General features: G+C 40.8%; 5 protein-coding genes across 5 annotated transcripts in view; all 5 read left to right on the forward strand.

The window, feature by feature from the left end:
- LOC142656696 (transmembrane protease serine 9-like) overlaps nucleotides 1-23,185 on the forward strand; it is a 55,274-nt gene extending 32,089 nt beyond the window's left edge. Inside the window, exon 13 of the mRNA XM_075831621.1 lies at nucleotides 22,582-23,185. Coding sequence (XP_075687736.1) covers nucleotides 22,582-22,941 — 360 coding nt within the window. The 3' untranslated portion in view covers nucleotides 22,942-23,185. The remainder of the gene's footprint in view (nucleotides 1-22,581) is intronic.
- Nucleotides 23,186-31,276: 8,091 nt separating this feature from the next.
- Nucleotides 31,277-38,585, forward strand: LOC142656697 (serine protease 33-like). Its single transcript, XM_075831623.1, has 6 exons — nucleotides 31,277-31,376; nucleotides 33,964-33,987; nucleotides 34,638-34,794; nucleotides 35,510-35,781; nucleotides 37,958-38,127; nucleotides 38,226-38,585. The coding sequence occupies exons 1-6, from the start codon at nucleotides 31,277-31,279 to the stop codon at nucleotides 38,583-38,585; spliced, it is 1,083 nt and encodes a 360-aa protein (XP_075687738.1).
- A 3,569-nt stretch (nucleotides 38,586-42,154) lies between these two features.
- LOC142656698 (transmembrane protease serine 9-like) lies at nucleotides 42,155-54,160 on the forward strand. Its single transcript, XM_075831624.1, has 9 exons — nucleotides 42,155-42,293; nucleotides 48,333-48,552; nucleotides 49,061-49,332; nucleotides 49,700-49,869; nucleotides 50,675-50,909; nucleotides 51,710-51,941; nucleotides 52,037-52,308; nucleotides 53,341-53,510; nucleotides 53,867-54,160. Exons 1-9 carry the CDS (start codon nucleotides 42,155-42,157, stop codon nucleotides 54,158-54,160), a joined length of 2,004 nt encoding a protein of 667 aa, XP_075687739.1.
- Nucleotides 54,161-76,628: 22,468 nt separating this feature from the next.
- LOC142656086 (serine protease 27-like) lies at nucleotides 76,629-114,277 on the forward strand. The gene is made up of 6 exons (XM_075830956.1): nucleotides 76,629-76,738; nucleotides 97,766-97,924; nucleotides 101,328-101,514; nucleotides 102,059-102,330; nucleotides 103,328-103,497; nucleotides 113,607-114,277. The coding sequence occupies exons 2-6, from the start codon at nucleotides 97,882-97,884 to the stop codon at nucleotides 113,883-113,885; spliced, it is 951 nt and encodes a 316-aa protein (XP_075687071.1). The 5' UTR covers nucleotides 76,629-76,738; nucleotides 97,766-97,881; the 3' UTR covers nucleotides 113,886-114,277.
- An 8,152-nt stretch (nucleotides 114,278-122,429) lies between these two features.
- Nucleotides 122,430-129,348, forward strand: LOC142656699 (serine protease 33-like). Its single transcript, XM_075831625.1, has 5 exons — nucleotides 122,430-122,472; nucleotides 124,647-124,851; nucleotides 125,256-125,530; nucleotides 127,527-127,696; nucleotides 129,064-129,348. The coding sequence occupies exons 1-5, from the start codon at nucleotides 122,430-122,432 to the stop codon at nucleotides 129,346-129,348; spliced, it is 978 nt and encodes a 325-aa protein (XP_075687740.1).
- Nucleotides 129,349-144,179: the final 14,831 nt, after the last annotated feature.

Here is a 144,179-nt window from a genome sequence, read left to right on the forward strand (position 1 = left end):
ATAATTATATACAGAGCATACGCAGGTTATACCAGCATGCTCCATATCACTATATACAGGAAGATGTATAACTTATACCAGCTGTACATATATAATTATATACAGAAGATACCCAGGTTATATCAGCATGCTCCATATCACTATAGACAAGAAGATGTATAACTTATACCAGCTGTACATATATAATAATATACAGAATATACCCAGGTTATACAAGCATTCTCCATATCACTATATACAAGAAGATGTATAACTTATACCAGCTGTACATATATAATTATATACAGAAGATACCCAGGTTATACCAGCATGCTCCATATCACTATATACAAGAAGATGTATAATATACCAGCTGTACATATATAATTATATACAGAAGATACCCAGGATATACCAGCATGCTCCATATCACTATATACAAGAAGATGTATAACTTATACCAGCTGTACATATATAATTATATACAGAAGATACCCAGGTTATACCAGCATGCTCCATATCACTATATACAAGAAGATGTATAACTTATACCAGCTGTACATATATAATTATATACAGAAGAAACCCAGGTTATACCAGCATGCTCCATATCACTATATACAAGAAGATGTATAACTTATACCAGCTGTACATATATAATTATATACAGAAGATACCCAGGTTATACCAGCATGCTCCATATCACTATATACAAGAAGATGTATAACTTATACCAGCTGTACATATATAATTATATACAGAAGATACCCAGGTTATACCAGCATGCTCCATATCACTATATACAAGAAGATGTATAACTTATACCAGCTGTACATATATAATTATATACAGAAGATACCCAGGTTATACCAGCATGCTCCATATCACTATATACAAGAAGATGTATAACTTATACCAGCTGTACATATATAATTATATACAGAAGATACCCAGGTTATACCAGCATGCTCCATATCACTATATATAAGAAGATATATAACTTATACCAGCTGTACATATATAATTATATACAGAAGATACCCAGGTTATACCAGCATGCTTCATATCACTATATAGAAGAAGATGTATACCTTATACCAGCTGTACATATATAATTATATACAGAAGATACCCAGGTTATACCAGCATGCTCCATATCACTATATACAAGAAGATGTATAACTTATACCAGCTGTACATATATATTATATACAGAAGATACCCAGGTTATACCAGCATGCTCCATATCACTATATACAAGAAGATGTATAACTTATACCAGCTGTACATATATAATTATATACAGGAGATACCCAGGTTATACCAGCATGCTCCATATCACTATATACAGGAAGATGTATAACTTATACCAGCTGTACATATATAATTATATACAGAAGATGCCCGGGTTATACCAGCATGCTCCATATCACTATATACAGGAAGATGTATAACTTATACCAGCTGTACATATATAATTATATACAGGAGATACCCAGGTTATACCAGCATGCTCCATATCACTATATACAAGAAGATGTATAACTTATACCAGCTGTACATATATAATTATATACAGAAGATACCCAGGTTAAATCAGCATGCTCCATATCACTATATACAAGAAGATGTATAACTTATACCAGCTGTACATATATAATTATATACAGAAGATACCCAGGTTATACCAGCATGCTCCATATCACTATATACAAGAAGATGTATAACTTATACCAGCTGTACATATATAATTATATACAGAAGATACCCAGGTTATACCAGCATGCTCCATATCACTATATACAAGAAGATGTATAACTTATACCAGCTGTACATATATAATTATATACAGAAGATACCCAGGTTATATCAGCATGCTCCATATCACTATATACAAGAAGATGTATAACTTATACCAGCTGTACATATATAATTATATACAGAGCATACGCAGGTTATACCAGCATGCTCCATATCACTATATACAGGAAGATGTATAACTTATACCAGCTGTACATATATAATTATATACAGAAGATACCCAGGTTATATCAGCATGCTCCATATCACTATAGACAAGAAGATGTATAACTTATACCAGCTGTACATATATAATAATATACAGAATATACCCAGGTTATACAAGCATTCTCCATATCACTATATACAAGAAGATGTATAACTTATACCAGCTGTACATATATAATTATATACAGAAGATACCCAGGTTATACCAGCATGCTCCATATCACTATATACAAGAAGATGTATAATATACCAGCTGTACATATATAATTATATACAGAAGATACCCAGGATATACCAGCATGCTCCATATCACTATATACAAGAAGATGTATAACTTATACCAGCTGTACATATATAATTATATACAGAAGATACCCAGGTTATACCAGCATGCTCCATATCACTATATACAAGAAGATGTATAACTTATACCAGCTGTACATATATAATTATATACAGAAGAAACCCAGGTTATACCAGCATGCTCCATATCACTATATACAAGAAGATGTATAACTTATACCAGCTGTACATATATAATTATATACAGAAGATACCCAGGTTATACCAGCATGCTCCATATCACTATATACAAGAAGATGTATAACTTATACCAGCTGTACATATATAATTATATACAGAAGATACCCAGGTTATACCAGCATGCTCCATATCACTATATACAAGAAGATGTATAACTTATACCAGCTGTACATATATAATTATATACAGAAGATACCCAGGTTATACCAGCATGCTCCATATCACTATATACAAGAAGATGTATAACTTATACCAGCTGTACATATATAATTATATACAGAAGATACCCAGGTTATACCAGCATGCTCCATATCACTATATATAAGAAGATATATAACTTATACCAGCTGTACATATATAATTATATACAGAAGATACCCAGGTTATACCAGCATGCTTCATATCACTATATAGAAGAAGATGTATACCTTATACCAGCTGTACATATATAATTATATACAGAAGATACCCAGGTTATACCAGCATGCTCCATATCACTATATACAAGAAGATGTATAACTTATACCAGCTGTACATATATATTATATACAGAAGATACCCAGGTTATACCAGCATGCTCCATATCACTATATACAAGAAGATGTATAACTTATACCAGCTGTACATATATAATTATATACAGGAGATACCCAGGTTATACCAGCATGCTCCATATCACTATATACAGGAAGATGTATAACTTATACCAGCTGTACATATATAATTATATACAGAAGATGCCCGGGTTATACCAGCATGCTCCATATCACTATATACAGGAAGATGTATAACTTATACCAGCTGTACATATATAATTATATACAGGAGATACCCAGGTTATACCAGCATGCTCCATATCACTATATACAAGAAGATGTATAACTTATACCAGCTGTACATATATAATTATATACAGAAGATACCCAGGTTAAATCAGCATGCTCCATATCACTATATACAAGAAGATGTATAACTTATACCAGCTGTACATATATAATTATATACAGAAGATACCCAGGTTATATCAGCATGCTCCATATCACTATATACAAGAAGATGTATAACTTATACCAGCTGTACATATATAATTATATACAGAAGATACCCAGGTTATACCAGCATGCTCCATATCACTATATACAGGAAGATGTATAACTTATACCAGCTGTACATATGTAATTATATACAGAAGATACCCAGGTTAAACCAGCATGCTCCATATCACTATATACAGGAAGATATATAACTTATACCAGCTGTACATATATAATTATATACAGAAGATACCCAGGTTATACCAGCATGCTCCATATCACTATATAGATGAAGACGTATAACTTATACCAGCTGTACATATATAATTATATACAGAAGATACCCAGGTTATACCAGCATGCTCCATATCACTATATACAAGAAGATGTGTAACTTATACCAGCTGTACATATATAATTATATACAGAAGATACCCAGGTTATACCAGCATGCTCCATATCACTATATACAAGAAGATGTATAACTTATACCAGCTGTACATATATAATTATATACAGAAGATACCCAGGTTATACCAGCATACTCCATATCACTATATACAAGAAGATGTATAACTTATACCAGCTGTACATATATAATTATATACAGAAGATACCCAGGTTATACCAGCATACTCCATATCACTATATACAAGAAGATGTATAACCTATACCAGCTCTACATATATAATTATATACAGAAGATACCCAGGTTATACCAGCATGCTCCATATCACTATATACAAGCAGATGTATAACTTATACCAGCTGTACATATATAATTATATACAGATTATACCCAGGTTATACCAGCATGCTCCATATCACTATATACAAGAAGATGTATAACTTATACCAGCTGTACATATATAATTATATACAGAAGATACCCAGGTTATACCAGCATGCTCCATATCACTATATACAAGAAGATGTATAACTTATACCAGCTGTACATATATAATTATATACAGAAGATACCCAGGTTATACCAGCATGCTCCATATCACTATATACAAGAAGATGTATAACTTATACCAGCTGTACATGTATAATTATATACAGAAGATACCCAGGTTATACCAGCATGCTCCATATCACTATATACAAGAAGATGTATAACTTATACCAGCTATACATATATAATTATATACAGACAATACCCAGGTTATACCAGCATGCTCCATATCACTATATACAAGAAGATGTATAACTTATACCAGCTGTACATATATAATTATATACAGAAGAAACCCAGGTTATACCAGCATGCTCCATATCACTATATACAGGAAGATGTATAACTTATACCAGCTGTACATATATAATTATATACAGATTATACCCAGGTTATACCAGCATGCTCCATATCACTATATACAGGAAGATGTATAACTTATACCAGCTGTACATATATAATTATATACAGATTATACCCAGGTTATACCAGCATGCTCCATATCACTATATACAGGAAGATGTATAACTTATACCAGCTGTACATATATAATTATATACAGAGCATACCCAGGTTATACCAGCATGCTCCATATCACTATATACAAGAAGATGTATAACTTATACCAGCTGTACATATATAATTATATACAGAAGATTCCCAGGTTATACCAGCATGCTCCATATCACTATATACAGGAAGATGTATAACTTATACCAGCTGTACATATATAATTATATACAGAAGATACCCAGGTTATACCAGCATGCTCCATATCACTATATACAAGAAGATGTATAACTTATACCAGCTGTACATATATAACTATATACAGAAGATACCCAGGTTATACCAGCATGCTCCATATCACTATATACAAGAAGATGTATAACTTATACCAGCTGTACATATATAATTATATACAGAAGATACGCAGGTTATACCAGCATGCTCCATATCACTATATACAAGAAGATGTATAACTTATACCAGCTGCACATATATAATTATATACAGAAGATACCCAGGTTATACCAGCGTGCTCCATATCATTATATACAAGAAGATGTATAACTTATACCAGCTGTACATATATAATTATATACAGAAGATACCCAGGTTATACCAGCATGCTCCATATCACTATATACAAGAAGATGTATAACTTATACCAGCTGTACATATATAATTATATACAGAAGATACCCAGGTTATACCAGCATGCTCCATATCACTATATACAAGAAGATGTATAACTTATACCGGCTGTACATATATAATTATATACAGAAGATACCCAGGTTATACCAGCGTGCTCCATATCACTATATACAAGAAGATGTGTAACTTATACCAGCTGTACATATATAATTATATACAAGAGATACCCAGGTTATACCAGCATGCTCCATATCACTATATAGATGAAGACGTATAACTTATACCAGCTGTACATATATAATTATATACAGAAGATACCCAGGTTATACCAGCATGCTCCATATCACTATATACAAGAAGATGTATAACTTATATCAGCTGTACATATATAATTATATACAGAAGATACCCAGGTTATACCAGCATGCTCCATATCACTATATACAAGAAGATGTATAACTTATACCAGCTGTACATATATAATTATATACAGAAGATACCCAGGTTATACCAGCATGCTCCATATCACTATATACAAGAAGATGTATAACTTATACCAGCTGTACATATATAATTATATACAGAAGATACCCAGGTTATACCAGCATGCTCCATATCACTATATACAAGAAGATGTATAATATACCAGCTGTACATATATAATTATATACAGAAGATACCCAGGATATACCAGCATGCTCCATATCACTATATACAAGAAGATGTATAACTTATACCAGCTGTACATATATAATTATATACAGAAGATACCCAGGTTATACCAGCATGCTCCATATCACTATATACAAGAAGATGTATAACTTATACCAGCTGTACATATATAATTATATACAGAAGATACCCAGGTTAAATCAGCATGCTCCATATCACTATATACAAGAAGATGTATAACTTATACCAGCTGTACATATATAATTATATACAGAAGATACCCAGGTTATATCAGCATGCTCCATATCACTATATACAAGAAGATGTATAACTTATACCAGCTGTACATATATAATTATATACAGAAGATACCCAGGTTATACCAGCATGCTCCATATCACTATATACAGGAAGATGTATAACTTATACCAGCTGTACATATGTAATTATATACAGAAGATACCCAGGTTAAACCAGCATGCTCCATATCACTATATACAGGAAGATATATAACTTATACCAGCTGTACATATATAATTATATACAGAAGATACCCAGGTTATACCAGCATGCTCCATATCACTATATAGATGAAGACGTATAACTTATACCAGCTGTACATATATAATTATATACAGAAGATACCCAGGTTATACCAGCATGCTCCATATCACTATATACAAGAAGATGTGTAACTTATACCAGCTGTACATATATAATTATATACAGAAGATACCCAGGTTATACCAGCATGCTCCATATCACTATATACAAGAAGATGTATAACTTATACCAGCTGTACATATATAATTATATACAGAAGATACCCAGGTTATACCAGCATACTCCATATCACTATATACAAGAAGATGTATAACTTATACCAGCTGTACATATATAATTATATACAGAAGATACCCAGGTTATACCAGCATGCTCCATATCACTATATACAAGAAGATGTATAACCTATACCAGCTCTACATATATAATTATATACAGAAGATACCCAGGTTATACCAACATGCTCCATATCACTATATACAAGCAGATGTATAACTTATACCAGCTGTACATATATAATTATATACAGATTATACCCAGGTTATACCAGCATGCTCCATATCACTATATACAAGAAGATGTATAACTTATACCAGCTGTACATATATAATTATATACAGAAGATACCAAGGTTATACCAGCATGCTCCATATCACTATATACAAGAAGATGTATAACTTATACCAGCTGTACATATATAATTATATACAGAAGATACCCAGGTTATACCAGCATGCTCCATATCACTATATACAAGAAGATGTATAACTTATACCAGCTGTACATGTATAATTATATACAGAAGATACCCAGGTTATACCAGCATGCTCCATATCACTATATACAAGAAGATGTATAACTTATACCAGCTATACATATATAATTATATACAGACAATACCCAGGTTATACCAGCATGCTCCATATCACTATATACAAGAAGATGTATAACTTATACCAGCTGTACATATATAATTATATACAGAAGATACCCAGGTTATACCAGCATGCTCCATATCACTATATACAAGCAGATGTATAACTTATACCAGCTGTACATATATAATTATATACAGATTATACCCAGGTTATACCAGCATGCTCCATATCACTATATACAAGAAGATGTATAACTTATACCAGCTGTACATATATAATTATATACAGAAGATACCAAGGTTATACCAGCATGCTCCATATCACTATATACAAGAAGATGTATAACTTATACCAGCTGTACATATATAATTATATACAGAAGATACCCAGGTTATACCAGCATGCTCCATATCACTATATACAAGAAGATGTATAACTTATACCAGCTGTACATGTATAATTATATACAGAAGATACCCAGGTTATACCAGCATGCTCCATATCACTATATACAAGAAGATGTATAACTTATACCAGCTATACATATATAATTATATACAGACAATACCCAGGTTATACCAGCATGCTCCATATCACTATATACAAGAAGATGTATAACTTATACCAGCTGTACATATATAATTATATACAGAAGATACCCAGGTTATACCAGCATGCTCCATATCACTATATACAAGAAGATGTATAACTTATACCCGCTGTACATATATAATTATATACAGAAGATACCCAGGTTATACCAGCATGCTCCATATCACTATATACAAGAAGATGTATAACTTATACCAGCTGTACATATATAATTATATACAGAAGATACCCAGGTTATACCAGCATGCTCCATATCACTATATACAAGAAGATGTATAACTTATACCAGTTGTACATATATAATTATATACAGAAGAAACCCAGGTTATACCAGCATGCTCCATATCACTATATACAGGAAGATGTATAACTTATACCAGCTGTACATATATAATTATATACAGATTATACCCAGGTTATACCAGCATGCTCCATATCACTATATACAGGAAGATGTATAACTTATACCAGCTGTACATATATAATTATATACAGATTATACCCAGGTTATACCAGCATGCTCCATATCACTATATACAGGAAGATGTATAACTTATACCAGCTGTACATATATAATTATATACAGAGCATACCCAGGTTATACCAGCATGCTCCATATCACTATATACAAGAAGATGTATAACTTATACCAGCTGTACATATATAATTATATATAGAAGATTCCCAGGTTATACCAGCATGCTCCATATCACTATATACAGGAAGATGTATAACTTATACCAGCTGTACATATATAATTATATACAGAAGATACCCAGGTTATACCAGCATGCTCCATATCACTATATACAAGAAGATGTATAACTTATACCAGCTGTACATATATAATTATATACAGAAGAGACCCAGGTTATACCAGCATGCTCCATATCACTATATACAAGAAGATGTATAACTTATACCAGCTGTACATATATAACTATATACAGAAGATACCCAGGTTATACCAGCATGCTCCATATCACTATATACAAGAAGATGTATAACTTATACCAGCTGTACATATATAATTATATACAGAAGATACGCAGGTTATACCAGCATGCTCCATATCACTATATACAAGAAGATGTATAACTTATACCAGCTGCACATATATAATTATATACAGAAGATACCCAGGTTATACCAGCGTGCTCCATATCATTATATACAAGAAGATGTATAACTTATACCGGCTGTACATATATAATTATATACAGAAGATACCCAGGTTATACCAGCGTGCTCCATATCACTATATACAAGAAGATGTGTAACTTATACCAGCTGTACATATATAATTATATACAAGAGATACCCAGGTTATACCAGCATGCTCCATATCACTATATAGATGAAGACGTATAACTTATACCAGCTGTACATATATAATTATATACAGAAGATACCCAGGTTATACCAGCATGCTCCATATCACTATATACAAGAAGATGTATAACTTATATCAGCTGTACATATATAATTATATACAGAAGATACCCAGGTTATACCAGCATGCTCCATATCACTATAGACAAGAAGATGTATAACTTATACCAGCTGTACATATATAATAATATACAGAATATACCCAGGTTATACAAGCATTCTCCATATCACTATATACAAGAAGATGTATAACTTATACCAGCTGTACATATATAATTATATACAGAAGATACCCAGGTTATACCAGCATGCTCCATATCACTATATTCAAGAAGATGTATAACTTATACCAGCTGTACATATATAATTATATCCAGAAGATACCCAGGTTATACCAGCATGCTCCATATCACTATATACAAGAAGATGTATAACTTATACCAGCTGTACCTATATAATTATATACAGAAGATACCCAGGTTATACCAGCATGCTCCATATCACTATATACAAGAAGATGTATAACTTATACCAGCTGTACATATATAATTATATACAGAAGATACCCAGGTTATACCAGCATGACCCATATCACTATATACAAGAAGATGTATAACCTATACCAGCTGTACATATATAATTATATACAGAAGATACCGAGGTTATACCAGCATGCTCCATATCACTATATACAAGAAGATGTATAATATACCAGCTGTACATATATAATTATATACAGAAGATACCCAGGTTATACCAGCCTGCTCCATATCACTATATACAAGAAGATGTATAACTTATACCAGCTATACATATATAATTATATACAGAATATACCCAGGTTATACCAGCATGCTCCATATCACTATATTCAAGAAGATGTATAACTTATACCAGCTGTACATATATAATCATATACAGAAGATACCCAGGTTATACCAGCATGCTCCATATCACTATATACCAGAAGATGTATAACTTATACCAGCTGTACATATATAATTATATACAGAAGATACCCAGGTTACACCAGCATGCTCCATATCACTATATACAGGAAGATGTATAACTTATACCAGCTGTACATATATAATTATATACAGAAGATACCCAGGTTATACCAGCATGCTCCATATCACTATATACAAGAAGATGTATAACTTATACCAGCTGTACATATATAATTATATACAGAAGATACCCAGGTTATACCAGCATGCTCCATATCACTATATACAGGAAGATGTATAACTTATACCAGCTGTACATATATAATTATATACAGAAGATACCCAGGTTATACCAGCATGCTCCATATCACTATATACAAGAGGATGTATAACTTATACCAGCTGTACATATATAATTATATACAGAAGATACCCAGGCTATACCAGCATGCTCCATATCACTATATACAAGAAGATGTATAACTTATACCAGCTGTACATATATAATTATATACAGAAGATACCCAGGTTATACCAGCATGCTCCATATCACTATATAGATGAAGATGTATAACTTATACCAGCTGTACATATATAATTATATACAGAAGATACCCAGGTTATACCAGCATGCTCCATATTACTATATACAAGAAGATGTATAACTTATACCAGCTGTACATATATAATTATATACAGGAGATACCCAGGTTATACCAGCATGCTCCATATCACTATATACAAGAAGATGTATAACTTATACCAGCTGTACATATATAATTATATACAGGAGATACCCAGGTTATACCAGCATGCTCCATATCACTATATACAAGAAGATGTATAACTTATACCAGCTGTACATATATAATTATATACAGAAGATACCCAGGTTATACCAGCATGCTCCATATCACTATATACAAGAAGATGTATAACTTATACCAGCTGTACATATATAATTATATACAGGAGATACCCAGGTTATACCAGCATGCTCCATATCACTATATACAAGAAGTTGTATAACTTATACCAGCTGTACATATATAATTATATACAGAAGATACCCAGGTTATACCAGCATTCCCCATATCACTATATACAAGAAGATGTATAACTTATACCAGCTGTACATATATAATTATATACAGAAGATACCCAGGTTATACCAGCATGCTCCATATCACTATATACAAGAAGATGTATAACTTATACCAGCTGTACATATATAATTATATCCAGAAGATACCCAGGTTATACCAGCATGCTCCATATCACTATATACAAGAAGATGTATAACTTATACCAGCTGTACATATATAATTATATACAGAAGATACCCAGGTTATACCAGCATTCCCCATATCACTATATACAAGAAGATGTATAACTTATACCAGCTGTACATATATAATTATATACAGAAGATACCCAGGTTATACCAGCATGCTCCATATCACTATATACAAGAAGATGTATAACTTATACCAGCTGTACATATAGAATTATATCCAGAAGATACCCAGGTTATACCAGCATGCTCCATATCACTATATACAAGAAGATGTATAACTTATACCAGCTGTACATATATAATTATATACAGGAGATACCCAGGTTATACCAGCATGCTCCATATCACTATATACAAGAAAATGTATAACATATACCAGCTGTACATATATAATTATATACAGAAGATACCCAGGTTATACCAGCATGCTCCATATCACTATATACAGGAAGATGTATAACTTATACCAGCTGTACATATATAATTATATACAGAAGATACCCAGGTTATACCAGCATGCTCCATATCACTATATACAGGAAGATGTATAACTTATACCAGCTGTACATATATAATTATATACAGAAGATACCCAGGTTATACCAGCATGCTCCATATCACTATATAGATGAAGACGTATAACTTATACCAGCTGTACATATATAATTATATACAGAAGATACCCAGGATATACCAGCATGCTCCATATCACTATATACAAGAAGATGTATAACTTATACCAGCTGTACATATATAATTATATACAGAAGATACCCAGGTTATACCAGCATGCTCCATATCACTATATACAAGAAGATGTATAACTTATACCAGCTGTACATATATAATTATATACAGAAGATACCCAGGTTATACCAGCATGCTCCATATCACTATATACAAGAAGATGTATAACTTATACCAGCTGTACATATATAATTATATACAGAAGATACCCAGGTTATACCAGCATGCTCCATATCACTATATACAGGAAGATATATAACTTATACCAGCTGTACATATATAATTATATACAGAAGATACCCAGGTTATACCGGCATGCTCCATATCACTATATACAGGAAGATGTATAACTATACCAGCTGTACATATATAATTATATACAGGAGATACCCAGGTTATACCAGCATGCTCCATATCACTATATACAAGAAGATGTATAACTTATACCAGCTGTACATATATAATTATATACAGAAGATACCCAGGTCATACCAGTGTGCTCCATATCACTATATACAAGAAGATGTATAACTTATACCAGCTGTACATATATAATTATATACAGAAGATATCCAGGTTATACCAGCATGCTCCATATCACTATATACAAGAAGATGTATAACTTATACCAGCTATACATATATAATTATATACAGGAGATACCCAGGTTATACCAGCATGCACCATATCACTATATACAAGAAAATGTATAACTTATACCAGCTGTACATATATAATTATATACAGAAGAGACCCAGGTTATACCAGCTGTACATATATAATTATATACAGAAGATACCCAGGTTATACCAGCATGCTCCATATCACTATATACAGGAAGATGTAAAACTTATACCAGCTATACATATATAATTATATACAGAAGATACCCATGTTATACCAGCATGCTCCATATCACTATATACAGAAGAGACCCAGGTTATACCAGCTGTACATAAATAATTATATACAGAAGATACCCAGGTTATACCAGCATGCTCCATATCACTATATACAAGAAGATGTATAACTTATACCAGCTGTGCATACATAATTATATACAGAATATACCCAGGTTATACCAGCATGCTCCATATCACTATATACAAGAAGATGTATAACTTATACCAGCTGTACATATATAATTATATACAGGAGATACCCAGGTTATATCAGCATGCTCCTTATCACTATATACAAGAAGATGTATAACTTATACCAGCTGTACATATATAATTATATACAGAAGATACCCAGGTTATACCAGCATGCTCCATATCACTATATACAAGAAGATGTATAACTTATACCAGCTGTACATATATAATTATATACAGAAGATACCCAGGTTATACCACCCTGCTCCATATCACTATATACAAGAAGATGTATAACTTTTACCAGCTTTACATATATAATTATATACAGAAGATGCCCAGGTTATACCAGCATGCTCCATATCACTATATACAAGAAGATGTATAACTTATACCAGCTGTACATATATAATTATATACAGAAGATACCCAAGTTATACCAGCATTCTCCATATCACTATATACAAGAAGATGTATAACTTATACCAGCTGTACATATATAATTATATACAGAAGATACCCAGGTTATACCAGCATGCTCCATATCACTATATACCAGAAGATGTATAACTTATACCAGCTGTGCATATATAATTATATACAGAATATACCCAGGTTATACCAGCATGCTCCATATCACTATATACAAGAAGATGTATAACTTATACCAGCTGTACATATATAATTATATACAGAAGATACCCAGGTTATACCAGCATGTTCCATATCACTATATACAAGAAGATGTATAACTTATACCAGCTGTACATATATAATTATATACAGGAGATAACCAGGTCATACAGTGTGCTCCATATCACTATATACAAGAAGATGTATAACTTATACCAGCTGTACATATATAATTATATACAGAAGATACCCAGGTTATACCAGCATGCTCCATATCACTATATACAGGAAGATGTATAACTTATACCAGCTGTACATATATAATTATACACAGAAGATACCCAGGTTATACCAGAATTCTCCATATCACTATATACAAGAAGATGTATAACTTATACTAGCTGTACATATATAATTATATACAGGAGATACCCAGGTTATACCAGCATGCTACATATCACTATATACAAGAAGATGTATAACTTATACTAGCTGTACATATATAATTATATACAGGAGATACCCAGGTTATACCAGCATTCTCCATATCACTATATACAAAGTGTATAACTTATACCAGCTGTACATATATAATTATATACAGAAGATACCCAGGTTATACCAGCATGCTCCATATCCCTATGTACAAGAAGATGTATAACTTATACCAGCTGTACCTATATAATTATATACAGGAGATACCCAGGTTATACCAGCATCCTCCATATCACTATATACAAGAAGATGTATAACTTATACCAGCTGTACATACATAATTATATACAGAAGATACCCAGGTTATACCAGCATGCTCCATATCACTATATACAAGAAGATGTATAACTTATACCAGCTGTACATATATAATTATATACAGAAGATACCCAGGTTATACCAGCATGCTCCATATCACTACATACAAGAATATGTATAACTTATACCAGCTGTACATATATAATTATATACAGAAGATACCCAGGTTATACCTGCATGCGCCATATCACTATATACAAGAAGATGTATAACTTATACCAGCTGTACATATACAATTATATACAGAAGATACCCGGGTTATACCAGCATGCTCCATATCACTATATACAAGAAGATGTATAACTTATACCAGCTGTACATATATAATTATATACAGAAGATACCCAGGTTATACCAGCATGTTCCATATCACTATATACAGGAAGATGTATAACTTATACCAGCTGTACATATATAATTATATACAGAAGATACCCAGGTTATACCAGCATGCTCCATATCACTATATATAAGAAGATGTGTAACTTATACCAGCTGTACATATATAATTATATACAGAAGATACCCAGGTTATACCAGCATGCTCCATATCACTATATACAAGAAGATGTATAACTTATACCAGCTGTACATATATAATTATATACAGAAGATACCCAGGTTATACCAGTATGCTCCATATCACTATATACAAGAAGATGTATAACTTATACCAGCTGTACATATATAATTATATACAGAAGATACCCAGGTTATACCAGCATGCTCCATATCACTATATACAAGAAGATGTATAACTTATACCAGCTGTACATATATAATTATATACAGAAGATACCCAGGTTATACCGCATGCTCCATATCACTACATACAAGAAGATGTATAACTTATACCAGCTGTACATATATAATTATATACAGAAGATACCCAGGTTATACCAGCATGCTCCATATCACTATATACAAGAAGATGTATAACTTATACCAGCTGTACATAAATAATTATATACAGAAGATACCCAGGTTATACCAGCATGCTCCATATCACTATATACAAGAAGATGTATAACTTATACCAGCTGTGCATACATAATTATATACAGAATATAACCAGGTTATACCAGCATGCTCATATCACTATATACAAGAAGATGTATAACTTATACCAGCTGTACATATATAATTATATACAGAAGATACCCAGGTTATACCAGTATGCTCCATATCACTATATACAAGAAGATGTATAACTTATACCAGCTGTACATATATAATTATATACAGAAGATACCCAGGTTATACCAGCATGCTCCATATCACTATATACAAGAAGATGTATAACTTATACCAGCTGTACATATATAATTATATACAGAAGATACCCAGGTTATACCGCATGCTCCATATCACTACATACAAGAAGATGTATAACTTATACCAGCTGTACATATATAATTATATACAGAAGATACCCAGGTTATACCAGCATGCTCCATATCACTATATACAAGAAGATGTATAACTTATACCAGCTGTACATAAATAATTATATACAGAAGATACCCAGGTTATACCAGCATGCTCCATATCACTATATACAAGAAGATGTATAACTTATACCAGCTGTGCATACATAATTATATACAGAATATAACCAGGTTATACCAGCATGCTCATATCACTATATACAAGAAGATGTATAACTTATACCAGCTGTACATATATAATTATATACAGGAGATACCCAGGTTATATCAGCATGCTCCATATCACTATATACAAGAAGATGTATAACTTATACCAGCTGTACATATATAATTATATACAGAAGATACCCAGGTTATACCAGCATGCCCCATATCACTATATACAAGAAGATGTATAACTTATACCAGCTGTACATATATAATTATATACAGAAGATGCCCAGGTTATACCAGTATGCTCCATATCACTATATACAAGAAGATGTATAACTTATACCAGCTGTACATATATAATTATATACAGAAGATACCCAGGTTATACCAGCATGCTCCATATCACTATATACAAGAAGATGTATAACTTATACCAGCTGTACATATATAATTATATACAGAAGATACCCAGGTTATACCAGCCTGCTCCATATCACTATATACAAGAAGATGTATAACTTATACCAGCTGTCCATATATAATTATATACAGAAGATACCCAGGTTATACCAGCATGCTCCATATCACTATATACAGGAAGATGTATAACTTATACCAGCTGTACATATATAATTATATACAGAAGATACCCAGGTTATACCAGCATGCTCCATATCACTATATACAAGAAGATGTATAACTTTTACCAGCTTTACATATATAATTATATACAGAAGATGCCCAGGTTATACCAGCATGCTCCATATCACTATATACAAGAAGATGTATAACTTATACCAGCTGTACATATATAATTATATACAGAAGATACCCAGGTTATACCAGCATTCTCCATATCACTATATACAAGAAGATGTATAACTTATACCAGCTGTACATATATAATTATATACAGAAGATACCCAGGTTATACCAGCATGCTCCATATCACTATATACCAGAAGATGTATAACTTATACCAGCTGTGCATATATAATTATATACAGAATATACCCAGGTTATACCAGCATGCTCCATATCACTATATACAAGAAGATGTATAACTTATACCAGCTGTACATATATAATTATATACAGAAGATACCCAGGTTATACCAGCATGTTCCATATCACTATATACAAGAAGATGTATAACTTATACCAGCTGTACATATATAATTATATACAGGAGATACCCAGGTCATACCAGTGTGCTCCATATCACTATATACAAGAAGATGTATAACTTATACCAGCTGTACATATATAATTATATACAGAAGATACCCAGGTTATACCAGCATGCTCCATATCACTATATACAGGAAGATGTAAAACTTATACCAGCTGTACATATATAATTATATACAGGAGATACCCGTGTTATACCAGCATGCTCCATATCACTATATACAAGAAGATGTATAACTTATACCAGCTGTACATATATAATTATATACAGAAGATACCCAGGTTATACCAGCATGCTCCATATCACTATATACAGGAAGATGTAAAACTTATACCAGCTGTACATATATAATTATATACAGGAGATACCCGGGTTATACCAGCATTCTCCATATCACTATATACAAGAAGATGTATAACTTATACCAGCTGTACATATATAATTATATACAGAAGATACCCAGGTTATACCAGCATGCTCCATATCACTATATACAGAAGAGACCCAGGTTATACCAGCTGTACATTTATAATTATATACAGAAGAGACCTAGGTTATACCAGCTGTACATATATAATTATATACAGAAGATACCCAGGTCATACCAGCATGCTCCATATCACTATATACAAGAAGATGTATAACTTATACCAGCTGTAGATATATAATTATATACAGAAGATACCCAGGTTATACCAGCATGCTCCATATCACTATATACAGGAAGATGTAAAACTTATACCAGCTGTACATATATAATTATATACAGGAGATACCCGGGTTATACCAGCATGCTCCATATCACTATATACAAGAAGATGTATAACTTATACCAGCTGTACATATATAATTATATACAGGAGATACCCGGGTTATACCAGCATTCTCCATATCACTATATACAAGAAGATGTATAACTTATACCAGCTGTACATATATAATTATATACAGAAGATACCCAGGTTATACCAGCATGCTCCATATCACTATATACAGAAGAGACCCAGGTTATACCAGCTGTACATATATAATTATATACAGAAGAGACCCAGGTTATACCAGCTGTACATATATAATTATATACAGAAGATACCCAGGTTATACCAGCATGCTCCATATCACTATATACAGGAAGATGTAAAACTTATACCAGCTATACATATATAATTATATACAGAAGATACCCAGGTTATACCAGCATGCTCCATATCACTATATACAGAAGAGACCCAGGTTATACCAGCTGTACATATATAATTATATACAGAAGATACCCAGGTTATACCAGCATGCTCCATATCACTATATTCAAGAAGATGTATAACTTATACCAGCTGTACATAAATAATTATATACAGAAGATACCCAGGTTATACCAGCATGCTCCATATCACTATATACAAGAAGATGTATAACTTATACCAGCTGTGCATACATAATTATATACAGAATATACCCAGGTTATACCAGCATGCTCCATATCACTATATACAAGAAGATGTATAACTTATACCAGCTGTACATATATAATTATATACAGGAGATACCCAGGTTATATCAGCATGCTCCTTATCACTATATACAAGAAGATGTATAACTTATACCAGCTGTACATATATAATTATATACAGAAGATACCCAGGTTATACCAGCATGCTCCATATCACTATATACAAGAAGATGTATAACTTATACCAGCTGTACATATATAATTATATACAGAAGATACCCAGGTTATACCAGCCTGCTCCATATCACTATATACAAGAAGATGTATAACTTTTACCAGCTTTACATATATAATTATATACAGAAGATGCCCAGGTTATACCAGCATGCTCCATATCACTATATACAAGAAGATGTATAACTTATACCAGCTGTACATATATAATTATATACAGAAGATACCCAAGTTATACCAGCATTCTCCATATCACTATATACAAGAAGATGTATAACTTATACCAGCTGTACATATATAATTATATACAGAAGATACCCAGGTTATACCAGCATGCTCCATATCACTATATACCAGAAGATGTATAACTTATACCAGCTGTGCATATATAATTATATACAGAATATACCCAGGTTATACCAGCATGCTCCATATCACTATATACAAGAAGATGTATAACTTATACCAGCTGTACATATATAATTATATACAGAAGATACCCAGGTTATACCAGCATGTTCCATATCACTATATACAAGAAGATGTATAACTTATACCAGCTGTACATATATAATTATATACAGGAGATACCCAGGTCATACCAGTGTGCTCCATATCACTATATACAAGAAGATGTATAACTTATACCAGCTGTACATATATAATTATATACAGAAGATACCCAGGTTATACCAGCATGCTCCATATCACTATATACAAGAAGATGTATAACTTATACCAGCTGTACATATATAATTATATACAGAAGATACCCAGGTTATACCAGCATGCTCCATATCACTATATACAGAAGAGACCCAGGTTATACCAGCTGTACATTTATAATTATATACAGAAGAGACCTAGGTTATACCAGCTGTACATATATAATTATATACAGAAGATACCCAGGTCATACCAGCATGCTCCATATCACTATATACAAGAAGATGTATAACTTATACCAGCTGTAGATATATAATTATATACAGAAGATACCCAGGTTATACCAGCATGCTCCATATCACTATATACAGGAAGATGTAAAACTTATACCAGCTGTACATATATAATTATATACAGGAGATACCCGGGTTATACCAGCATGCTCCATATCACTATATACAAGAAGATGTATAACTTATACCAGCTGTACATATATAATTATATACAGAAGAGACCCAGGTTATACCAGCTGTACATATATAATTATATACAGAAGATACCCAGGTTATACCAGCATGCTCCATATCACTATATACAGGAAGATGTAAAACTTATACCAGCTATACATATATAATTATATACAGAAGATACCCAGGTTATACCAGCATGCTCCATATCACTATATACAGAAGAGACCCAGGTTATACCAGCTGTACATATATAATTATATACAGAAGATACCCAGGTTATACCAGCATGCTCCATATCACAATATACAAGAAGATGTATATCTTATACCAGCTGTACATATATAATTATATACAGAAGATACCCAGGTTATACCAGCATGCTCCATATCACTATATACAAGAAGATGTATAACTTATACCAACTGTACATGTATAATTATATACAGAATATACCCAGGTTATACCAGCATGCTTCATATCACTATATACAGCAGATACCCAGGTTATCCCAGCTGTACATATATAATTATATACAGAAGAGACCCAGGTTATACCAGCATGCTCCATATCACTATATACAAGAAGATGTATAACTTATACCAGCTGTACATATATAATTATATACAGGAGATACCCAGGTTATACCAGCATGCTCCATATCACTATATACAAGAAGATGTATAACTTATACTAGCTGTACATATATAATTATATACAGAAGATGCTCAGGTTATACCAGCATGCTCCATATCACTATATACAAGAAGATGTATAACTTATACCAGCTGTACATATATAATTATATACAGAAGATACCCAGGTTATACCAGCATGCTCCATATCACTATATACAAGAAGATGTATAACTTATACCAGCTGTACATATATAATTATATACAGAAGATACCCAGGTTATACCAGCATGCTCCATATCACTATATATAAGAAGATGTATAACTTATACCAGCTGTACATATATAATTATATACAGAAGATACCCAGGTTATACCAGCATGCTCCATATCACTATATACAAGAAGATGTATAACTTATACCAGCTGTACATATATAATTATATACAGAAGATACCCAGGTTATACCAGCATGCTCCATATCACTATATACAAGATAATGTATAACTTATACCAGCTGTACATATATAATTATATACAGAAGATACCCGGGTTATACCAGCATGCTCCATATCACTATATACAAGATAATGTATAACTTATACCAGCTGTACATATATAATTATATACAGAAGATACCCAGGTTATACCAGCATGCTCCATATCACTATATACAAGAAGATGTATAACTTATACCAGCTGTACATATATAATTATATACAGAAGATACCCAGGTTATACCAGCATGCTCCATATCACTATATACAAGAAGATGTATAACTTATACCAGCTGTACATATATAATTATATACAGGAGATACCCAGGTTATACCAGCATGCTCCATATCACTATATACAGAAGAGACCCAGGTTATACCAGCTTTACATATGTAATTATATACAGAATTATTGCTATGGTTTGTACTGTGGGTGATTCTGTTATATCTGCTTTAACTGTGATATTTTTCCATTCTTTAGAGGGATTCGGGGGGTCCGTTGACTTGTCATTTTGCCAATTCCTGGTTTCTGGTTGGAATTGTAAGCTGGGGAGATGGTTGTGCCCGGCCAGGGGAACCCGGAGTCTACACCAAAGTCTCCAGCTTTTCACCCTGGATCCTGGAAAACACGGATCTTACTGAAACTTCTGAGAGCGAAATCAAAGCAACGACTATCAATGTCCCAACATTTATCTCCAAGGAGGCAACAGCAGGAACGCAAAACCTCTCCTTACCTAAAATCATCCGTGACGGCACCAACAGAGCTGGGCAGAGGCCTGATGGGGCAGCGAGACATTTATTCCTTATCATTTTATTCATCAGGACTGTGGACCTCTTATAATGGACTGTCCTAGTGAATAGAGTCCATTATAAACTTCCTTGTCCTAGTGAAAGTCTAAGTCTGGGCTTATTAAGATACCCGGGTGTCTTCCTAATGTAAGTGGTGGAAAAGCTTTTTGAATCTTCCCCCTGGTTTTATGAACAGCAGCGAGGAGGAGAGACACTACTTTGCGGGCAGTAAGAGATCTTGTCTTGGACAGAGTAGACAACTGGTTGGGGTAATGAAGGAGGACATCGGTGTCAGATCAGAGGGTGGGGCTTCCATTAATAAACCTGTGCTAACACCTTGGAGACTGGATTATTTGGTTTGATGTCTCATATCGTTAAAAGTTTCCAGTTTCCTCCTCCCGTAATCCCCCACGCCGGTTTTGATTGGCTGTCCTAGTTCCCTCACTTGTTGGACGATCCAGCGCTCTTCACTATTTAACGGATGCGCCTCATTGTTCTGAAAGGAATCTTCCTCAGTGTAGGTGCCCATACACATTATATGAAGGTCGGACATACTCGCCGATTTTGGCAGGACCGGTTGACTATCGAATATGTATGGGGGTGCCTCGACTCTTCCATTGGGCGAAAGAAAGATGGGGGAGTTGGATTTCATTATAGCTGATCGCTTGTCGTTGTGGGAGATAAACCGCTGACACAGATGCCTGACACCAAAATATTCCCCTCCCCCATTGAAATAAACATGTTCGTTTGACCGAGTCGACCGTGCATGTCAATGGGAACAGCTATCGTCTGAAGTGTTCGGCCAGCAGCTATCCGAAGGGTATGTCTACCGCTAGGTCCATACCATCTTGGGGTTTGTATTTACCCACAATACTATGTATAATGGGCAGTGGCAGTCATAGAAGACCAGGACCACATAGCAATGAGGAATATGGGCCCTCCAGTATAATGCCAGGTTTTTCCGGATGGGTTTGTGTCTTGTTTCCTCTCCGTGACTTTTCTATGACACTTGGGCCAATTTCCCATTCCTTGATGTTAACGTTGTGGTTCCTCTGGAGAGGGTCGTCCTGCACATACTTATGTCACTCCAATGGACTAACCAGGACCGAGCCTCTCCCTCCAGGGACCCAGTAGCAGCCGCGTGGTCGTCCTCTATGTTATCTACGCCCTCCATACTGGGAACGCTTTCCAACGATTAACTAAGGGCCTGTTCACATCAGCGTTGGCTTTCCGTTCCGGGGTTCCGTCTGAGGTTTCCATCGGGTGAACCCCGCAACGGAACGTCAAACTGAAACCACAGCATCCGTTTCAGTCAAGATTGATATCAATGGTGACGGAAACATTGCTAATGGTTTCCATCCGTCACCATTCCGGCAGGTTTCTATTTTAACGACAGAATCAATAGCGCAGTCGACTGCCGGAACGGTGACAAACTGAAACCATTAGCAATGTTTCCGTCACCATTGATATCAATCTTGACTGAAACGGATGCTGTGGTTTCAGTTTGACTTTCCCTTGTGGAGTTCACCCGACGGAAACCTCAGACGGAACCCCGGAACGGAAAGCCAACGCTGCATGTGAACAGGCCCTAAGGAACCGCTTAGATGAGCAGTGAACGACTTCAAGATTTCTAAACGAGGGCAGTTGATCTTGGTTCTTAGTAGACGACTTGTGATTCTATATTTCCTACACAACATTATTGATCGCATTGGTAGAACTTCATCTAGTCCTGCTCTGTAGAATGTAGTCGGACAGGTTGCTCTACAGGTGGGTGGACTAGAGAAGGTGCCATTTCCGATAAACCTTATAAATCGTCAGATCTTACAACAGTCAGTAACCTGTCAGATATATGACAAAGCTTCTGCGGTCCGTCATTAACACCTGGCAGATCCACCTGCTCCACCTGCTGCTCCACCTGCTGCTCCACCTGCTGCTCCACGCTGTGCACATTATCCCGGAGCGACCAATATCTATCTCTAGGGAAGTTATAATCATTGTGCTCCATTCTGATGGCAGCCAGGGACTACGGAGGCAGGGAAGAGGCTTTCTGAAGATTTATACAGACTGCAGCAGGGGAGCAGTGCGATCTGCCGGCTCCAAACTCCAAAGGACTGGATCAGGACCGCTCTGATGTGATATAATCCCAGGAATTGTGGACGTGTTATGGGGGAAATGCATGTAACGTATTATTCTGCCGTGTTTGCACATATTCTTGAATGCGTTCCTTCTCCCATTTGTCAGGTTGAGTAATTTGAGTCATTTGCATATTGCTTTATGAGTTACTTATTGTGTCTTTAACAACGAGACTTTGTTGCTTATATTTATTACTTCCATGTGAGTCCTGGTTTTGGCTCCATGTCTTCTCAGGCAACATGTGCCAGTCCACCGCCACCGCGCCGACGACACGCGTTCACAGCTCCTCCACGTTTCGAAGGACTTTCTTTTGGCAGAGCCTCAACCTGTAGAAATCCTTCCTGGTCCCCATCAATGAGGTTCTTTGCTTCTTTCACACGAGCTCCGTCTCCGGCATGAAGAAGAAGAGGACAATTGTTCTTCCTGTGATCGGTGCCAACCACTGCCATGCTGTAATTATATAATTCTTGTAATCATTAAATCATTGGGAACGTAACTACCTGAGCCGCAGCGGAGGTCAACCGTCTGTCTGATCTCAGGGGGTCCGGAAAATGGAAGAAGCTGCTCTGATGTGAGTCAAAAAGAAAGAAAAACTCTACACAATGACCTCAATATATGTTGGCAAATAAGGGCCATGACTTTGTGTGTCAATAAGTGCCAATGAGGGGCGGATATTGCAAATTCATACACACCACAAGGGGGCGACTAAGTGTCAGAAGGTGGTCGGGGTTTAACGGCCGGACTCTTGTTGTAAAGGAGATGATTCATCGGGAGAACCCCATCCTCGACTGAAGCTGGCCCGTCCATCAGTTGATCACCGGGGGCTCAGGCTTCTCCGACCTCCAGCTGTTATTCCTGGGGGAAGCTTCATGTGGTCACTCATCTCACCGTACAAGGTGGAGGACGCTCCCCAATATATATTATACTGAGGGACACCCTTCATGACATCCATTGGTCCTAATAGATGGGAGAACCCCTTAAAGAGTTTAACAGCTTCCCATAAAGAATGGAATATATAGAAGGAATCAATATCAACGTGATCAATGTGTGGTGGAAGCTTCACGATGACTGAGACGTCCATCCCCCTCCCCACCGAAGAGACAGAACTTCGGGGTCCTCACCACTGAGCCCCGCACCCAAACCTGCCGGAGGGAGAGGGGAAAAATGGAGGAACCTGCAGAAAATGTTCCAATTCTATCTATAGGAGGAGCCTCTACAGGAAATAGAAGCTGATCCGTTATTCACACGCTCCAAGGGATTGTAGAGGAATTCTCCAGCCAGGTCCCTTTTCTAAACCCAGAGAAAGTGTCTAAAACACTTCAAAAATTATAAAAAATGTGTCCGGAGACCTTTCAAAAACTCTTAAAGGGCACCCGTCACTGTGACTGACCGTCTTACGTTAGAGGATCAGCGCGACGTACTAAGAGAACTATACAAGGAAGCGCAAGTGCATCCGCTAAACAGCCCCCAAAGTGGGTGATAAAGAGAACGTTCCGGATTCTGTAGAGTCACATGATATATCACATGATCCCTCTCAGCCAGTTAGCAGTTTTTGAAAGGATTATGTGACGTATGCTCCAGTAGTCACTGGCTGAATCACATGGTCCGTCTCAGAGCTGCTGACTGGCTGAGAGGGATCATGTGACCGTCTAAAAAAAAGCAAGTGCTTCCTTTTAAGCCCGCCTTTGCCTTTTTATGGGCTGTTTAGCGGATGTTATTGTATCCACTAATATAAATCTATTCTCTGGTATTCCCTTAATTGTTGAGTTGCAATACCAGACACAGCCATGGACAGGAGTGGCGCTGTTACTGGAAAAAAATCAGAACCTTCCTTCTAATTCTGGACAACCAGTTTATATGAACGTTTTCAATATGACATTTTTAGCTTTGTCGTCGTTGTGGAGACGCTCCGGTTTATTCTTCCTCTTATTCGGGGCTATTTGCAGTCAGATATATTCGGAGGCTCCATAGAACCTTCTATTCACAGCTCCCTTGTCCTATAGAACAATACAGAGGCCGCGGCTGATTATCCGGAGGGAGAACGTTCTTCTCACTCTCTGTAAAGCCGTTGTCTCTGGTTTCCAGTCTTTTCAGTCAGTAGCCGTCATGTATGACAAGTCTGGAGAACAGGGCAGATGTCCGAGCGCCACGTAAATCATACCACGTCATTTTGCGCAAATTCTGAGGAAAATCCCAGCAATCATTGGGATATAGGAGAGCGTCCGCAGACCATTGTCCTGTCATATGAGGAGACGGGGACCTGAAGAATAAAGCCATTGTCTACTGGGATTTCTTAGTTAAACCTCAACATGGACAAGCAGTCCCTAAGCTTTGTGTCACGGACTAATGGAGGATTATGTTGGAGGGGAAACTCAAACCTTTAATCCTCATAAAACATGATGACTGGTGCGGACTAGAAACTGCCAAGGAGTTGGTTTATTACTACAATCACAAGACATGAAGTAGACTCCACCATGATCTCCACCCTCCGAGGACAGGTGAACCCATGATCTCCACCCTCCGAGGACAGGTTAACATAGATCCTCCACCATGATCTCCACCCTCCTAGGACAGGTGAACATAGATCCTCCACCATGATCTCCACCCTCCGAGGACAGGTGAACCCATGATCTCCACCCTCCGAGGACAGGTTAACATAGATCCTCCACCATGATCTCCACCCTCCGAGGACAAGTAAACATAGATCCTCCACCATGATCTCCACCCTCCGAGGACAAGTAAACATAGATCCTCCACCATGATCTCCACCCTCCGAGGACAGGTGAATATAGATCCTCCACCATGATCTCCACCCTCCGAGGACAGGTGAACATAGATCCTCCACCATGATCTCCACCCTCCGAGGACAGGTGAACATAGATCCTCCACCATGATCTCCACCCTCCGAGGACAGGTGAACATAGATCCTCCACCATGATCTCCACCCTCCGAGGACAGGTGAACATAGATCCTCCACCATGATCTCCACCCTCCGAGGACAGGTGAACATAGATCCTCCACCATGATCTCCACCCTCCGAGGACAGGTGAACATAGATCCTCCACCATGATCTCCACCCTCCGAGGACAGGTGAACATAGATCCTCCACCATGATCTCCACCCTCCGAGGACAGGTGAACATAGATCCTCCACCATGATCTCCACCCTCCGAGGACAGGTGAACATAGATCCTCCACCATGATCTCCACCCTCCGAGGACAGGTGAACATAGATCCTCCACCATGATCTCCACCCTCCGAGGACAGGTGAACATAGATCCTCCACCATGATCTCCACCCTCCGAGGACAGGTGAACATAGATCCTCCACCATGATCTCCACCCTCCGAGGACAGGTGAACATAGATCCTCCACCATGATCTCCACCCTCCAAGGACAGATGAACATAGATCCTCCACCATGATCTCCACCCTCCGAGGACAGGTGAACATAGATCCTCCACCACGAACTTCCAGCCCTAGATTTCTACATAAAAATGCTCCGAATAGATGAACGGCCTCATAACGACAATCAGGGTCATTGAAATAATGTGGCCATACAGGGATTCACAATATCCAGGACATATCATACATGTCAGTCACCTATAGGGGGCACTAAAAGGGCTTTTTCTTTCCTTCTGGAGAGCTATTTTGCATATTTTTTCCCTGGAAGTGCCCTAAATATGCCCTACATATGCTCTAAATATGCCCTACCAGACGGATCTCCACAAGCTGATTTCATACTTTCCAAGAACCAGGACATTACTCTGTCTGTGGTAGTTACAGCAGAGGAAGCGTGATCTCGCGAGATCTCGCTGTAAATGACAGGTTACAACGAGATCACGCTTCCTCTGCTGTAACTACCACAGACAGAGTAACGAAGTGCAGAGATTGTGAATAGACATCCCGTGGAATGTCTATTCACTGTCCAAACACTTCAGTATTGTTAATGTGTAAGTATAAGACAGCACATAAGGATCTAGCAGGATCCCCATGCGCTTAGTAAATGAATGGAGAGAAGTGTATGACGCTGATTGGTCACTGATTGGTCAGTATCATACGCTCCTCTGTACAACGCCCACTTGGTCTAAAGTAAAAATATAACCAGTTGGGCATTAACCCCTTCCCGACATTTGATGTATCCATACGCCAAAGTTGGGTAGGGGAAGTATGGAGCGGGATCACGCAGTGAGCTCGCTCCATACGATGCCGGTGTCGGCTGTTTGTTACAGCCGACACCTCAGAGTAACTAGCGGCATCGCGCTCGAGCGCGATCCCGCTAGTTTAACTCGTTAAATGCTGTGGTCAATACTGACCGCAGTATTTAAATAGTCAGAAAGAGGGGGGGCGACCCCTTCTAACAGCTCATCGCGCCCCCCGCAACGCAATCGCGGGGGGGAGGAGGGGCAATGGTTGCTATGGCTGCCTGGGGGCTTAATGAAGGCCCCCAGGTCCGCCATCTTTGTACACCTATTAAGCGCTGCCTCCGGCCAGTCAGAATCGGTATCGGTATCGCCGCGTCCGCAAAAGTCTGAACTATCACAATATATCATTACTTAACCCGCTTGGTGAACGCCGTAAAAAAAAATTGTAAACGCTAGATTGTCTGTCTATTTTTTGGTCACCTAATCCCCCACAAAAAATGAAATAAAAAGTGATCAAACCGTCGCATGTACCCCAAAATGATATTATTAAAAACGACAGCTTATCCCGCAAATAAATAAGCCCTCATACCACTTAATCGACGGAAAAATAAAAAAGTTCTGGCTCTCGGAATTTGGCGACGCAAAATAAATTTTCTTTTTTACACTTCAGTTTTAACTTGTAAAAGTAGTAAAATATAGAAAAAACTATATATATTTGGTATCGCCGCAATCGTATTGACCCGCAGAATAAAGGTAACATGTTGTTTTAATTGCACAGTGAATTCCGTAAAAACGGAGTGCAAAAAACCATGGAGGAATCGCTGTTTTTTTCATTTTCTACCCCACAATTAATTTTTTTCCCGTTTCCTAGCACATTATAAGGCAAAATAAATGGTGCTGCAAAAAAGTACAACTCGTCCCGCAAAAATCAAGCCCTCGTAGGACTATATCGACAGAAAAATAAAGACGTTATGGATTCTGGAAGGTGGGGAGGAAAAAACGAAAATGAAAGTTGTTTACCCGGGAAGGGGTTAAGCAACTCATTAGCATAAATCTAAAATCGCTAATAAAGTGGTGAAAACAGATTGTTTTATTAAATAAAAAGCATTACTGTCACCAACATTACAGCGCCGGTCACATTATATAGGAGACGGGGCACTTATAATGTGGTGAGAGAGACGCTTTAAATCAGGGAAATTGTCTCATGACTCACGGTGTTGGACTGGGGATTCTTGGGACCACCAGAGGGGCTGATCCTCGGACCCCCTCCATCTGTACAGAACACGTCCCCTATAATTGTCCTGTAATCTTTGTTGTCATCGTTGTGCACACAGGACAGGTCATCGATGCGGTTTTATAGGTTATTTGAGACTCATCCCATAAGACTTAGACCCTCGTGGTGATGGATGGCGGCTGACACATGGGGTGGTCTTCTGCTGACCCCCGAGCTGCCATATTATGTGACGTTTCTCGCTCTGTGATGGTGACGCTGGGGTATTGGGGTGATGTCATTGTAGTCGTGCCTCGTGGAAAGATTTGTCCTTGGATTGGCTGCAAAGTGTTTGTACGAAAGTAAATTAATTTCTCATTTGTTTTCCTGGTTCTTAATCTTCTCATTTTATCTTTGGATACAATTGTCATCATTTATGAATCGTGTTTATTATGTCAAAAACTTGGACAAACTCCTCTGGGAAACAATGGAGGCTCAGTCCTAGAGCGAGGATACGGAACGTTCTGTGGACGGACACCGCCTCAGGGAGCGTGGAGGATACAAAAAGCAAGCGGAGATGCTACAGTCAGTCATTCACCTGCTGGAGCAGGATACAGGCGCCACCGATGAGGAGATATCGAGAGAAGGACTAGAATGGGAATCCATCAATAGATAGAGAGGTGAAGGAAGACTATATTGGGGCGAGGCGGATGGTGCGCAGAGAGGGTGGTACACAGTGAGTCACCAGTGTGCCGTATTATACGCGAGAAAGATATTATGGCCAACAGGACCCAACAGGGATCTTAGAAGAGGAGCATTGGGAGTCCTGTCACCTACACATTATCTATACAGAGTCCTGTCACCTACACATTATCCATACCGGGAAGAGTGCCACACGGACGATGGGGATTCTGCGGCCGAGAAATGATGCCCGATGTCTCCATGGAGAAGGACGGCCGATGAGCTGGACGACCACATCTGCTGTGTTACTTCTAGCACTGGGTGAGTGACCTGAACGACCAGGCAAGTGTGACCCCCTAATCATCCTACATGGAGCGGGCGGGATGTAGGAGGTGGCAAACTGGCCAATTGTCCATGGCCCCTGTTTTCTAGGGGAGATTCCCAAGTACAGGACAACCAGGATTTACCACTGACCCTTTACACCTATGTGATGTAACATTAACCCCATTATCTACCTTATACCACAGGAACGTACAGTTAACCCTTACACTGCCATAGACACCAGAGATTTGGAGATTATGAGAAAAACTGTGTAAAAATGGCAAGTTGGGCCCTGGTTTACTTGTTGCACAGAGTTTCACTTTCTATAAAATCAGCCCTATATCAGAGCAGAATCAATAGAGAGTAGCAAAAATTACAGCCTCCCAGACTGTATAAGTGACCTCCCCAAATTATATATGTGACCTCCCTGGATTGTATAAGTGACCTCCCCGGACTGTATAAGGGACCTCTCCGGACTGTATAAGTGACCTCTCTGGACTGTATAAGTGACCTCCCCGGACTGTACATGTGACCTCTCAGAACTATATAAGTGACCTCCCTGGACCATATAATTGACTACCCTGGACTATATAAGTGACTTCCCAAACTGTATAAGTGACTTCCCCGGACTATATAAGTGACCTCCCCGGATTATATAACTGACATTCCTGGACTGTATAAGTGACCTCTCTGGACTATATAAGTGACCTCCCCGAACTGTATAAGTGACCTCTCTGGACTGTATAAGTGACCTCCCTGGAATGTATAAGTGACCTTCCTGGAATGTATAAGTGACCTCTCTGGACTGTATAAGTGACCTTCCCGGACTGTATAAGTGACCTCCCCGGATAGCATATGTGACCTCCCCAAACTATATAAGTGACCTCCCCAGACTGTATAAGTAACCTCCTCGGACTGTAAATGTGACCTCCCAGAACTATGTAAGTGACCCCCTGGACCATATAAGTGACTTCCCGAACTGTATAAATGACTTCCCCGGACTATATAAGTGACTTCCCAGGACTGTATAAGTGGCCTCCCCGGACTGTATAAGTGACCTCCCTAGACTATATAAGTGACCTCCCCGGATTATATAAGTGACTTCCCTGGACTATATAAGTGACTTCCCCGGACTATATAAGTGACCTCCCCGGACTATATAAGTGACCTCCCCGGACTATATAAGTGACCTTCCCAGACTGTATAAGTGACCTCTCTGGACTATATAAGTGACCTCTCTGGACTGTATAAGTGACCTCTCTGGAATGTATAAGTGACCTCCCTGGAATGTATAAGTGACCTCTCTGGACTGTATAAGTGACCTCTCTGGAATGTATAAGTGATCTCCCTGGAATGTATAACTGACCTCTCTGGACTGTATAAGTGACCTCCCTGGAATGATTAAGTGACCTCTTTGGACTGTTTAAGTGACCTCTCTGGACTGTATAATTGATGTCTCTGGACTGTATAAGTGAGTGACCTCTCTGGAATGTATAAGTGATGTCTCTGGACTGTATAAGTGACCTCTATGGATTGTATAAGTGACCTCCCAGAACTATGTAAGTGACCCCCTGGACCATATAATTGACTTCCCCGGACTATATAAGTGACTTCCCGAACTGTATAAATGACTTCCCCGGACTATATAAGTGACTTCCCAGGACTGTATAAGTGGCCTCCCCGGACTGTATAAGTGACCTCCCTAGACTATATAAGTGACCTCCCCGGATTATATAAGTGACTTCCCTTGACTATATAAGTGCCTTCCCAGGACTATAGTCCCTTGACTATATAAGTGACTTCCCCGGACTATATAAGTGACCTCCCCGGACTATATAAGTGACTTCCCAGGACTGTATAAGTGGCCTCCCCGGACTGTATAAGTGACCTCCCTAGACTATATAAGTGACCTCCCCGGATTATATAAGTGACTTCCCTGGACTATATAAGTGACTTCCCCGGACTATATAAGTGACCTCCCCGGACTGTATAAGTGACCTTCCCAGACTGAACCGATAAAAACACAGGGACATATACAAAAACACAGAAAAAGGCCATACTTACAAATGGACACAGCCAGGCCAGAAATGCTGATGAAAGGGCGAGCAGGTGCTTTAAATAATAATAGCCACTCCCAGACCTTCCCAGACTGTATAAGTGACCTCTATGGACTGTATAAGTGACCTCTCTGGACTATATAAGTGAACTCTCTGGAATGTATAAGTGACCTCTCTGGACTGTATAAGCGACCTCCCTCGAATGTTTAAGTGACCTCTCTGGACTGTATAATTGATGTCTCTGGACTGTATAAGTGACCTCTCTGGACTGTATAATTGATGTCTCTGGACTGTATAATTGATGTCTCTGGACTGTATAAGTGACCTCCCCGGATTGTATAACTTTCTTCTATTATTTCATACTTTATGTCTTACACATTCTCATTCTTTGATCATTCAAGGGAAAGGTGTTTAGAAGTTTATGGTTTAGTTATATCAGTGTTCAAAATCACTTTTATTATCACTAGTTTAAATATCTGCAGAAATGATCGGCTAATATATCCTACCCTTCCCCTGTTCTTATTCTTCAGGTGTTGTGGTGAAAACAGCTTCAGGTATCTATCTATCTATCTATCTATCTATCTATCTATCTATCTATCTATCTATCTATCTATCTATCTATCTATCTATCTATCTATCTATCTATCTATCTATCTCATATCTATCTATCTATCTATCTATCTATCTATCTATCTATCTATCTATCTATCTATCTATCTATCTATCTATCTATCTATCTATCTATCTATCTATCTATCTATCTCATATCTATCTATCTATCTATCTATCTATCTATCTATCTATCTATCTATCTATCTATCTATCTATCTATCTATCTCCTATCTATCTATCTATCTATCTATCTATCTATCTATCTATCTATCTATCTATCTATCTATCTATCTATCTATCTATCTATCTATCTATCTATCTATCTATCTATCTATCTCATATCTATCTATCTATCTATCTATCTATCTATCTATCTATCTATCTATCTATCTATCTATCTATCTATCTATCTATCTATCTATCTCCTATCTATCTATCTCATATCTATCTATCTATCTATCTATCTATCTATCTATCTATCTATCTATCTATCTATCTATCTATCTATCTATCTATCTATCTATCTATCTTCTTTAACTTTCGCCTATGTCTCTTCTGAGATGGAGTGTAATATTTTCTTTCTTCCTTGAAGGTGGTCATCAGTTATTCTCCCAACGTGTTGTGGGTGGACGGGATGCTGATCTCGGGAAGTGGCCCTGGCAGGCTAGTGTCCTATATAATAAATTTCCTATCTGTGGAGGGTCTCTTATCTCCAAAGACTGGGTGGTGACGGCTGCGCATTGTGTAAGGTAAGAAGGTCCCACTGAGACCAGTAATAGTACTTGGTGGGGAGTAGATCAAGGACTGGACAGGTCCACCCGAGAATCCTCCTACAGGCCCGAGTTCACATGTAATAACATGGCCCATTAGCGCCAGCAGTGGAAAACGTGTTGACCAGGTGACAGTGGGACGCTGACTTATTACAGGTGATGATATGGCCGACATGTCATTTAGTATAATTTCCTCTGGTCAGCCCAAGTTATTCCAGTCCAACACTAGTAGTATCTTCCGCAGATAATTTTTTTGGGCCTCTTTTTTATGTTCCAGGATTCTCAACATTTTTCACTATTTGTATTAAGAAAACTCATCAAGCAATGATGGTGTTTCATATAATAAATCTTACTTTCAATACCACTCCTGGCCACATGGTGTGCTGTGAAGGGGAGCAGCTTCCATTGAGGTACATGTGGTACAACTCTCTCAAGGGCCACCTAGTGGTAGAAACAATAATTACAGTACAAAGGAAAATCAGCGCTACATTAGGTAAAATACAGAAGTAAAGACAATTGGAGTTTATATATGAAGACCGGGAGAAGGAGGAGGCCTGAGGTGATCGGGGGAGCCATACGTTACACTATCTGATTGTACATGGCGATAAAGACGATGTCCGCTAATGATAGTCAGCACATCGCGTTCTGTCTTTCCTGCTCACATTAATGTCGCTCTTCATTATTTTTATCGCAGTAACAGAAACTTCAGCAACTTCGACGTTATGTTGGGGGTGCTAAACCTCACCGGGACGAGTCCCACAAAACTTTCCGTGAGAGTAAAAAGCATCACCATCCACCCCATATACAACGGAGATGGAACCAGTGGAGACCTGGCGGCGCTGGAGCTGCAGAATCCTGTGACCTTCAATGATGATATTCGGCCAATTGCCCTTGCAGCCAAAGAGCAGGAGTTTCAGAACGGGCTGATGTGCTGGCTGACCGGCTGGGGCCACATCGCTGAAAACGGTGAGCACGCAAGAGAAGCCCAAAAATGTTCAATCAGTTGGTGTCGATTTTTTGAGTCAAAGAAATGATCAGTCCACGCGGCCTCCAGCGCTCACCAAACCCAACGGGCGGAATCCAGGATCGTTGCTTAACCCTTTCAGGACGCCGCCATTTTTGGGATTTTCGTTTCCATTTTTTCCCCCTCACCTTCCAAAAACAATAATTTTTTTTATTTTTCCATCAACATTGCCATACGAGGGTTTGTTGCTTGCGGGACGAGTTGTCGTTCTTCATGGCATTGTTCATTATGGCATGTTTACTTTATTCTACGGGTCAATACGATCACGGCGATGCCAAATTGATATTGTTTTTTTTCTGTTTTGCTACTTTGACTATGAAGAAACTAATTGGTAAAAATCTAATTTGTGTTTTGTCGCCACATTCTGAGAGCCAGAACTTGTTTCATTTTTCTGTAGAATAAGCGGAGTGATGACTAATTTTTTTACGGGACAAGCTGTTATTTTTATTGGTCCCGTTTTGGGCTACATGAGACTTTTCAATCACTTTTTATTTCCTTTTTTATGGGAAAGGAAGTGATCAAAAAACAGCGATTCTGGCGTTTTTATTTTTTTTATTTTTACGGCGTTTGCCATGCGCGTTAATTATTGGTATGTTGTAACAGTTCAGACTTTTATGGATGTAGCGATACCAATTTTGAATATTTTTTGTATTTTTTTACAGAGGAAAAATGGGAAAGGGGTTTCTTTTTGAACATTCAAGTTTTTTTTTTTTACACTACTAAATTTTTGTATTAACTTTTTCTTAAAAATTGCATTAGACCTCCTAGGGGACTTGAACCAGCGATCGTTAGATCACTGGTACAATGCACTGAAATGCTAATGTGTTGCAGTATAGTGTCATTTTTACAGGCTCTTGTTAAGGCCTGCCAGAGGCTTAACAGTAGGTGGAGAAAGGCAGCCCTGGGGGCCTTCATTAGGCCCCTGGGCTGCCATTACAACCTTTGGCGTGCCCCAATCGCGTTGCGTGGGGGCGATGAGTTCTCAGATGGAGTGCCCCCTCTTTATACCGTTTTTGATGCTGCGATCGTGCTTGATCGCAGCATCTAAGAGGTTAAATGGCCAGGTTCAGCGCGATCGCTGTTCCTGGCCATTAGTCGCGGGCGTTAGCTGTAAAACAAAGCTGACACCCGCTGCGTACAGAGCGCGCTCAGTGGGTGAGCCCGCTCCAAACATCACCCCCTACACCATGACGCTATAGTACTTCGTCGTGCGTGAAGAGACCGGGCAGGTCTCTAACCCTCCAAGAACAACACGTGAGACTTTCTATACAATTCCTGCAGGTTAAAGTTTCACTTTCAAATTAATTCTCACGAGCACAAAATTTTCTAAATCTCGACGCCTGATATTCGGGAAATTTAGAGGATTTTCCAAATATTCATAATGGTCCCAAACTCATTTTATTCCATTATCCCGGAGGGGTTCAGAACAGGTGGTAAATGTGTGTGCTGGATCGTCAAGAAGCGAATCAGCGCCGGTAACTTTACAGCAACATTTCGGAGGGACTGGAGATGGTTTGACCTTTGGGCAATGCTGAGGAAGATGTGGATTTATGACCAATTGCTTTCATAGCTCCAACATATTCTGCAGCTCTGTACTGGGATTGTCATCACTCACATCATTGTCCCTTCCCAATGGATCTCACCATCAGATTTCATTGAACAGACCCTAGGGCCAATGTAATAGGAAGCCAATTAACCCAATCAAATCAGAGAGAACATGGAAAGAACCCAAAAACTCCATGCAGATGTTGTCCTTGGTCAGTTTTGGACCCCAGGACCCCAGTGCTTCAGTAAGGGAAAAAAAACAAACCAGTGATAAGCCAACACTTGGGCTATTTAAAGTTTCCTCTCAATTCTTCTAATCCGATCCTGAGTACATGGGCGTCCGGCTTGGTGCCTGACACGGAGGTGTCCACATATTGCACCGATTCTTCATTAAAGTGTTCAGATATTTCCTTATCTCTGAGAGGAAGTGGCCACTCGTGTTCTGAGAATTGGTGGGGTCCACTATACATGCAATAGACCCCACTCCCCATCCCCATGCGGTCTACAGGATAGGTTCTGGGTGGTCCATGCATCTTATAAGGAAATATTAATATGTCTTGTGTTTGGTTTCAGTTAAACTGCCGCCTCCACAGACATTGCAGGAGGTCGAGCTTCCTCTTATCAATTATCAGGACTGTAATGAAATGTTCCAAGTTGCCTACAATCATAGCTTTGCCTTTGACTATGTAAAAGAAGACATGATCTGCGCTGGCTACCCCGAAGGCAAGAAGGATGGCTGCCAGGTGAGCACGCTTCATCTCGAAGGGGTCCACAGTGGAAACTGGACGTTGCATTCTGTGCGAGTTCCCCAATAACATGGTATAAATATTGTATCTTACAGGGGGATTCGGGGGCACCCTTGGCATGCCAATCTGGGGAATCCTGGTTTCTGGTTGGAATTGTAAGTTGGGGTATTGGCTGTGCCGAGCCTCAAAAACCTGGAGTCTACACCAAAGTCAGCGACTTCTCCTCCTGGATACAAGAGAAGACAAATCTTCCTACAGTTTTGGAAATGAAGATCAGTGCAACGACTGTAAAGGTGAACACACTCATGACGCAGAAGCCACAAGTAACGTGTCAGTCCTTCACCTTGTCTACAGGGACTGATGAAGGCAGCACCTCCGCTGGAAGGAGACGCCAAATCTCAATGAGCCTTTTAGTCGCGGTTGTTGGGTTGACCGGAATATTGGACGTTGTGTAAGAAATGTTTTTGTGGCTGTAAATTGAGAAAAGACTCAAATGACGAAGAAAAAGTATCTATGGAAGTTGTGACCCTTCATGTCTTACAAGGAGGCTCCTCGGAAACCTGTTCTATCATTTCCTAAACTGTTAACCCCCCTCCGCTAACAACCGGCAGCCCACCAAGTACAATGACTCGGGGGTCAATGAGAAACTTACACCCCACAGTTACCAAAACCTTCCCATACACAGAACTGAATGTCATATCCGATTTATTAAATATGTGATAAGTATTTTATATTAAAATGTCATAAACTTTATTACAACCCAAATGATAAAACATGTAAAAAAACAAGTAAGAGGTTCCCCCGTCATAAGGTGTCGACCCCCAACGGGGAACATTGAATCTATCGGTCCAGATGTAGGTAGGTGGCTGGAGCCCGGGGCAATTCTCTGGTATGAGAAACTTTTTGGCTTGTTTTATATGTTCAGATGAGTAAAACCTTCACGTCACCGGTTTTTCATTAATACGCTCCCCCGTTTCTATTATTGCAAAAAATAAACAAATAATTTGTAAGTATTTTTAGTGTATGGCCCACACGGTAAGGGCGGCACTGGCTGCAGATGTCCCTTTCTTGATAGACCACAGGTCCGGTCACTTTATGTTTTTGACGGACAAGCTTCAGTCCTAGCCCCGTAATGGGGGATTTACAAGATTTGCTTCAGAAAATTTGGCGACCTAAAATCAGTTCCATTCCTGTGAATGGAACTTGCAGAAATCCATACCCCGGCTGCGGGCACAACCACATTCAGATTTATGGAACTGATTTTCAGTTGAAGAAATTTTTGGAACTAAATCTGCCGCATGTGAAATGTCAAGTCTACAGTCAAACCAAGTGTCAGCGTCGACCCTAGGAAAGTGGTGGGAGGGAGAGGGCAGAAAAATCCATGGACCCTTAAAGCTGCAGTACGGAAACCGACAACCATTGGGTGTTCTTGCCGTAAAAAGTTACAGAAGCTTTGATGGAAGTTCTGATCGGTAACGTAAACAAGACCTAACAATGGGTCCTACACAACACCAGCACTTCCGGGGGGACCTTAGGGTACGAAGAAGCTGCAGTAAGGGAGACCTGGCCACTCTGCGGCAACCTATCATTATCATAATCACATTTGACACTGGATAACATCACCTGAGCAATCTCACCTGAGCAATCTCTCTTGACCAATCTCACTTGACCAATCTTAATTGATCAATCTCACCTGAGCAATCTCACTTGACCTATATCATCAGACCAATCTCACTTGAGCAATCTCTTCTGACCAATCTCACTTGAGCAATCTCTTCTGACCAATCTCACTTGAGCAATCTCACCAGAGCAATCTCTCCTAAACAATCTCACCTCACCTGACCAATCGTGCTTGACCAATCTCACCTGACCAAGTGCACCTTCATGGTCCACAGTCTGAGTGTATTCCTCCATGCTCTCACAGCGTGTAGCACCACAGACCCCAGGGATGTTCTCAGTTTGTTGTATTTACCTTTTGTGCTTTCCTCATCTCACAGCTGGCGGTTTATAAGTATTGGTGTTCCGGCCTTCATGCCACTTACGGTAGTAGGCTGGCATTCGGGGTATTTATTTTTGAATAATTATATCAAATTGTTTAAAAGGTTTAATGGAATTTAATAAAGCTGCGGCCGACCACGAGTCATCCCAGATTAAAAGTCCACGACGTGTCCAGCGTTTATTTATTTGCCATATTTGGGTTTGATAAGTCATGCACACAGTCACGTGGCCGCTGATAGAGGGGCATGTGGCGGGGCCACTGTGCATGCGTTAGAACCCTTTGCTGTGTGCAGTGTTATTCAGTGGAGGCCGATGTTAGACGTGCTTCACCACATGCCCCTCTATCAGCGGCCATGTTCAGAAGAGGAAAGCCGTACAGTTGGAGGAGAAGTCTGTACTAACAAGGCAGCGGCGGCTCACAGAGGAAGACTTTGGCGCTGATCTTCTAATAACATTGTGGCACATAATGCTGTTTCCTACACATTAGTGAAAATAAGCTTGAAGTGGCCAAATCCTGGAGTTCTAGAAGACATTAAATAGACAGAAGTACATTTTTAGGGTAATCGGGGCACTTGTAATTCATGGCAAATTTATTCGGACCAAATTAAATGGGATGGCCGCTTCAATTGAATCGGACCTGAAATGAATTTCTGTAAATTCGCTGATATCTAATTATAAGGGAAGGAATAGACAAAGAAAATCAGATTCTTAGAAGTGTTTGTGAGGTCACGATTGAGGTTTCCGTAAATTGTCTTTAAAATAATTCATATTTCCAGGAACAAGAACATTCGACTCGCCCTTCAAGAAGAACAACATTTTGTGTTATTTTATTCGATGATCAAAATAAAGGCAGCAAATTCCTTGAGGCGAGTGACCTGCAAAAAAATGTCAGTGCAAATTCCTTACTGAAATTCTACACAATTTACTGTAAAATATGATGCACTGTCATTGGTCTGATTGCTCAGTCTTCAGGTCTACATTGCTTTGCGATCCTTAAAGATTTGTGCAGATGGTTTACCTGATAAGTCACTTATTAATGTACTGTCTGTAGCTGAAATGCCTCTGTAAGCCGGTCTCACATGTAGTCACAAGATCACACTCCTGGCGGTTTTCCCCTTCTTGTGTGATGTCCCGAACACAAAACATGTGGCTATTTCCCCACTCCCCACCCTGTACTATCAGAGATCAAGTATCACATGCCTCTTATTTCCACTCTCCCCCTCCCTGTAGTACAGCATATGCCTCATCTCCATTGCCCCCTGCTCTCCCCCTCACTCCATCTCTGGAGGGCTTGTGTTTCACATGCTGGGCAACAGAGTAGCAGCAGAACAGCAGAGCTGTGCCTCAGTGGCAGACAGTGAGTAATTCCAGCCCTACCTTGCGCCTTGTAATTAGAGGGGCATGGAGGCAGGTATTAATGGAGGCAATGTTGGTGAGAGGAATTATGGGAGTAGTAGTCCTTTACATTTATTTTTTAGTTGAAGTGAACTGAGTTTCTATAGGAAGGTAAGAAGCAAGGAAGGAATGAAAGGCGAGGAAGGAAGGAAGGAAGGAAGGAAGGGAGAAAATAAATTAAGAAGGAGGAAAGGATGAAGGGAGGGAGAGGGAAGAGGGAGGAAAATAGAGGGAAGAGGGACGAAAGGCAGGAAGGAAGGAAGGAAGGAAGGAAGGAAGGGTGGAAGGGTGGAAGGAAGGAAGGAAGGGGAGGAGGCAAAAGGGGAGAATGGATGGAAAAAGATATGAAGGAAGGAAGGGAGGAAGGAAGAAGGAGGAGAGGATGAAGGGAGGGCAAGGGAAGAGGGAGGAAAAGAGAGGGAAGAGGGAAGAAAGGCAGGAAGGAAGGAAGGAAGGAAGGGAGGGAGGAAGGGATGAAGGGAGGAAGGAAGGAAGGAAGGAAGGAAGGAAGGAAGGAAGGAAGGAAGGGGAGGAGGCAAAAGGGGAGGATGGATGGAAAAAGATATGAAGGAAGGAAGGGAGGAAGGGAGGAAGGAAGGAAGGAAGGAAGGGGAGGAGGCAAAAGGGGAGGATGGATGGAAAAAGATATGAAGGAAGGGAGGAAGGCAGGAAGGAGGAAAGGATGAAGGGAGGGCAAGGGAAGAGGGAGGAAAAGAGAGGGAAGAAAGGCAGGAAGGAAGGAAGGCGGGGGAAAAGTACAAAGGGGAAAGGTATGAAGGGGAGGATGGAAGGCAGGAGGGAGGATGGGAGAAGATTCAATTATTAGTAAGAGCTACACAACTGTTTAACTTCTCTTGGAAAAATTAACTAAAATAAAATATATATTTTATTTAATCAAGAAGCAAATATGACCTGAATAATAAAGAATGTTTATAGTATTTGTGTGACAGACGCATGGTCCGGGACACACTTGTGCCTCCCCATATTACTATATTATGTCCTCTTCCCTACGTATTACTCCATAAATCTGGGTCCAGTAAAGATCATGGACAGACTCTTGAGACTGTTTATTAAGGACCCATGGGGGATGATATATACATGAACCTGCTCCTTCTACAATCTCTAATTTGTTGTATGACGACTGTCTCTTCTTCTCTTCTTACATTGAATACAGAATTAGTAAAATATGCAGGTCCCACTGTCACCGAAGCCGTCAGTCCCGCTGTCACCGAAGCCGTCAGTCCCGCTGTCACCGAAGCCGTCAGTCCCGCTGTCACCGAAGCCGTCAGTCCCGCTGTCACCGAAGCTGTCAGTCCCGCTGACCTGACGGATTCGGGTTTCAGCTCAAGATACAGCTTCTATATATCCAGGATACCTCAGAGTTGTATCGCAAAATGTAAAACATGTTTTTTAATTAAAAAAACAATTCAAAAGTCGAATTAAACATCATAATTGTTAAAAGAAAATAAAAAGTGTTAAAAGGTTCACGTGGCCTGGAAGGAGCCCGGTCGACTTTCTGTTTATTTAAGAACTTTTCTACTTCACCATATTTAAGAACACAGAGGATAACGCTTTGTATTTCTGCCTAGAAGAATGGGTGACTCGCATGAGAACAAGACGGCTCCCGACTAAACATCCTACGAGGTAGTAAATCAACACTTCAGATACAGTATTTTTCCTGAGAGATTAGACGTTGGGTGGGACAAGTGCGGCTTCTGAGGAACCTCCCGGGGTCACTGACATAAAAGTAACGGCAGGAATTGTATATATTTGTGCCTTGAAAACTCTTGTGGAAAAAATATGTGAATAATAAAGAAATGTAAAGAATGGAAGGAGCGTCAGACCCCGGGTATCGATGGGGTCACGCCTAAGTCAACGTGCAGTCGTATTCTCTTCATCGGTGAACGTTTGGTTCTGGAATTAATGTCAATTAGATCCAGTTCTGGTTAGAATCAGAATAAGAACAAGACCAAACAAGAAAAAACCTGAGCAGCAGATTCATGTCACGATCACACGTAAGGGACACAAAGACCAAAACCCCAAACAAACATTTCCAGCCTCCTACAAACAACGAGCTACTTCCCTGTCGATTTAACAATCCACGCAAGGCTGACAAACATTCAAGTATCTACAAGGGCACATACTATGGAGGCAGCGGAAAAGAAAGCCCTCAGCTCCGGCGCGTCCCCCCCGGATGTCTGGACTTTAATACTCTGAATATTCGCGGCAACACTTGCAAACAAAGATATTAAAAGGGAAACTAAACTTTCCAAAAACTTCTGACAAGTCATAGCGACACGTCAGAGGTTTTGATTGATGGGGGGACTGAGCACTGAGACCCCCACCGCAGAGGTGTAGCTAGGTTCTCCAGCACCCGGGTCAAAGATTCAGCTTGGCACCCCCCCCCCCCAACCTCTTTTCCAACATTACTTTCCCCCTCGCCAGGTTTGCTTTCTCTACCAATCAAGTAGATGTCATTTTTTTTTTCATATATTTTTTTTAATGTAACATAAAACCATTTGTACATTATACAAGCAAGATAGTTCTATAAGGGAGTTACCATAACACAAATGACAAGAAAATAAATAAAGAGGTCAGGGCCGGACTAAAACAGATTGTATAACCGAGGCTAATGAGACTATGGTGACATAATGAACAGCCCCCTCTGTAGATAGTGCCACACAGCCCCTCTGTAGATAGTGCCACACAGCCCCTCTGTAGATAGAGCCACACTGCCCTCGTGTAGATAGTGCCACACTGGCCCCGTGTAGATAGTGCCACATCCCCCTGTAAATAGTGCCACACAGCCCCTCTGTAGATAGAGCCACACTGCCCTCGTGTAGATAGTGCCACACTGGCCCCGTGTAGATAGTGCCACATCCCCCTGTAAATAGTGCCACACAGCCCCTCTGTAGATAGTACCACACTGCCCTGTGTAGATAGAGCCACATTGCCCCTCTGTAGATAGTGCCACACTGCCCCCGTGTAGATAGAGCCACACTGCCCTGTGTAGATAGAGCCACACTGCCCCCGTGTAGATAGAGCCACCCCCACTGTAGATAGTGTCACACTGCCCCTCTGTAGATAGTGCCACACTGCCCCCGTGTAGATAGTGTCACACTGCCCCTCTGTAGATAGTGCCAAACTTCCCCTTTGTAGATAGTGTCACACTGCCCCCGTGTAGATAGTGTCACACTGCCCCTCTGTAGATAGTGCCACACTGCCCCTTTGTAGATAGTGTCACACTGCCCCTCTGTAGATAGTGCCACACTGCCCCCGTGTAGATAGTGCCACATATCCCCTGTAGATAGAGCCACATATCCCCTGTAGATAGAGCCACACTGCCCCTGTGTAGATAGAGCCACACTTCTACCATGTAGATAGAGCCACACTGCCCCTTTGTAGATAGTGCCACACTGCCCCCGTGTAGATAGTGCCACACTGCCCCCGTGTAGATAGTGCCACACTGCCCACGTGTAGATAGAGCCACACTGCCCCCTTGTAGATAGAGCCACAACCCCTGTATTTAGTGCCACACAGCCCCCTGTAGATAGTGCCACACAGCCCCCCTTGTAGATAGTGCCATATCCCCCCTTGTAGATAGTGCCACATCCCCCTTGTAGATAGGGTCACACATCCCTTTGTAAATAGTGCCACACACCCCTGTAAATAGTGGCACACACATCCTCCTGTAGGTAGCACTACACCCCCTCCTCCAAGTACATAGCGCCATTGGATCACCCTAGTGGAGCCTCTGATTTCACTGTCCATATACGGATAGTGACGTCAGGGAGTGGAATCCCCGGGAAGAGAGTCGGATACGCTTTGGCTCGGGGATTCCTCCATACCTCCCAACTTTCAAGTGTAACACAGAGGAACAAGCAATGTGGCACGCATAGCAACACAGTATAATGCCCTCTAGCTGCCACCATACATTATAATGCCCTCATAGATGCACCCATACAGTATAAAGCCCACACAGATTCTCCCATGCAGTATAATGCCCAATCAAATTCCCCCTTACAGCATAATGCCCCTATAACTGCTCACCTACAGCATAATGCCCCTTTAGCTGCCCCCATACAGCATAATGCCCCTATAGCTTCCCCCATAGCTGCCCCATACAGTATAATGCCCCATAGTTGCCCCATACAGCTTAATGACCCCAAAGCTGCCCCATACAGCTTAATGCCCCAATATCTGCCCCCATACAGTATAGTGCCCTATAGCTGCCCCCATACAGTAGAATGCCCCCACAGCTGTCCCATACAGTATAATGCCACTATAGCTACCCCCACACAGTATAATGCCCACATAGCTGCCCCATACAGTATAATGCCCCCTTAGATGCTCCTAGTGCCAGTACCCATGTAGATGTTGCCACAGTGCCCATGTAGATAGTGTCCACAGTACCCATATAGATAGCGCCAGTGTCCCCTTTAGATAGTTCCCCTATATAGTGCCACACCCCCTTGAAGATAGCACCACCATCGCTGCAGATAGCGCTACCCATTTTGCCCTGTAGATAGCGCCATTGGGACTCCCTCTAGGAGCGGAATCTCCAGCCATAGCTTAGGCCAGGGATTCCGCTCCTAGATGCTACTGTTCATATATGGACAGTGATGTCAGTAGCTCCTCTGAAGGGAAATCCCAGTTGCTGACGCTATGGCAGGAGATTCCAACTGGTATTCCGCTTCAAAATCCCCATTGCCGACGCTAGGGCAGGGGATTCTGCTCCAGTGGTAGCCCCTGACATTACATTTATGGACAGTAACATCAGGGCTACTCCTGGAGTGGAATCCCAGTTGGAATCCCCTGTCATAGCGTCGGCAACGGGGATTCAGCTTCAGAGGAGCCACTGACATCACTGTTCATACATGGACAGTGACTTCAGTGGCTCCTCTGAAGCGTATTCCCTGTTGCTGACGCTATGGCAGGGGAATCCAAAGGGGATTGTGCTTCAGTGGAGTCACTGACTTCACTGTCCATATATGGACAGTGACGTCAAGGGCTTCCCTGGGCACACCGGTCTAAGTAGCGCTGTGCCCGGGGAGTCCTCGGCGAGCGGAGGAACTCCTTCTGCTCCTCTGCTCTGAACTAATGCTGAAGCAGGGAGCATACTGTTCCTTGCTTCAGCATTAAGTTCAACTGTACCTGCGCTGGACCCGGCGCCCCCCGACCGGTTTTCTCCCACTTGCGCCCCAGGCACATGCCCCGCCTGCCCCCTAGCTACGCCCCTGCCCACTGATCGCTAAAACGAAGTGACAGAAGAGCTCGGGTGAGACGTTCTATTAAACTCGTACACAAATTGCTTGGCTTTCCAAGAAAAATCGATCAGAAACGTAGCGACTTAGCTCTTACCTGAGCACTTTAGCCGCTTAGTTTTAGTGATCGGTGTGTGCTCGGACCCCCACCGATCAAAACTTCTGACATGTCACTATGACATGTCAGAAGATTTTTGGAAGTTTAGTTACCCTTTAAGAGGATTTCTAATATAAGGGATTGGACGGGGATAGGGTACAAAAAAGTTTTCCAAGAATGAAAGCAAATGGGCCCCTCTATTCTATGTGTACAGTATCTCGTAGTATGTATATCTGTAGCTCCCGTTACAACACATGTTGACCATATTTTTGAGTTAGAACTTCATATTCTTGTGATAGACCCTAAGATTTAATAATATAAAAACAAAGGAAAGTATTAGATAGATGAGACGTCTAGACCCAAGACCACGGTAACCAGAGTACATGGTAACGAGATGCCCCCTTCAGAGATAAATGAGGGTAGTTACATTCCAAAAAGTTTTACGCAAAATAATAAAAACAAAAATGAAAGTGGCTGAACTTTACATTTCACGAGCTGATCCAACTTGTGTCCTTGTGAGGTCAGGTTTAGATCCGTTTTGCTTTACTTAGAGTCATAGCTAGGTTTTCCTTCTCCTGGGGGAAAAGATTCATTCTGTGGCCCCAGCCCTGTATCTGAATATCCTGGTCATGGCAGAATGGCTTGTTGACACCCCCCCCCCCCGGCACTTGGGGCCCCAGCAGACCCCCCCCTAGCTACAACTTACCTACATGTCTCATAGAATATGCCTTCATGTCAAAGTCTCAATCAAAAACATTTAACCGTTAAGGGACACAGGTCTTATTTCCCAACTATGTAAACTCCGTCAATGACTTGGTCTTCTCTGGTTTCCTATGAAATATAATATCTTGTAAGAATCGGTGTGAAGAGTTTATTTTTCAGGATTGACACGTGTTGTATTTTTACCGTCAATGCAAATAACTACAATCGAGTTGCTGAACAGGAAAGAGTGGTTATAAGAATATGCATTGGTTTTAGGTTCATATAACTCAGTGAGGTTCTCGCTCTACACCAAGAACATCAACCCCCTAAAGACGAGGGAATGTTTCCCGTGTTACTGATGACGTTCTTCTTTGGTGAGTAACGGCTTCTCGGTCGATTCTCTTTGGGTTTTTTTGTTTAGTGTCTCATTTTCTTGCATTTATTGTTGGTGTCTTCTCGGAAGGAATCATCGGAGCTCAATCTGGTTGGGGTTTTGGTATCTTCCATGGCTTTATGGGAGTTTCATCTATGTTCCTCTCAAACTTCTCGTACCAATTCTTCAGACTTTATAAAAATTGGGATTTTACCCCTTAATAATGAGATCTTTTTGGTTTTCATTTTTTTTGTTTTAATTCACGGCCAGCTTTGGCCCTCTGTCTATGAAGTCATAGTTTTAGAATTTATGTAGAGCTTGGACATATATTTGGGCAGAAGAATAGAAATAATGAGGCTATAATCTTTTGTTCTTTTTGATTTTATAGTTCCTTCTTCTGCTTCTATTAACACAACCTCATCCCCTCCGGTGTGCGGCACTCCAATAGTCTCCAGTAGGATAGTCGGGGGCACAGATGCTCTGGATGGAGAATGGCCCCGGCAGATCAGCCTACACTATTTTGGTTCCCTTAGATGTGGGGGGTCCCTGATCTCCAGTCAGTGGGTGATGTCTGCAGCCCACTGCTTCACCATGTGAGTATAGTGTTTACCGGGCCTATAGTCTGGCATGATATGGTGGGACGTCCATAGAAGGACAATGATCTTGTGATTTTTTTTGTGCTCTCATATCTATCTATCTATCTATCTATCTATCTATCTATCTATCTATCTATCTATCTATCTATCTATCTATCTCATATCTATCTATCTATCTATCTATCTATCTATCTATCTATCTATCTATCTATCTATCTATCTATCTATCTATCTATCTATCTCATATCTATCTCATATCTATCTATCTCATATCTATCCATCCATCCATCCACCCACCCCTGATTTTTAACTCTCATCTTTCTCCTCGTCCCCCTAGTCATGGGCTCCCTACGTTACCCTTGCTGTTTCCACTCCGGGACATATTAAATTTACTCAATAAATATAAATATAAATATCTCGTCTAAAAACCCTATATTGGATATTATTGTGCAGTGTTAGTTTATCTTCTATATTATTTTCTCATATCCTTTTGTATTATTCCCAGATCTGTCAATCCATCTGCCTACACCATATACTTGGGGAGATACCGGTTATCCGTGGCGGATAATCATACGATCATCTCGGATGTCAGTGAGATCATCATACACCCCCTGTACACAGGTGTTGAAAGCCCAGGGGACATTGCTCTGCTGAGGCTCTGCAGTCCTGTCACTTACACCAAGTACATCATGCCCATCTGTCTGCCCGCCGCCTCCGTCACCTTCCCCTGTGGCATGGAGTGCTGGGTGACCGGCTGGGGCAGCATATACTCAGGAGGTGAGGGACACTTTATAACTTGTTCTTAAGCAATCCGAGAATATGATCGTAACTTTGACTAATCCATCAGAATATATATGTGACCCTTTCTAGAAAACAGGTAAATGGCAAGACCTCAAGAGAAATATAGGATTTCATGTCTATTTCTCCAGTCACATCCAAAGCTACAAAACGAAAACAACTCGGGATACAAAAAGAAAACTCAAAAATGTATTCATTGTGATAGTCTTATGCTGCTATTCCTTATATTGCCCCAAGTCAATGATCTCCCTGAGGGACTCAACCTCCGACCTCGTCATCTCTATGTTGGGAAGAAATGTTCCAGGTTTCCATTTAACTCCATCCATTCCTTACCCCCATTTCCTAGTCAATTTACCGTATCCCAAGACTCTCCAGAAGGTGATGACTCCAATCATTGACCAAGCAACATGTGACGATCTCTACCATGTGGACTCCACCACCAGCGCCAATGTCTCCATCATCCTGGATGACATGATATGTTCTGGTTACAAGTACGGAGGACGGGACTCCTGCCAGGTGAGTACAAACATTACAATTTTGCGATGACCAGTGAGGCCACTAACAAGGTCACCACCTTCTATTAGACCTGCCTGTACGTGCAATGTGATGAGTGATGACCATTGGTTGAGATAGAACGATGTGGATGTGTCTATGCTCGTAAATCCCAGGTCATCCCCAGTTTTCTGCAGTTAAATCAAGATCCGGGACATATATACTTCTAGAATATGTATTATTATGGGGTCGTCCACTCTGATTGCTTGTGCCCTATTACAAAGTAAGTATTTGTAGATGGTCCTGGCCGAGGGTGATGGAGCTTTTCACCTTCAGACTATACATTTTGACCTTCCGTTAATCCAACTGCCGGACTAGAGGCTCGGATGATATTAGATATTGTCATCTTATATGTGATCTACAGGGGATTTACGAAGCAAAAAGCGCTAATAAATGTAAGACATGACGTGGGGTGACTTTATTGTGTGTTTTAGACACTTTTTACACTTCTTTTCACATTTTGAGCTTTTGGAAAAGCAGTTGCGGCTAAAAAAACTCGATTAATGCGCCAATTATAGTAAAGATTGGAGGATATTTCCGGCAGCCATGAGATTATGTACGGAGGACAAATGCCCTTCATGCCTAGTGAGCTGCGCCACACATCTCATAGCACATACACCATTTTAAAAAAAATTGCCACAATTGGCACCATTTTACCCAACTCATAAATTCATGAAACTTATGACTCTAATAATAAATCTCTCCCTTTGTAGTGTAAATATGTTGACAATTTAGTGGATATTTTAGTGGAGCGATTGATGTCTTCCAGGGGGACTCCGGGGGACCCCTAGTGTGTAAAGTACAAGACGCCTGGTACCAAGCTGGAATTGTAAGTTGGGGAATTGGATGCGCTCTGTCGTATCGTCCTGGGGTGTACACCCTGGTCCCAGCCTATAACTTATGGATCAAGAGCTATGTGTCAGATGTGACCTTCAGTGACCTTGTAAATATTCCGCCGCCTTCCCTTGACTGTGTCACGGCTACAAGTATTTCTATATCAACAGGTAAAGATGAGACGCTCCTAAAATGTTATTATTATCACCGCCGGCTGCCGGCGTTCCAGATTTACTTCTATGTTGTCCCCCGATAATGAAGACGATTCTTATTATTTTCATTACCAAAAAATCCGAAAGTAATAAACTATTCACCCTCTTAAAAAATAAAATAATGACTTTAAAATCGATTGAAATATAAACTATTCATGATAATTTGTCGAATTGGTCTGTTTTTAAATGTCTTAACATTTATAAAAAGTTTCTACAAAAATTTGGGCTCAAACTTTACACTATTATGAAATATAATGTCTGCGATTCTTAATGAATTGAACAATTTTATTGAGGATTTAGTCATGAAGTGAAATGTTCAGCCTTGTCAGAGCCGCTTAGCTGAAGACGTCTCCTGTAAACGGGAGCGTCTACTTTTTGGATAACACTTAGGGGCTATTCACACGTTACGATCAAATCCCAGCAAAAGTGTGAACCAACCGCGCCATGTGAATAGACCCTTACTTAAGGAGGCAAGCTGGTATACAGAGGGGTAGGGGCCCTAGGAAATTGCATGTCGTTAACCCTCCAGTCACAATTGTATTACTATGTCTATTATACAGCTGTATAGGCTGCATAGGAGTCGACGGAGGCTGAAATGGTGAAACATGGGTCCACACTTCAGATTTCACTGCCCCATGACGGACTCTACAGCTCCGTGGCAGGAAGTTCACTCCGCTTCTTTTTCAGGGCTTTTAGAATTTTTCTACTGTTTTTCAACTTTTTTTTATTGTAATCCATCCCTGTCTATGTTATTGTAGTGACCAGTTCTACATCCAAAACCACAGCCCCCCAAATGAGTTCTACCTCCCCCTCATCCAGCGCTTCTGTGTGCGGCTCTCCACTGGTTAACAACCGGATTGTCGGGGGCACGGACGCTGTGGATGGAGCATGGCCCTGGCAGATCAGCCTGCGGTACCTGGGCTATCATATCTGTGGTGGGTCCCTGATCTCCAGCCAGTGGGTCCTGTGTGCTGCTCACTGCTTTGAATAGTAAGTCCTATATATGTGAATATTATTTCCCAGAAGACACCAGGATAATGTCTCTAGAGCTTTTCTTTTATTTATGCTTCCTATGGTTTTCACAGCTCCACCAACCCAGACTATTATTCTGTTATGCTGGGGGAATACCGACTGTCCATGTCTGACCACCACGAATATTATGCCCTTGTACAGAGAATTGTAACCTACCAAACATTTACTGGCGTAGGGAATAAAGGTGACATCGCCCTAATCAAGCTGGACAGCCCTGTCACCTACAACATGTACATCCTGCCCATCTGTCTACCATCTTCCTCGGCCATCTTCCCCTCTGGTATGGAATGCTGGGTAACCGGCTGGGGATCCATCAAATCCGGTGGTGAGTCTTCCTTCATGACTCTTTTTCTCGTAGAATCGTGATGTAGACCATGTGTGATGATTGGAAATCCCATAATATCGAGGCTTTGGACGATTGTGGCTTTTAGCGAGGATTTCCCACTTTTTGTTCTGATACATATATAGGATATCTTATTGGTAATGCTGTCTGTGATGAGTATTATGGGAACTATGAATAGGTAGGAAGCTCCCTGAACTGTCTCTCGTCTGCGTCACATAAGCCGAACTCAATAGTTTGATGGCAAATGCAAAATTGAGCATGACCTATGATGGACGACCTCCCCGTCCCACAGTCACGACAATGTGGCTCAAAAAAAGTCCAGAAAAAAAACCCAAAACCTCAATACTTAGTTGGAGCTTTTTTCTCATTTTCTCTTTAGCTCTCTCTGCTGGATGGTGTCTATTTACATGTACAAAATAATTCCCAATGTTTCTGTACAAAATATCCCAAAATAAAAGGAAGACCCCAGTATAGTAGAACTATGAAGCTAGTAGCTATAAAGGGCACTCCGCTTTGGACAATCCTTTATTTACAATAAGCAGATCACAAAATATCCCCCTGATGAAACCCCCAGCGATCAGCTGTGATCTGTGGTGAACCCTGGCAGTAAGTGTTCAGTTTCCCTGCAGCGCCACCACAGGGGAGATGAAGCATTACACAGCGTCCATTCATATCAATGTGTTGTGTGTATAATACAGGACAGGTCCTCCAGAGACGCTCTATGTAACCATTGTCCACCCTGACCAAGAGATGAGGACCCTGAATAGAGGACCCTCCTCTATTAACTCCCTAATAGGGTGGATGACCATGGGTTTTCTAAACTGGACAATCCCTTTAAGAATGTAGAAGAATCCCAAGATGAGAGGAGGGTCCGTTCAACAATAACAAAGGGGATTTATCTATTTTCAAAACTCAAACCTACAAAGAATGGTTGAACTTCCACATGTTGATGGCCAATATTGATGTGAAGATTGGATAGATCTGATCTCACAATGTCTTATTGTAACACCGCAGTGAATCTACCGTATCCTGAGACTCTCCAGGAGGTGATGACCCCACTGATTGACTACAAGACGTGTGATGCCTTGTACCACAAAAACTCCAATGTCGATGCGTATACCAGCATTATTCTGGATGACATGATATGTTCCGGATATATATATGGCTCACAGGACTCATGCCAGGTACAACGCTGCACATATATTCTTACCTTTCATACTTCATTGTAGGATCGTTCGCCAGGGTTCATAGTTGGTGGGAATGTAAAGAGAAGATCATTTTATTTCTTGGCTGTTCATGTTTTAAACTATTAAATGAGATGAGGCCGGAAAGGGAATATCCAGCGTTATGTTTCCCTCTAGATAATATTCACTTTACGTATTCCTATAAATTTGAGTGTTTTTGGATATAAAAGTTGCCTAGTAAAGAAATCCAATGAACAAAGTTGATTAGTGAGTGACATCGATTAATTATCCAAGACAAGATAATGAATTCCCGTGATGTGGACGACTTGTCTCTGATTGTGTCTTTTTCCACGCAGGGAGACTCTGGAGGACCTCTGGTGTGTAAAGTGAAGGGTGCCTGGTACCAGGTTGGCATCGTTAGTTGGGGGGAAGGTTGTGCTCTCCAATACCGTCCCGGAGTCTACACCCTCACTACATCCTACCAGAGGTGGATACAAACCTACATCCCAGAACTTCATTTTACTGACCTGGAAAATGTGCTTAATCCAGCCGAAGCTGTTACTGGAAGCTCCGAGCGGCCGGGGCAGGAACGGGCGACGCTCATTCTTATTACTTTGAGTTTAATGGTTTATAGCTGCACTGAGTACTGAGTGATATATCTGACGGAACAGAGCTAAGAAAAGAAACAAATATTCTCATCAGTGATCCAAAAATCTCAAATCTTCCACAGTTCTGCAGGAATCTCGTGAATTCTTTGTGAATCAAATCTGATTGGATAAATGCAGCCGGTAGTGGATCTATGAAATGTAAAGCTGCTCCTGTAATTCTTAGTGTGTGAGTATGTACCTATACATGGTGGGACAGAATGTGTGTGTTTGTGCGTGTCTCTCTATGTGTTTGTGTATATATGCATGGTGTATGTATGGTGTGTGTGTATGTATGGTGTGTGTGTATGCATGGTGTGTGTATGCATGGTGTGTGTATGCATGGTGTGTGTATGCATGGTGTGTGTATGCATGGTGTATGTATGGTGTGTTTGTGTGTGTGTGTATGCATGGTGTATGTATGGTGTGTGTGTATGCATGGTGTATGTATGGTGTGTGTGTATGCATGGTGTATGTATGGTGTGTGTGTATGCATGGTGTATGTATGGTGTGTGTGTATGCATGGTGTGTGTATGCATGGTGTGTGTATGCATGGTGTATGTATGGTGTGTTTGTGTGTGTGTGTATGCATGGTGTATGTATGGTGTGTGTGTATGCATGGTGTATATGGTGTGTGTGTGTGTGTGTATGCATGGTGTATATATGGTGTGTGTATGCACGGTGTATATGGTGTGTGTGTGTGTATGCATGGTGTATATATGGTGTGTGTATGCATGGTGTATATGGTGTGTGTGTGTGTGTATGCATGGTGTATATATGGTGTGTGTATGCATGGTGTATATGGTGTGTGTGTGTGTGTGCATGGTGTATATGGTGTGTGTGTGTGTGTATGTATGCATGGTGTATATATGGTGTGTGTATGCATGGTGTATATATGGTGTGTGTGTGTATGCATGGTGTATATGGTGTGTGTGTTTATGCATGGTGTATATATGGTGTGTGCGTATGCATGGTGTATGTATGGTGTGTGTGTGTATGCATGGTGTATATATGGTGTGTGTGTGTATGCATGGTGTATATATGGTGTGTGTGTATGCATGGTGTATATATGGTGTGTGTGTGTGTGTGTGTGTGTGTGTGTGTGTGTGTGTATGCATGGTGTATATGGTGTGTGTGTGTTTATGCATGGTGTATATATGGTGTGTGTGTATGCATAGTGTATATATGGTGTGTGTATGCATGGTGTATATATGGTGTGTGTATGCATGGTGTATATATGGTGTGTGTGTGTATGCATGGTGTATATGGTGTGTGTGTGTGTATGCATGGTGTATATATGGTGTGTGTGTGTGTGTGTGTGTGTGTGTGTGTGTGTGTGTGTGTGTGTGTGTGTGTGTGTGTGTGTGTGTGTGTGTGTGTGTGTATTGTGATGGATGGTCAAATTGTTTATGTTCTCTGTATTAAACTACACTATGAATTATCCAGCAGGAGGCCGGATTATGAAGATATGGATTCTCCATCTTGTAATGATCTCTTTCTGGTTCTGTTTGAATCACAAGGGAATAAGTTATTACTTTGTGTTCTTTTTCGTGGCCTTCAATACTGGTAGATCGGAGTCTGGCAGAACGCCTAGACCTGAAATAATCATTATATTTCCAATGAATTCTTTATCTCAGTATTTCACACACACATATATGAAATCATCACATAGCCTTATGAAAACCTCCTACATTTCTATTGTTTGTAGGCCAGGATTTGCAGGTGGTAGAAAGATCACGTGACCTCAGTGGGAAGGTACCCTGTGACGTATTTTCAGTCTACGTGTAAAATGTTATGATTGGTTGTTCCATGAGAGGTAACACCCTGGTTAGAGGGTACGCCCTGAGGGTATATTAACCTATGTATCTTGATAATAAATGAGAATATTGATTGAGACGACAGATTGCTATTGTCTTTATTGATCTCCCAGTGCACTGCTGATACTTCAATTACCATATTTGAATACCACCTGACAAAGCAGAGGGAGCCCATTAGAGCACCCATCCCAAAAGGTGCTACCTGGAAGGGGTTTCTTCGACAGTTATGGTGCCGAAACCCGGGACCTCCTAATGAGAATTTTGTGCAAAGTCCACTAATCTGGAAGGACCTGGGGAGTCACTGAAACCAAAACCGCGCAGTAAGTAACAGACTTTATGTTACACCATTTGTTTCAGCCACTCTGTTAAGTCCCTGGAAACGTACTTTGTATATGTAAGGCCCCATGCACACGACCGTGTTTTTGCGGCCGCAATTCCCCGGAAAATACACGGGAGAATTGCGGCCCCATTCTTTTCTATGGGGCCATGCACACGACCGTAGTTTTTGCGGTCCTTGCACGGCCCGGGAGCCCGGACCGCAGAAAGAACGGGCATGTCCTATTACGGCCCGGTTCTGCGGTCCGGGCTCATTGAAATCAATGGCGGCCGCCATGTGCATGTCCCGCGATTGCGGGCGGCCTGTGGCTGACAGTCCGCTGACAGTCCGCAGCCGGCCGACCCGAAAATCACGGCCATGCACACGGCTACGGTCGTGAGCATGAGGCCTAAGTCTCCTCAAAGGGGTCCCGTAATAATCAGGTCCTTTGTCAGGATGGTAGTGTGGTTAAATGGATTTACATGGGGGTGTATGTGACAAGTGTGATGAATGTGTGTGTAGTGTGATGTTGAATACATCTGTGAGAAGACGTACATATCAAATTGTTGAAACTGTATGGCTCCCAGCCCAGAAGTAATATCCACTTCATAGAAGACGATATACACTCAGTGCAAGGAGGAGCAATTGTGTCTATATTGAATGTGCACTCAATACCATTACCCAGTACAATAGGGAAAACTTTGAATACTGTATTAGAAAATCATTTATATTTTCCTAAATTCACTGCCAGACATTGATATTGTGTGTAAGGGTCCATAAACCAGTTGTATGCATTGCCAGACTGGCATAAGGTGGGAATCAGTACAGACTGATTTCTAGCACATGTGATAATCCGGCATATACACTTTGATGTAAAATAACATCCAAGTAATTAAGTCTGTAGTAGTATAACATCAGACCGCTGGATTGAATACCGTTGTAATATAACATCCTGTATTCATTGAATGACCCTGACACTTATCCCAAGTGCCACCTGTGTCGTAGTAGTAATTACAGTGAAGAACATTGGTATTGGATCAGACCCAGAGCCCCTAAAGAAATCATCACCAACATACATAACAGGCCCCTAAACTACAACAGAGTGAACGGCTGAGCGGGGAGGATAATATATATATGTTACCAAATATAACTTGCATGTGAAACCATTGCAAAGTGCTAGAGGAAAGAGTTTGGGATATATGCTACATCACAGGCTGTATGAACTGAAAGACACACCCCGGCAGCAAGTGTTCTGCATAAGTGAAAGAGACGAAGGGTTTGTAGAAGTTTGAAATGAATGTGACCAACTCCTGCTTGAATCAATGGAAGTTCATGAATGTAGATTGTGTTGAAGGATTTGCTCTTGCAATTTGTGGATTGGCAGCATTTTGTCTGTTCTTGATGTTCAAAACAGTGAGGGATCAGAGAAAAGGATATCCCACTGCTAGAATAGTCTGAAGGAACGACTTTTGATATTGATAGTCTTTCTGAAACTGTAAGATAGATTGTCTGAGATATCTGTCAACAGACTGAGGGTATGTTCACACGAGGGCGTCCGTTACGGCTGAAATTACGGGGATGTTTCAGCCTGAAAACATCCCCGTAATTTCAGCCGTACCGGCATGTGCAGGCGCTTGAACGCCGCGTCCATTACGGCCGTAATTAGCGCTGCTATTCATTGGAGTCAATGAATAATGGCTCCAATTACGGCCAAAGAAGTGACAGGTCACTTCTTCTACGCGGGCGTCTATTTACGCGCCGTCATTTGACAGCGGCGCCTAAATATACGCCTCGTGTGAACAGACAAACGTCAGCCCATTGCTTTCAATGGGCAGATGTTTGTCAGCGCTATTGAGGCGCTATTTTCAGACGTAATTCGGGGCAAAAACGCCCGAATTACGTCCGTAAATAGGCCGTGTGAACATACCCTAAGGCCTGTCTGTTTGGAGCTGGGGAGTTTTCCGGAGACTACCCTACGCCCTCTGACCATGGGGTCAGAAAATAGTAAGACAAAAATGCGGGACAGCCCTGAGACGTGGGTCTCTGCCATCAAAATAGTAGAAAGAGCAAAAGGATCTGAGGCTGTGAAGGATTGTAAAAGAATGTTTAAAATGATGGGAGTTGGGTCCTATGGCACATTAGCAGAATGTGATTGGAAAAGATTTATGACAAATTGTGTTGGATGGTCGAAAGACAATAATATGGTGGAAAAAGCCCAAATGTGGTATGAGGTAGCACAGAGAGTGAGTAACACAGAACATAAGAGTATGGAAACAAATCATGGAATAATGTATGATTTATATGACCCTTTAAGTGAAAAGCTCCTCACTAATGTGTTAACCCCTTTACAACTGCCAAACAGCCCCGCAGCAGCAACTGCGCCATCTCCTTATCCTGAAAATAGCAAGAAAGGCAGCTGCTGGACATGTCCACACTGTGGGCAGCAGAACCCCCTCACTGCAGGATATTGTGTCAGTTGTGATACGCAGCGCCCCACTAGATTGTTTCCGTTAGTATCAAGTATCCATACACACAGGGGACCAAAACCAGTAGATGTAGACGGGCAACCAGTACCTGGGGCAGTAGGGGAAATCCAGTCACATGAAGCCACTGTGTATCGCCCCTGGAGCCCGGCTGATTTACTAGCTGCATGTAACACACTCCCAGACCCACGTAAAACACCCAGCGCTTTCCATAGAAAGCTGCGAGCAGTACATCTAGCTTACCGTGCTACATGGTCAGATATGGAGAGCCTGGTAGAAACAAAGGGAGGGGAAGTGCTCAAAAATCAAATTCAAGCTGCTATTACAAATCCCGTACCAGCAAATAAAACCAATGAGCAATCAGGACTAGAATACCTGAACGCTATGCAGCCCTGGGTAGATGCTACTCAACAGGATCCAACTGATAGTTTTATGTCATTTTCCCAAGATGTTAAACAGTCAGTCCCTGATTATGCCACAACTTTACAGCAGCAGTGGTTAGATCACGGGTATGAAGAAGGTGATGCAAAAGACTTGCGCCTACTAAAAATAACTTTTATGTCCGGTCTTAAGCCGGCAGTACAAGAAGCTGTTAAAGATCCCGCCCCGACTGGCGTACATGCCAGTTTAATGATTTAGTAAGCATTGCAAAAGGTGCAGAGTTAGATTTAGCTCCTAAAAGAACCCGTCTCGCCCCGATGCAACAAAAGGGGGGCTATAGAGGAAGAGGCAGGGAACAAAAAGACACTTGGAGAACCCAGAGAAGGGATCTTAGCCAGATTACATGCTGGAATTGTGATAAGAAGGGTCATTATTCAGCCCGATGTCCCTCCCGTCCAGTTGAGCCTCCCAATTCTTTGATTGCTGCATAGGAAACTGGCAACCCTGATGTCTCCCTCTGCCCAGTGCTCCCCCCGACAGGTCCATCATTGATGGTGCCTGTTACTTTACCCACAGGGGAAAATACCTCTTTTCTAGTAGACACAGGGGCAGCCAGAACTGTATTACAAACCAAATATGTACCGGCAGAGTTGTTATCACCAGACTATATAGATTGTGAAGGGGTGGAGGGAACATAATTTCAGTTACAGTTAACAAAACCAATGCGACTGAATATACATGACACACAATCCATTGTCTCCCGTGTGTTAGTGTCACCACACACTCCCTACAATTTATTGGGGACAGATGTACTCAGTGCCCTGGGAGCAGCATTGGACTTTTCTTCTGGCCCAGCTACATTAACCTCTGCCATTCCAGAGTCCCTGCTATGCAAACTCCTTAGTATGGCAAGTATGCCGGACACTGAAAAAGCCCCCAGTACCCCTCCCCTTTGGTTGGCAGACATCCCAGAAAAACTATGGGCACAAGATAAGATGGATGTAGGAGTTTTAAATGTGCCGCCTGTACAAGTAAATTTAAAACCAGACATGCAGAACCGTCCTGTATGTATAAACCAATATCCTCTGAGTCCACAGCAAGACGCTGCTATAGAAAAGGATATTAACTCCTTACTGGAAAACAATCTCATAGTGCCCATAATCTCACCTTCCAACACTCCTCTTTACCCAGTAAAGAAAAAGACACTGCCCGGTCAACCTGTACAGTACCGGATGGTACATGACCTGCGGGCTGTGAATGCTGTGACAATAATTAATACACCACAAGTGCCCGACCCACATCCCCTGCTCAACCAGGTCCCCGACACTGCAGTCTATGTCACAGTTATAACCCACATCCCCTGCTCAACCAGGTCCCCGACACTGCAGTCTATGTCACAGGTATAACCCACATCCCCTGCTCAACCAGGTCCCCGGCACTGCAGTCTATGTCACAGGTATAACCCACATCCCCTGCTCAACCAGGTCCCCGGCACTGCAGTCTATGTCACAGGTATAACCCACATCCCCTGCTCAACCAGGTCCCCGGCACTGCAGTCTATGTCACAGGTATAACCCACATCCCCTGCTCAACCAGGTCCCCGACACTGCAGTCTATGTCACAGGTATAACCCACATCCCCTGCTCAACCAGGTCCCCGGCACTGCAGTCTATGTCACAGGTATAACCCACATCCCCTGCTCAACCAGGTCCCGGCACTGCAGTCTATGTCACAGGTATAACCCACATCCCCTGCTCAACCAGGTCCCCGGCACTGCAGTCTATGTCACAGGTATAACCCACATACCCCGCTCAACCAGGTCCCCGGCACTGCAGTCTATGTCACAGTTATAACCCACATACCCCGCTCAACCAGGTCCCCGACACTGCAGTCTATGTCACAGGTATAACCCACATCCCCTGCTCAACCAGGTCCCGGCACTGCAGTCTATGTCACAGGTATAACCCACATACCCCGCTCAACCAGGTCCCCGACACTGCAGTCTATGTCACAGGTATAACCCACATCCCCTGCTCAACCAGGTCCCGGCACTGCAGTCTATGTCACAGGTATAACCCACATCCCCTGCTCAACCAGGTCCCCGGCACTGCAGTCTATGTCACAGGTATAACCCACATACCCCGCTCAACCAGGTCCCCGGCACTGCAGTCTATGTCACAGTTATAACCCACATACCCCGCTCAACCAGGTCCCCGACACTGCAGTCTATGTCACAGGTATAACCCACATCCCCTGCTCAACCAGGTCCCGGCACTGCAGTCTATGTCACAGGTATAACCCACATACCCCGCTCAACCAGGTCCCCGACACTGCAGTCTATGTCACAGGTATAACCCACATCCCCTGCTCAACCAGGTCCCCGGCACTGCAGTCTATGTCACAGGTATAACCCACATACCCCGCTCAACCAGGTCCCCGACACTGCAGTCTATGTCACAGGTATAACCCACATCCCCTGCTCAACCAGGTCCCGGCACTGCAGTCTATGTCACAGGTATAACCCACATCCCCTGCTCAACCAGGTCCCCGACACTGCAGTCTATGTCACAGGTATAACCCACATCCCCTGCTCAACCAGGTCCCCGACACTGCAGTCTATGTCACAGTTATAACCCACATACCCCGCTCAACCAGGTCCCCGGCACTGCAGTCTATGTCACAGGTATAACCCACATCCCCTGCTCAACCAGGTCCCGGCACTGCAGTCTATGTCACAGTTATAACCCACATACCCCGCTCAACCAGGTCCCCGGCACTGCAGTCTATGTCACAGGTATAACCCACATACCCCGCTCAACCAGGTCCCCGGCACTGCAGTCTATGTCACAGGTATAACCCACATACCCTGCTCAACCAGGTCCCCGGCACTGCAGTCTATGTCACAGGTATAACCCACATCCCCTGCTCAACCAGGTCCCCGGCACTGCAGTCTATGTCACAGGTATAACCCACATCCCCTGCTCAACCAGGTCCCCGACACTGCAGTCTATGTCACAGGTATAACCCACATCCCCTGCTCAACCAGGTCCCTGGCACTGCAGTCTATGTCACAGGTATAACCCACATCCTCTGCTCAACCAGGTCCCCGGCACTGCAGTCTATGTCACAGGTATAACCCACATCCCCTGCTCAACCAGGTCCCCGGCACTGCAGTCTATGTCACAGGTATAACCCACATACCCCGCTCAACCAGGTCCCCGGCACTGCAGTCTATGTCACAGGTATAACCCACATCCCCTGCTCAACCAGGTCCCCGGCACTGCAGTCTATGTCACAGGTATAACCCACATCCCCTGCTCAACCAGGTCCCCGGCACTGCAGTCTATGTCACAGGTATAACCCACATCCCCTGCTCAACCAGGTCCCGGCACTGCAGTCTATGTCACAGGTATAACCCACATCCTCTGCTCAACCAGGTCCCCGACACTGCAGTCTATGTCACAGGTATAACCCACATCCCCTGCTCAACCAGGTCCCCGACACTGCAGTCTATTTCACAGTTATAACCCACATCCCCTGCTCAACCAGGTCCCGGCACTGCAGTCTATGTCACAGGTATAACCCACATCCCCTGCTCAACCAGGTCCCCGGCACTGCAGTCTATGTCACAGGTATAACCCACATCCCCTGCTCAACCAGGTCCCCGACACTGCAGTCTATTTCACAGTTATAACCCACATCCCCTGCTCAACCAGGTCCCGGCACTGCAGTCTATGTCACAGGTATAACCCACATCCCCTGCTCAACCAGGTCCCCGGCACTGCAGTCTATGTCACAGGTATAACCCACATCCCCTGCTCAACCAGGTCCCCGACACTGCAGTCTATTTCACAGTTATAGACTTAGCCAATGCTTTCTTCTCCATCCCGCTGGATAAAGAGTGCCAGCAGTATTTTGCATTTACACATAGGGGAAGACAGTATGCTTGGGTAGTGCTGCCACAGGGTGCCGCAAACTCCCCTGATATCTTCTCACGTACCATGAAAGATATTCTGGACACCTGGCAGCCCCCCAATCAGTCCTCAGTTCTACTGCAATATGTAGATGATTTGTTACTTTGTAGTGAGAGTCTGGAGAACAGTGAAACAGATTCTAAATCACTATTAATGTTCCTAGAAGAAGTTGGCTGTAAAGCGAGCACAAGCTGCAATTATGTGCCAAAACAGTTGTTTTCCTTGGTCACTGTATTTCCCAAGGTATGAAACACTTAACCCCTGACAGGCTGGAAATCATACAGAAACACCCAGTCCCTAGAAACCCTAAACAATTGAGGACTTTCCTGGGTTTAATAGGGGACTGCAGAGCCTGGATCAGGGATGCCTCTGCTATGATGCAACCATTATATGACTGTCTCACCTCTGACCCATTTGTACTGTCACCTGAGGCAATTGACAATTTTCACTCCCTGAAACTGTCACTGACTACAAGGCCAGCACTGGGACTTCCTGACTACAAGGCCAGCACTGGGACTCCCTGACTACAAGGCCAGCACTGGGACTTCCTGACTACAAGGCCAGCACTGGGACTCCCTGACTACAAGGCCAGCACTGGGACTTCCTGACTACAAGGCCAGCACTGGGACTCCCTGACTACAAGGCCAGCACTGGGACTTCCTGACTACAAGGCGAGCACTGGGACTCCCTGACTACAAGGCCAGCACTGGGACTTCCTGACTACAAGGCCAGCACTGGGACTTCCTGACTACAAGGCCAGCACTGGGACTTCCTGACTACAAGGCCAGCACTGGGACTCCCTGACTACAAGGCCAGCACTGGGACTTCCTGACTACAAGGCGAGCACTGGGACTCCCTGACTACAAGGCCAGCACTGGGACTTCCTGACTACAAGGCCAGCACTGGGACTCCCTGACTACAAGGCCAGCACTGGGACTTCCTGACTACAAGGCCAGCACTGGGACTTCCTGACTACAAGGCCAGCACTGGGACTCCCTGACTACAAGGCCAGCACTGGGACTTCCTGACTACAAGGCCAGCACTGGGACTCCCTGACTACAAGGCCAGCACTGGGACTTCCTGACTACAAGGCCAGCACTGGGACTCCCTGACTACAAGGCCAGCACTGGGACTTCCTGACTACAAGGCGAGCACTGGGACTCCCTGACTACAAGGCCAGCACTGGGACTTCCTGACTACAAGGCCAGCACTGGGACTTCCTGACTACAAGGCCAGCACTGGGACTTCCTGACTACAAGGCCAGCACTGGGACTTCCTGACTACAAGGCCAGCACTGGGACTCCCTGACTACAAGGCAAGCACTGGGACTTCCTGACTACAAGGCGAGCACTGGGACTCCATGACTACAAGGCCAGCACTGGGACTTCCTGACTACAAGGCCAGCACTGGGACTTCCTGACTACAAGGCCAGCACTGGGACTTCCTGACTACAAGGCCAGCACTGGGACTTCCTGACTACAAGGCCAGCACTGGGACTTCCTGACTACAATAAGCCATTGACTCTGTTCTGCCATGAACAGGCAGGCCAGGCCTCTGGAGTATTAGCCCAAGATCATGCAGGCCGGATGCGACCTCTTGCTTATTACTCCCTTGCTCTGGATCCCATTGTACTAGGATCCCCGACCTGTATACGCGCTGTCTCAGCAGCAGCAGCTTTACTGGATAAAGCAACAGATATTGTACTCCAACATGACATTATTGTGCAAGTCCCTCACGCAGTGCAAGAAATGATGAACAGTCAAGACAAAACACTTATCAGTTGCAAGACTTACTAAAATTGAACTTACCCTTCTGTCCCCTAATGTGACTATCAAACGTTGTGTTGTTCTGAATCCAGCTACACTCCTGCCCCTAGATTCTGAACAAAAGGAGGGAGGAGTGGGGGGACAGGGACATGGACACCCCCTTATTTTTCAACTATCGACTGATGATGAACTATTTAATTTTGAACATGACTGTCAAAGCCTAGTGGATATGGAATCAAACGGCATAAACAGTATATTTGATGTTGCTCTGATTAACCCTTATGCTGAGTATTTTGTAGATGGATCTCGATATTGGAGCGAAGACAAAGGACATTTCCTCACCGGGTACGCCGTGGTCCACAATGGTAAGGCCGTCATACAACAGTCCCTGCCCTCCAGCAGCTCAGCTCAGGAGGCAGAACTAAAAGCACTCGCTGAGGCGTGTAAATTGGGTAAGGGACATCGTGTCAACATATACACTGACTCCAGATATGCCTTTGGAGTTGCACATGACTTTGGGACAATATAGAGAGCCAGAGGGTTCTTGACCTCGGCAGGTAAACCTATAAAGAATGCAAAAGCAGTAGAAGAACTTTTAGAATCACTGCACATGCCAGACCAAGCAGCTATAGTCAAAGTACAGGCCCACACTAATAAGGGTATGTTCACACGGCCTATTTACGGACGTAATTCGGGCGTTTTTGCCCCGAATTACGCCCGAAAATAGCGCCTCAATAGCGCTGACAAACATCTGCCCATTGAAAGCAATGGGCAGACGTTTGTCTGTTCACACGAGGCGTATATTTACGCGCCGCTGTCAAATAACGGCGTGTAAATAGACGCCCGCGTAGAAGAAGTGACCTGTCACTTCTTTGGCCGTAATTGGAGCCGCTATTCATTGACTCCAATGAATAGCAGCGCTAATTACGGCCGTAATTGACGCGGCGTTCAAGCGCCTGCACATGCCGGTACGGCTGAAATTACGGGGATGTTTTCAGGCTGAAACATCCCCGTAATTTCAGCCATAACGGACCCCCGCCGTGTGAACATACCCTAACAGTGATCTCCTATCAAAAGAGAATGAGGCTGCGGATGCAGCGGCAAAGGACGCCGCTGCTCTCCCTCTGATGATTGTGAAGCCTGTTTTACAACCCATCACAGAGACCCTGTTGCGTGCTTTCCAGGACCAAGCACCCCCTCAAGAGCGAGCAGAATGGAAGGAGAGAGGTGCAGCAATAGGTCTGGGACAGTTGAGGCATCTTAATTCTAAGGTTTGCCTACCAAGAGCACTGTATCCAATGATGTGTGCCCTAGCCCATGGGAAAACACACTGTTCAAAGGGAGCTATGAGCCAGCTAGTGTTACAGACATGGCATGCTCCAGCCGCCAAATATACAGAGGGCTGCATGACATGTGCACAACACAACCCAGGTAAAAGCACCAAAACACCAGCTAAACACACTCCTAAGTCCTACTACCCCTTTCAGCGATCACAGGTGGACTACATACAACTACCTAAGGTGGGAATGTACCAATATGTACTTGTTTGCACTGATTTATTTTCAGGATGGCCAGAAGCTTTTCCAGTGGCTAAAGCAAATGCAGATACCACAGCAAAGAAACTGATAGCGGAGGTAGTGTGCCGCTATGGAGTACCAGAGACAAGTGACAGAGGTACTCACTTTACCCAAGAACTATTGAGGAACATATTAAAAAGCCTTGGGATAGAACAAGCATTTCACACTCCCGATCACCCACAAAGCAGTGGGAAGGTAGAAAGACTAAATGGAACTTTGAAATTAAAAATCCAGAAGGCCATGAATGAAACTTCTTTACCGTGGACACAATGTCTACCCCTGGCTTTATACTCTGTAAGAACCACGCCAAGAGGGAAGGATAAACTTTCTCCCTATGAAATATTGTTTGGAAATATGCCAAAGACAGGACTGTATTTCCCTCAGCAGTTACAAAAGCATTATGACAATATGACCACGTACTTGGCTGCCCTACACAAACAACTGGAGAGAACACACAAACTAATCCTTTCTTCTATTCCAGATCCAAACTTTCTTTCAGGTACCCACTCACTACAACCTGGAGACTGGGTGGTAACAAAGATACACAACAGGAGCAGTCTGGAGCCAAGGTACAGCCAACCAGTAGAAGTACAGCTGGTCACCGCCACATCAGTGAAGCTCCAAGGTACAGCCAACCAGTAGAAGTACAGCTGGTCACCGCCACATCAGTGAAGCTCCAAGGTACAGCCAACCAGTAGAAGTACAGCTGGTCACCGCCACATCAGTGAAGCTCCAAGGTACAGCCAACCAGTAGAAGTACAGCTGGTCACCGCCACATCAGTGAAGCTCCAAGGTACAGCCAACCAGTAGAAGTACAGCCGGTCACCGCCACATCAGTGAAGCTCCAAGGTACAGCCAACCAGTAGAAGTACAGCTGGTCACCGCCACATCAGTGAAGCTCCAAGGTACAGCCAACCAGTAGAAGTACAGCCGGTCACCGCCACATCAGTGAAGCTCCAAGGTACAGCCAACCAGTAGAAGTACAGCCGGTCACCGCCACATCAGTGAAGCTCCAAGGTACAGCCAACCAGTAGAAGTACAGCTGGTCACCGCCACATCAGTGAAGCTCCAAGGACGAGCCAATTGGATACATGCAAGCCATTGCAAAAAGGTTATCAGCCCAGATGACGTCGCCTCGATCGATGATGTTGCCCTTGGCAGGGTTGGTGTTGATGTTGCCCTTCGTGGGGACGATGACTCAAGTTCTCAAGGAGGAAGTGGACAATAAATTCATAAAACATCATCAAATTATAACAGCATTAACAAACTTATCTGATTGTTGGATATGTACACACAGTCCTATAAGTTCAAAATCCATGCCATACATGGCTGTGCCCCTTAGTGAGAAAGAACTTCTTAACACTACATGTTGGGATCCCTCAAAGGTAAAGGATAACACAAAAAGGTATACATGGTCTAATACCAGTGTGCCCTTACCCATAGCAGGATGGATGGAGGATCCCTGGTGGCAGGTAAATCTAACCCTGATACCTGGTAAGGCACTGATTCTCACACAAAAGGAAAATGGGTCCCTAAAAATGTCACTAAAACACTGACACTAGGTGAGATCCCCATAAAAGGCATAAAGATAAGCTTCAATAAAACCCAACAGACCTCAGATGTATTTAGACCAAGCCTGGTAGAACGGTACATACATAATGGTAGTTGGGAATACGGCCATTTCTTCCCTTCAGGAAGTAAGACTGATTGTAAACGTTATCCAGGGTATATGGAAGAAACAGACTTACAAGGGAATGAAACGATGTATTGTGGATGCACAGGAGTATACCATGGGTCTTTGGGAACAAATTGTCCTTGGTGTGTATTACAGCAGTCTTTTCCCTTAGTTCATTTTGCTCATATGTTAACCCTAGGAAGTATGCAATGGTTTGACCTTCCCCATGACATATATATAGTGTGCGGACATAATGCATATAAATGGATCCCGCAGACTACCACAGGTACCTGTACCCTAGCTAGGTTACAGTCTGCTACCTGGACATGGGACAAGGATGCACTTCCTTATGATAAAGTACCAAAACATATGCTGTACAAAAAGGAGGGAAAGCAAAAAGCCCACCCATTGGTACACTTACCTTGGCACACCAAGTTAGGATATGCTCTATCTATCTTTGGAGGACCAATTAGAAATGCACATAACATAGAAAAACTAGCAGAGTTGTTTGACAATATTACCGAATTAATATTTGATGCTTTAAATGTATCTTCAGTACTTACCCGACAGCTTATTACTGTTACTAACCAACATACACTTGTGCTAGATTACTTAACTGCAAGTCAAGGGGGCATGTGCCAGATAGTGGGTCCTGCATGCTGTCATTATATAGATCCCCAAGGGACAGTACAGATTAAACATGATATTGAACAAGCAAAGCAATTAAAGGAGGAATTTAGGAAAGCCAATTCTGAAGAAGATTGGAACCTAGATTGGCCAGACTGGTTGTCATGGCTGAACCCGGCCTCATGGTTCAGAGGCATTGGAGGATGGGCTGCAGGACTCATGGTTCAGAGGCATTGGAGGATGGGCTGCAGGACTCATGGTTCAGAGGCATTGGAGGATGGGCTGCAGGACTCATGGTTCAGAGGCATTGGAGGATGGGCTGCAGGACTCATGGTTCAGAGGCATTGGAGGATGGGCTGCAGGACTCATGGTTCAGAGGCATTGGAGGAAGGGCTGCAGGACTCATGGTTCAGAGTCATTGGAGGATGGGCTGCAGGACTCATGGTTCAGAGTCATTGGAGGATGGGCTGCAGGACTCATGGTTCAGAGGCATTGGAGGATGGGCTGCAGGACTCATGGTTCAGAGTCATTGGAGGATGGGCTGCAGGACTCATGGTTCAGAGTCATTGGAGGATGGGCTGCAGGACTCATGGTTCAGAGTCATTGGAGGATGGGCTGCAGGACTCATGGTTCAGAGTCATTGGAGGATGGGCTGCAGGACTCATGGTTCAGAGTCATTGGAGGATGGGCTGCAGGACTCATGGTTCAGAGTCATTGGAGGATGGGCTGCAGGACTCATGGTTCAGAGGCATTGGAGGATGGGCTGCAGGACTCATGGTTCAGAGGCATTGGAGGAAGGGCTGCAGGACTCATGGTTCAGAGGCATTGGAGGATGGGCTGCAGGAGTCATGGTTCAGAGGCATTGGAGGATGGGCTGCAGGACTCATGGTTCAGAGGCATTGGAGGATGGGCTGCAGGACTCATGGTTCAGAGGCATTGGGGGATGGGCTGCAGGACTCATGGTTCAGAGGCATTGAAGGATGGGCTGCAGGACTCATGGTTCAGAGGCATTGGAGGATGGGCTGCAGGACTCATGCAAGGCGCTTTACATATATTACTCATAATATTGATTATATACGTTTTTGTTAGATTAGTAGCATGTCTGATACCTCTGCTATGTAAGAAGGCTAAGAAAATTGTCTATCATAAGCCGAAACCTTTTAATCAACAATACCCTATGTCACAGGGATTTTATACACAAGGCCAGAACCTGGTGAATGGGTGAACACCCCACCATGTAACACTAAGTGTGTTCATTTATTAAAGCTTTGCCATTTATATCTTATATACATGTTAGGACTTTTATACAGGGCATGCTGTGATTGTTATCACCATAAAAATATTGACAATGGTAGAGTCCAACAAATCCAAACAGCCGTGCAGACGAGCAACGACGGGACTTGTCAACGCACTGACGGGACCCTATACCCAAACCTGAACTCGGTGATAGCATTATATTATTAGTAGTGGCCCTATTCACTATTTTGTTTGAAGTTTATAATCAGATAATTTTTAATCTCTGTATTTTAATATGAGAAAAAGGGGGGTTTGTGATGGATGGTCAAATTGTTTATGTTCTCTGTATTAAACTACACTATGAATTATCCAGCAGGAGGCCGGATTATGAAGACATGTATTCTCCATCTTGTAATGATCTCTTTCTGGTTCTGTTTGAATCACAAGGGAATAAGTTATTACTTTGTGTTCTTTTTCGTGGCCTTCAATACTGGTAGATCGGAGTCTGGCAGAACGCCTAGACCTGAAATAATCATTATATTTCCAATGAATTCTTTATCTCAGTATTTCACACACACACATATATGAAATCATCACATAGCCTTATGAAAACCTCCTACATTTCTATTGTTTGTAGGCCAGGATTTGCAGATGTTAGAAAGATCACGTGACCTCAGTGGGAAGGTACCCTGTGACGTATTTTCAGTCTACGTGTAAAATGTTATGATTGGTTGTTCCATGAGAGGTAACACCCTGGTTAGAGGGTACGCCCTGAGGGTATATTAACCTATGTATCTTGATAATAAATGAGAACATTGATTGAGACGACAGATTGCTATTGTCTTTATTGATCTCCCGGTGCACTGCTGATACTTCAATTACCATATTTGAATACCACCTGACAAAGCAGAGGGAGCCCATTAGAGCACCCATCCCAAAAGGTGCTACCTGGAAGGGGTTTCTTCGACAGTATGCATGGTGTATATATAGTGTGTGTGTGTATGCATGGTGTATATATGGTGTGTGTGTATGCATGGTGTATATATGGTGTGTGTGTATGGATGGTGTATATATGGTGTTTGTATGCATGGTGTATATATGTTGTGTGTGTATGCATGGTGTATATATGGTGTGTGTGTGTATGCATGGTGTATATATGGTGTGTGTATGCATGGTGTATATATGGTGTGTGTGTGTATGCATGGTGTATATATGGTGTGTGTGTATGCATGGTGTATATATGGTGTGTGTGTGTATGCATGGTGTATATATGGTGTGTGTGTATGCATGGTGTATATATGGTGTGTGTGTGTATGCATGGTGTATATATGGTGTGTGTGTATGCATGGTGTATATATGGTGTGTGTGTATGCATGGTGTATATATGGTGTGTGTGTGTATGGATGGTGTATATATGGTGTGTGTGTATGCATGGTGTATATATGGTGTGTGTGTGTATGCATGGTGTATATATGGTGTGTGTGTATGCATGGTGTATATATGGTGTGTGTGTGTGTATGGATGGTGTATATATGGTGTGTGTGTGTATGCATGGTGTATATATGGTGTGTGTGTATGCATGGTGTATATATGGTGTGTGTGTGTGTGTGTATGCATGGTGTATATATGGTGTGTGTGTATGCATGGTGTATATATGGTGTGTGTGTATGCATGGTGTATATATGGTGTGTGTGTATGCATGGTGTATATATGGTGTGTGTGTATGGATGGTGTATATATGGTGTTTGTATGCATGGTGTATATATGGTGTGTGTGTATGCATGGTGTATATATGGTGTGTGTGTGTGTATGCATGGTGTATATATGGTGTGTGTATGCATGGTGTATATATGGTGTGTGTGTGTATGCATGGTGTATATATGGTGTGTGTGTATGCATGGTGTATATATGGTGTGTGTGTGTATGCATGGTGTATATATGGTGTGTGTGTGTATGCATGGTGTATATATGGTGTGTGTGTGTGTGTGTATGCATGGTGTATATATGGTGTGTGTGTATGCATGGTGTATATATGGTGTGTGTGTGTGTGTATGCATGGTGTATATATGGTGTGTGTGTATGCATGGTGTATATATGGTGTGTGTGTGTGTGTATGCATGGTGTATATATGGTGTGTGTGTATGCATGGTGTATATATGGTGTGTGTGTGTATGGATGGTGTATATATGGTGTGTGTGTATGCATGGTGTATATATGGTGTGTGTGTGTATGCATGGTGTATATATGGTGTGTGTGTATGCATGGTGTATATATGGTGTGTGTGTGTGTATGGATGGTGTATATATGGTGTGTGTGTGTATGCATGGTGTATATATGGTGTGTGTGTATGCATGGTGTATATATGGTGTGTGTGTGTGTGTGTGTATGCATGGTGTATATATGGTGTGTGTGTATGCATGGTGTATATATGGTGTGTGTGTATGCATGGTGTATATATGGTGTGTGTGTATGAATGGTGTATATATGGTGTGTGTGTATGCATGGTGTATATATGGTGTGTGTGTATGCATGGTGTATATATGGTGTGTGTGTATGGATGGTGTATATATGGTGTTTGTATGCATGGTGTATATATGGTGTGTGTGTATGCATGGTGTATATATGGTGTGTGTGTGTGTATGCATGGTGTATATATGGTGTGTGTATGCATGGTGTATATATGGTGTGTGTGTGTATGCATGGTGTATATATGGTGTGTGTGTATGCATGGTGTATATATGGTGTGTGTGTGTATGCATGGTGTATATATGGTGTGTGTGTGTATGCATGGTGTATATATGGTGTGTGTGTGTGTATGCATGGTGTATATATGGTGTGTGTGTATGCATGGTGTATATATGGTGTGTGTGTGTATGGATGGTGTATATATGGTGTGTGTGTATGCATGGTGTATATATGGTGTGTGTGTGTATGCATGGTGTATATATGGTGTGTGTGTATGCATGGTGTATATATGGTGTGTGTGTATGCATGGTGTATATATGGTGTGTGTGTGTATGCATGGTGTATATATGGTGTGTGTGTATGGATGGTGTATATATGGTGTTTGTATGCATGGTGTATATATGGTGTGTGTGTATGCATGGTGTATATATGGTGTGTGTGTATGCATAGTGTATATATGGTGTGTGTATGCATGGTGTATATATGGTGTGTGTGTGTATGCATGGTGTATATATGGTGTGTGTGTGTATGCATGGTGTATATATGGTGTGTGTGTGTGTATGCATGGTGTATATATGGTGTGTGTGTGTGTGTATGCATGGTGTATATATGGTGTGTGTATGCATGGTGTATATATGGTGTGTGTGTGTATGCATGGTGTATATATGGTGTGTGTGTGTATGCATGGTGTATATATGGTGTGTGTGTGTGCATGGTGTATATATGGTGTGTGTGTATGGATGGTGTATATATGGTGTGTGTGTGTGTATGCATGGTGTATATATGGTGTGTGTGTGTATGCATGGTGTATATATGGTGTGTGTGTATGCATGGTGTATATATGGTGTGTGTGTGTATGCATGGTGTATATATGGTGTGTGTGTGTGTGTGTGTATGCATGGTGTATATATGGTGTGTGTATGCATGGTGTATATATGGTGTGTGTGTATGCATGGTGTATATATGGTGTGTGTGTATGCATGGTGTATATATGGTGTGTGTGTATGCATGGTGTATATATGGTGTGTGTGTGTGTATGCATGGTGTATATATGGTGTGTGTGTATGCATGGTGTATATATGGTGTGTGTGTGTGTATGCATGGTGTATATATGGTGTGTGTGTATGCATGGTGTATATATGGTGTGTGTGTGTGTATGCATGGTGTATATATGGTGTGTGTATGCATGGTGTATGTATGGTGTGTGTGTATGCATGGTGTATATATGGTGTGTGTGTGTATGCATGGTGTATATATGGTGTGTGTGTATGCATGGTGTATATATGGTGTGTGTGTATGCATGGTGTATATATGGTGTGTGTGTGTGTATGGATGGTGTATATATGGTGTGTGTGTGTATGCATGGTGTATATATGGTGTGTGTGTATGCATGGTGTATATATGGTGTGTGTGTGTGTGTGTATGCATGGTGTATATATGGTGTGTGTGTATGCATGGTGTATATATGGTGTGTGTGTATGCATGGTGTATATATGGTGTGTGTGTATGCATGGTGTATATATGGTGTGTGTGTATGGATGGTGTATATATGGTGTTTGTATGCATGGTGTATATATGGTGTGTGTGTATGCATGGTGTATATATGGTGTGTGTGTGTGTATGCATGGTGTATATATGGTGTGTGTATGCATGGTGTATATATGGTGTGTGTGTGTATGCATGGTGTATATATGGTGTGTGTGTATGCATGGTGTATATATGGTGTGTGTGTGTATGCATGGTGTATATATGGTGTGTGTGTGTATGCATGGTGTATATATGGTGTGTGTGTGTGTATGCATGGTGTATATATGGTGTGTGTGTATGCATGGTGTATATATGGTGTGTGTGTGTGTGTATGCATGGTGTATATATGGTGTGTGTGTATGCATGGTGTATATATGGTGTGTGTGTGTGTGTATGCATGGTGTATATATGGTGTGTGTGTATGCATGGTGTATATATGGTGTGTGTGTGTATGGATGGTGTATATATGGTGTGTGTGTATGCATGGTGTATATATGGTGTGTGTGTGTATGCATGGTGTATATATGGTGTGTGTGTATGCATGGTGTATATATGGTGTGTGTGTGTGTATGGATGGTGTATATATGGTGTGTGTGTGTATGCATGGTGTATATATGGTGTGTGTGTATGCATGGTGTATATATGGTGTGTGTGTGTGTGTGTGTATGCATGGTGTATATATGGTGTGTGTGTATGCATGGTGTATATATGGTGTGTGTGTATGCATGGTGTATATATGGTGTGTGTGTATGAATGGTGTATATATGGTGTGTGTGTATGCATGGTGTATATATGGTGTGTGTGTATGCATGGTGTATATATGGTGTGTGTGTATGGATGGTGTATATATGGTGTTTGTATGCATGGTGTATATATGGTGTGTGTGTATGCATGGTGTATATATGGTGTGTGTGTGTGTATGCATGGTGTATATATGGTGTGTGTATGCATGGTGTATATATGGTGTGTGTGTGTATGCATGGTGTATATATGGTGTGTGTGTATGCATGGTGTATATATGGTGTGTGTGTGTATGCATGGTGTATATATGGTGTGTGTGTGTATGCATGGTGTATATATGGTGTGTGTGTGTGTATGCATGGTGTATATATGGTGTGTGTGTATGCATGGTGTATATATGGTGTGTGTGTGTATGGATGGTGTATATATGGTGTGTGTGTATGCATGGTGTATATATGGTGTGTGTGTGTATGCATGGTGTATATATGGTGTGTGTGTATGGATGGTGTATATATGGTGTTTGTATGCATGGTGTATATATGGTGTGTGTATGCATGGTGTATATATGGTGTGTGTGTATGCATGGTGTATATATGGTGTGTGTATGCATGGTGTATATATGGTGTGTGTGTGTATGCATGGTGTATATATGGTGTGTGTGTGTATGCATGGTGTATATATGGTGTGTGTGTATGCATGGTGTATATATGGTGTGTGTGTATGCATGGTGTATATATGGTGTGTGTGTGTATGCATGGTGTATATATGGTGTGTGTGTATGGATGGTGTATATATGGTGTTTGTATGCATGGTGTATATATGGTGTGTGTGTATGCATGGTGTATATATGGTGTGTGTGTATGCATAGTGTATATATGGTGTGTGTATGCATGGTGTATATATGGTGTGTGTGTGTATGCATGGTGTATATATGGTGTGTGTGTGTATGCATGGTGTATATATGGTGTGTGTGTGTGTATGCATGGTGTATATATGGTGTGTGTGTGTGTGTATGCATGGTGTATATATGGTGTGTGTATGCATGGTGTATATATGGTGTGTGTGTGTATGCATGGTGTATATATGGTGTGTGTGTGTATGCATGGTGTATATATGGTGTGTGTGTGTGCATGGTGTATATATGGTGTGTGTGTATGGATGGTGTATATATGGTGTGTGTGTGTGTATGCATGGTGTATATATGGTGTGTGTGTGTATGCATGGTGTATATATGGTGTGTGTGTATGCATGGTGTATATATGGTGTGTGTGTGTATGCATGGTGTATATATGGTGTGTGTGTGTGTGTGTGTGTATGCATGGTGTATATATGGTGTGTGTATGCATGGTGTATATATGGTGTGTGTGTATGCATGGTGTATATATGGTGTGTGTGTATGCATGGTGTATATATGGTGTGTGTGTATGCATGGTGTATATATGGTGTGTGTGTGTATGCATGGTGTATATATGGTGTGTGTGTATGCATGGTGTATATATGGTGTGCGTAGATCTAGATGCATGAAGAGTAAGTACTCTGGCAGGAGACATGCTGCATCTTACATTAGTTGACCACGGTTCACATTGTGAGCAGGAAGTTCATACCCCGGTTAATAAATGACTTGCAGTCCGGCTAGAAGTGATAGGGATGCGTCATTGTGTCCCATTGGAACAGTTTTACTGTCTGTAGGTTAAGAAGAAGAGGAGGCAGAGAGGGGGCTCAGGACTGCAGGGACACGTCACCCGGGGCCATTCATAGTGTTTATCCATGGACACACAGGTCAGTGTAGGAGCTGTATACAAAATACGAGAGGTTCCAATGGTGTATAGAGCCCTCAATGCAATCACAAATCAGTAGAACTCATCTTTGGACGTTCACCTTTGGTTTCAGGCCTTACACAATCTTCTTATACATCTGCCTCTATTCAGCTGCTATATACTGTCTATGGAGAGCGGGGCCAATATACCGGAGTCTCTATTCAGCTGCTATATACTGCCTATGGAGAGCGGGGCCAATATACCGGAGTCTCTATTCAGCTGCTATATACTGCCTATGGAGAGCGGGGCCAATACACCGGCGCCTCTATTCAGCTGCTATATACTGTCTATGGAGAGCGGGGCCAATACACCGGCGCCTCTATTCAGCTGCTATATACTGTCTATGAAGAGCGGGGCCAATATACCGGCTCCTCTATTCAGCTGCTATATACTGTGTATGGAGAGCGGGGCCAATATACCGGCGCCTCTATTCAGCTGCTATATACTGTCTATGGAGGGCGGGGCCAATATACCGGCGCCTCTATTCAGCTGCTATATACTGCCTATGAAGAGCGGGGCCAATATACCGGCGCCTCTATTCAGCTGCTATATACTGTCTATGGAGAGCGGGGCCAATATACCGGCGCCTCTATTCAGCTGCTATATACTGCCTATGGAGAGCAGGGCCAATATACCGGCTCCTCTATTCAGCTGCTATATACTGTCTATGTAGAGCGGGGCCAATATACCGGCGCCTCTATTCAGCTGCTATATACTGTCTATGGAGAGCGGGGCCAATATACCGGCGCCTCTATTCAGCTGCTATATACTACCTATGGAGAGCGGGGCCAATATACCGGCGCCTCTATTCAGCTGCTATATACTGTCTATGGAGAGCGGGGCCAATACACCGGCTCCTCTATTCAGCTGTTATATACTGTCTATGAAGAGCGGGGCCAATATACCGGCGCCTCTATTCAGCTGCTATATACTGTCTATGGAGGGCGGGGCCAATATACCGGCTCCTCTATTCAGCTGCTATATACTGTGTATGGAGAGCGGGGCCAATATACCGGCGCCTCTATTCAGCTGCTATATACTGTCTATGGAGGGCGGGGCCAATATACCGGCGCCTCTATTCAGCTGCTATATACTGCCTATGAAGAGCGGGGCCAATATACCGGCGCCTCTATTCAGCTGCTATATACTGTCTATGGAGAGCGGGGCCAATATACCGGCGCCTCTATTCAGCTGCTATATACTGCCTATGGAGAGCAGGGCCAATATACCGGCTCCTCTATTCAGCTGCTATATACTGTCTATGTAGAGCGGGGCCAATATACCGGCGCCTCTATTCAGCTGCTATATACTGTCTATGGAGAGCGGGGCCAATATACCGGCGCCTCTATTCAGCTGCTATATACTACCTATGGAGAGCGGGGCCAATATACCGGCGCCTCTATTCAGCTGCTATATACTGTCTATGGAGAGCGGGGCCAATACACCGGCTCCTCTATTCAGCTGTTATATACTGTCTATGAAGAGCGGGGCCAATATACCGGCGCCTCTATTCAGCTGCTATATACTGTCTATGGAGTGCGGGGCCAATATACCGGCGCCTCTATTCAGCTGCTATATACTGTCTATGGAGAGTGGGGCCAATACACCGGCGCCTCTATTCAGCTGCTATATACTGTCTATGGAGGGCGGGGCCAATATACCGGCGCCTCTATTCAGCTGCTATATACTGTCTATGGAGAGCGGGGCCAATATACCGGCGCCTCTATTCAGCTGCTATATACTGCCTATGGAGAGCGGGGCCAATATACCGGCTCCTCTATTCAGCTGCTATATACTGCCTATGGAGAGCGGGGCCAATATACCGGCTCCTCTATTCAGCTGCTATATACTGTCTATGTAGAGCGGGGCCAATATACCGGCGCCTCTATTCAGCTGCTATATACTACCTATGGAGAGCGGGGCCAATATACCGGCGCCTCTATTCAGCTGCTATATACTGTCTATGGAGAGCGGGGCCAATACACCGGCGCCTCTATTCAGCTGCTATATACTGTCTATGGAGGGCGGGGCCAATATACCGGAGTCTCTATTCAGCTGCTATATACTGTGTATGGAGGGCGGGGCCAATACACCGGCGCCTCTATTCAGCTGCTATATACTGTCTATGGAGAGCGGGGCCACTATACCGGCGCCTCTATTCAGCTGCTATATACTGCCTATGGAGAGCGGGGCCAATACACCGGCGCCTCTATTCAGCTGCTATATACTGTCTATGGAGGGCGGGGCCAATATACCGGAGTCTCTATTCAGCTGCTATATACTACCTATGGAGAGCGGGGCCAATATACCGACGCCTCTATTCAGCTGCTATATACTGTCTATGGAGAGCGGGGCCAATATACCGGCGCCTCTATTCAGCTGCTATATACTGTGTATGGAGGGCGGGGCCAATACACCGGCGCCTCTATTCAGCTGCTATATACTGTCTATGGAGAGCGGGGCCAATATACCGGCGCCTCTATTCAGCTGCTATATACTGTCTATGGAGAGCGGGGCCAATATACCGGCGCCTCTATTCAGCTGCTATATACTACCTATGGAGAGCGGGGCCAATATACCGGCGCCTCTATTCAGCTGCTATATACTGTCTATGGAGAGCGGGGCCAATATACCGGCGCCTCTATTCAGCTGCTATATACTGTCTATGGAGAGCGGGGCCAATATACCGGAGTCTCTATTCAGCTGCTATATACTACCTATGGAGAGCGGGGCCAATATACCGGCGCCTCTATTCAGCTGCTATATACTGTCTATGGAGAGCGGGGCCAATATACTGGCGCCTCTATTCAGCTGCTATATACTGTCTATGGAGAGCGGGGCCAATATACCGGCGCCTCTATTCAGCTGCTATATACTGTCTATGGAGAGCGGGGCCAATATACCGGCGCCTCTATTCAGCTGCTATATACTGTCTATGGAGAGCGGGGCCAATATACCGGCGCCTCTATTCAGCTGCTATATACTGTCTATGGAGAGCGGGGCCAATATACCGGCGCCTCTATTCAGCTGCTATATACAGTCTATAGAGAGCGGGGCCAATATACCGGCGCCTCTATTCAGCTGATATATACTGTCTATGGAGAGCGGGGCCAATACACCGGCGCCTCTATTCAGCTGCTATATACTGTCTATGGAGAGCGGGGCCAATACACCGGCGCCTCTATTCAGCTGCTATATACTGTCTATGGAGAGCGGGGCCAATATACCGGCGCCTCTATTCAGCTGCTATATACTGTCTATGGAGAGCGGGGCCAATACACCGGCGCCTCTATTCAGCTGCTATATACTGTCTATGGAGAGCGGGGCCAATACACCGGCGCCTCTATTCAGCTGATATATACTGTCTATGGAGAGCGGGGCCAATATACCGGCGCCTCTATTCAGCTGGTGGAGTCGGGGATGGATTTCCCGGCTGTTCTTTCATATTTTCCAAATCATTTCCATGTATAGATGAAAGAGTTAGGCCTCATTCACACGACAGGGTCCGAGTGTCGGCCGGGAAAATCGGCCGTTTTTGGCCGATTTTCCCGGCCGGTTTGCATCCGATTTGCATCCGTTCCGATTCCGTTCCGGGCCGAGTTGCCGTTTTTAACGGCCGATTTGGACCCGATTTGCATCCGTTTTTTTCCCTGTCCGTTTTAAAATCGGATGAATTTCATTTAAATTTGTTGCCACACACAGCCCTTTGTAGATAATGCCACAGCCCCCCTGGTAGGTAATGCCACCCAGCCCCCTGTTGGTGATGCCACACAGCCCCCTGTTAGTGATGCCACACAGCCCCCTGTTGGTGATGCCACACAGCCCCCTGTAGGTAATGCCACCCAGCCCCCTGCAGGCGATGCCACCCAGCCCCCTGTAGGTAATGCCACCCAGCTCCCTGTAGGTAATGCCACCCAGCCCCCTGTAGGTAATGCCACCCAGCCCCCTGTAGGTAATGCCACCCAGCCCCCTGTAGGTAATGCCACCCAGCCCCCTGTAGGTGATGCCACCCAGCCCCCTGTAGGTGATGCCCCCAAGTCCCCTGAAGGTGATCCCACACAGCCCCCTGTAGGTTGCACCCATCCCCCCCCCCTTCCAGGAGTAGTCACTGACTTCAATGTCCATATATGGACAGTGTAGTCACTGACTTCTCCTGAAGAGGAATTCCCTGCCACAGGTCGGGAATTCCGCTTCAGAAGTGAGTGACGTCACTGTGTCCATATATGGACAGTGTAGTCACTCACTTCTCCTGTAGCGGAATCCCCGGCCATAGAGTCAGGGATTCCGCTGCAGAAGTACGTGACTTTGCTGTGTCCATATATGGACAGTGTAGTCACTCACTTCTCCTGTAGCGGCATCCCCGGCCATAGAGTCGGGGATTCCGCTGCAGAAGTGAGTGACTTCGCTGTGTCCATATCTGGACAGTGTAGTCACGCACTTCTCCTGTAGCGGAATCTCCAATCCCCGGCCGGGGATTGGGGAATCCGACTCCTACAGCGAGCAATAAAAAACCCTCCTCCTCCTCACATGCACTCTGCACTGTGAGGAGGAGGAGAGAGAGTGCGCGAGCGACGGTAGACCCGGCCATCACTCGGGACACATTCCGGTGATGGCCGGGTATTACCCGGCCCCATAGACTTCTATGGGAGCCGGGCGGCCGGGCACCCGGCCGAAAATAGAGCATGTCCTATTTTTTGACGGCCGGTTTTCCCGGCCGTCAAAAAATCGGTTGTGTGAATAGCCCCATTAGGGGTCTATTATTCCTAATGCAGCCGGGTGCCGGCCGATTTATGAACGGCCGGCACCCGGCCGGGAAACCCTGTCGTGTGAATCCCGCCTTAAACTGTTATAGGAGAATGAGAGAGAAACGGCGCAGTCCCACAATATACAAGGACTTTCAGTATAATATAAAGGGAGTGTTCCACTAATAGACGGGAATGGTATGCCATAAAAGTAGGATTAATAGGGGTTAAATTACAGTAATATATACAGTAATATACACCATATATACATTACACACACGCACACACACACACACACACACACACACGCACACACACGCACACCATATATGCATTACACACACACACGCACGCACACACACACACACACACACACACACACACACACACACACACCATGTATACATTACATACAAACATACACACCATGTATACATTACACACACACACACACACACACACACACACACACACACGCACCATGTATACATTACACACACACACACACACACACACACACACACCATATACGTATTACTTAGATACATACATACACACCATATATAAATTGCATTTATTACTATAATCACAACTAACTAATACAGCACATAGGGTCTCAGTTATTGATCACCCATGTGGGGGTCACTTTTTATTAAAACGAATGTAAGACCAAGCTACTGAAGCAGAGGTTAGACCCCCTACCCATAATGCTTTATGGTTTATTTAACTAACATAAGGGTATGTTCACACAGCAGCGTCCGTAACGGCCGAAATTACGGGGCTGTTTCCAGGAGAAAACAGCCCCGTCATTTCAGCCGTAACGGCATGTGCAGGCGCTTGAAAACAGCTCCATTTACGTCTGAAGAAGTGACATGACACTTCTTTGGCGCGGGTGTCTATTTACGCGCCGTCTCTTGACAGCGACGCGTAAATATACGCCTCGTGTGAACAGACAAATGTCAGCCCATTGCTTTCAATGGGCAGATGTTTGTCAACGCTTTCAAGCCGTAATTTCGGAAGAAATTCCAGGCGTAAAACACCCGAATTACGTCCGTAAATAAGCCGTGTGAACATACCCTAACAGGAAAAGCCGAATATAATGAAAAATAGTTCTTCGATATTTTGTTAATAATCTAAAAATAATATTATATACTGATACCACATATATGTACACTGCAATATTATATACTGATACTACATATATATATATACACTCCAATATTATATACTGATACTACATATGTGTACACTGCAATATTATATACTGATACCACATATATGTACACTGCAATATTATATACTGATACTACATATATGTACACTGCAATATTATATACTGATACTACATATATGTACACTGCAATATTATATACTGATACTACATATATGTACACTGCAATATTATATACTGATACCACATATATGTACACTCCAATATTATATACTGATACTACATATATGTACACTGCAATATTATATACTGATACTACATATATGTACACTCCAATATTATATACTGATATTACATATATGTACACTCCAATATTATATACTGATACTACATATATGTACACTGCAATATTATATACTGATACTACATATATATACACTGCAATATTATATACTGATACCACATATATGTACACTCCAATATTATATACTGATACTACATATATGTACACTGCAATATTATATACTGATACCACATATATATACACTCCAATATTATATACTGATACTACATATATATACACTCCAATATTATATACTGATACTACATATATGTACACTGCAATATTATATACTGATACTACATATGTGTACACTCCAATATTATATACTGATACTACATGTATGTACACTGCAATATTATATACTGATACTACATATATGTACACTGCAATATTATATACTGATACTACATATATGTACACTGCAATATTATATACTGATACCACATATATGTACACTCCAATATTATATACTGATACTACATATATGTACACTGCAATATTATATACTGATACCACATATATGTACACTCCAATATTATATACTGATACTACATATATGTACACTCCAATATTATATACTGATACTGCATATATGTACACTGCAATATTATATACTGATACTACATATATATACACTGCAATATTATATACTGATACTACATATATGTACACTGCAATATTATATACTGATACTACATATATGTACACTGCAATATTATATACCGATACCACATATATGTACACTCCAATATTATATACTGATACCACATATATATACACTCCAATATTATATACTGATACTACATATATGTACACTGCAATATTATATACTGATACTACATATATGTACACTCCAATATTATATACTGATACCACATATATATACACTCCAATATTATATACTGATACTACATATATGTACACTCCAATATTATATACTGATACTACATATATGTACACTCCAATATTATATACTGATACTACATATATGTACACTGCAATATTATATACTGATACTACATATATGTACACTCCAATATTATATACTGATGCTACATATATATACACTCCAATATTATATACTGATACTACATATGTGTACACTGCAATATTATATACTTATCCTACATATATGTACACGCCAATATTATATACTGATACTACATATATGTACACTCCAATATTATATACTGATACTACATATATGTACCCTCCAATATTATATACTGATACTACATATATATACACTCCAATATTATATACTGATACCACATATATGTACACTCCAATATTATATACTGATATTACATATATATACACTCCAATATTATATACTGATACTACATATATGTACACTGCAATATTATATACTGATACTACATATATGTACACTGCAATATTATATACTGATACTACATATATGTACACTCCAATATTATATACTGATACCACATATATATACACTCCAATATTATATACTGATACTACATATATGTACACTGCAATATTATATACTGATACTACATATATGTACACTCCAATATTATATACTGATACTACATATATGTACACTGCAATATTATATACTGATATTACATATATGTACACTCCAATATTATATACTGATACCACATATATGTACACTGCAATATTATATACTGATACTACATATATGTACACTGCAATATTATATACTGATACTACATATATGTACACTCCAATATTATATACTGATACTACATATATGTACACTGCAATATTATATACTGATACTACATATATGTACACTGCAATATTATATACTGATACTACATATATGTACACTGCAATATTATATACTGATACTACATATATGTACACTCCAATATTATATACTGATACCACATATATGTACACTCCAATATTATATACTGATACTACATATATGTACACTCCAATATTATATACTGATCCTACATATATGTACACTGCAATATTATATACTGATCCTACATATATGTACACTGCAATATTATATACTGATCCTACATATATGTACACTCCAATATTATATACTGATACCACATATATGTACACTCCAATATTATATACTGATACCACATATATGTACACTCCAATATTATATACTGATACTACATATATGTACACTCCAATATTATATACTGATACTACATATATATACACTCCAATATTATATACTGATCCTACATATATGTACACTCCAATATTATATACTGATACCACATATATGTACACTGCAATATTATATACTGATACCACATATATGTACACTCCAATATTATATACTGATACTACATATATGTACACTCCAATATTATATACTGATACTACATATATGTACACTGCAATATTATATACTGATACTACATATATGTACACTCCAATATTATATACTGATACTACATATATGTACACTCAAATATTATATACTGATACTACATATATGTACACTGCAATATTATATACTGATACCACATATATATACACTCCAATATTATATACTGATACTACATATATGTACACTCCAATATTATATACTGATACTACATATATGTACACTCCAATATTATATACTGATACTACATATATGTACACTGCAATATTATATACTGATACTACATATATACACTGCAATATTATATACTGATACTACATATATACACTGCAATATTATATACTGATACTACATATATGTACACTCCAATATTATATACTGATACTACATATATGTACACTGCAATATTATATACTGATACTACATATATGTACACTGCAATATTATATACTGATACTACATATATGTACACTCCAATATTATATACTGATACTACATATATGTACACTCCAATATTATATACTGATACTACATATATGTACACTGCAATATTATATACTGATACTACATATATGTACACTGCAATATTATATACTGATACTACATATATGTACACTCCAATATTATATACTGATAATACATATATGTACAGTGCAATATTATATACTGATACTACATATATGTACACTGCAATATTATATACTGATACCACATATATGTACACTGCAATATTATATACTGATACTACATATATGTTCACTGCAATATTATATACTGATACTACATATATGTACACTGCAATATTATATACTGATACCACATATATGTACACTGCAATATTATATACTGATACTACATATATGTTCACTGCAATATTATATACTGATACTACATATATGTACACTCCAATATTATATACTGATACTACATATATGTACACTGCAATATTATATACTGATACTACATATATGTACACTCCAATATTATATACTGATACTACATACATGTACACTGCAATATTATATACTGATACTACATATATGTACACTCCAATATTATATACTGATACTACATATATGTACACTGCAATATTATATACTGATACTACATATATACACTGCAATATTATATACTGATACTACATATATGTACACTGCAATATTATATACTGATACTACATATATGTACACTGCAATATTATATACTGATACTACATATATACACTGCAATATTATATACTGATACTACATATATGTACACACCAATATTATATACTGATACTACATATATGTACACTCCAATATTATATACTGATACTACATATATGTACACTGCAATATTATATACTGATACTACATATATGTACACTGCAATATTATATACTGATACTACATATATGTACACTGCAATATTATATACTGATACTACATATATGTACACTCCAATATTATATACTGATACCACATATATGTACACTGCAATATTATATACTGATACTACATATATGTACACTCCAATATTATATACTGATACTACATATATATACACTGCAATATTATATACTGATACTACATATATGTACACTGCAATATTATATACTGATACTACATATATATACACTGCAATATTATATACTGATACTACATATATGTACACTGCAATATTATATACTGATACTACATATATGTACACTGCAATATTATATACTGATACTACATATATGTACACTGCAATATTATATACTGATACTACATATATGTACACTGCAATATTATATACTGATACTACATATATGTACACTGCAATATTATATACTGATACTACATATATGTACACTCCAATATTATATACTGATTCTACATATATGTACACTCCAATATTATATACTGATACTACATATATGTACACTGCAATATTATATACTGATACCACATATATGTACACTGCAATATTATATACTGATACTACATATATGTTCACTGCAATATTATATACTGATACTACATATATGTACACTCCAATATTATATACTGATACTACATATATGTACACTCCAATATTATATACTGATACTACATATATACACTGCAATATTATATAATGATACTACATATATGTACACTGCAATATTATATACTGATACTACATATATGTACACTGCAATATTATATTCTGATACTACATATATACACTGCAATATTATATACTGATACTACATATATGTACACTGCAATATTATATACTGATACTACATATATGTACACTCCAATATTATATACTGATACTACATATATGTACACTGCAATATTATATACTGATACTACATATATGTACACTGCAATATTATATACTGATACTACATATATGTACACTCCAATATTATATACTGATACTACATATATGTACACTGCAATATTATATACTGATACTACATATATGTACACTGCAATATTATATACTGATACTACATATATGTACACTGCAATATTATATACTGATACTACATATATGTACACTGCAATATTATATACTGATACTACATATATGTACACTGCAATATTATATACTGATACTACATATATGTACACTGCAATATTATATACTGATACTACATATATGTACACTCCAATATTATATACTGATACTACATATATGTACACTCCAATATTATATACTGATACTACATATATGTACACTGCAATATTATATACTGATACCACATATATGTACACTGCAATATTATATACTGATACTACATATATGTTCACTGCAATATTATATACTTATACTACATATATGTACACTCCAATATTATATACTGATACTACATATATGTACACTCCAATATTATATACTGATACTACATATATACACTGCAATATTATATAATGATACTACATATATGTACACTGCAATATTATATACTGATACTACATATATGTACACTGCAATATTATATACTGATACTACATATATACACTGCAATATTATATACTGATACTACATATATGTACACTGCAATATTATATACTGATACCACATATATGTACACTGCAATATTATATACTGATACTACATATATGTACACTCCAATATTATATACTGATACCACATATATGTACACTGCAATATTATATACTGATACTACATATGTGTACACTCCAATATTATATACTGATACCACATATATGTACACTCCAATATTATATACTGATACTACATATATGTACACTCCAATATTATATACTGATACTACATATATGTACACTGCAATATTATATACTGATACTACATACATGTACACTCCAATGTTATATACTGATACTACATATATGTACACTCCAATATTATATACTGATACTACATATATGTACACTGCAATATTATATACTGATACTACATATATGTACACTGCAATATTATATACTTATACTACATGTATGTACACTGCAATATTATATACTGATCCTACATATATGTACACTGCAATATTATATACTGATACTACATATATGTACACTCCAATATTATATACTGATACTACATATATGTACACACCAATATTATATACTGATACTACATATATGTACACTGCAATATTATATACTGATACTACATATATATACACTGCAATATTATATACTGATACTACATATATGTACACTCCAATATTATATACTGATACTACATATATGTACACTGCAATATTATATACTGATACTACATATATGTACACTGCAATATTATATACTGATACTACATATATGTACACTGCAATATTATATACTGATACTACATACATGTACACTCCAATATTATATACTGATACTACATATATGTACACTGCAATATTATATACTTATACTACATGTATGTACACTGCAATATTATATACTGATACTACATATATGTACACTGCAATATTATATACTTATACTACATGTATGTACACTGCAATATTAAATACTGATACTACATATATGTACACTCCAATATTATATACTTATACTACATGTATGTACACTGCAATATTATATACTGATACTACATATATGTACACTGCAATATTATATACTTATACTACATGTATGTACACTGCAATATTAAATACTGATACTACATATATGTACACTGCAATATTATATACTGATCCTACATATATGTACACTGCAATATTATATACTGATACTACATATATGTACACTGCAATATTATATACTGATACTACATGTATGTACACTGCAATATTATATACTGATACTACATGTACACTCCAATATTATATACTGATACTACATATATGTACACTGCAATATTATATACTGATACTGCATATATGTACACTCCAATATTATATACTGATACTACATATATGTACACTGCAATATTATATACTGATACTACATATATGTACACTGCAATATTATATACTGATACTACATATATGTACACTGCAATATTATATACTGATACTACATATATGTACACTCCAATATTATATACTGATACTACATATATGTACACTGCAATATTATATACTGATACTACATATATGTACACTGCAATATTATATACTGATACTACATATATGTACACTGCAATATTATATACTGATACTACATATATGTACACTGCAATATTATATACTGATACCACATATATGTACACTGCAATATTATATACTGATACTACATATATGTACACTCCAATATTATATACTGATACTACATATATGTACACTGCAATATTATATACTGATACTACATATATGTACACTGCAATATTATATACTGATACTACATATATGTACACTGCAATATTATATACTGATACTACATATATGTACACTGCAATATTATATACTGATACTACATATATGTACACTGCAATATTATATACTGATACTACATATATGTACACTGCAATATTATATACTGATACTACATATATGTACACTCCAATATTATATACTGATACCACATATATGTACACTGCAATATTATATACTGATACTACATATATGTACACTGCAATATTATATACTGATACTACATATATGTACACTGCAATATTATATACTGATACTACATATATACACTGCAATATTATATACTGATACTACATGTACACTCCAATATTATATACTGATACTACATATATGTACACTGCAATATTATATACTGATACTGCATATATGTACACTCCAATATTATATACTGATACTGCATATATGTACACTCCAATATTATATACTGATACTACATATATGTACACTGCAATATTATATACTGATACTACATATATGTACACTGCAATATTATATACTGATACTACATATATGTACACTCCAATATTATATACTGATACCACATATATGTACACTGCAATATTATATACTGATACTACATATATGTACACTGCAATATTATATACTGATACTACATATATGTACACTGCAATATTATATACTGATACTACATATATACACTGCAATATTATATACTGATACTACATATATGTACACTGCAATATTATATACTGATACCACATATATGTACACTGCAATATTATATACTGATACTACATATATGTACACTCCAATATTATATACTGATACCACATATATATACACTCCAATATTATATACTGATACTACATATATGTACACTGCAATATTATATACTGATACTACATATATGTACACTCCAATATTATATACTGATACTACATGTATGTACACTGCAATATTATATACTGATACTACATATATGTACACTGCAATATTATATACTGATACTACATATATGTACACTGCAATATTATATACTGATCCTACATATATGTACACTCCAATATTATATACTGATCCTACATATATGTACACTCCAATATTATATACTGATACTACATATATACACTGCAATATTATATACTGATACTACATATATGTACACTGCAATATTATATACTGATCCTACATATATGTACACTCCAATATTATATACTGATACTACATATATGTACACTCCAATATTATATACTGATACTACATATATGTACACTGCAATATTATATACTGATACTACATATATGTACACTGCAATATTATATACTGATACTACATATATGTACACTGCAATATTATATACTGATACTACATGTATGTACACTCCAATATTATATACTGATACTACATGTATGTACACTGCAATATTATATACTGATACTACATATATGTACACTGCAATATTATATACTGATACTACATATATGTACACTCCAATATTATATACTGATACTACATATATGTACACTCCAATATTATATACTGATACTACATATATGTACACTGCAATATTATATACTGATACCACATATATGTACACTCCAATATTATATACTGATACTACATATATGTACACTGCAATATTATATACTGATACTACATATATGTACACTCCAATATTATATACTGATACTACATGTATGTACACTGCAATATTATATACTGATACTACATGTATGTACACTGCAATATGATATACTGATACTACATATATGTACACTGCAATATTATATACTGATACTACATATATGTACACTGCAATATTATATACTGATACTACATATATGTACACTGCAATATTATATACTGATACTACATATATGTACACTGCAATATTATATACTGATACTACATATATGTACACTGCAATATTATATACTGATACTGCATATATGTACACTCCAATATTATATACTGATACTACATATATGTACACTGCAATATTATATACTGATACTACATATATGTACACTGCAATATTATATACTGATACTGCATATATGTACACTCCAATATTATATACTGATACTACATATATGTACACTCCAATATTATATACTGATACTACATATATGTACACTCCAATATTATATACTGATCCTACATATATGTACACTGCAATATTATATACTGATACTACATATATGTACACTGCAATATTATATACTGATACTACATATATGTACACTGCAATATTATATACTGATACTACATATATATACACTGCAATATTATATACTGATACTACATATATGTACACTCCAATATTATATACTGATACTACATATATGTACACTGCAATATTATATACTGATACTACATATATGTACACTCCAATATTATATACTGATACTACATATATGTACACTGCAATATTATATACTGATACTACATATATATACACTGCAATATTATATACTGATACTACATATATGTACACTGCAATATTATATACTGATACTGCATATATGTACACTGCAATATTATATACTGATACTACATATATGTACACTCCAATATTATATACTGATACTACATATATGTACACTGCAATATTATATACTGATACTACATATATGTACACTCCAATATTATATACTGATACTACATATATGTACACTCCAATATTATATACTGATACCACATATATGTACACTCCAATATGATATACTGATACTACATATATGTACACTCCAATATTATATACTGATACTACATATATGTACACTCCAATATTATATACTGATACTACATATATTACATAGTTACATAGTTACATAGTTAGTACGGCTGAAAAAAGACACATGTCCATCAAGTTCAACCAAGGGAAGGGAAAAGGGAAGGAAAAATTTCTACACATAGGAGCTAATATTTTTTTGTTCTAGGAAATTATCTAACCCTTTTTTAAAGCCATCTACTGTCCCTGCTGTGACCAGCTCCTGCGGTAGACTATTCCATAAATTCACCGTTCTTACTGTAAAGAAGCCTTGTCGCCTCTGCAGCTTGAACCTTTTTTTCTCCAGACGGAGGGAGTGCCCCCTTGTTTTTTGAGCGGGTTTTACAAGGAACAGGATATCACCATATTTTTTGTATGTGCCATTAATATATTTATATAAGTTAATCATGTCCCCCCTTAGTCGTCTTTTTTCAAGGCTAAATAGGTTTAATTCTTTCAATCTTTCCTCATAACTTAAATTCTCCATGCCCCTTATTAGCTTCGTTGCTCTTCTTTGTATTTTTTCCAACTCCAGGGCATCCTTTCTATGAACTGGAGCCCAGAACTGAACTGCATATTCTAGATGGGGCCTCACTAATGCTTTGTAAAGTGGCATTATTACATCCCTGTCCCGTGAGTCCATGCCTCTTTTAATACACGACAGTATCCTGCTGGCCTTTGAAGCAGCCGATTGACACTGCATGCTGTTATTGAGTTTATGATTTACAAGTACACCCAGATCCTTCTCAACAAGTGAATCCGCCAGTGTAGCGCCCCCTAGGACATATGATGCATGCAGGTTGTTGGTACCCAGATGCATAACTTTACATTTATCTACATTAAACTTCATTTGCCAAGTGGACGCCCAAACACTTAGTTTGTTTAAATCTGCCTGTAATTCATGAACATCTTCCATAGTCTGAACTATATTACATAGCTTGGTGTCATCTGCAAAAATAGAAATAGTGCTATTAATCCCATCCTCTATATCATTAATAAATAAGTTGAATAATAGTGGTCCCAGCACTGAACCCTGGGGTACACCACTTATAACCGGGGACCATTCAGAGTAGGAGTCATTGACCACAACTCTCTGGATACGGTCCTTGAGCCAATTCTCAATCCAATTACAAACTATATTTTCTAAACCTATAGTCCTTAATTTACCCATTAGGCGTCTATGGGGGACAGTGTCAAATGCCTTTGCAAAGTCCAAAAACACAATATCCACAGCGGCCCCTCTGTCTAGACTTCTGCTCACCTCTCATATAAACACTATATCCACAGCGGCCCCTCTGTCTAGGCTTCTCCTCACCTCTTCATAAAAACAGATTAGGTTAGTTTGACAACTTCTGTCCTTAGTAAAACCGTGCTGGCTGTCACTTATAATGCTATTTATTGTCACATAATCCTGTATATAGTCCCTCAATAGCCCCTCAAACATTTTCCCCACGATGGATGTTAAGCTTACTGGTCTATAATTACCCGGGGAAGACCTAGAGCCCTTTTTGAAAATAGGCACCACATTTGCCCTGCGCCAGTCCCTTGGCACTATACCAGTCACTAGAGATTCTCTGAATATTATGAAAAGGGGGACAGAAATAACTGAACTAAGCTCTTTAAGAATTCTAGGGTGTAACCCATCTGGTCCTGGGGCCTTGTGCACATTTATTTTATTTAATTTAGCTTGGACCATCTCTACATTCATCCAATTCAGTATATCAACTGATATATTAACAGCACTGGCACCGGCTACATCAGCTGCTCCTTCTTCTGTTGTATATACAGAGCTAAAGAACCCATTTAGTAACTCTGCCTTCTCTTGATCCCCTGTGATCAACTCCCCATTACCATTATCTAGGGGTCCTACATGTTCAGACCTTGGCTTTTTTGCATTTATATGCTTGAAGAATTTTTTAGGATTTGTTTTACTATCCTTGGCCACCTGCCTTTCGTTTTGTATTTTTGCTAATTTTATTACATTTTTACAGATTTTATTAAGCTCTTTATATTTTACAAAGGCTACAGCTGTACCCTCAGATTTGTATTTTTTAAATGCCCTTTTTTTGTCATGTATTGCCCCTTTCACAGAAGGTGTAAGCCATGTGGGGTTTAATTTGAGTCGTTTATACTTATTACCTGTAGGAATAAATTTTGCACTATAATAACTCAAAGTAGATTTGAAAATCTCCCATTTATCATTTGTTCCATTATTTGACATTAGTTCTTCCCAGTCTATATCCTGAATTGCAGCCCTCATCCTGGGGAAATTGGCTTTCTTAAAATTAAATGTTTTTGCCCTCCCAGCCTGCGTTTGTTTTTTACAGTATAGGTAAAATGTAACTATATTGTGATCACTGTTACCGAGGTTTTCACGAACATTGACATTCCCAACAAGCTCTGCATTATTAGAAATGACCAGATCCAACAGAGCTTCACCTCTAGTCGGGTCTTCCACAAACTGGCCCATAAAATTTTCCTGCAACAGGTTGAGGAAATGTCTCCCCTTTGCAGTTGAAGCCGAACCATGACACCAATTAATATCCCGGAAATTAAAATCTCCCATTATCACTACAGTACCCGCCTGTGCAGCCCGCTCCATCTGTTTATATATCTGACCTTCCATCTCCTCAGTTATATTGGGGGGTCTATAGATTACACCAAAAGTAATTTTTTCAGTGTTTACCTCCCTTTCTAGTTCCACCCACAAGGTTTCAACCTCCTCACAGTCTTCACCCACTATTGTCTCTTTCACACTCGCCTTCATATCACTTCTCACATACAGACATACACCACCACCTTTCCTATTTGTCCTGTCTTTACGAAAAAGTGTAAAACCCTGTAGATTTACAGCCCAGTCATGTGAAGAGTCCAGCCATGTTTCAGCAACACCAACTATATCTATATTTTCTTCCAGTATCAAGGCCTCCAGCTCCCCCATTTTGCTTGCTAGACTTCTGGCATTTGTGAACACACACTTTAACTTGCCTGTCAGTTTTTCACTTTTATTATCAGAAATGTGATTTGACATTAATCGGTCCTTTGTACACTGCAATATTATATACTGATACTGCATATATGTACACTGCAATATTATATACTGATACTACATATATGTACACACCAATATTATATACTGATACTACATATATGTACACTCCAATATTATATACTGATACTACATATATGTACACTGCAATATTATATACTGATACTACATATATGTACACTGCAATATTATATACTGATACTACATATATGTACACTCCAATATTATATACTGATACTACATATATGTACACTGCAATATTATATACTGATACTACATATATATACACTGCAATATTATATACTGATACTATATATATGTACACTGCAATATTATATACTGATACTACATATATACACTGCAATATTATATACTGATACTACATATATGTACACTGCAATATTATATACTAATACCACATATATGTACACTGCAATATTATATACTGATACTACATATATGTACACACCAATATTATATACTGATACTACATATATGTACACTCCAATATTATATACTGATACTACATATATGTACACTGCAATATTATATACTGATACTACATATATACACTGCAATATTATATACTGATACTACATATATACACTGCAATATTATATACTGATACTACATATATGTACACTGCAATATTATATACTGATACTACATATATGTACACTGCAATATTATATACTGATACTACATATATGTACACTGCAATATTATATACTGATACTACATATATGTACACACCAATATTATATACTGATACTACATATATGTACACTCCAATATTATATACTGATACTACATATATGTACACTGCAATATTATATACTGATACTACATATATGTACACTGCAATATTATATACTGATACTACATATATGTACACTCCAATATTATATACTGATACTACATATATGTACACTGCAATATTATATACTGATACTACATATATATACACTGCAATATTATATACTGATACTATATATATGTACACTCCAATATTATATACTGATACTTCATATATGTACACTGCAATATTATATACTGATACTACATGTATGTACACTGCAATATTATATACTGATACTACATGTACACTCCAATATTATATACTGATACTACATATATGTACACTGCAATATTATATACTGATACTACATATATGTACACTGCAATATTATATACTGATACTACATATATGTACACTCCAATATTATATACTGATACTACATATATGTACACTCCAATATTATATACTGATACTACATATATGTACACTGCAATATTATATACTGATACTACATATATGTACACTGCAATATTATATACTGATACCACATATATGTACACTCCAATATGATATAGTTAGTTTGAGATTTAGTAATCAGATGTCTGACTCACTGCTGTTTTGTGGAGGTCTCCAGAGCCACAGTTTATATTTACTTTTTCTTGAAATTTTTTCTTAATTCTTTCCTGCGATGACCTCACTTCTAAATACACTTTCAAACTTCTGTTACCGCGAGACAAGAGAGTTTCCTTTCCAGATTTCCATATCAAAGTATTAATAACAGCCACTAATAATCCACCCGGGGACAGATCATGGTTGGACACGTAGATTTTGCTTCATATATTTTTTTCTTGCACATTTTGTTCAAGTTATTAATTTACTTGCAGAAAAGGTTAGAAAGATTTGAGTCATAAAGTGGTAAGAGTCATAACCGAGGCCATAAAAAAAGAAAATCAATGCTTCCCTGCAGATCCCAGTATTAGTGTGAGAACTTCCCTGCCCCGGGACACCTCCTATATCTGACAATCCGCACGGAGTTAAGTCTCATTTTTCAAGAAGAGCAAAGCGATCATCTGCACAGAGGAAATGGAAAAGAACCTGTTCTGTGTGCTGCTAATCCTACATGTCGGTAAGGGACGAATGTCGCCACCTACTACACGATCTGTGAGATGTAGCACCATTTTTTTCTGGGGTTTTCCATGCAGGAAATGTTTTTGACAATGCACATACAATTCAGCCCCAAAGAGTTCAAATACAAATGAACCTCAGCTATATCTATAGGAATCTGATTGAGTCAAATATTCAACCTGTTCTCGTTGGGTCAATAAAAGAAGAGAAAGTTGTCATTGTGGTGAGTTATCAGTCGTGCCCTTCTGGTGCACGGTTTAGTATCTGGAGGACGCTCGCTCAGCCCTGGAGACTTCAGGCAATTCATTTGGTGCAGGTAAGGAGTGAAGCTGGCCATAGCTATGGAAACCGGCCATCGATGGACGTCGTAACTTTCACACATTTACGACCATGAACAAGGATTATCAGATGAAGTAGTCCAGTGGCTGCTCGGCCACTTGTAAAATAGCCCAACGATCCAACCAACCAAAGGCCAAAAATTCCTACACAGAATCTCTGTAGGTGGTTGTCCTATGAGTGAGGTTGACCATTGAGAGATTCCGTCACCATGGTGCATCCAGTGGACAATTATCCCATTGTATTCTCCAGTATTTTATACTTGATCTCTTTTGGTTGACCTATTGGGTGATGCAGCTGATGGTTAGTGCCGTTTGCCTCCTGTCTTGGCCTGGTGGGCCTCTTCATTCTCTCTCTTTTTTCTCTTTGTCTCTTTCTTCTCTTTTCCCATTCTATCTTATTGTCTCTTAGCCCCCCATCCTCTTTTCTGTCTACATCTTCTGATAGTCCCTTACCCCACCATCCTCTCTTTTTTTCTCCTTCTCTCTTCTTAATTCCTCCTGTGATATAAATGGACACTAACTTCTCAATCAACTTCTGCTGATCTAATAGTATACCCGATATGAAACAACTTTTGTAAATTACTTACTGTTAAAAAGTAGTTTTATCCATACAAATTCTGTGTAAAGTTACTGGTACTAGGTGTCTCCCTTCCTGTAATCTGCTATCCACTTCTTGTTGTCAAGCATTGGCTGCCCCTGATTCCCGAGAAGTGACGGTCTGCAGAAGGTGGGGGGAGTGTGTATATTCACTGCCTGTCCATACAAGTCTGTGGACAGGGGAGGGTAAGCAGTAGCAGAGTAAGAAAGACAGATGGGCTCGTAAGATTTCTTTGCCACCCCAGTGCTGGATTCTCAGGCTACTGCTACCACTCCCTTGCACTTGAATTTTTAAATATTGGAATAATCTTGGAACTGAGGTACCTTTTTACAATCTTCTACAAGCGCTGGATCTTTTGTCCTTTTTCCTTGTTGCATTGCCGTGTGCCGTCACACTGGATCCGAGCGCAGTCTGGACTGAGACGATCAGTGGGTGAGCCGGAGGATTCCTCCATATTTTTCCCAGCTGCAGCTTCTAGTAAATATTACAGTCTCAGCCCAGTGCTGGATTCCTGGATTCTCAGCTACACTGCTCATTACTGCTGTATAATCTCCTCCATGTTGCTGCAGCTTCTAGTAATTGTTACTGCCTCAGCCCAGTGCTGGATTCCCAGCTACACTGCCCCTGACTGCTGTATAATCTCCTCCATGTTGTTGCAGCTTCTAATAAGTGTTACTGTCTCACCCCAGTGCTGGATTCTCAGCTACACTGCTCATTACTGCTGTATAATCTCCTCCATGTTGCTGCAGCTTCTAGTAATTGTTACTGCCTCAGCCCAGTGCTGGATTCTCAGCTACACTGCTCATTACTGCTGTATAATCTCCTCCATGTTGTTGCAGCTTCTAATAAGTGTTACTGTCTCACCCCAGTGCTGGATTCTCAGCTACACTGCTCATTACTGCTGTATAATCTTCTCCATGTTGCTGCAGCTTCTAGTAAGTGTTACTGTCTCACCCAGACTGGATTCTCAGCTATACTTCTCATTATTGATGTATAATATCCTCCATGCTGCTGAACCTTCTATATATGTAATAGATAAAACTGAACATGAGTTTGGAGTTTCAGTCCGGTCCATGCAGTTGGACCCCCCATACATCACAATCGAGAGATCCCTTATATGTATTTTCCTAGCTTCTTTTATATATAAGAAGGAAGATTGAATCTCAAGGGAGCGGGTAAACATTCTCTAACATTTCCTTATGGATTGTGTCCTCTGTCCCTTGTGCTGAGATCGATCCTCCTTTTAATCAAATAAGACGTACTGTTATGGGAAAGAAGCCGTACTTAAGAGGCCGGCGTCCCGTCTTCTGTAAATAAAGATTAATCACTGTACAACTAATAGGTTTAGTGGTTCAATACCTCTCCAGTCAGTGAATGGAATCATTCTTCTTTACATTGAGGCTTAACATTGTTGTGATCCAGTCCTGTTCACAGAGCTGAAGAACCTGTTACAATGTATCAGTGAAGGCAAGAGCTATCAGCCTAGAGTCCCAAGCAGGAGAGATCATTGCGCTGCTCATAGAGGATTGCCTACACTGATATAATGAAACAAGCTTATGAGCTGTGTGAACAGGATGGGCTTTCTGTCACTGAATGGAAACAATGACTCTTTGCATTCACTGAGAGCAAACAGAAATCTTGAAATTGGTGAGGAGTTGAGTGATTTTAGTTTATTGGGAAGTTGCTGGACTTCTTACACACAATAGTTAAACATTATTTACCCAGTATTTTATGTTTATTGCATTGTAATAAAGTGAATGACAGAAATCAGTGCCAGGCAGCTGCTCACAAGGCTACTGAAATCACTGGATGTGTAATTAAAACTTGGCATAGTGCTTATGAAGAAATCAAAGTACACTTAAATAAGATTGAGCCTGGCTGATTTTAATTGTTTTTGGTCGATTGGGCAATTTATCAAGTGCAGATAACTCAGTAGGTCTACGTGCAGTCCTAGGTAGGACCATAGATAGCACGTGGTGGTTTAAAATAAAATGGAAGACTATTTCACATCTATATCAGGAGCATTTTTATAGAATTTATCTGTCAGAATAAAAAAAACGCCCCTCCCCAGTTTATTTCTTCCATTTTTTCTTTATACCAGCGACATTATATGTGACTATATATTCTCCTATGGCTCTGTACAGTGACATTTATGTGACCGCCACTTACCACCCGAGTTCCTGAAAGAGGAAGGGGGTACAACCACGCCAACATTTTTTACACTTTAGATTTGGCCCAATAGTCCTCAGTGGCTTTGTGCGGTTGAGCTCCTCCATTGTCCCTGACAATTCAGAAGAAGTCCCATGTAAAGAGGAGTCAGTCCCATGACTAAGTAAACAATACATCACATCTTCACATCTGGTCATTATTTGATGTGGATTTTCACTTTAATGTCTCCGTAGATTAATATTTGGGGTGAAATGTCATTTTCCGGGTGATGATGGAGGTTGTTTCTGTTTCTCTCTCAGCCACCACCTCCGGATCACAGCCGGCATGCGGGTCTCCAGTCGTCTCCAGCCGGATCGTTGGTGGTTCGGATGCTGCTGATGGGCAGTGGCCCTGGCAGGCCAGTATGCAGTATTTGGGCACCCATTTTTGTGGTGGGTCCTTGATCTCCAGCCAGTGGGTGCTGAGCGCTGCTCACTGCTTCTATCCGTGAGTATGTTAGAAGGATGACATCACGGTCACACACGTCACTCTAGACATCTCATGACGCACAAATACGACTGTCAATAAATGACAGAATGTATAAAGATTTTCTCTCCTCCACGACTGATCTCCATTTCCAATTGTTCTTGTCTAAGTTAATAAAAGATCAAGAGGTAAATAGTTATTAGGCGGCCCCATGGTTCACCATGATATAATAAGTCAACCACGTGGGTCTGAAAAGAGGCGACGTAGAGCAGAGTCACCATTAATCTTCTCACCTCATGATGCTGCCCCCCCCACAAGACCATCAGACTTCTGTCCTGCTGAAATACTCAGTGCTGCTGGAGGACCCTACTGCTTCCACCAATATTGCTCTCAGCCCCACAAGAGCAGCACACTCCAGTCCTGAAATACTCTGTGCAGCTTTGCCTTTTCCTGAAAAACTATAAAAACTAAATACAGAGTAATGAACTGCTCAGGTCTAACCACGCATGACACCCAAGTACAATAAGTCAGTGCATGGGTTCATTTTGTCTCCGTCGTCTTTCAGATCTTTCCCCGTTGTTAACTATGAAGTGCATTTTGGCGCATACAAACTCCTAATGGACAATCCGCACAGTGACCGGAAGAGGATAAGCTCAATTCACAACCATCCTAATTATGTAGCTTCATTATACGAATGGGACATTGCTCTGGTCAAGCTCGAAAGTCCCGTCACCTTCACCAATTACATCATGCCCATCTGTCTGCCCGCCGCCTCCGTCACCTTCCCCTGTGGCATGGAATGCTGGGTAACCGGCTGGGGAGATATAAACTATGATGGTAAGTAAAAGTCTTAGTCCTTCACCCCATCACAGTGTTATACTTGTCTCATGCACAACTTCCCAACTCTGGGGGGTTCACGAGGGGCAAACCTATAAGACGTGCAGACGTAGAAGTTGCACCCAGGACCTGGAGCCTGAGGGAACAAGGACCACCCTACCACATAGTATTATAAATGGCACATGGCAGGTGGGGGCCCTGGTACAGATTTACATTGTGGCCCTCGAGCTTTATGTTACCCCGCTGGGTGTTCACCTCTCTATCGGTGGGGAGTTTATTCCCATGGACACAGGGGGCCAGCCAGTCTTTTCTAGGAGGTCCGATGGACACTTTATAACCAGGTTTCAGTACAAAATCCCTTCAATCGTATCCTCTTTTCTGCCAGCCCCGAATTCTCAATCCAAATCCTTTAGGATGGCATAATTATTACAAATAAGATGAAGAATAAGGTTTATTTCGCCCAAATCCAGAAATACAGATTGTACTTTCTTCACCAACTATTCATGGATCAGCCAAATGCCAGAAGATCTATGTTATGTGGGCATCTATGAACTTTTCTATGCCAGTTTTGTACAAAAATGTAGAAAAGCAGCAATGTGGGGTAAAACCTGAGGAGCGGGGGTCAGACGTGTGTGCTGCCAATCCTGTCAAAGTCAAAGGGAAAGATTATATGGCCGGTGTATAGAAAAGAAACGGGGGGTTCGGGACCCAGATTATCTCAATTGATGGTGGTCCCAGTGGCAGAGCCCTCGGCTATCAGATAATTATCACCCGACTTGTGGATAGCTGATAATCGTTGATTTTGACAATACCCCTTTAGGACTGGTATATAAGTTGTCAGTCTTAATAAATCTCCTCATTGCTCATAATCTTGTATGTCCTTCTACTGAAGGTTTACAATTACCTGAGAGCCCCATTCACTGATCGCAGATATTTACAGCTGTATTGAGGGCTGGGCCAGGACTATGTGATTTACTGACTCTGCTTCTTCTCTTAGATGTTTTGCCGGCTCCACAGACTCTCCAGAATGTGAAGGTCCCATTAATAGACCATCAGACGTGTGACAACATTTATCACAAGGACTCAGATATAAGCAGTTTCCAAAGATTAGTTACTGACGCTATGATATGTGCTGGATATACAAAAGGAGGGAAAGACTCTTGTCAGGTAAGACACCAAATTATAAAGTATATAAGCTGTAGTCTACAGAAAAATGGAAGGCCCCATGGTTAGAAATAATAGTAGTAATAGGAAAAACAGTAATAACGTAAAAGCAATAATCACAATCAAAATAAAGACATAAAGAATTGTCAATTATTCCTCATATACAAGAATATAACTACTATATTACTGCCCCCTATATACAAGAATATAACTACTATAATACTGCTCCTATATACAAGAATATAACTACTATAATACTGCCTCCTATATACAAGAATATAACTACTATAATACTGCCCCTATATACAAGAATATAACTACTATAATACTGCTCCCTATATACAAGAATATATAACTACTATAATACTGCCCCTATATACAAGAATATAACTACTATAATACTGCCTCCTATATACAAGAATATAACTACTATAATACTGCCCCGTATATACAAGAATATAACTACTATAATACTGCCCCTATATACAAGAATATAACTACTATAATACTGCTCCCTATATACAAGAATATAACTACTATAATACTGCCCCCTATATACAAGAATATAACTACTATAATACTGCCCCCTATATACAAGAATATAACTACTATAATACTGCCTCCTATATACAAGAATATAACTACTATAATACTGCCTCCTATATACAAGAATATAACTACTATAATACTGCTCCTATATACAAGAATATAACTACTATAATACTGCTCCTATATACAAGAATATAACTACTATAATACTGCTCCTATATACAAGAATATAACTACTATAATACTGCCCCTATATACAAGAATATAACTACTATAATACTGCCCCTATATACACGAATATAACTACTATAATACTGCTCCTATATACAAGAATATAACTACTATAATACTGCTCCTATATACAAGAATATAACTACTATAATACTGCCTCCTATATACAAGAATATAACTACTATAATACTGCCTCCTATATACAAGAATATAACTACTATAATACTGCCTCCTATATACAAGAATATAACTACTATAATACTGCTCCTATATACAAGAATATAACTACTATAATACTGCCCCTATATACAAGAATATAACTACTATAATACTGCTCCTATATACAAGAATATAACTACTATAATACTGCCCCTATATACAAGAATATAACTACTATAATACTGCCCCCTATATACAAGAATATAACTACTATAATACTGCTCCCTATATACAAGAATGTAACTACTATAATACTGCCCCCTATATACAAGAATATAACTACTATAATACTGCCCCTATATACAAGAATATAACTACTATAATACTGCCTCCTATATACAAGAATATAACTACTATAATACTGCCTCCTATATACAAGAATATAACTACTATAATACTGCCCCTATATACAAGAATATAACTACTATAATACTGCTCCTATATACAAGAATATAACTACTATAATACTGCTCCTATATACAAGAATATAACTACTATAATACTGCCCCTATATACAAGAATATAACTACTATAATACTGCTCCTATATACAAGAATATAACTACTATAATACTGCTCCTATATACAAGAATATAACTACTATAATACTACCCCTATATACAAGAATATAACTACTATAATACTACCCCTATATACAAGAATATAACTACTATAATACTGCCTCCTATATACAAGAATATAACTACTATAATACTGCCCCTATATACAAGAATATAACTACTATAATACTGCCCCTATATACAAGAATATAACTACTATAATACTGCTCCCTATATACAAGAATATAACTACTATAATACTGCCTCCTATATACAAGAATATAACTACTATAATACTGCCCCTATATACAAGAATATAACTACTATAATACTGCTCCTATATACAAGAATATAACTACTATAATACTGCTCCTATATACAAGAATATAACTACTATAATACTACCCCTATATACAAGAATATAACTACTATAATACTGCCCCCTATATACAAGAATATAACTACTATAATACTGCCCCTATATACAAGAATATAACTACTATAATACTGCCCCTATATACAAGAATATAACTACTATAATACTGCCCCCTATATACAAGAACAGCACTACTATAATACTGCTCCTATATACAAGAATATAACTACTATAATACTGTCCCTATATACAAGAATATAACTACTATAATACTGCCTCCTATATACAAGAATATAACTACTATAATACTGCCCCTATATACAAGAATATAACTACTATAATACTGCCCCTATATACAAGAATATAACTACTATAATACTGCTCCCTATATACAAGAATATAACTACTATAATACTACCCCTATATACAAGAATATAACTACTATAATACTGCCTCCTATATACAAGAATATAACTACTATAATACTGCCCCTATATACAAGAATATAACTACTATAATACTGCCCCTATATACAAGAATATAACTACTATAATACTGCTCCCTATATACAAGAATATAACTACTATAATACTGCCCCTATATACAAGAATATAACTACTATAATACTGCCTCCTATATACAAGAATATAACTACTATAATACTGCCCCTATATACAAGAATATAACTACTATAATACTGCCCCCTATATACAAGAATATAACTACTATAATACTGCCTCTATATACAAGAATATAACTACTATAATACTGCTCCTATATACAAGAATATAACTACTATAATACTGCCCCCTATATACAAGAATATAACTACTATAATACTGCTCCTATATACAAGAATATAACTACTATAATACTGCTCCTATATACAAGAATATAACTACTATAATACTGCCCCTATATACAAGAATATAACTACTATAATACTGCCTCTATATACAAGAATATAACTACTATAATACTGCCCCCTATATACAAGAATATAACTACTATAATACTGCCTCTATATACAAGAATATAACTACTATAATACTGCTCCTATATACAAGAATATAACTACTATAATACTGCCCCCTATATACAAGAATATAACTACTATAATACTGCTCCTATATACAAGAATATAACTACTATAATACTGCTCCTATATACAAGAATATAACTACTATAATACTGCCCCTATATACAAGAATATAACTACTATAATACTGCCTCTATATACAAGAATATAACTACTATAATACTGCCCCCTATATACAAGAATATAACTACTATAATACTGCCTCTATATACAAGAATATAACTACTATAATACTGCTCCTATATACAAGAATATAACTACTATAATACTGCCCCCTATATACAAGAATATAACTACTATAATACTGCCACCTATATACAAGAATATAACTACTATAATACTGCCCCCTATATACAAGAATATAACTACTATAATACTGTCCCTATATACAATAATATAACTACTATAATACTGCTCCTATATACAAGAATATAACTACTATAATACTGCCTCTATATACAAGAATATAACTACTATAATACTGCTCCTATATACAAGAATATAACTACTATAATACTGCCACCTATATACAAGAATATAACTACTATAATACTGCCCCCTATATACAAGAATATAACTACTATAATACTGCCCCTATCTACAAGAATATAACTACTATAATACTGCCCCCTATATACAAGAATATAACTACTATAATACTGCCCCTATATACAAGAATATAACTACTATAATACTGCTCCTATATACAAGAATATAACTACTATAATACTGCTCTTATATACAAGAATATAACTACTATAATACTGCCCCCTATATACAAGAATATAACTACTATAATACTGCCACCTATATACAAGAATATAACTACTATAATACTGCCCCCTATATACAAGAATATAACTACTATAATATTGCCACCTATATACAAGAATATAACTACTATAATACTGCCCCCTATATACAAGAATATAACTACTATAATACTGCCCCTATATACAAGAATATAACTACTATAATACTGCCCCTATATACAAGAATATAACTATTATAATACTGCCCCCTATATACAAGAATATAACTACTATAATACTGCCCCCTATATACAAGAATATAACTACTATAATACTGCCCCTATATACAAGAATATAACTACTATAATACTGCATCCTATATACAAGAATATAACTACTATAAGGGCGGGTTCACACATAGCGGAATTTCACTTAAATTCCGCTGCGGACACTCCGCAGCGTTAATCCGCAGCGGAGCCGTTTCTCCATTGACTTTCACTTTAATTTAGCAGTGTTCGTTTACACGATGCGTACAATTCCGCTGCGGAGCATAGGCTGCGGAGCGGAATTTGGTGTCCACAGCATGCTCTGTCTGTTGCGGAGCAGTGGCGGACTGGTTGCGGACTCATGGCGGAATTTCTCCATTGACTTCAATGGAGAGTCAAAATTCCGCAATGAAGTCCGCAGATCTTATGTGTGCTGCGGAGCGTATTGTTTTTACTACCATGACATTTCTTCATTCTGGCTGGACCCATGTATTTCTAGGTCTACAGCCAGACTGAGGAAGTCAATGGGGCTCCCGTAATGACGGGAGCGTTGCTAGGAGACGTCTGTAAATAGTCACTGTCCAGGGTGCTGAAAGAGTTACGCGATCGGCAGTAACTGTTTCTGCACCCGGGACAGTGACTACCGATCTCAATATACATGTATCTGTAAAAAAATAGATAAGTTCATACTTACCGAGAACTCCCTGCGTCTGTCTCCAGTCCGGCCTCCCAGGATGACGTTTCAGTGTAAGTGACGGCTGCAGCCAATCACAGGCCAAGCACAGGCTGCAGCGGTCACATGGACTGGAGCGTCATCCAGGGAGGTCGGGCCGGATGCCGAAAGAGGGACGCGTCACCAAGACAACGGCCGGTAAGTATGAAATTCTTTGACTTTCACTAGGGAAAGTGCTGTCCCTTCTCTCTATCCTGCATTGAATAGGGAGAAGGGAAGCACTTTTCCTGCAGTCCGCAGCGGCCAGTCCGCATCAATTTTCTGCACATTTTGTGCAGATCCGCTGCAGAATCTGCAACGCAGATTCTGTGCGGCATTGATGCGGACAGTTGCGGAGGAATTCCGCCATGTGTGGTCATGCCCTAATACTGCCCCCTATATACAAGAATATAACTACTATAATACTGCTTCCTATATACAAGAATATAACTACTATAATACTGCCTCCTATATACAAGAATATAACTACTATAATACTGCCCCCTATATACAAGAATATAACTACTATAATACTGCCACATATATACAAGAATATAACTACTATAATACTGCCCCCTATATACAAGAATTTAACTACTATAATACTGTCCCTATATACAATAATATAACTACTATAATACTGCTCCTATATACAAGAATATAACTACTATAATACTGCTCCTATATACAAGAATATAACTGCTGTAATACTGCTCCTATATACAAGAATATAACTACTATAATACTGCCCCTATATACAAGAATATAACTACTATAATACTGCATCCTATATACAAGAATATAACTACTATAATACTGCCCCCTATATACAAGAATAAAACTACTATAATACTGCTTCCTATATACAAGAATATAACTACTATAATACTGCCTCCTATATACAAGAATATAACTACTATAATACTGCCACCTATATACAAGAATATAACTACTATAATACTGCTCCTATATACAAGAATATAACTACTATAATACTGCCACCTATATACAAGAATATAACTACTATAATACTGCCCCCTATATACAAGAATATAACTACTATAATACTGCCCCTATATACAAAAATCTAACTACTATAATGTTGCTTCTATATACAAGAATATAACTACTATAATACTGCCCCCTATATACAAGAATATAACTACTATAATACTGCCCCTATATACAAGAATATAACTACTATAATGCTGCTTCTATATACAAAAATATAACTACTATAATACTGCCCCCTATATACAAGAATATAACTACTATAATACTGCCCCTATATACAAGAATATAACTACTATAATAATGCTCCCTATATACAAGAATATAACTACTATAATATTGCCTCCTATATACAAGAATATAACTACTATAATACTGCCCCTATATACAAGAATATAACTACTATAATACTGCCCCTATATACAAGAATATAACTACTATAATACTGCTCCTATATACAAGAATATAACTACTATAATACTGCTCCTATATACAAGAATATAACTACTATAATACTGCTCCTATATACAAGAATATAACTACTATAATACTGCTCCTATATACAAGAATATAACTACTATAATACTGCCCCTATATACAAGAATATAACTACTATAATACTGCTCCTATATACAAGAATATAACTACTATAATACTGCTCCTATATACAAGAATATAACTACTATAATACTGCCCCTATATACAAGAATATAACTACTATAATACTGCCCCCTATATACAAGAATATAACTACTATAATACTGCTTCCTATATACAAGAATATAACTACTATAATACTGCCTCCTATATACAAGAATATAACTACTATAATACTGCTCCTATATACAAGAATATAACTACTATAATACTGCCCCCTATATACAAGAATATAACTACTATAATACTGCCACCTATATACAAGAATATAACTACTATAATACTGCCCCCTATATACAAGAATATAACTACTATAATACTGTCCCTATATACAATAATATAACTACTATAATACTGCTCCTATATACAAGAATATAACTACTATAATACTGCTCCTATATACAAGAATATAACTGCTGTAATACTGCTCCTATATACAAGAATATAACTACTATAATACTGCCCCTATATACAAGAATATAACTACTATAATACTGCATCCTATATACAAGAATATAACTACTATAATACTGCCCCCTATATACAAGAATATAACTACTATAATACTGCTTCCTATATACAAGAATATAACTACTATAATACTGCCTCCTATATACAAGAATATAACTACTATAATACTGCCACCTATATACAAGAATATAACTACTATAATACTGCTCCTATATACAAGAATATAACTACTATAATACTGCCACCTATATACAAGAATATAACTACTATAAGGGCGGGTTCACACATGGCGGAATTTCACTTAAATTCCGCTGCGGACACTCCGCAGCGTTAATCCGCAGCGGAGCCGTTTCTACATTGACTTTCACTTTAATTTAGCAGTGTTCGTTTACACGATGCGTACAATTCCGCTGCGGAGCATAGGCTGCGGAGCGGAATTTGGTGTCCGCAGCATGCTCTGTCTGTTGCGGAGCAGTGGCGGACTCATGGCGGAATTTCTCCATTGACTTCAATGGAGATTCAAAGTTCCGCAATGAAGTCCGCAGCTGTCATGCACATGTCATGTGTGCTGCGGATGCGTCTTGCTTTTTTAACTTGACATTTCTTTATTCTGGCTGGACCTATGTATTTCTAGGTCTACAGCCAGACTGAGGAAGTCAATGGGGCTCCCGTAATGACGGGAGCGTTGCTAGGAGACGTCAGTAAATAGTCACTGTCCAGGGTGCTGAAAGAGTTAAGCGATCGGCAGTAACTGTTTCTGCACCCGGGACAGTGACTACCGATCTCAATATACATGTATCTGTAAAAAAAAATGAAGTTCGTACTTACCGAGAACTCCCTGTTTCTGTCTCCAGTCCGGCCTCCCAGGATGACGTTTCAGTGTAAGTGACGGCTGCAGCCAATCACAGGCCAAGCACAGGCTGCAGCGGTCACATGGACTGCCGCGTCATCCAGGGAGGTCGGGCTGGATGCCGAAGGAGGGACGCGTCATAAAGACAACGGGCGGTAAGTATGAATTTCTTTTACTATCACTAGGGAAAGTGCTGTCCCTTCTCTCTATCCTGCACTGATAGGGAGAAGGGAAGCACTTTTCCCGCAGTCCGCAGCAGCTAGTCCGCATCAATTTTCTGCACATTTTGTGCAGATCCGCAGCCGTAATCCGCAACCCGGATTAGGTGCGGCATTGATGCGGACAGTTGCGGAGGAATTCCGCCATGTGTGGTCATGCCCTAATACTGCCCCCTATATACAAGAATATAACTACTATAATACTGCCCCTATATACAAGAATCTAACTACTATAATGCTGCTTCTATATACAAGAATATAACTACTATAATACTGCCCCCTATATACAAGAATATAACTACTATAATACTGCCCCTATATACAAGAATATAACTACTATAATACTGCTCCTATATACAAGAATATAACTACTATAATACTGCTCCTATATACAAGAATATAACTACTATAATACTGCTCCTATATACAAGAATATAACTACTATAATACTGCTCCTATATACAAGAATATAACTACTATAATACTGCTCCTATATACAAGAATATAACTACTATAATACTGCTCCTATATACAAGAATATAACTACTATAATACTGCCCCCCTATATACAAGAATATAACTACTATAATACTGCCCCTATATACAAGAATATAACTGCTATAATACTGCCCCTATATACAAGAATATAACTACTATAATACTGCTCCTATATACAAGAATATAACTACTATAATACTGCCCCCTATATACAAGAATATAACTACTATAATACTGCCTCCTATATACAAGAATATAACTACTATAATACTGCCCCCTATATACAAGAATATAACTACTATAATACTGCCCCTATATACAAGAATATAACTACTATAATGCTGCTTCTATATACAAGAATATAACTACTATAATACTGCCCCTATATACAAGAATATGACTACTATAATACTGCCCCTATATACAAGAATATAACTACTATAATACTGCTCCTATATACAAGAATATAACTACTATAATACTGCCCCTATATACAAGAATATAACTACTATAATACTGCTCCTATATACAAGAATATAACTACTATAATACTGCTCCTATATACAAGAATATAACTACTATAATACTGTCCCCTATATACAAGAATATAACTACTATAATACTGCCCCTATATACAAGAATATAACTACTATAATACTGCCCCTATATACAAGAATATAACTACTATAATACTGCCCCTATATACAAGAATATAACTACTATAATGCTGCTTCTATATACAAGAATATAACTACTATAATACTGCCCCTATATACAAGAATATGACTACTATAATACTGCCCCTATATACAAGAATATAACTACTATAATACTGCTCCTATATACAAGAATATAACTACTATAATACTGCCCCTATATACAAGAATATAACTACTATAATACTGCTCCTATATACAAGAATATAACTACTATAATACTGCCCCTAAATACAAGAATATAACTACTATAATACTGCCCCTATATACAAGAATATAACTACTATAATACTGCTCCTATATACAAGAATATAACTACTATAATACTGTCCCCTATATACAAGAATATAACTACTATAATACTGCCCCTATATACAAGAATATAACTACTATAATACTGCCCTGTATAGACACACTTTTAGTAGGATGAATAAATGTTGCTAAATAAGACCAGAGCACAGGCAGGAGGTGTTTTCATGGGCACATAGGAGGGCATGAATCTTTTATAAACTATTTTCACATATTTTATGTTTTAGGACTTTTTAAACATTGCCTCCGCATTTCTCCTCTCAGGACTCAGCATTAGGGTATGTTCACACGGCTTATTTTTGTCTGTTTTTCAGGCCATAAACGGCCAAAAATTTGGCAGCAGAACGCCTCCAAACATCTGCCCATTGATTTCAATTGGAAAACAGCTCCGTATTCTCAGACGTTTTTTATTCGGTGTGTGAACATAGTCTTAAACTCTCCAGGGCTTATTATTATTATTACAGAAGATCTTGGTATTGATCACAGGATTTGTGAGGTTTCTGGTCGCCATGTGTGGATATTACATATAGATTTTATCTACAGAACTGGTAATAGAAGCAGATGACTTTCCAGTATACCGAGCGATACATCTGACACTTTTCCTGTGGATTTCTTTCAGGGAGACTCCGGAGGACCTCTTGTGTGTAAGGTGAATGGTTCCTGGTACCAGCCTGGCATTGTAAGCTGGGGAGAGGGATGTGCCTTACCCAACCGCCCCGGGGTGTACACCCTGGTAACCGCTTACCAGTCCTGGATCCGGTCATATATACCAGAGATGAACTTCCAAACTCTGACCGATATCCCAGAACCAACCGCAAAATGCAGTGGAAACATGATGGCGTCCTGTTATACGCTGACACTTCTCATTATAATAGCCTCAGCGCTCCGATGGGTGTAGCTTATAATGTGCGGGAGCAGTGCGAGTCCTCTGAGCTGTAGACAGTCCCTGTTATGGTCTCACGTCTTCCTTCATTATTTGCAGGAGTCATTGTTTGTGTGTAGACATCAGTCATTGGAGTCGCTCCTGCTCCTCTCACCTCATCCTCCCTTACACTTCCAGTCCAACCCAACCAAACTAGGAATAAGTCCCAGTATAGAGGTGGCCATGAAGAATTTAGGTGGTAACGCCCGGGCTACCACATCCCACTGATACCATCAGGGACCGGGACTGACGGCTTTTGTTTTTTGTTTTTCTATTACTATAATTTTTATTGAAGAAATATAAATCGGTCCTTCTACGTTACCGTAGTATAAAATGAGTATATAATAAAGTGAGGACGTTGTAAGATCTCCACGCGTGCTGGTAAAGTTCATTGACCAGTTCACCGAAACAAATAAAAGAGAAGTAGCTAACCATGTATCCTGGAATGGATCATATAATAAGTCAAAGCTGTAAGCCTTGTGTCTCCGGAGCTGTAAGCCTTGTGTCTCCGGAGCTGTAAGCATTGTGTCTCCGGAGCTGTAAGCCTTGTCTCTCCGGAGCTGTAAGCATTGTGTCTCCGGAGCTGTAAGCCTTGTGTCTCCGGAGCTGTAAGCCTTGTGTCTCCGGAGCTGTAAGCCTTGTGTCTCCGGAGCTGTAAGCCTTGTGTCTCCGGAGCTGTAAGCCTTGTGTCTCCGGAGCTGTAAGCTTTGTCTCTCCGGAGCTGTAAGCCTTGTCTCTCCGGAGCTGTAAGCCTTGTGTCTCCGGGAGCTGTAAGCCTTGTCTCTCCGGAGCCGTAAGCCTTGTGTCTCCGGAGCCGTAAGCCTTGTCTCTCCGGAGCCGTAAGCCTTGTGTCTCCGGAGCTGTAAGCATTGTGTCTCCGGAGCTGTAAGCCTTGTCTCTCCGGAGCTGTAAGCCTTGTGTCTCCGGAGCTGTAAGCCTTGTCTCTCCGGAGCTGTAAGCCTTGTGTCTCCGGAGCTGTAAGCCTTGTGTCTCCGGAGCTGTAAGCCTTGTCTCTCCGGAGCTGTAAGCCTTGTGTCTCCGGAGCTGTAAGCCTTGTGTCTCCGGAGCTGTAAGCATGGTCTCTCCGGAGCTGTAAGCCTTGTCTCTCCGGAGCTGTAAGCCTTGTGTCTCCGGAGCTGTAAGCCTTGTGTCTCCGGAGCTGTAAGCCTTGTGTCTCCGGAGCTGTAAGCCTTGTGTCTCCGGAGCTGTAAGCCTTTTCTCTCCGGAGCAGTAAGCCTTGTGTCTCCGGAGCTGTAAGCATTGTGTCTCCGGAACTGTAAGCCTTGCGTCTCCGGAGCTGTAAGCCTTGTGTCTCCGGAGCTGTAATCATTGTGTCTCCGGAGCTGTAATCATTGTGTGTCCGTGGTTCAGGAGGAGCGTCAGTTATTGCGGAGCGCACGATGACACGTGACGGCATGGTGGACATCAAGTTTCACAGGGAAACCTCTGTTATGTATTAGGTAGAGCATTGGCGGACGGACTCGTCGTCCAAACCCTCCATTGTCTCTGCACGTTTATCCTGGATTGCAAGACAGCGGCGTAAATGAGCGAATGTTATTGATTTGAAGTATTGATTTATTGAGGGTATTACTCCAGAAACGTTGGAAGTGAGAGATTATTTCCAATTTCCAGCTATAACCTTACACGCGGCTGTTCAAACATGACCACAAACCCATCTAATGTCGGGGGGACGTCACAGAGGTCTACACAGAGCGGGCGATGGAGCCATCAGAGTATCTGCACCATCTGATAAGAAGTCAAACATTTCCTACTATAAAGGGGAGATGAGGGGACAAAACCAACACATGGAACCGTTCTCTCCGCAGCTCCCCCAGCAGGCGGCTGGATCATTCAGGATGATGTGAACAAGTCGGTCGGGTGTTGAATTTTTCAGATTTTGTTCTTCACTGAGAGCCCTTGAAAGCCCAATATTGCGCGTTCCGTGGAAAATGTGTCATTCACGTCCTGTTACCATCTAAGTATTGAGTTTGGTTTACGCTATTGACAACTCCCTCGTATGGGTTTTCTGCATTTTTCTATGAGCGTCTGTTGCGATGAGACATTTGAAGATCTTGGGAAGACCTTGAATTAGGGACAGAGAATGGTTTGTGTAACGATTGAAATGTAACAATTGTTAAATCATGACACAGTCCCCCCCCCCCCCAATGTTGTAATAACTCTTTTCATCCGATCATCAAGTTATGATTTTGGTATTTGTTATTTGAGTGCTGATAAGGGAACATCAGAGACAGAACGGGGGTCCGATACCCATCACAACACAGAGAATAGTGGGGGACATCAAACCTAACACAACACAGGGAATAGTGGGGGACATCAAACCTAACACAACACAGGGAATAGTGGGGGACACCAAACCTAACACAACACAGAGAATAGTGGGGGACATCAAACCCAACACAACACAGGGAATAGTGGGGGACATCAAACCTAACACAACACAGGGAATAGTGGGGGACATCAAACCTAACACAACACAGGGAATAGTGGGGGACATCAAACCTAACACAACACAGGGAATAGTGGGGGACATCAAACCTAAGACAACACAGAGAATAGTGGGGGACACCAAACCTAAGACAACACAGAGAATAGTGGGGCTCACCAAACCCAGCACAACACAGGGAATAGTGGGGGACATCAAACCCAGCACAACACAGGGAATAGTGGGGGACATCAAACCCAGCACAACACAGGGAATAGTGGGGGACATCAAACCTAACACAACACAGGGAATAGTGGGGGACATCAAACCTAACACAACACAGGGAATAGTGGGGGACATCAAACCCATCACAACAAAGAGAATAGTGGGGGACACCAAACCCATCACAACACAGAGAATAGTGGGGGACATCAAACCCATCACAACACAGAGAATAGTGGGCTCACCAAACCTAACACAACACAGGGAATAGTGGGGGACATCAAACCTAACACAACACAGGGAATAGTGGGGGACATCAAACCCAGCACAACACAGGGAATAGTGGGGGACATCAAACCTAACACAACACAGGGAATAGTGGGGGACATCAAACCTAACACAACACAGGGAATAGTGGGGGACATCAAACCTAACACAACACAGGGAATAGTGGGGGACATCAAACCTAACACAACACAGGGAATAGTGGGGGACATCAAACCCAGCACAACACAGGGAATAGTGGGGGACATCAAACCTAACACAACACAGGGAATAGTGGGGGACATCAAACCCAGCACAACACAGGGAATAGTGGGGGACATCAAACCCAGCACAACACAGGGAATAGTGGGGGACATCAAACCTAACACAACACAGGGAATAGTGGGGGACATCAAACACAACACAACACAGAGAATAGTGGGGGACATCAAACCTAACACAACACAGGGAATAGTGGGGGACATCAAACCTAACACAACACAGGGAATAGTGGGGGACATCAAACCTAACACAACACAGAGAATAGTGGGGGACATCAAACCTAACACAACACAGGGAATAGTGGGGGACATCAAACCCAGCACAACACAGGGAATAGTGGGGGACATCAAACCCAACACAACACAGGGAATAGTGGGGGACATCAAACCTAACACAACACAGAGAATAGTGGGGGACATCAAACCTAACACAACACAGGGAATAGTGGGGGACATCAAACCTAACACAACACAGGGAATAGTGGGGGACATCAAACCTAACACAACACAGGGAATAGTGGGGGACATCAAACCTAACACAACACAGGGAATAGTGGGGGACATCAAACCTAAGACAACACAGAGAATAGTGGGGGACACCAAACCTAAGACAACACAGGGAATAGTGGGGGACATCAAACCCAGCACAACACAGGGAATAGTGGGGGACATCAAACCCAGCACAACACAGGGAATAGTGGGGGACATCAAACCTAACACAACACAGAGAATAGTGGGGGACATCAAACCTAACACAACACAGGGAATAGTGGGGGACATCAAACCTAACACAACACAGGGAATAGTGGGGGACATCAAACCTAACACAACACAGGGAATAGTGGGGGACATCAAACCTGACACAACACAGGGAATAGTGGGGGACATCAAACCTAACACAACACAGGGAATAGTGGGGGACATCAAACCCAACACAACACAGGGAATAGTGGGGGACATCAAACCTAACACAACACAGGGAATAGTGGGGGACATCAAACCTAACACAACACAGGGAATAGTGGGGGACATCAAACCTAACACAACACAGGGAATAGTGGGGGACATCAAACCTAACACAACACAGGGAATAGTGGGGGACACCAAACCTAAGACAACACAGGGAATAGTGGGGGACATCAAACCTAACACGACACAGGGAATAGTGGGGGACATCAAACCCAGCACAACACAGGGAATAGTGGGGGACATCAAACCTAACACAACACAGAGAATAGTGGGGGACATCAAACCTAACACAACACAGGGAATAGTGGGGGACATCAAACCTAACACAACACAGGGAATAGTGGGGGACATCAAACCTAACACAACACAGGGAATAGTGGGGGACATCAAACCTAACACAACGCAGGGAATAGTGGGGGACATCAAACCTAACACAACACAGGGAATAGTGGGGGACATCAAACCCAGCACAACACAGGGAATAGTGGGGGACATCAAACCCAACACAACACAGGGAATAGTGGGGGACATCAAACCCAGCACAACACAGGGAATAGTGGGGGACATCAAACCCAGCACAACACAGGGAATAGTGGGGGACATCAAACCTAACACAACACAGAGAATAGTGGGGGACATCAAACCTAACACAACACAGAGAATAGTGGGGGACATCAAACCTAACACAACACAGGGAATAGTGGGGGACATCAAACCTAACACAACACAGGGAATAGTGGGGGACATCAAACCCAGCACAACACAGGGAATAGTGGGGGACATCAAACCTAACACAACACAGGGAATAGTGGGGGACATCAAACACAACACAACACAGAGAATAGTGGGGGACATCAAACCTAACACAACACAGGGAATAGTGGGGGACATCAAACCTAACACAACACAGGGAATAGTGGGGGACATCAAACCTAACACAACACAGAGAATAGTGGGGGACATCAAACCTAACACAACACAGGGAATAGTGGGGGACATCAAACCCAGCACAACACAGGGAATAGTGGGGGACATCAAACCCAACACAACACAGGGAATAGTGGGGGACATCAAACCTAACACAACACAGAGAATAGTGGGGGACATCAAACCTAACACAACACAGGGAATAGTGGGGGACATCAAACCTAACACAACACAGGGAATAGTGGGGGACATCAAACCTAACACAACACAGGGAATAGTGGGGGACATCAAACCTAACACAACACAGGGAATAGTGGGGGACATCAAACCTAAGACAACACAGAGAATAGTGGGGGACACCAAACCTAAGACAACACAGGGAATAGTGGGGGACATCAAACCCAGCACAACACAGGGAATAGTGGGGGACATCAAACCCAGCACAACACAGGGAATAGTGGGGGACATCAAACCTAACACAACACAGAGAATAGTGGGGGACATCAAACCTAACACAACACAGGGAATAGTGGGGGACATCAAACCTAACACAACACAGGGAATAGTGGGGGACATCAAACCTAACACAACACAGGGAATAGTGGGGGACATCAAACCTAACACAACACAGGGAATAGTGGGGGACACCAAACCTAAGACAACACAGGGAATAGTGGGGGACATCAAACCTAACACAACACAGGGAATAGTGGGGGACATCAAACCTGACACAACACAGGGAATAGTGGGGGACATCAAACCTAACACAACACAGGGAATAGTGGGGGACATCAAACCCAACACAACACAGGGAATAGTGGGGGACATCAAACCTAACACAACACAGGGAATAGTGGGGGACATCAAACCTAACACAACACAGGGAATAGTGGGGGACATCAAACCTAACACAACACAGGGAATAGTGGGGGACATCAAACCTAACACAACACAGGGAATAGTGGGGGACACCAAACCTAAGACAACACAGGGAATAGTGGGGGACATCAAACCTAACACAACACAGGGAATAGTGGGGGACATCAAACCCAGCACAACACAGGGAATAGTGGGGGACATCAAACCTAACACAACACAGAGAATAGTGGGGGACATCAAACCTAACACAACACAGGGAATAGTGGGGGACATCAAACCTAACACAACACAGGGAATAGTGGGGGACATCAAACCTAACACAACACAGGGAATAGTGGGGGACATCAAACCTAACACAACGCAGGGAATAGTGGGGGACATCAAACCTAACACAACACAGGGAATAGTGGGGGACATCAAACCCAGCACAACACAGGGAATAGTGGGGGACATCAAACCCAACACAACACAGGGAATAGTGGGGGACATCAAACCCAGCACAACACAGGGAATAGTGGGGGACATCAAACCCAGCACAACACAGGGAATAGTGGGGGACATCAAACCTAACACAACACAGAGAATAGTGGGGGACATCAAACCTAACACAACACAGAGAATAGTGGGGGACATCAAACCTAACACAACACAGGGAATAGTGGGGGACATCAAACCTAACACAACACAGGGAATAGTGGGGGACATCAAACCTAACACAACACAGGGAATAGTGGGGGACATCAAACCCAGCACAACACAGGGAATAGTGGGGGACATCAAACCTAACACAACACAGGGAATAGTGGGGGACATCAAACCCAGCACAACACAGGGAATAGTGGGGGACATCAAACCCAACACAACACAGGGAATAGTGGGGGACATCAAACCCAGCACAACACAGGGAATAGTGGGGGACATCAAACCCAGCACAACACAGGGAATAGTGGGGGACATCAAACCTAACACAACACAGAGAATAGTGGGGGACATCAAACCTAACACAACACAGAGAATAGTGGGGGACATCAAACCTAACACAACACAGGGAATAGTGGGGGACATCAAACCTAACACAACACAGGGAATAGTGGGGGACATCAAACCTAACACAACACAGGGAATAGTGGGGGACATCAAACCTAACACAACGCAGGGAATAGTGGGGGACATCAAACCTAACACAACACAGGGAATAGTGGGGGACATCAAACCTAACACAACGCAGGGAATAGTGGGGGACATCAAACCTAACACAACACAGGGAATAGTGGGGGACATCAAACCCAGCACAACACAGGGAATAGTGGGGGACATCAAACCCAGCACAACACAGGGAATAGTGGGGGACATCAAACCTAACACAACACAGGGAATAGTGGGGGACATCAAACCTAACACAACACAGGGAATAGTGGGGGACATCAAACCTAAGACAACACAGAGAATAGTGGGGGACACCAAACCTAAGACAACACAGAGAATAGTGGGGGACATCAAACCCAGCACAACACAGGGAATAGTGGGGGACATCAAACCCAGCACAACACAGGGAATAGTGGGGGACATCAAACCCAGCACAACACAGGGAATAGTGGGGGACATCAAACCCAGCACAACACAGGGAATAGTGGGGGACATCAAACCTAACACAACACAGGGAATAGTGGGGGACATCAAACCTAACACAACACAGGGAATAGTGGGGGACATCAAACCTAACACAACACAGGGAATAGTGGGGGACATCAAACCCAACACAACACAGGGAATAGTGGGGGACATCAAACCTAACACAACGCAGGGAATAGTGGGGGACATCAAACCCAACACAACACAGGGAATAGTGGGGGACATCAAACCTAACACAACACAGGGAATAGTGGGGGTATTCATATTCAGAAGCGCCTTTAAAGGAGACGAGATCCCCTGCCCATATGCCCTACTAGGGAATAGATGTCATAGTGGTGGTCCCCGGCTCGGGACCCCTCTATGAACCTTGGTCGGCTAGTCACGTGAGTGGCCGGCATGCACCCTGTAACCAATGGACCGAAAGAACATCACGAGCCGAATTCTCAACATGAAACAATTTTGGAAGCCGGATTCTGTACCATGTGGAAGTTCTCGAAGGTTCACGAGTCCCCAATTGTGACAGGTCGACATTTCCACTAATGTTCATGATGTTTATAAAGTTGATGAAGTTTTTGATGTTTATGACGTTCATTGATGTAAATAACTCCTTGGAAACAACGCGCTTCGCACACTTCACCTTCTCACGTCTCCGGCCTTTGTCTTCCTCTGTTTCCGCAGGTTTCTTAGCTGCCGTGTTTATTTTTAGATCTACTTTTTGAAGATTGAGATAAGAGAATTTTCTTGAGTATTTCCGGATGTCCATTATTCCTCAGTTTGTGGTCATTTACTTTGTGTTGTAAACTATTAGTTACTATGTAATGAAGTCTCGACGTGAAACGCTGAGAAATGGAAACACTATAAAGAGGGGGGGGGGGGTAAATCAGAGCGGCCAGACAGGACAGAATGGAGCTGAGGTTTCTCGGGGCGCTTATATTTATGCTCTTCGGTAAGTTATGGTTTGAAATTTGCGTATAAAATATTATTCGTAGTTGGTGCTGATTTCAGGTCAGTTTTCGCTGCTGATAAACACATGAGCCGTTTTACTCCCGGTGTCGGACTAGGGAGCCGAGGACCCTCCAGTGGTTTGGATTCCGGGAGCTCAACCTGCCGGTACACAAAGTGCGGCTCCGGGCAACATTAAAAGTAGATCCTGACTGTGACAAAAGCCAAAGTGTGAGGACTAGATGAGCAGATCAGAACATGGGGGGGGGGGCCCGATTAGTGACCGGGATTAAATCTAGGGGGAGGGGCAACACTCGCTGTATTCTTTGTTTTACTTTTTTGGTTACCCCGCCGCTCCATTAAATCTGTAAACCACGCTATCAACCGGAGAAGAAAAAAAGTAGAATCACCCAATCACACGGTCAAGGACCAGCGCTGCTTTTTCAGTCAGGGACAACAGTTTGCTACCACTATACAAGCATGAATAATACGCCTTACAGTAACCACATAGTGGTCAGATACCAGTATTACACTGGCTGCAAATTAAAGGGATTCAGACCCCCAAATAAATCAGACCCTCAGATCAGACCCCCAAATGAATCAGACCCTCAGATCAGACCCTCAGATCAGACCCTCTACTCCAAACCAGATACTTATTGCTCCTCGCTCCATGAACCTCTTCAGCTCCAGACATCACCCGCCGCACACTGGGAACTGACACTGCATGTTTTGGGGCCCCCGGGGGTATTTGTGGGCTCCTCGTTGGGTCAGTCCGAGCCCGCTGTCTCTGCAATGTTGTGTCCTTTGTTGAGGTCTTCAGGCTTCATCTTCATGATTTCAGTTCCTGAGACGTTTATACTCATGTCCTCCTCTTCCCCCGGCCTCTTCAGAGTATAATTGTCTTCTCCGGTCAGTTGGGTCATAACGTGAGGAGGATAAGATAACATTTCAGGAGGCTCGGCTTGGTTAAGTCAAGGATCCACATCTACAGTTGCCACCTATGGGATTCTCCAAAGTCTTCTCCGACACCCCAGTCCGGCCCCACTTACATTGACCAGTTGTAGAAAAAGCCACAGGAAGCAAAAACCAGAAAATTCTGGTCATCAGATAAATGATTAGTCCTTATTATTCCCCATTTATTGCTCATTATCAGGGGTGGGGGGGGGGTTTGGAGTAATCTTTCCCTCTAGTGACGCTGGCCTCCTTGCTGTGTATTCTTCTCTTTCGAGTTTTTTTCTCCATTGGTGACCCCACCAAAAATGTCCCTTAAAGGGAATGTCCACCCTTGAATATCGATTTCTAATAAATTCCAAATTCGAATTAATTTTTGATATATCTTTATAGCAGTCAAAGCTTTGTTTTTTCAGCTGCACCAAATCCCCTGCATACACTTTGTCTGCCTATGGCCACCACTACTGGGGGCTTATTGTAAACTGTGTTATTACTTGTTTGAACAGTATGTAGTGAGCTCCCCCTAGTGGTGAAGGCAGAATTTAGTCTGTGCAGTGGATTTGTAGCTCCGACCACTATAGAGATATATAAAGAAATCAATCGGCACAGAATGTAGGAGCTAAAAACAGCAAGATGATAAAAGGTGAAGCTTCCCTTTAAGGCTTTATACACACGGCCGGGCCATGTCCACCGAGGCTGTTCAATGGTATATGGAGCTGTAGGCACTCTGTCCGCCACCGTACGATGAATCCATATAGCGCCATGGAGAAGTTCTCCCCTAGAAGCAATGTTTCGTATACCTCCGTAATATGTCATCAGATAGAACATGGCATGATATGAATTCGGAGGTATACACAGGCTAGGAGAGCTCTATACAAGTCTATGGGAGCTACAAGTCTATGGGAGCTATATTACGGCTTCGCACAACATGGGGGGTGAGGCTTTAGGGACCATATATCTAGCTCTTTTCCATATATCTAGCTCTTTTTCAAAAACAGAATGAAAAACTTCAAAGTCAAAGGACGGAGTCGGTTTCTTCTAATTTTTATTTTTACGTATAAAGAAAAAGAAAAAAGCTGTGAATATGACAAGTCTCGGCTGTGCCGTCCATGGTCAGTGTAGACAACACAGGGCAAGGAAGACGAGTGACCAATAATGGAGTCTGTTCAGCGATGTGACGCCTTTGGCCTGGCCCGTCTATTCCTGACTTTGTGTGTTTTCTTCCAGCTTCGCCCGTGCCAGCAGATGCCAGTTCTGTCTGTGGTTCCCCCCAGGTTAGCGGGCGCATAGTTGGTGGCACAGATGCTCTGGATGGAGAATGGCCGTGGCAGGTGGCCCTGCTTTACTACAAGCAAAACGCTTGGTACTTGCACTGTGGCGGCTCCCTGATCGCGTCTCAGTGGGTACTGACCGCTGCCCATTGCTTTGATAGGTAAGTGTCCGGGTTCCTTTACCCACATGAATCTATGTGTCCGGTGCCATGCTCGATGCCTTCTATATCTTTGTGTTCTTTTTTCTTATTTGTTAATACACAAAAATATAAAGAAATAAGTATCTTAAATACTTGCCAACCCCCCTCCCCCGCCACGGCAGAGAAAGCTGCGCTATGTATGAACCTTGTCACATATATATGTATATAGTCACTTTCATCCACCTCTGAAAACCCTTCTATTTGGAGACCAGGACATGATAGTTGTGTGGTTGGGTCATGGACGGTCACCATTACAACATGGGCTGAGATCCGGTCACTGGATGTAAAATGTTGGAGCCGTCACATTGAGCCGCTGTGTCGTCTGATGAATCTTCTAACATCTGATCACTTTCTCTGCTCCGCAGCGACTCCTACATTGGGAACTATAATGTGCAGCTGGGGTCCTACAAGCTCCAAGTCATCAATTCTAATGAAGCCAGTTATGGTTTATCGAGCGTTGTAATTAATTACCTGTACACAGGAAAAGCGGCCAGCAGAGGGGACATTGCTCTACTGAGGCTCTCCAGTCCTGTCAATTACACCAAGTACATCATGCCCATCTGTCTGCCCGCCGCCTCCGTCACCTTCCCCTGTGGCATGGAGTGCTGGGTGACCGGCTGGGGCAGCATATACTCAGGAGGTGAGGAACTAAACTCTAGAGTTTAGGATGATGGTGATGATGGTGATGATGGTGATGATGGGGATGATGGTGATGATGGGGATGGTGATGATGGTGATCATGTGGATGATGGTGATGATGATGTGGATGATGATGGGGATGATGGTGATGATGGTGATGATGGTGATGATGTTGATGATGCTGATGATGTTGATGTGGATGATGGTGATGATGTTGATGATTATGTGGATGATGGGGATGATGTGGATGATGGTGATGATGATTATGTGGATGATGGTGATGATGGGGATGATGTCGATGATGTGGATGATGTGGGTGATGGTGATGATGTTGATGTGGATGACGGGGATGATGATTATGTGGATGATGGTGATGATGGGGATGATGGGGATGATGTGGGTGATGGTGATGATGTGGATGATGGTGATGATGTGGGTGATGGTGATGATGTGGATGATGGTGATGATGGGGATGATGATTATATGGATGATGGTGATGATGGGGATGATGTTGATGATGTGGATGATGTGGGTGATGGTGATGATGTTGATGTGGATGATGGTGATGATTATGTGGATGATGGTGATGATGTGGGTGATGTTGATGATGTGGATGATGGTGATGATGATGATGATGTGGATGATGTGGATGATGTGGGTGATGATGGTGATGATGTTGATGATGTGGATGATGATGGTGATGATGTGGATGATGGTGATGATGTTGATGATGGTGATGATGTTGATGATGGTGATGATGTTGATGATGTGGATGATGATGGTGATGATGTTGATGATGGTGATGATGTGGATGATGGTGATGATGATTATGTGGATGATGTGGATGATGTGGGTGATGATGTGGATGTGGATGATGGTGATGATGTTGATGATGGTGATGATGATTATGTGGATGATGGTGATGATGTGGATGATGGTGATGATGTTGATGATGTGGATGATGGTGATGATGATTATGTGGATGATGGTGATGATGATTATGTGGATGATGGTGATGATGTGGATGATGTGGATGATGATGTGGATGGTGATGATGATGATGTGGATGATGGTGATGATGTTGATGATGTGGACGATGTTGATGATGTGGGTGATGATGTGGACGATGTTGATGATGTGGGTGATGATGGTGATGATGTTGATGATGATGTGGATGATGGTGATGATGTGGATGATGTTGATGATGTTGATGATGTGGACGATGTTGATGATGTGGGTGATGATGTGGATGATGTGGGTGATGATGTGGATGTGGATGATGGTGACGATGTTGATGATGGTGATGATGATTATGTGGATGATGGTGATGATGATTATGTGGATGATGATGTTGATGATGTGGACGATGTTGATGATGTGGGTGATGATGTGGATGATGGTGATGATGTGGATGTGGATGATGGTGACGATGTTGATGATGATTATGTGGATGATGATTATGTGGATGATGGTGATGATGTGGATGATGTGGATGATGGTGATGATGTTGATGATGGTGATGATGATTATGTGGATGATGGTGATGATTTTATCATTATGGTTATTGTTATCTCATTCATTGTTCTTAACCTCACTTTTTCCATATATGTTAAATATTTTTTTCTAAGTTGAACAAGTCTGTTTAAAAAAAACGGAGAAAATAGAAAATTATCTCAGCGCTAGAAATTAAAAGTTTTTGTTAGAATTTATAAAATCGAGGACAATCTTAGGTAAAGCGAACGATTTACAGCGTGGGAAGTCGAGCTTCAGCCGTCCGCGGCGATCTTCGTTTTTTCTTCTCACCCTGTGACGCACTTTACCCTTTCATTGACCACATTGGCCAGAGATAAGACATTAATGGCTGCTCGAGTTATGACTGAGGCTCCAAACATGGACCCGGCATTGACCGCGGCCGGAGGTCCTACAGGATATGACAAGGTTTAGAGTGTTTTTGCGACGATAACAGGACCGAATAACCGAACTGCTCATTTTCTTAGTGAATTTACCGTTCCCGATGACTCTTCAGAAGGTGAAGCTCCCGCTGATCGACTACAAGACGTGTAACTCCATGTATCACGTGAACTCACTGACCAGCAGTTTTGTTACCCTAGTCTATGACACCATGATATGTGCTGGTTATGGGAAGGGAATGAAAGACTCCTGTCAGGTGAGACACCATTGGGAACACCTCATCACTTTGCCGTCGTCTATTTTAATAGCAATGTTTCTATAACTCACAATGAAATGCAAAAGTTTGTGCCCCCCCCGGTCACATTTAATGCTTTGTTGATTTTTCATTTGGAATACATTTAGTTCACACTGAGTTTTTTGCAGGAGAAAAATCTGCCTCAAAATTCAGGTTGGAAGTTTGAGGTAGATTTTCCTCTCCCTGCACGCCGATTTTCGCTGCGTTTTTCACCCGCGCCCATTGATGTCAATGGGAGGTCAGAGGTGTAAACCCCTGAAGATAGGGCATGTCTCTTCTTTCTGCCGAGAGCCGGTTTTCCGCTCGCGGGAAAAAAACGCCTCCGCCTCCCATTGAAATCAATGGGAGGCATTTTCGTCCGTCTTTGGGCACGCTTTCCGGTGTGGTTTCCGCGCTGAAAAACTCGTCCAAAAACTCATCACCAGCAGAGTGGCTACAAGAAGTGTTTGTCTCTGAGGGGCCCGGCCTCTACATGAATGTTATAGACGACCCATCTATTTCACCAGCCACAATGAAGAGCTTTATTTTTCATGTGGTGACGCGTGACGCCGGGTTCTCCTGCAGATTTTAGGGCACAACCCCTTTAGTATAAGGGCACGTTCAGAAGTGGCAGAATTTTGCCCGCTGCAAATGTTGGTGCAGATTTGGGGCAATTACGTAATGAATCTGCAGCAACATTTGCATATTTGACAGGTAATTCAGACGTTGCAGAAATCACAGCGGACGCCACAGATGTCAGTTTTTGCATTGCAGAGGCTGAAATACGCAGTGAAATTCGGCTTCTTCTCCGCAACAGACAGTGCATGCTGGGAGGGAAAATTCGGCACCGCAGCCTGTGGTCCGCAGCGGAGTTTTCCCGCCATGTCTGAACTAAGTTGCCTAAAAATGTATTGAAACAAATGTAAAAAACGGCCTCTGGAGAATTCCACTGCAAATCCGCCACGTCTGGCCGTGCCCTAATAGTCATTTGCAACTCTTGAAATATGACATAAAATCTGATATCAGCAAATGTTTCCGCGCCCCATCAACCTGCGTATTGTGTCAACCACTTCATATCATCTGCTGGGGCCTTGGGACATTTGGCCTCCAGGTCAGGAAATCTTCACACATGACGGTCATTCTTGTCTCTGTACCGTGAAGAGCGCGCCTTACCCTTCAAGTCTTGATTCTTGGGGTGGGTCATGATTGACTTTGTTAAACCCATTGGATCAACGTCTCGTATCCAACTTCTTATCAGCTTAATGTGCTCAGTACCAGAAGAGTCACCTGCTGTAGACACCAGTCCTTGGTTCCTATTGTCCATTAAGACTATGGCTGTTGTCTTTCAGGGAGACTCCGGAGGACCTCTTGTGTGTAAGGTGAATGGTGCCTGGTACCAGCCTGGCATTGTAAGCTGGGGAGAGGGATGTGCCTTACCCAACCGCCCCGGAGTGTACACCCTGGTAACCGCTTACCAGTCCTGGATCCGGTCATATATACCAGAGATGAACTTCCAAACTCTGACCGATATCCCAGAACCAACCGCAAAATGCAGTGGAAACATGATGGCGTCCTGTCATACGCTGACACTTCTCATTATAATCGCATCACTATCGACTCTTCACAGGAAATAACTGTAGAGGAATCACGTCCCAGTCCTCAGCATGGACATTGAGTATATAGTATATATATATATTGACCCTCTGTTTTCATGCTTTATATATATGATTCATTAAACTGAAGTTGTTGTACGGACCTCGTCTATCAGACTTTAGTTGTGGTTTATACTCTGGAGATTTGTCAAAGGTAAAATCCCGTTATCGACCACCGATTTCCAGAATGAAAGGCTCTGAGTCCAAACCCCTTTGCCGCTGCTCAGAAACTTGTTACTGGACATTCGACAGAATTTATGAGCACTTTCAAAAATATCTAGATGTCGTCCACTCCGGAAATCAGTGGTGGCCCAACCACTGACCTCATTATTAAGATCTTGTAACCTGTATCTATGACTGGGGGTCAACAAGTGGTAAGGTCGGCAAATTAGAGACATACAGAGGGATACAGAGACATACAGAGGGATACAGAGACATACAGAGGGATACAGAGACATACAGAGGGATACAGAGACATACAGAGACATACAGAGACATACGGAGGCATACGGGGGCATACAGAGGCATACGGAGATATATAGAGGCATACAGAGACATACAGAGGCATACGGAGATATATAGAGGCATACAGAGACATACAGAGGCATACAGAGATATAGAGATATACAGAGGCATACAGAGATATATAGAGATATATAGACGCATACAGAGGCATACAGAGATATACAGAGATATACAGAGATATAGAGATATACAGAGATATACAGAGACATACAGAGATATAGAGATATACAGAGACATATAGAGATATATAGACGCATACAGAGGCATACAGAGATATACAGAGATATAGAGATATACAGAGATATACAGAGACATACAGAGATATAGAGATATACAGAGATATATAGAGATATACAGAGACATACAGAGGCATACAGAGATATATATTGTGATATACAGAGATATATAGAGATATACAGAGACACAGAGGCATACAGAGATATATAGAGGCATAAAGAGATATATAGAGGCATACAGAGATATACAGAGAGATACAGAGACATATATATATATAGAGGCATACAGAGTGATACAGAGATATACAGAGAGATACAGAGATATATATATAGAGGCATATAGAGTGATACAGAGATATACAGAGAGATACAGAGATATATATAGAGGCATACAGAGTGATACAGAGATATACAGAGATATACATAGAGATATATATAGAGGCATACAGAGATATACAGAGAGATACAGAGACATATATATATATAGAGGCATACAGAGTGATACAGAGATATACAGAGAGATACAGAGATATATATATAGAGGCATATAGAGTGATACAGAGATATACAGAGAGATACAGAGATATACAGAGGCATACAGAGAGATACAGAGATATATATAGGCATACAGAGATATACATAGAGATATATAGAATCGATAGGGAGGATTTTATATATATAGGGAAATATTGATTCAAATAAGGAAATGTCTGGGATACTTTGTATGGGGGACCAGGGTCCCGCTCTTTGACTATGTGACATGTGACATCATCCTGTCCGCTGACCACGGTTACGGCCATTAGGCTGCAGTCACACATGCAGTTTTCACGGCTGTTTCTACGGCAGTTTTTGGAGCTGAACACAGGAGTGGATACAAAGAGAGAAGTATCAGTCTTTTCTTTATACTTTTCTGTCATGAACAAATACACGGGTAACAGTGCGGTCCCTGTTCTTCCCAAACCTCTGTCCCTACCTACTTGTACGACCCGACCTAAACGATGGCGCACAACTGGGCGGCGTTCCCTATATTCGTACAAGTGCAACTGACAAACGGATAAGACAGAGACAGTACGAAATAATAAAGTGTAACCTGGGAAGTACACGGAGGGAGAGGCAGGGCAATTGCGCCATGGACAAGTCCGGGTGCAGAAGGCGGAGTCAGGCAGGCAGGGTCAAACCGGGAGGGAGCGCAAAAAACAAAAGTCAGAAGCCACAGAAAAGTCAGGAGTTCAGACGGGGTCAGGGGTCACAAGAAGTCAAAAATCAAGTCGCTCAGGGGAGTCTGAAACAAGGGAAAGCACTAGGCAAGGAAACTCTAATTACAGCCAAAGGCCAAGTACCCCAAACACCCCCCCCCCCCCGGCTGAACTAAATAAGGAGATGGCGGGAGCTCAGGAACATCAGCCAGGGTTTGATTGGCCTGACGCTCCTGAGCTCCTATTGGCTGCAGACTGCCTCACTTTGCCAGGCTGGGCAACACCCGAGAAAAGTGGAGACCAAGGGAGCCGCAGGCAGAGAGTACGTGACAGTACCCCCATTTTACGAGGGGCCACTGGACCCTCAACCCCTGAACCAGGTTTATTCGTAAACTTTTTATGAAAGTTTTTTTTATAAGGGTCCGAGCGTGGATATCTGGGACCCAAGACCTCTCCTCTGGACCATATTATTTCCAATGGACCAGATACTCAAAGTGCCCTTCGGGGGTGTTAAAGGCAGTCTTCCACTCATCCCCCTTACGAACTCTAATCAGGTTATAGGCCCCCCGCAGGTCAAACGTAGAGAACCATTGGGCCCCCTGAACCTGATTAAAGAGATCGGGGATGAGCTTGATCAGGCTCAGGTGCTCCACTTCTTTAGTAAGGATCAGGATTCACCTGTTCTCACACTCAGACGTGTTACAGTCTCAGTTCCTGGAGTCACCACTAGAGGGCGATTCTGTGTAGAGCTTCAATTCAAGTCAATAGACAGCACGTACCACTGTATACAGATCGCCCCCTGGTGGTGACCACAAGAAGCTGAGACTGCTACATGTCTGTGTGCGGGAGACCAGAGGATCGGAGCTCTGCTGTACCGACACGGCGCACTGGAGCCTGATCAACAATTCATTACATGCCAGGAGCATTCAGTGCACTTTGTGTTTCAATTTCTCACCGTTTCCAAGATTTCTGCTTGCTTTCAGCAAATGAGAACCTTCATTGTTTCCAGAGGCTGCGAATCTGTCCTAGTCGTGAGGTGATTACACAGCTGCATGGCTCGTTACAAGACAGAAATCTTAGAACTATACTGTAACTGTAACAGACACAGCAGCTGTTGGAGCATTACATGACCAGGGCAGATTCTCATCCCCTGGATATAAACAGTAAAGGTTCCTATACAGTGATAGCAAGCAGAGATCTTGAAATCCATAAACAATTGATAATAAAGTGTATTTCATGGATCAGTGATCTTTTTTTGTTAGCTTTGCTCTGGATTTATATGAAAACTCTTTTATTATAACAATGACATGTATTGGCGTAACCTCGAGACCCTCCTAGACTACTACCCCCATCATTGGAGATGTTTCCTGTGGAGTGAGTAGAATTCGTGGCTTTACTTCTCCATGATTGGTGTAGTGTTATATATTACAGCATCTCCTCGGTTCCTCGGCTCCTCAGCTCTGGGCTGGACGAGGTCCCCGGCTCCTCCTGGGCCTCCCTGAGATGTTTGGGGGCTCTTTGCTCTTGGTGAGTATCTGCTGTAGCGATCTTCTGTATTGTGTGACTTTCGTGGCAGTGTCAGGCTGAGAGGACATGATCCTGAGGACCACCCTCCATCTATACAGATCATTGTACACACAGGACAGATCACTATTTAGGTATAGTAGGGTATTTGGGAATCATCCCATAAGGGATTGGCTTCAAACTCACCTCCAAATGGGGTTGACTCCTGCAGGACATTTGTGTCAAATTATTGGGCCCATTGGAGGATTGTCATCTTCTCTGGACCAGTCATACCCAGATCCATGGACGTATTTCCTCCAGGGCCTCTTCTATTATATCTTTTTCTTTTTCTTTATCTATTATTACTATTTATAACTATTCATTTTATTATTATTATTATTATTATTATTATTATTATTATTATTATTATTATTATTACCATTCATTTTAGTTGACTGGAAACGAAACTGTGGCAGCCAGTGTCAGGCAGCTGCTCCAAAGGCAAATAAGATCATGGGGTGCGTCAAAAGGGGCATAGATGTACATGACTAGAACATAGTCCTACCAATACATAAATCCCTAGTCAGACTGCACATGGATCTCTATACTGTAAGATCAGTCACACTATGGAACCTCTACTGTAAGAGCAGTCACACTATGGAACCTCTACTGTAAGATCAGTCACACTATGGAACCTCTACTGTAAGAGCAGTCACACTATGGACCCTCTACTGTAAGATCAGTCACACTATGGAACCTCTACTGTAAGAGCAGTCACACTATGGATCCTCTACTGTAAGAGCAGTCACACTATGGAGCCTCTACTGTAAGATCAGTCACACTATGGAATCTCTACTGTAAGAGCAGTCACACTATGGAGCCTCTACTGTAAGAGCAGTCACACTATGGAACCTCTACTGTAAGAGCAGTCACACTATGGAGCCTCTACTGTAAGAGCGGTCACACTATGGAACCTCTACTGTAAGAGCAGTCACACTATGGAGCCTCTACTGTAAGAGCGGTCACACTATGGAGCCTCTACTGTAAGATCAGTCACACTATGGAGCCTCTACTGTAAGATCAGTCACACTATGGAACCTCTACTGTAAGAGCAGTCACACTATGGAGCCTCTACTGTAAGATCAGTCACACTATGGAGCCTCTACTGTAAGACCAGTCACACTATGGACCCTCTACTGTAAGAGCAGTCACACTATGGAGCCTCTACTGTAAGATCAGTCACACTATGGAACCTCTACTGTAAGATCAGTCACACTATGGAACCTCTACTGTAAGAGCGGTCACACTATGGAACCTCTACTGTAAGAGCAGTCACACTATGGAGCCTCTACTGTAAGAGCGGTCACACTATGGAGCCTCTACTGTAAGATCAGTCACACTATGGAGCCTCTACTGTAAGATCAGTCACACTATGGAACCTCTACTGTAAGAGCAGTCACACTATGGAACCTCTACTGTAAGATCAGTCACACTATGGAACCTCTACTGTAAGATCAGTCACACTATGGAACCTCTACTGTAAGAGCAGTCACACTATGGATCTCTATACTGTAAGATCAGTCACACTATGGAACCTCTACTGTAAGAGCAGTCACACTATGGAACCTCTACTGTAAGAGCAGTCACACTATGGAACCTCTACTGTAAGATCAGTCACACTATGGAACCTCTACTGTAAGAGCAGTCACACTATGGATCTCTATACTGTAAGATCAGTCACACTATGGAACCTCTACTGTAAGAGCAGTCACACTATGGAACCTCTACTGTAAGATCAGTCACAATATGGAACCTCTACTGTAAGAGCAGTCACACTATGGAGCCTCTACTGTAAGAGCGGTCACACTATGGAACCTCTACTGTAAGAGCAGTCACACTATGGAGCCTCTACTGTAAGAGCGGTCACACTATGGAGCCTCTACTGTAAGATCAGTCACACTATGGAGCCTCTACTGTAAGATCAGTCACACTATGGAACCTCTACTGTAAGATCAGTCACACTATAGAACCTCTACTGTAAGATCAGTCACACTATGGAACCTCTACTGTAAGAGCAGTCACACTATGGAACCTCTACTGTAAGATCAGTCACACTATAGAACCTCTACTGTAAGATCAGTCACACTATGGAACCTCTACTGTAAGAGCAGTCACACTATGGAACCTCTACTGTAAGATCAGTCACACTATGGAACCTCTACTGTAAGAGCAGTCACACTATGGAACCTCTACTGTAAGAGCGGTCACACTATGGAACCTCTACTGTAAGAGCAGTCACACTATGGAGCCTCTACTGTAAGATCAGTCACACTATGGAACCTCTACTGTAAGATCAGTCACACTATGGAACCTCTACTGTAAGAGCAGTCACACTATGGAGCCTCTACTGTAAGAGCAGTCACACTATGGAACCTCTACTGTAAGATCAGTCACACTATGGAACCTCTACTGTAAGAGCAGTCACACTATGGATCTCTATACTGTAAGATCAGTCACACTATGGAACCTCTACTGTAAGAGCAGTCACACTATGGAACCTCTACTGTAAGATCAGTCACACTATGGAACCTCTACTGTAAGAGCAGTCACACTATGGATCTCTATACTGTAAGATCAGTCACACTATGGAACCTCTACTGTAAGAGCAGTCACACTATGGAACCTCTACTGTAAGATCAGTCACACTATGGAACCTCTACTGTAAGAGCAGTCACACTATGGATCTCTATACTGTAAGATCAGTCACACTATGGAACCTCTACTGTAAGAGCAGTCACACTATGGAACCTCTACTGTAAGATCAGTCACAATATGGAGCCTCTACTGTAAGAGCAGTCACACTATGGAACCTCTACTGTAAGATCAGTCACACTATGGAACCTCTACTGTAAGAGCAGTCACACTATGGAACCTCTACTGTAAGATCAGTCACACTATGGAGCCTCTACTGTAAGATCAGTCACACTATGGAACCTCTACTGTAAGAGCAGTCACACTATGGAACCTCTACTGTAAGAGCAGTCACACTATGGAGCCTCTACTGTAAGATCAGTCACACTATGGAACCTCTACTGTAAGAGCAGTCACACTATGGAACTTCTACTGTAAGAGCAGTCACACTATGGAGCCTCTACTGTAAGATCAGTCACACTATGGAGCCTCTACTGTAAGAGCAGTCACACTATGGAGCCTCTACTGTAAGATCAGTCACACTATGGAACCTCTACTGTAAGATCAGTCACACTATGGAACCTCTACTGTAAGAGCGGTCACACTATGGAACCTCTACTGTAAGAGCAGTCACACTATGGAGCCTCTACTGTAAGATCAGTCACACTATGGAACCTCTACTGTAAGAGCAGTCACACTATGGATCTCTATACTGTAAGAGCAGTCACACTATGGAACCTCTACTGTAAGAGCGGTCACACTATGGAACCTCTACTGTAAGAGCAGTCACACTATGGAGCCTCTACTGTAAGAGCGGTCACACTATGGAGCCTCTACTGTAAGATCAGTCACACTATGGAGCCTCTACTGTAAGATCAGTCACACTATGGAACCTCTACTGTAAGAGCAGTCACACTATGGAACCTCTACTGTAAGATCAGTCACACTATGGAACCTCTACTGTAAGATCAGTCACACTATGGAACCTCTACTGTAAGAGCAGTCACACTATGGATCTCTATACTGTAAGATCAGTCACACTATGGAACCTCTACTGTAAGAGCAGTCACACTATGGAACCTCTACTGTAAGAGCAGTCACACTATGGAACCTCTACTGTAAGAGCAGTCACACTATGGATCTCTATACTGTAAGATCAGTCACACTATGGAACCTCTACTGTAAGAGCAGTCACACTATGGAACCTCTACTGTAAGATCAGTCACAATATGGAACCTCTACTGTAAGAGCAGTCACACTATGGAGCCTCTACTGTAAGAGCGGTCACACTATGGAACCTCTACTGTAAGAGCAGTCACACTATGGAGCCTCTACTGTAAGAGCGGTCACACTATGGAGCCTCTACTGTAAGATCAGTCACACTATGGAGCCTCTACTGTAAGATCAGTCACACTATGGAACCTCTACTGTAAGATCAGTCACGCTATAGAACCTCTACTGTAAGAGCGGTCACACTATGGAACCTCTACTGTAAGAGCAGTCACACTATGGAGCCTCTACTGTAAGATCAGTCACACTATGGAACCTCTACTGTAAGATCAGTCACACTATGGAACCTCTACTGTAAGAGCAGTCACACTATGGAACCTCTACTGTAAGAGCGGTCACACTATGGACCCTCTACTGTAAGAGCAGTCACACTATGGAACCTCTACTGTAAGAGCGGTCACACTATGGAACCTCTACTGTAAGAGCAGTCACACTATGGAACCTCTACTGTAAGAGCAGTCACACTATGGAACCTCTACTGTAAGATCAGTCACACTATGGAACCTCTACTGTAAGAGCAGTCACACTATGGATCTCTATACTGTAAGATCAGTCACACTATGGAACCTCTACTGTAAGAGCAGTCACACTATGGAACCTCTACTGTAAGATCAGTCACACTATGGAACCTCTACTGTAAGAGCAGTCACACTATGGATCTCTATACTGTAAGATCAGTCACACTATGGAACCTCTACTGTAAGAGCAGTCACACTATGGAACCTCTACTGTAAGATCAGTCACACTATGGAACCTCTACTGTAAGAGCAGTCACACTATGGATCTCTATACTGTAAGATCAGTCACACTATGGAACCTCTACTGTAAGAGCAGTCACACTATGGAACCTCTACTGTAAGATCAGTCACAATATGGAGCCTCTACTGTAAGAGCAGTCACACTATGGAACCTCTACTGTAAGAGCAGTCACACTATGGAACCTCTACTGTAAGATCAGTCACACTATGGAACCTCTACTGTAAGATCAGTCACACTATGGAACCTCTACTGTAAGAGCAGTCACACTATGGAACCTCTACTGTAAGATCAGTCACACTATGGAACCTCTACTGTAAGATCAGTCACACTATGGAACCTCTACTGTAACAGCAGTCACACTATGGAACCTCTACTGTAAGAGCAGTCACACTATGGAACCTCTACTGTAAGAGCAGTCACACTATGGACCCTCTACTGTAAGAGCAGTCACACTATGGAACCTCTACTGTAAGATCAGTCACACTATGGGACCTCTACTGTAAGAGCAGTCACACTATGGAACCTCTACTGTAAGATCAGTCACACTATGGAACCTCTACTGTAAGATCAGTCACACTATGGAACCTCTACTGTAAGATCAGTCACACTATGGAACCTCTACTGTAAGATCAGTCACACTATGGACCCTCTACTGTAAGAGCAGTCACACTATGGACCCTCTACTGTAAGAGCAGTCACACTATGGAGCCTCTACTGTAAGATCGGTCACACTATGGAACCTCTACTGTAAGAGCAGTCACACTATGGAGCCTCTACTGTAGGATCAGTCACACTATGGACCCTCTACTGTAAGAGCAGTCACACTATGGAACCTCTACTGTAAGATCAGTCACACTATGGACCCTCTACTGTAAGAGCAGTCACACTATGGAACCTCTACTGTAAGAGCAGTCACACTATGGACCCTCTACTGTAAGAGCAGTCACACTATGGAGCCTCTACTGTAAGATCAGTCACACTATGGACCCTCTACTGTAAGAGCAGTCACACTATGGACCCTCTACTGTAAGAGCAGTCACACTATGGAGCCTCTACTGTAAGAGCGGTCACACTATGGAACCTCTACTGTAAGAGCAGTCACACTATGGAACCTCTACTGTAAGAGCAGTCACACTATGGAGCCTCTACTGTAAGATCAGTCACACTATGGAACCTCTACTGTAAGATCAGTCACACTATGGACCATCTACTGTAAGATCAGTCACACTATGGAGCCTCTACTGTAAGATCAGTCACACTATGGAACCTCTACTGTAAGAGCGGTCACACTATGGAACCTCTACTGTAAGATCAGTCACACTGTTAAAGGGGGCAAATGACTATCTGTATTATCTCCCTTTTCTCCATTCCTAGTCCGTTACCTCTGTTTCCTACATAGTCCGCTTACTTTGTATTGTTCACAATGTGCACACACTCCAGTCCTTCACACACCACAGGAGTAACATACAACCCTCGTAGATACTTAAATATATAAAAATACTTTACTCATAACATAGACGTGACAAACCAATATACACTACATCAAGATACAATACATTACATAGACAACACAACCACACACAGCGGCCTCTCTTCCTACCTTCCCTGAACACTTTGCACATGTGACTAGTAATGTGTATGTATATATAATATAAATCCAGGTCCCAACCTTATATGGTCTCCTGGTACTACCACTATAACCAAAGCCACATACAGCGCCTGACCATTAGTACATGTACATATAGAGACTCATGCATAAACAGCATATATATATATCTACTCATCTATAATCCACATAAGATTCCTAGAATATCTCTATGTACACATATAAAGTCTGCTGTAATATAATTATACTTATATACATACACAGAAAGCACACATATAATAGAACTTAGCTGGCTCCTGATGTTAAGTGCTGAGCGTCCAGGGCTGGCAGGAAAGAGCCCGCACCAAGAGCTTCCCATGACCTATATGTTCCTATCCCTGGGTTGAACCCACCCATTCCATTGACTCCGCCTTATGACCACCCATACACCTTCCAATTTGCATCTGTACAGTATAGGTAAATCTATTCCCAGTATGCTCAGCTGTCTCTACATCCAGTTTACAATGGCTCCTTCCTGTACTGAGGTCCATTATAATGCTAATAAGGCAGTAGATAAGAATCTATGACCAAATGGCTTCTGAGCATACTGCCACCTCAAAGGGTGAACACCACTGAATAATATCAGTATATACTATATATATTTACCAGGTATATTTTATGTGGTCATAAGACAGAGTGTCTGGATGGGAACAATATTCTCCTGTAACACACACTATGGAACCTCTACTGTAAGAGCAGTCACACTATGGAACCTCTACTGTAAGAGCAGTCACACTATGGAACCTCTACTGTAAGAGCAGTCACACTATGGAACCTCTACTGTAAGAGCAGTCACACTATGGAACCTCTACTGTAAGAGCAGTCACACTATGGAGCCTCTACTGTAAGAGCAATCACACTATGGAACCTCTACTGTAAGAGCAGTCACACTATGGAACCTCTACTGTAAGAGCAGTCACACTATGGAACCTCTACTGTAAGAGCAGTCACACTATGGAGCCTCTACTGTAAGAGCAATCACACTATGGAACATCTACTGTAAGAGCAGTCACACTATGGAACCTCTACTGTAAGGTCAGTCACACTATGGAACCTCTACTGTAAGAGCAGTCACACTATGGAGCCTCTACTGTAAGATCAGTCACACTATGGAGCCTCTACTGTAAGATCAGTCACACTATGGAACCTCTACTGTAAGATCAGTCACACTATGGATCCTCTACTGTAAGATCAGTCACACTATGGAACCTCTACTGTAAGAGCAGTCACACTATGGAACCTCTACTGTAAGAGCAGTCACACTATGGAACCTCTACTGTAAGAGCGGTCACACTATGGACCCTCTACTGTAAGATCAGTCACACTATGGAACCTCTACTGTAAGAGCAGTCACACTATGGAACCTCTACTGTAAGAGCGGTCACACTATGGAGCCTCTACTGTAAGAGCAGTCACACTATGGATCCTCTACTGTAAGAGCAGTCACACTATGGAGCCTCTACTGTAAGAGCAGTCACACTATGGAACCTCTACTGTAAGAGCAGTCACACTATGGAACCTCTACTGTAAGATCAGTCACACTATGGAACCTCTACTGTAAGAGCAGTCACACTATGGAGCCTCTACTGTATGAGCAGTCACACTATGGAACCTCTACTGTAAGAGCAGTCACACTATGAAACCTCTACTGTAAGAGCAGTCACACTATGGAACCTCTACTGTAAGAGCGGTCACACTATGGAACCTCTACTGTAAGATCAGTCACACTATGGAACCTCTACTGTAAGATCAGTCACAATATGGAACCTCTACTGTAAGAGCAGTCACACTATGGAGCCTCTACTGTAAGAGCGGTCACACTATGGAACCTCTACTGTAAGAGCAGTCACACTATGGAGCCTCTACTGTAAGAGCGGTCACACTATGGAGCCTCTACTGTAAGATCAGTCACACTATGGAACCTCTACTGTAAGATCAGTCACACTATGTAACCTCTACTGTAAGAGCAGTCACACTATGGAGCCTCTACTGTAAGATCAGTCACACTATGGAACCTCTACTGTAAGAGCAGTCACACTATGGATCTCTATACTGTAAGATCAGTCACACTATGGAACCTCTACTGTAAGAGCAGTCACACTATGGAACCTCTACTGTAAGATCAGTCACAATATGGAACCTCTACTGTAAGAGCAGTCACACTATGGAGCCTCTACTGTAAGAGCGGTCACACTATGGAACCTCTACTGTAAGAGCGGTCACACTATGGAGCCTCTACTGTAAGAGCGGTCACACTATGGACCCTCTACTGTAAGAGCGGTCACACTATGGAGCCTCTACTGTAAGATCAGTCACACTATGGAGCCTCTACTGTAAGATCAGTCACACTATGGAACCTCTACTGTAAGATCAGTCACACTATAGAACCTCTACTGTAAGAGCGGTCACACTATGGAACCTCTACTGTAAGAGCAGTCACACTATGGAGCCTCTACTGTAAGATCAGTCACACTATGGAACCTCTACTGTAAGAGCAGTCACACTATGGAGCCTCTACTGTAAGATCAGTCACACTATGGAACCTCTACTGTAAGAGCAGTCACACTATGGAGCCTCTACTGTAAGAGCAGTCACACTATGGAACCTCTACTGTAACATCAGTCACACTATGGAACCTCTACTGTAAGAGCAGTCACACTATGGATCTCTATACTGTAAGATCAGTCACACTATGGAACCTCTACTGTAAGAGCAGTCACACTATGGAACCTCTACTGTAAGAGCGGTCACACTATGGAACCTCTACTGTAAGAGCAGTCACACTATGGAGCCTCTACTGTAAGAGCAGTCACACTATGGAGCCTCTACTGTAAGATCAGTCACACTATGGAGCCTCTACTGTAAGATCAGTCACACTATGGAACCTCTACTGTAAGAGCAGTCACACTATGGAACCTCTACTGTAAGAGCAGTCACACTATGGAACCTCTACTGTAAGAGCGGTCACACTATGGAACCTCTACTGTAAGAGCAGTCACACTATGGAGCCTCTACTGTAAGAGCGGTCACACTATGGAGCCTCTACTGTAAGATCAGTCACACTATAGAACCTCTACTGTAAGAGCGGTCACACTATGGACCCTCAACTGTAAGAGCAGTCACACTATGGAGCCTCTACTGTAAGAGCAGTCACACTATGGAGCCTCTACTGTAAGATCAGTCACACTATGGAACCTCTACTGTAAGAGCAGTCACACTATGGAGCCTCTACTGTAAGATAAGTCACACTATGGAACCTCTACTGTAAGAGCAGTCACACTATGGAGCCTCTACTGTAAGAGCAGTCACACTATGGAACCTCTACTGTAAGATCAGTCACACTATGGAGCCTCTACTGTAAGAGCAGTCACACTATGGAGCCTCTACTGTAAGAGCAGTCACACTATGGAACCTCTACTGTAAGAGCAGTCACACTATGGAACCTCTACTGTAAGAGCAGTCACACTATGGAGCCTCTGCTGTAAGATCAGTCACACTATGGAACCTCTACTGTAAGAGCAGTCACACTATGGAGCCTCTACTGTAAGATCAGTCACACTATGGAACCTCTACTGTAAGAGCAGTCACACTATGGAACCTCTACTGTAAGATCAGTCACACTATGTAACCTCTACTGTAAGAGCAGTCACACTATGGAGCCTCTACTGTAAGATCAGTCACACTATGGAACCTCTACTGTAAGAGCAGTCACACTATGGATCTCTATACTGTAAGATCAGTCACACTATGGAACCTCTACTGTAAGAGCAGTCACACTATGGAACCTCTACTGTAAGATCAGTCACAATATGGAACCTCTACTGTAAGAGCAGTCACACTATGGAGCCTCTACTGTAAGAGCGGTCACACTATGGAACCTCTACTGTAAGAGCGGTCACACTATGGAGCCTCTACTGTAAGAGCGGTCACACTATGGACCCTCTACTGTAAGAGCGGTCACACTATGGAGCCTCTACTGTAAGATCAGTCACACTATGGAGCCTCTACTGTAAGATCAGTCACACTATGGAACCTCTACTGTAAGATCAGTCACACTATAGAACCTCTACTGTAAGAGCGGTCACACTATGGAACCTCTACTGTAAGAGCAGTCACACTATGGAGCCTCTACTGTAAGATCAGTCACACTATGGAACCTCTACTGTAAGAGCAGTCACACTATGGAGCCTCTACTGTAAGATCAGTCACACTATGGAACCTCTACTGTAAGAGCAGTCACACTATGGAGCCTCTACTGTAAGAGCAGTCACACTATGGAACCTCTACTGTAACATCAGTCACACTATGGAACCTCTACTGTAAGAGCAGTCACACTATGGATCTCTATACTGTAAGATCAGTCACACTATGGAACCTCTACTGTAAGAGCAGTCACACTATGGAGCCTCTACTGTAAGAGCGGTCACACTATGGAACCTCTACTGTAAGAGCAGTCACACTATGGAGCCTCTACTGTAAGAGCAGTCACACTATGGAGCCTCTACTGTAAGATCAGTCACACTATGGAGCCTCTACTGTAAGATCAGTCACACTATGGAATCTCTACTGTAAGAGCAGTCACACTATGGAGCCTCTACTGTAAGATCAGTCACACTATGGAACCTCTACTGTAAGAGCGGTCACACTATGGAACCTCTACTGTAAGAGCAGTCACACTATGGAGCCTCTACTGTAAGAGCGGTCACACTATGGAGCCTCTACTGTAAGATCAGTCACACTATAGAACCTCTACTGTAAGAGCGGTCACACTATGGACCCTCAACTGTAAGAGCAGTCACACTATGGAGCCTCTACTGTAAGAGCAGTCACACTATGGAGCCTCTACTGTAAGATCAGTCACACTATGGAACCTCTACTGTAAGAGCAGTCACACTATGGAGCCTCTACTGTAAGATAAGTCACACTATGGAACCTCTACTGTAAGAGCAGTCACACTATGGAGCCTCT

This window comes from Rhinoderma darwinii, chromosome 6, assembly GCF_050947455.1.
Source record: "Rhinoderma darwinii isolate aRhiDar2 chromosome 6, aRhiDar2.hap1, whole genome shotgun sequence".
Classification (NCBI taxonomy): Eukaryota; Metazoa; Chordata; class Amphibia; order Anura; family Rhinodermatidae; genus Rhinoderma; species Rhinoderma darwinii.

Excerpts from the sequence above, each read along its gene's own strand:
- LOC142656697 (XM_075831623.1), top strand. The coding sequence starts at position 31,277 with ATGGGGATTCTGCGGCCGAGAAATGATGCCCGATGTCTCCATGGAGAA. Across the intron at positions 33,988-34,637 it reads TGTGGTGAAAACAGCTTCAG|GTGGTCATCAGTTATTCTCC; the intron begins GTATCTATCTAT and ends TCTTCCTTGAAG. Across the intron at positions 38,128-38,225 it reads GCAAGAAGGATGGCTGCCAG|GGGGATTCGGGGGCACCCTT; the intron begins GTGAGCACGCTT and ends TGTATCTTACAG.
- LOC142656698 (XM_075831624.1), top strand. The coding sequence starts at position 42,155 with ATGGATGGAAAAAGATATGAAGGAAGGGAGGAAGGCAGGAAGGAGGAA. Across the intron at positions 42,294-48,332 it reads GAAAAGTACAAAGGGGAAAG|TTTTTGATTTTATAGTTCCT; the intron begins GTATGAAGGGGA and ends AATCTTTTGTTC. Across the intron at positions 49,333-49,699 it reads GGGCAGCATATACTCAGGAG|TCAATTTACCGTATCCCAAG; the intron begins GTGAGGGACACT and ends CCCATTTCCTAG.
- LOC142656086 (XM_075830956.1), top strand. The coding sequence starts at position 97,882 with ATGGAAAAGAACCTGTTCTGTGTGCTGCTAATCCTACATGTCG. Across the intron at positions 102,331-103,327 it reads GGGAGATATAAACTATGATG|ATGTTTTGCCGGCTCCACAG; the intron begins GTAAGTAAAAGT and ends TTCTTCTCTTAG. Across the intron at positions 103,498-113,606 it reads GAGGGAAAGACTCTTGTCAG|GGAGACTCCGGAGGACCTCT; the intron begins GTAAGACACCAA and ends GATTTCTTTCAG.
- LOC142656699 (XM_075831625.1), top strand. The coding sequence starts at position 122,430 with ATGGAGCTGAGGTTTCTCGGGGCGCTTATATTTATGCTCTTCG. Across the intron at positions 125,531-127,526 it reads GGGCAGCATATACTCAGGAG|TGAATTTACCGTTCCCGATG; the intron begins GTGAGGAACTAA and ends TCATTTTCTTAG. Across the intron at positions 127,697-129,063 it reads GAATGAAAGACTCCTGTCAG|GGAGACTCCGGAGGACCTCT; the intron begins GTGAGACACCAT and ends GTTGTCTTTCAG.